This window comes from Salmo salar, chromosome ssa17 (genome assembly GCF_905237065.1).
Source record: "Salmo salar chromosome ssa17, Ssal_v3.1, whole genome shotgun sequence".
Lineage (NCBI taxonomy): Eukaryota > Metazoa > Chordata > Actinopteri > Salmoniformes > Salmonidae > Salmo > Salmo salar.
Genome location: NC_059458.1, coordinates 32,679,886 through 32,803,773, shown reverse-complemented (window position 1 = coordinate 32,803,773; position 123,888 = coordinate 32,679,886). Strand labels below are relative to the sequence as shown.

The window sequence follows — 123,888 nt, the reverse complement described above, 5'->3', positions numbered from 1 at the left end:
CTTGGTTTCTCAAATGATTGCCTCCCCTGGTTCACCAACTACTTCTCTGATAGAGTTCAATGTGTCAAATCGGATGGCCTGTTGTCCGGGCCTCTGGTGGTCTCTATGGGGGTGCCACAGGGTTCAATTCTTGGGCCAACTCTTTTCTCTGTATACATCAATGATGTCGCTCTTGCTGCTGGTGAGTCTCTGATCCACCTCTATGCAGACGACACCATTCTGTATACTTCTGGCCCTTCTTTTGGACACTGTGTTAACAACCCTCCAGACGAGCTTCAATGCCATACAACTCTCCTTACGTGGCCTCCAACTGCTCTTAAATACAAGTAAAACTAAATGCATGCTCTTCAACCGATCGCTGCCCACACCTGCCCGCCTGTCCAGCATCACTACTCTGGACGGTTCTGACGTAGAATATGTGGACAACTACAAATACCTAGGTGTCTGGTTAGACTGTAAGCTCTCCTTCCAGACTCACATTGAACATCTCCAATCCAAAGTTAAATCTAGAATTGGCTTCCTATTTCGTAACAAAGCATCCTTCACTCATGCTGCCAAACATACCCTCGTAAAACTGACCATCCTACCGATCCTCGACTTCAGCGATGTCATTTACAAAATAGCCTCCAAAACCCTATTCAATAAACTGGATGCAGTCTATCACAGTGCCATCCGTTTTGTCACCAAAGCCCAATATACTACCCACCACTGCGACCTGTACGCTCTCGTTGGCTGGCCCTTGCTTCACACTTGTTGCCAAACCCACTGGCTCCAGGTCATCTACAAGACCCTGCTAGGTAAACTCCCCCCTTATCTCAGCTCACTGGTCACCATAGCAGCACCCACCTGTAGCACGCGCTCCAGCAGGTATATCTCTCTGGTCACCCCCAAAGCCAATTCCTCCTTTGGCCGTCTCTCCTTCCATTTCTCTGCTGCCAATGACTGGAACGAACTACAAAAATCTCTGAAACTCGAAACACTTATCTCCCTCACTAGCTTTAAGCACCAGCTGTCAGAGCAGCTCACAGATCACTGCACCTGTACATAGCCCATCTATAATTTAGCCCAAACAACTACCCCTTCCCCTACTGTATTTATTTATTTTGCTCCCTTGCACCCCATTTATTTCTACTTTGCACTTTCTTCCACTACAAATCTACCATTCCAGTGTTTTACTTGCTATATTGTATTTACTTTGCCACCATGGCCTTTTTTGCCTTTACCTCCCTTATCGCACCTCATTTGCTCACATTGTATATAGACTTATTTTTCTACTGTATTATTGACTAAGTTTGTTTTACTCCATGTGTAACTCTGTGTTGTTGTATGTGTCGAACTGCTTTGCTTTATCTTGGCCAGGTCGCAATTGTAAATGAGAACTTGTTCTCAACTTGCCCACCTGGTTAAATAAAGTTGAAATACAAATAAAAACCTAACAGCCCTGTTATAGTCTGATTACCTACACCTATCAGCTAAAAGCCCTGTTATAGTCTGATTACCTACACCTATCAGCTAACAGCCCTGTTGTAGGTACCCTATTCCCTATGTAGTGCATAACCTTTGATTGAGGCCCATAGTGCTCTGGTCAAAAGTAGTGCACTATAAAGGGAAAAGGGTGCCATTTGGGGAAACAGCTATAATTTTAAGCTGTGGATATGGTCTCTTTACGTTGTTCTATGGGCTTCAGTTTGAAACATCAGTGATGTTATTTTCTGGATGTGATGTGAGCATCCCCGTTAGTTACTGTAAAGTAGAACAGTGACTGATGATCATTTAAAACATTCTCCTTTATTTCTCCACATTATCAAAACGATGAATGGCTCTTTTCATTTGGAACGCAATTAAAACTTTCTTGATTAAACTTGTCTGACAGTGACCCTCAGTTGAATGTACTTGCTGCTACTTCACTATTTCTATGGCCTATTATTAAAATGTCATTATTGTTAATCAGCCAACTTCTAGGTTTTACAGGTTTTGTTCGGGCTCCATGCTTTCAGAACAGACAGGGTATGGAGAGTTTAAGAGGAGATAAGAAGAAAAAAGTGGAGAGGGGAGCAGAGGAAAGGAAAATAGAGGAGACAAGACGAGAGGAAAATAGAGGAGCCAGGAGGAGAGGAGAGGAAAATAGAGGAGCAGAGGAGAGAGAGAGGAAAATAGAGGAGCAGAGGAGAGAGAGAGAGAAAGGAGAGGAGAGGAAAATAGAGGAGAGGAGAGGAAAATAGAGGAGAGGAGCAGATGAGAGGAGGAGAGGAGACGAGGGAAGGAGAGCTTTATATTTCCTACTTGTGTCTGAGCTTGAAATGCTGTGCTATCTGTTTCCTATTGTCTCATATTCCATATAACACACCTTCCTCTCCCAACTGCTTTCCCTGTAGCCTCTTTCCTGATTGGGAACACATTTACAACTTGGTTCCTTTTCTGGCACTAACATCCTGAGGTACCTCTACTGCTTCACGGAGAGAGACAGACCATTTATAGAACCTTGTCAGGTGACAACCTCTTATCTCCACTTTTCAGGGAATGGGAAAAAATCTGCCATATTTTCCCATTAACGAACATACAATTACGCAACTTCAGAAACCATTTTGAATACATTTTCTTGGTCCTAGAGTCATGACATCAGTATATTGAGGGGAGTTACTTTATATAACCCCCGTTTTCTCCTAACTCTACCTCTGTGTTTACATGAAGGCATTCCAGATATGATGTACACAATGTGCTAATGCTTGATGTAGCCACATGTGTATTTATCTTTATGACAAGCTATACATATACAACATGAATACTATTTAATCTGAGCTAACAAAACAGCCCTGATATAATTAAGCAATAAGGCTTGAGGAGGTGTGGTATATGGCCAAAATACCATGGCTACGGTCTGTATCCAGGCACTCCGCGTTGCGTCGTACATAAGAACAGACCATGGCATTGGTATTTTGGCTATTTTGCACATGTGCAGTATTGCCATCTGTATAGCTGATTGTGTTTTCTGCATGTTATTGTCCAAGTATAAAAGAGTCCCTGCTGATGAGAAACACTTTCCTCATTGCATCAGGTTCTTATTTTTGATTGGGAACACAATTATAATTTGGTTCATTTTCTGGCACAAACAAAGACTTCTGCTGCTGCTCCTTCACTGACTCAATTTATTCTATATTTTCCTTCTTCGAAAGCGTTACCTGAATTACTCCCTGTATAGTTATAGTACATTTGGCCCTTAAGTATGAGGGGTTCGTTCAGGCTTCTTGCTTTCAGAACAGACAGGGTATGAAGAGTTTAAGAGGAGAGAGGGTAGAGGAGAAGAGAATAGAGGAGAGGAGGGTTCCCCTGTACTTATATTAAGGCATTCTAGATAACATGATATGTACAGCAGTAGATATATTATAGATTATATTATATGTACAGCCGTAGATATATTCCAGATTAGATGATATGTACAGCAGTAGATATATTCCAGATTAGATATGTACAGCAGTAGCTATATTCCAGATTAGATGTCCACAATGTGTTAATGCTTGATGTAGCTATATGTTTATTCCTATTTATGACAGCTATGTATAAATAAGACGCATCACCTCTAATCTGCCACTACCATATGCTAAAAGGAGTGTCATATCAAGGTGCGTTAGATTCATAGCAGGCCTGGAGTGCCAGATGAAAAATCAACAAAATACAAGATTTGGAAAAAATGTCTTCTCCTGAGAATAATTCTTCAGAATTCTTAAAACGTAATAAATTATTGAAGATTAAAGCGGTGTCTCTTTAAATCCAACAGTAAATGACGGTCTGATTACCTACACCTAACATCTAACAGCCCTGTTATAGTCTGATTACCTACACCTATCATCTAACAGCCCTGTTATAGTCTGATTACCTACACCTAACATCTAACAGCCCTGTTATAGTCTGATTACCTACACCTATCATCTAACAGCCCTGTTATAGTCTGATTACCTATCATCTAACAGCCCTGTTATAGTCTGATTACCTACACCTATCATCTAACAGCCCTGTTATAGTCTGATTACCTACACCTATCATCTAACAGCCCTGTTATAGTCTGATTACCTATCATCTAACAGCCCTGTTATAGTCTGATTACCTACACCTATCAGCTAACAGCCCTGTTATAGTCTGATTACCTACACCTATCATCTAACAGCCCTGTTATAGTCTGATTACCTACACCTATCATCTAACAGCCCTGTTATAGTCTGATTACCTATTCATCTAACAGCCCTGTTATAGTCTGATTACCTACACCTATCATCTAACAGCCCTGTTATAGTCTGATTACCTATCATCTAACAGCCCTGTTATAGTCTGATTACCTACACCTATCAGCTAACAGCCCTGTTATAGTCTGATTACCTACACCTATCATCTAACAGCCCTGTTATAGTCTGATTACCTACACCTATCATCTAACAGCCCTGTTATAGTCTGATTACCTATCATCTAACAGCCCTGTTATAGTCTGATTACCTACACCTATCATCTAACAGCCCTGTTATAGTCTGATTACCTACACCTATCATCTAACAGCCCTGTTATAGTCTGATTACCTACACCTATCATCTAACAGCCCTGTTATAGTCTGATTACCTACACCTATCAGCTAACAGCCCTGTTATAGTCTGATTACCTACACCTAACAGCCCTGTTATAGTCTATTTTGGGTAGTGAAATAAATAAATATATTATTCCTGTGCCTGTCTCCAATCATTATACAACGTGACTCGGGCATTAATGGGGTTTGTATCAGATCATGTGACTCAGGCATTAATGGGGTCAGTATCAGATCCTGTGACTCAGGTATTAATGGGGTCAGTATCAGATCCTGTGACTCAGGTATTAATGGGGTCTGTATCAGATCATGTGACTCAGGTATTAATGGGGTCTGTATCAGATCATGTGACTCAGGTATTAATGGGGTCTGTATCAGATCATGTGACTCAGGTATTAATGGGGTCTGTATCAGATCATATGACTCGGGTAATAATGGGGTCTGTATATAAAAGGGAAATGGAGATACCTGGTCATTTGTACAACAATGTATTCAACTGAAATGTGTCTTCAGCATTTAACCCAACCCCTCTGAATCAGAGAGGTGTGGGGGGCTGCTTTAATTGACGTCAACGGCGCCCAGGGAGCAGTTATTTGGGGTTGCCTTGCTCAAGAGCAGAATGGCAGATTTTTCCACCTTACCAGCTCGGGGATTCAAACAAGCGACCTTTTGGCTACTGGCTCATTGCTCTTAACTGTTAGGCTACCTGCTACCTGAGGTACCCAGAGGGCTCCAGGACCCTCTAATGGAGCCCTAAGTGCCCAGAGAAGAGGTGCCGAGAGCAGGCAGCCCTCACAGAGATACAGCCAAGAGGTCAACAGCAGGCCACAGTGATTCAGAAATCTCAATTTATTCTGCATAGGGAGAAAAACCCACCAGTTCATATACATATGTACTACTCTGTGGATGTTCTGTGCCCAGTCACGTGTTTGATCCCTGTTCCTGTGTTTGTTTTGGTTTGTTTACTTGTGGATTGTGACAAAAATGGGATTTACAGTGTATAGTTTTAGCCTAGCGTGTTTACAGTGTAGTGTGACGTTTTTATCAGTGTTTACAGTGTCGTTTTAGCCTAAAGTGTTAACAGTGTAGTGTGTAGTTTTAGCCTGTAGTGTTTACAGTTTAGTGTGTAGTTTTTAGCCTAGAGTGTTTATAGTGTACATATTGCATGTGGATCGGTGTAAATTCCTGGTTTCTATATTCTGTCTGTATATTGTGCTTCTTGTCTGGCTGTATACTCTGTTTGTTGTGGCAGCACCATTTCACCAAGTCAAATTCCTCCTGTACAGTAAGTAAATCCACTGGTGGAATAAAGGTGATTGTGATTCTATGTGCCTCACTCTGAGAACACTGAATTCATATGTATACGTGACAGATTAACCAAAATCCACCACCCTCCCATACCTTGTAAACATGTAATGGTTATTCTGATGTACTTTCTGTATAGCAATAACTGCTAACACACCATGTAACACCCTATAATATGAAACCTCCAGGCATTGAGCCTCTTTCTATGCATTTAAAACAGACCTGCCACCCGCAGCAAGTACCAGCCAGCAGCAGTAGAACTGCACGAAAATAAGAACTCATCCAACACAGTACCAAATGGCCCCTATTCCCTATATAGTGCACTACCTTTAACCACAGCCCAGTGGACCCTGGTCAAAAGTAGGGCACTACATAGGGAATAGGGTGCCATTTGGGACTCCAAACCATGGTCGTAAAAAACACTACCGTCTTCATCGTCTTCACCGGATCTCAGAAGCACTTAGCAGGAACAGAACCGGCTGACACACAGACAGCATATTGCTGCTGACTCCTCAGTAGCATCCTGCTCTGACAAGGACAAGCTGTGCTGATGTACGTCCCAAATGGCACCCTATTCTCTATATGCCGTAGTGCGCTACTTTTGACCAGAGCCCTATGGGGCAGTGTACTACATAGGGAATAGGGTGCCAGTTAGGTCGCATCAAATAGAGTTCACACTGCAACCCCCGCATGGCTCCAAGGTCTTTGGTTCCAAATGTGTGATCGCACCTTTTTAACGTCGTCATCGCTGTGTAAGGTGAAAGTACGATGAAATGCCTCTAAAAAAGGGATTTTGTGACATTTTATGTCCTGCTAACAACTCTGCCTTGGCCCGTTCTGACAAGAACAAGCTGGCTACCTGTCCCAAAAGGCACCCTATTCTCTATTTTCTGCCCATAGGGCCCATAGGTAGCGCACAATAAAACATAAACTATATGACCATCATGTGAAATGCATCTGAAAGGGATTTAGAGGTTAGCATAACTGTATACTTGTATGTCACGTAATTCTAGTGCTCATTTTTCAAAGAGCCATTGGTCTCAGCATGACTCCCTGTCAAAAGAAAAGGCCAACCTCCTAATAACAGAAACGGGGCCAATTGAGAGGTGATTTTACTGTGACACATCCAGGCACATCCTATAGGCAATCATTACACTGTTCTATCCCAATGCCATTAGATTGAGTTGGGCCCACCTTGGCCCAATCATTACACTGTTCTATCCCAATGCCATTAGGTTGAGTTGGGCCCACCGTGGCCCAATCATTACACTGTTCTATCCCAATGCCATTAGGTTGAGTTGGGCCCACCTTGGCCCAATCATTACACTGTTCTATCCCAATGCCATTAGATTGAGTTGGGCCCACCGTGGCCCAATCATTACACTGTTCTATCCCAATGCCATTAGGTTGAGTTGGGCCCACCGTGGCCCAATCATGACGCTGTTCTATCCCAATGCCATTAGGTTGAGTTGGGCCCACCTTGGCCCAATCATTACACTGTTCTATCCCAATGCCATTAGATTGAGTTGGGCCCACCGTGGCCCAATCATTACACTGTTCTATCCCAATGCCATTAGGTTGAGTTGGGCCCACCGTGGCCCAATCATTACACTGTTCTATCCCAATGCCATTAGGTTGAGTTGGGCCCACCGTGGCCCAATCATTACACTGTTCTATCCCAATGCCATTAGGTTGAGTTGGGCCCACCGTGGCCCAATCATTACACTGTTCTATCCCAATGCCATTAGGTTGAGTTGGGCCCACCGTGGCCCAATCATGACGCTGTTCTATCCCAATGCCATTAGATTGAGTTGGGCCCACCGTGGCCCAATCATTACACTGTTCTATCCCAATGCCATTAGGTTGAGTTGGGCCCACCGTGGCCCAATCATGACGCTGTTCTATCCCAATGCCATTAGATTGAGTTGGGCCCATCGTGGCCCAATCATGACGCTGTTCTAACCATAGAATTAGTAAAGGATATGGGTTTAATGGAAAATATTAAACGACGCGCTAGAGGAGTGGAACTGACCTTCCACAGAGTTGCATTATTTTCCATAGAACGCATATCCTTTACTAATTGTGTGGTTAGAACAGCGTAATGATTGGGCCACGATGGGCCCAACTCAATCTAATGGCATTGGGATAGAACAGTGTAATGATTGGGCCACGGTGGGCCCAACTCAACCTAATGGCATTGGGATAGAACAGTGTAATGATTGGGCCACGGTGGGCCCAACTCAATCTAATGGTATTGGGTTTGACGACAACTGATCTTTTCTTATCACACTGTCCAGCAGGGATCAAGTAACCGTGGGGGATTAGTAACCAGGCCAGCTCAGTACAGGTACAACCATGGAGGATTAGTAACCAGGCCAGATCAGTACAGGTACAACCATGAAGGATTAGTAACCAGGCCAGCTCAGTACAGGTACAACCATGGAGGATTAGTAACCAGGCCAGATCAGTACAGGTACAACCATGGAGGATTAGTAACCAGGCCAGATCAGTACAGGTACAACCATGGAGGATTAGTAACCAGGCCAGCTCAGTACAGATACAACCATGGAGGATTAGTAACCAGGCCAGATCAGTACAGATACAACCGTGGAGGATTAGTAACCAGGCCAGCCCAGTACAGGTACAACCGTGGGGGATTAGTAACCAGGCCAGCTCAGTACAGGCACAACCATGGAGGATTAGTAACCAGGCCAGATCAGTACAGGTACAACCATGGAGGATTAGTAACCAGGCCAGATCAGTACAGGTACAACCATGGAGGATTAGTAACCAGGCCAGCTCAGTACAGGTACAACCGTGGAGGATTAGTAACCAGGCCAGCTCAGTACAACCATGGAGGATTAGTAACCAGGCCAGATCAGTACAACCATGGAGGATTAGTAACCAGGCCAGATCAGTACAACCATGGAGGATTAGTAACCAGGCCACATCAGTACAACCATGGAGGATTAGTAACCAGGCCACATCAGTACAACCATGGAGGATTAGTAACCAGGCCACATCAGTACAACCATGGAGGATTAGTAACCAGGCCAGATCAGTACAACCATGGAGGATTAGTAACCAGGCCAGATCAGTACAACCATGGAGGATTAGTAACCAGGCCAGATCAGTACAACCATGGAGGATTAGTAACCAGGCCAGATCAGTACAACCATGGAGGATTAGTAACCAGGCCAGATCAGTACAACCATGGAGGATTAGTAACCAGGCCAGATCAGTACAACCATGGAGGATTAGTAACCAGGCCAGATCAGTACAACCATGGAGGATTAGTAACCAGGCCAGATCAGTACAACCATGGAGGATTAGTAACCAGGCCAGATCAGTACAACCATGGAGGATTAGTAACCAGGCCACATCAGTACAACCATGGAGGATTAGTAACCAGGCCACATCAGTACAATCATGGAGGATTAGTAACCAGGCCACATCAGTACAATCATGGAGGATTAGTAACCAGGCCAGATCAGTACAACCATGGAGGATTAGTAACCAGGCCAGATCAGTACAACCATGGAGGATTAGTAACCAGGCCAGATCAGTACAAGCATGGAGGATTAGTAACCAGGCCGAGATCAGTACAACCATGGAGGATTAGTAACCAGGCCAGCTCAGTACAGGTACAACCATGGAGGATTAGTAACCAGGCCAGATCAGTACAGGTACAACCATGGAGGATTAGTAACCAGGCCAGATCAGTACAGATACAACCATGGAGGATTAGTAACCAGGCCAGATCAGTACAGATACAACCATGGAGGATTAGTAACCAGGCCAGATCATTACAGGTACAACCATGGAGGATTAGTAACCAGGCCAGATCAGTACAGATACAGCTTGGCATGGCTCAGTTTCTCTGGCTCAGTAGTGTGAAATGGGTTCAGTTGTTGGCACAGAGGCTTTTATTTTCATTGTGTTCATTGCTTATTAGTAATAGAGCCTAATAAATAACTTTGTTAGTGTGTTGTGGACAGACATAGGGACCATCTGGATCTTGTCATTCAGATCACTGCTGGCAGAGGGGATAGATGGCTAACTAATTATCTGTCAACCTGTGGAAAGAAAACTTGAAAGGATGATGAACAAGGAAGTGTGAAGAGATCAATATAGAAGTCTTTTAAATTGAAGATTCAAGCCATTAAAATCAGGAGTACTTACAGAGTGCTACTGGACCGTTGTTATAGTTCCATCCATCACATTATCTCTGCGAGACATTGATCTTGTTTGTATCCCAAATGGCAATTCATTCGCTACACAGTGCACTACTTTAGACCAGGGCACATAGGGCTCTGGTCAACAGTATTGGATAGGCTGTCATTTGGAACGCACGCCTTTGTGTGTCACATTAGAATCATCTGCTGAGGTGAAGCGCTGTCGGTGTCCAGACGATGTTTACGCTTTCTGTCAAGCAGAGATAAAACAGATGATCTTGTTGATGCACTCTCTCGCTCTCTCTCCTTCTGTGGTTCGATGCCTGGTGTGCTCTTTGACTGCCATGTTTTTGCAAAGCAACTTCTGCTGTGTATTCAGCATAAATGCACCAACTCATTGGACCCAGCGTGCATTACATCTCTCAAGGGAATGGAAAAGTGAACGCTCATTTAAATGCTTGACCAACTTTAATTATAACACAAAGACATCGACAGAGACTTTTGCTCAGGGATAACATGGCATTTTAGTGGATTCACTTACCCACTTAACAAAATGACCTTTGACTGTTTGAGTGGGTGGAGTTGGGAAAAAAGTCACCTTGGGAACTGTCAATATGTGCCAAAAAAAATACATTTTTGGAACTTTGTTCTTGCGTCCCCTAATTCTACCCCTGTGTTTAAACGCATGCCTTGGAAACTCTAGTCTGGAGGAGGTAGTCAGAGAGCTAGCTTCTGTAGACACAGATCAATACAATGCTGAGGCAGCATTTAACAGTTTGACACTAAAACGTTTTCATTTAGAACAACTTTGGTGACCTTCCCATCCTTCAGCGGACCTGAAAATGAGTTTCAGAAGTGTGGAAGCAAATGTTATGTTTCTGGTTGTCTGCATCCCAAATGACACCCTATTCCCTATGTAGTGTACTATTTAGGCAATAGGACTCTGGTCAAAAGTAGTGCATTGTGGAGGGAATAGGGTGGAGTTTGGGACTGATCTGTAGTGACAACTCCCCCTGATCCTAAATATCGACGTGTTTAAGAGACAGCTGAGTCAAGCCAAGCCAGGGTCTGGCAAAAGTTAAACAAATATTGTTCCGACATAATTATACCAACATGTCACCCATCGGAGGTAGTGCCTTCTATGAGATACCAAATTTGGCGTCATAAGTTTGGTACGTGATGACGGTAAATCCCGTGAATGGCGTTGGCAGAGTGTCATTGTCCAATAAATTAAGTAGAACATAAACAGTTTGCCATAATATATAAATATGGACGTGTGTACATTTTATTTAACCTGGCAAGTCAGTTAAGAACAAATTCTTCTTTACAATAACGGCCTACCCCAGACGACACTGGGCCAATTGTGCACCGCCCTATGGGACTCCCAATCACAGCCAGATGTGATTCAGCCTGGATTCGAACCAGGAACTGTAGTGATGCCTCTTTCACAGAGATTCAGTGCCTTAGACAGCTGCGCCACTTGGGAGCCCCCGTGTGTGTTGTTTAATGTGAAAAACCAAAGTTCTTTCAATCCCAATACCACAGACACAGGCAGGAGGTAGATAGTCAGTGTTTACGGTTGTCTAATATCTAAGTATTAAAAGAGGGTTACAGGATAAATGCAACACATAACACAAAAACAGGCCCGGGCACACACCACAACACACTCTAGAGTCTGTTGTTGCTTGGCATGGAGCGTTCGTCGCCTCTGTGTTGGCATCAATGGGTTCCGATGCGGTAGTCATGGCCTCTGTGTTGGCATCAATGGGTTTCGATGCGGTAGTCACGGCCTCTGTGTTGGCATCATGGGGTTTCGATGCAGTAGTCACGGCCTCTGTGTTGGCATCATGGGGTTTCGATGCGGTAGTCATGGCCTCTGTGTTGGCATCAATGGGTTCCGATGCGGTAGTCACGGCCTCTGTGTTGGCATCAATGGGTTCCGATGCGGTAGTCATGGCCTCTGTGTTGGCATCAATGGGTTCCGATGCGGTAGTCACGGCCTCTGTGTTGGCATCATGGGGTTTCGATGCGGTAGTCACGGCCTCTGTGTTGGCATCAATGGGTTCCGATGCGGTAGTCACGGCCTCTGTGTTGGCATCATGGGGTTCCGATGCGGTAGTCACGGCCTCTGTGTTGGCATCATGGGGTTCCGATGCGGTAGTCACGGCCTCTGTGTTGGCATCATGGGGTTCCGATGCGGTAGTCACGGCCTCTGCGTTGACATCATGGGGTTTCGATGCGGTAGTCACGGCCTCTGTTGGCATCATGGGGTTCCGATGCGGTAGTCACGGCCTCTGCGAAGCAGGCCACGTCTGGCGAAGGTGGAGAAAGCTTCATCAGTAACGTCATCATACTGGAAACCATTGGTACACACTCTCACCTCGTTCGGCTCTTCGACCCGAGCAGGGTTGTTACGGTCAGCTCTTTCCGAGCAGGGTCACACTCATCCAGTCCCCTCTCCCCGGACGTGGCGGTAGTGGTGTGGCTGAACACAGCCTGTTGCACCTGTCCTCTCCAGTGCTTGCTTGACATCTGATGAACATTGTCTGAGAGCTGTCTTTGTACAGGGGCAGCTCATTAACCCCAAAACTCCTTATGGTGTGGGTGGCGTGGCTCAGGTCCCTGGTTAACACACTCATTCCCACAACGAGACAAACACTCAAAAAGAGGTAAGCCAATTCACAGGAAAGGAAGTCACTAAATTTAGTAAATAAGAATTAAATCACAACACATGCTAGGAATACATCCATATTAAACCACTAAGTAAATCCTGAAGGAGAAGGTACTGCTCTGTTTCAGCTGTTATGGTCAGCCTAGTTGTGTGGAGGAGAAGGTACTGCTCTGTTTCAGTTGTTATGGTCAGCCTAGTTGTGTGAAGGAGAAGGTACTGCTCTGTTTCAGCTGTTATGGTCAGCCTAGTTGTGTGGAGGAGAAGGTACTGCTCTGTTTCAGTTGTTATGGTCAGCCTAGTTGTGTGAAGGAGAAGGTACTGCTCTGTTTCAGCTGTTATGGTCAGCCTAGTTGTGTGGATGAGAAGGTACTGCTCTGTTTCAGCTGTTATGGTCAGCCTAGTTGTGTGGAGGAGAAGGTACTGCTCTGTTTCAGCTGTTATGGTCAGCCTAGTTGTGTGAAGGAGAAGGTACTGCTCTGTTTCAGCTGTTATGGTCAGCCTAGTTGTGTGGAGGAGAAGGTACTGCTCTGTTTCAGCTGTTATGGTCAGCCTAGTTGTGTGGAGGAGAAGGTACTGCTCTGTTTCAGCTGTTATGGTCAGCCTAGTTGTGTGGAGGAGAAGGTACTACTCTGTTTCAGCTGTTATGGTCAGCCTAGTTGTGTGGTGGAGAAGGTACTGCTCTGTTTCAGCTGTTATGGTCAGCCTAGTTGTGTGAAGGAGAAGGTACTGCTCTGTTTCAGCTGTTATGGTCAGCCTAGTTGTGTGAAGGAGAAGGTACTGCTCTGTTTCAGCTGTTATGGTCAGCCTAGTTGTGTGAAGGAGAAGGTACTGCTCTGTTTCAGCTGTTATGGTCAGCCTAGTTGTGTGAAGGAGAAGGTACTGCTCTGTTTCAGCTGTTATGGTCAGCCTAGTTGTGTGGTGGAGAAGGTACTACTCTGTTTCAGCTGTTATGGTCAGCCTAGTTGTGTGAAGGAGAAGGTACTGCTCTGTTTCAGCTGTTATGGTCAGCCTAGTTGTGTGGTGGAGAAGGTACTGCTCTGTTTCAGCTGTTATGGTCAGCCTAGTTGTGTGAAGGAGAAGGTACTGCTCTGTTTCAGCTGTTATGGTCAGCCTAGTTGTGTGAAGGAGAAGGTACTGCTCTGTTTCAGCTGTTATGGTCAGCCTAGTTGTGTGGATGAGAAGATACTGCTCTGTTTCAGCTGTTATGGTCAGCCTAGTTGTGTGGAGGAGAAGGTACTGCTCTGTTTCAGCTGTTATGGTCAGCCTAGTTGTGTGGAGAAGGTACTGCTCTGTTTCAGCTGTTATGGTCAGCCTAGTTGTGTGGTGGAGAAGGTACTACTCTGTTTCAGCTGTTATGGTCAGCCTAGTTGTGTGAAGGAGAAGGTACTGCTCTGTTTCAGCTGTTATGGTCAGCCTAGTTGTGTGGTGGAGAAGGTACTGCTCTGTTTCAGCTGTTATGGTCAGCCTAGTTGTGTGGTGGAGAAGGTACTGCTCTGTTTCAGCTGTTATGGTCAGCCTAGTTGTGTGGATGAGAAGGTACTGCTCTGTTTCAGCTGTTATGGTCAGCCTAGTTGTGTGGATGAGAAGGTACTGCTCTGTTTCAGCTGTTATGGTCAGCCTAGTTGTGTGGATGAGAAGGTACTGCTCTGTTTCAGCTGTTATGGTAAACCTAGTTGTGTGAAGGAGAAGGTACTGCTCTGTTTCAGCTGTTATGGTCAGCCTAGTTGTGTGGAGGAGAAGGTACTACTCTGTTTCAGCTGTTATGGTAAGCCTAGCTGTATGAAGGAGAAGGTACTTTGAAATGTTTGAATCCTCTATGATGTAATGAGATTTGTGGATTCAAGTAAAGTCTTTAAAATGTGTGTGTGTGTGTGTGTGTGTGTGTGTGTGTGTGTGTGTGTGTGTGTGTGTGTGTGTGTGTGTGTGTGTGTGTGTGTGTGTGTGTGTGTGTGTGTCATACAGAGCCAACCGTCTACCGACTCAGGCTGAATAATGAAGAGGTGTGCAACCGTCTACAATCTACCCACTTACACCTTACAAAACAGCCCAAAAGTCAGTGCCTCTTAAATAATGGGAGAATCACACTAGGGCTTCCAACAGATTTCAGTTGTATAACAGCACTCATTTCAACTTAACTTCACAGACATCTTAGGAAACAGCACAAAACACCAATGCCTCATAATAGAGTGGGGGAATTGCTTTCGAATTTAAGTGCTACCAGCAAATAATAGTCTACCAACACCAAACAGCCCTCCTTTTAACAGAACTGTGTCTGGTAATTCCTGAAGCTAGTAAGAGTTCTGCTTTGGTTACATGATGACTGTCTTTGAGTTTAGTGTTTTTCTACAGTTAGATTTATTTTCCTGAACACAAGACACTACTTGTGAAACAGAAAACATATTTTAGAAAACACATTCTTCTCTCAGGCTCAACAGCATTCTTTACATACTGCAATCATTCCATCAAGGTTGCAAATGGCATCCTATTCCCTATATAGTGCACTACTTTTACACCATGTAGTGCATTATGTAGGGAATAGCGTACCATTTGGAATGCAAAGTCTTTATTAGCTCTCTGGGAGCTGAGTTGGATATTTTCTTTCCCCAGGGATGGCTAGAACCATGATGGCGTCGGAGGGGAGGGCTGCCGTCTTATCGGCTCTTAACCAACCATGCTATTGTGTTCGTTTTTTTTGCCTTGTTCGTAACTTGTTTAGTACACAATGTTGCTGCTACCGTCTCTTATGACTGAAAAGAGCTTCTGGAGATTAGAACTGTGATTACTCACCTCAAATCGGACGAAGAGTTTTTCTTCAGTGAGTCAGACGGGAGAGATAGACACCCGACCAGGCCCAGATCCCCGTCATTCGCTGGAGAAGAAAACTGAGATTTTGTGGGAAAAGATCAGGGTGCCTTGTGAGGATCAGACGACGAGTGGCTAATCTGCCTTTGCCTTCCGTCCTGCTAGCTAACGTTTGATCGCTGGAAAATAAATGGGACGAACTGAAAGCACGTATATCCTACCAACAGGACATTAAAAACTGTAATATCTTATGTTTCACCGAGTCGTGGCTGAACGACGACATGAAGAACATACAGCTGGCGGGTTATACACTATCGGCAGGATAGAACAGCAGCCTCTGGTAAGACACGGGGCGGGGGCCTATGCATATATCTAAACAACAGCTGATGCACCATATCTAAGGAAGTCTCGAGGTTTTGCTCGCCTGATGTAGAGTATCTCATGATAAGCTGTAGACCACACTATCTACCTAGAGAGTTTATCTGTGTGTTTCGCAGCTGTCTACATACCACCACAGACTGATGCTGGCACTAAAACCGCACTCAATGAGCTGTATACCGCCATAAGCAAATGCTCATCCATAGGTGTCGCTCATAGTGGCCGGGGAATTTAATGCAGGGAAACTGAAATCAGTTTTACCTCATTTCTATAAGCATGTTAAATGTGCAACCAGAGGGGGAAAAAATTCGAGACCATCTTTACTCCACACACAGAGACACGTACAAAGCTCTCCCTCGCCCTCCATTTGGCAAATCTGACCACAACTCTATCCTCCTGATTCCTGCTTACAAGCAAAAATTAAAGCAGGAAACACCAGTGACTCGGTCTGTAAAAAAGTGGTCAGATGAAACAGATGCTAAACTACAGGACTGTTTTGCTAGCACAAACTGGAATATGTTCCTGGATTCTTCCGATGGCATTGAGGAGTACACTACATCAGTCACTGGCTTTATCAATAAGTGCATCAAGGACATTGTCCCCACAGTGACTGTACGTACATAGCCCAACCAGAAGCCATGGATTACAGGCAACATTCACACTGAGCTAAAGGGTGGAGCTGCCGCTTTCAAGGAGCAGGACTCTAACCCGGAAGCTTATAATAAATCCCGCTATGTCCTCTGACGAACCGTCAAACAGGCAAAGCGTCAATACAGGAACTAAGGTCGAATTGTACTACACCGGCTCCGACGCTCGTTGGATGTGGCAGGGCTTGCCAACTATTACAGACTACAAAGGGAAGCACAGCCGAGAGCTGCCCAGTGACACGAGCCTACCAGATGAGCTAAATAACTTCTATGCTCGCTTCGAGGCAAGTTACACTGAAACATGCATGAGAGCATCAGCTGTTCGGAACGACTGTGTGATCACGCTCTCCGCAGCTGATGTGAGTAAGACCTTTAAACGTGTCAACATTCACAGGGCCGCAGAGCCAGACTGATTACCAGGACATGTACTCCGAGCATGCGCTGACCAACTGGCAAGTGTCTTCACTGACATTTTCAACCTCTCTTTGTCCGAGTCTGTAATACCAACATGCTTCAAGCAGACCACCATAGACCCTGTGCCCAAGAACACTAAGGTAACCTGCCTACATGACTACCGACCCGCAGCACTCCCGCCTTTAGCCATGAAATGCTTTGAAAGGCTGGTCATGGCTCACATCAACACTATTATCCCACAGAGATGCAATCTCTATTGCACTCCACACTGGCCTTTCACACCTGGACAAAAGGAACACCTATGTGAGAATTCTATTAATTGACTACAGCTCAGCGTTCAACACCATAGTGCCCTCAAAGCTCATCACTAAGCTAAGGACCCTGGGACTAAACACCTCCCTCTGCAACTGGATCCTGGACTTCCTGACGGACCATGCTCAGGTTGTAAGGGTAGGTAACAACACATCCGCCATGCTGATCCTCAACACGGGGGCCCCTCAGGGGTGCGTGCTCAGTCCCCTCCTGTACTCCCTGTTCACTCGTGACTGCACGGCCAGGCACGACTCCAACACCATCATTAAGTTTGCTGATGACACAACAGTGGTAGGCCTGATCACCGACAACGATGAGACAGCCTATCATTTTTTTTTTTACTTTTATTTAACCAGGAAGGGCTCATTGAGATTTGAAATCTCTTTTTCAAGAGCGTCCTGGCCAAGATAGGCAGCACCAAGTCATTACACAATTACAGACAGACAACATGAAAAACTACAAGTAATCTAGTAAAAACCATAGTATTCACAAGAGTATAACAAAATCAAAACAGCAAATTAAAAACATTGACAGGTCAGGGAATGTTACGTCCTGACCAGTAATAGGGGTTATTTGTTATTGTAGTTTGGTCAGGATGTGGCAGGGGGTATTTGTTTTATGTGGTTCGGGATGGTTGTGTGTTTAGTGGGGTGTTTGATTTATTATTCTGGGTTTTGGTCAATGTTCATGTATTTCTGTTTAATCTAGTCATTTGTATTTCTATGTTTAGGTAATTGGGGGTTGGACTCTCAATTGGAGGCAGGTGTTTTCTTGTTGCCTCTGATTGAGGGTCCTATAAATAGGTACGTGTTTGTGTTGGTATTTTGTGGGAGATTGTGCTGGGTATAGCTTTGTTGCCTTACCGGCCTGTTATTAGTCATTGTGTTTTTTTTGTGTACGTGTTGTTTTGGTTCACCTTCTTGTCCATTTAATAAAGAAGATGAGTGCACATATTCCTGCTGCGTTTTGGTCCACTTTACCCTACGACAACCATGACGGGATCAGTCTCAAAATCCTTCATCAGTGATTTAAAAACATCAATCGGGACAAGTTCTTCCAATTTACAAGTATTTTGTAAGGCGTTTCATGTCGATGGTGAAGAGTACATAAAAGCCCTTTTACCAAATTCAGTTCAGACATTTGGAACAGTTAGCAGGATAAAGTCCTGCGAACTAAGAGTACCCACCACATTCCTGAACAATAAAAATGCCCTAATAAAATGGTAGTGAACCCAAAATGGCTTTGTAAATAAAAGTATAGCAGTGACTGAGCCTACGAGTGACTAGAGAAGGCCAGCCAACCCTGGTATATAAAGTGCAGTGGTGCGTACGGGTTTTGCAGTTCAAAATAAATCTCAATAAGGAGGTCAGAGACCTCACCGTGTGGTGCAAGGACAACAACCTCTCCCTCAACGTGATCAAGACCAAGGAGCTGATTGTGGACTATAGGAGAAAGTGGGGCGAACACGCCCCCATTCACATCGACAGGGCTGTAGTGGAGCGGGTGGAGAACTACAGGTTCCTTGGGATCACTAACGACTTAACATGGTCCACACACATGCACCTCTTCCCCCTCAGGAGGCTAAAAAGACTTATATCAAATGCACGTGAAATTGTGCACGAAGATGAAAAAGTAGCTCTAGTAATATGAGTCATATTTTTTAAACCATTAAACTTTGCTGTAATGGATGAAATTATATAAAATAAATCAACTTTGCTTGTTCTGCGTGTGCTACAATGTATCAACTGTTGTAACGTGACTATCATTAAATGTGAAGACTGTTATATTATCAAATCAATTCTCTATGTGTAATTATTCCTTAGGTGATTAAACTAAACTTTGATTAACCTCTCTGGGCTAGGCGGGACGAAATCGTCCCACCTACGCAACAGCCAGTGTAATCCCGTGGCGCGATTTTCAAATACCTTAGAAATGCTATTACGTCAATTTCTCAAACATATGACTATTTTACACCATTTTAAAGACAAGACTCTCGTTAATCTAACCACACTGTCCGATTTCAAAAAGGCTTTACAACGAAAGCAAAACATTAGATTATGTCAGCAGAGTACCCAGCCAGAAATAATCAGACACCCATTTTTCAAGCGAGCATATAATGTCACAAAAACACAGAAGACAGCTAAATGCAGCACTAACCTTTGATGATCTTCATCAGATGACACACCTAGGACATTATGTTATACAATACATGCATGTTTTGTTCAACCAAGTTCATATTTATATCAAAAACCAGCTTTTTACATTAGCATGTGACGTTCAGAACTAGCATACCTCCGGTGAATTTACTACATTACTCACGATAAACGTTCACAAAAAACATAACAATTATTTTAAGAATTATAGATACAGAACTCCTTTATGCACTCGCTATGTCCGATTTTAAAATAGCTTTTCGGTGAAAGCACATTTTGCAATATTCTGAGTAGATAGCCCAGCCATCACGGCTAGCCATTTAGACACCCACCAAGTTTAGCCCTGACCAAACTCCGATTTACTATTACAAAAGTTTGATTACCTTTGATGTTCTTCGTCAGAATGCACTCCCAGGACTGCTACTTCAATAACAAATGTTGGTTTGGTCCTAAATAATCCATCGTTATATCCAAATAGCGTCGTTTTGTTCGTGCGTTCAAGACACTATCCCAAGGGTAAATAAGGGTCACGAGCATGGCGCAATTCGTGACAAAAAATTCTAAATATTCCATTACCGTACTTCGAAGCATGTCAACCGCTGTTTAAAATCCATTTTTATGCAATTTTTCTCGTAAAAAAGCGATAATATTCCGACCAGGAATCTGCGTTTAGGTAAACAGAGGAAAGAAAACAAAGCATTCGGTCGACGCAGGCACGCGCCTGAGTCTCACAGTACTGTAACCAGCCACTATCCAAACGCGCTACTTTTTTTCAACCAGAGCCTGCAAAGCCACGATTCAGCTTTTTCCCGGGCTCTGAGAGCCTATGGGAGCCGTAGGAAGTGTCACGTTACAGCTAAGATCCTCACTCTTCAATAAACAGAGACAAGAAGAACGACACCTTGTCAGACAGGCCACTTCCTGCATGAAATCTTCTCAGGTTTTTGCCTGCCATATGAGTTCTGCTATACTCACAGACACCATTCAAACAGTTTTAGAAACTTTAGGGTGTTTTCTATCCAAAGCCAATAATTATATGCATATTCTAGTTACTGGGCAGGAGTGGTAACCAGATTAAATCAGGTACGTTTTTTATCCAGCCGTGTCAATACTGCCCCCTAGCCCTAACAGGTTAACTAGGAAGTCGGGGCACCACGGGAAAATGTTTAAAGTCTATTTCCCAAATTAACTCTTCAGATATTTTCATATCTTATCGATTGGTCTTCTATTAATGTATTATTACCCCATCAGTCTCATTACTGAACGTCGCAAACTCTTGGATATCTGCACAAACCCTAACATAAATCATGAATCAGCTATATACAAATTGGCTTAATTATTTATTAACTAACTAATCAATCACAGAATTACAAACACACACACACAGTAGGTCATACATTGGTTACTAACATGACACAAAGAAAAGTCTCTAGTGGACAAAACCGATATGACGGCTTGGTAGACAAAGGAAAGTGGTGGGGACAGCTCAAGAGCGGGAAACTCAGAGTGGACCCACGGACATACAGTTGACTACTCTCATGGAAATGCTAATACTTTGAACATGCACAGCCACTCATTCGAAAAGAAATTGCAATTTACATATTTACGAGTGTATGCCTTTGTCTCTCTCTCTCTGTGGTCGCCGGTCCATCTTCTGGATAGATTGGTCGATAGAAATTCTCTGGTTTGTCCACCAAAGATCAAAGTCTTTCGTAGTTATAGCTTGTTATAGTGGATACGTCAGATCGATCGTTCAATAGTGAATGGATCTTTCAGAGTACCATTGTTCTTAGATCGGATGCGTTTACCAGACTAAAGTATTTAAACAGCTGCAGACTGAATAATTGGTCTTTAGTTTGTAGATTTGTTAACCATTGGGGATGGTCTCCACGTTCTCTGGTCTTGTCCTTTGGTAGTGTTTTAGTTTAAACCATTTTGCAACATCCGGCTCACGCCTTAGTCTGCTTGGTCTATAGAGTGGTAGCCATTCCAACGTGGGGACCTCATCCCTGTGTTCTCTTGACTAAATGTACATTTTGTCAAGAGTCCTTCTATTATCTCTATGGAAAGGGGCGTTCCATGACGTTTGGGTATAATGTCTGTGCTCACGGGGGCGTGGCCACTGACTGAGCATAAATTACTATAAAAAACAATTCTCATTTAGAAGACTAACATCCCATTGTCTTTCTTATACTTAATCATTTATTTTATACAACATTCTGATGCAAACCCTATAATTGAGAAGTGTATACAAACAAAGAAACAGTAATGTGTGTGTCCTGTCCTTCATGAGGTCACCAAATGAAGCAAACTCGACATGACTGTTCCTTAAGTGTCCACGGACCACTCCAACTGTTTGGAAAACAGAAATACTGTTCATTTATTCAACCTTTTGATGTCAAGGTTTGGCCAAGTGTCTCTCTGTGTTCCACAGTCACATTCCAATCTCCATACTACAGAGCCCAGAAACAGAGTATTTTACGACCGCCATAAAGCGGCCTGCTCCACCTCACCCCCTCTGGTGGGAGAGAGAGGACGCTGTAGAGCGGACCCACTGTAACCTGATCCTTCACATCTTCACAGGACAGTTATGACACAACTTTGCTTGTTCTGCCCGCTGCTACAATGTATCAACTCTGCTGGCTCTGCCCGCTGCTACAATGTATCAACTCTGCTGGCTCTTCCCGCTGCTACAATGTATCAATTATGCTGGCTCTGCGCCCTGCTACAATGTATCAACTCTGCTGGCTCTTCCCGCTGCTACAATGTATCAATTCTGCTGGCTCTGCCGCTGCTACAATGTATCAATTATGCTGGCTCTGCCCGCTGCTACAATGTATCAATTATGCTGGCTCTGCCCGCTGCTACAATGTATCAATTATGCTGGCTCTGCCCGCTGCCACAATGTATCAATTCTGCTGGCTCTGCCCGCTGCCACAATGTATCAATTCTGCTGGCTCTGCCCGCTGCTACAATATATAAACCTTGATCACTCTGCCCGCTGCCACAATGTATCAATTCTGCTGGCTCTGCCCGCTGCTACAATATATAAACCTTGATCACTCTGCCCGCTGCCACAATGTATCAATTCTGCTGGCTCTGCCGCTGCTACAATATATAAATCTTGATCACTCTGCCCGCTGCCACAATGTATCAATTCTGCTGGCTCTGCCCGCTGCTACAATATATAAACCTTGATCACTCTGCCCGCTGCCACAATGTATCAATTCTGCTGGCTCTGCCCGCTGCTACAATATATAAACCTTGATCACTCTGCCCGCTGCCACAATGTATCAATTCTGCTGGCTCTGCCGCTGCTACAATATATAAACCTTGATCACTCTGCACACTGCTACAATGTATCAGTTTTGCTTTCTGTGCACCCTTCTGCAATGTATCAATTTTGCTGGCTCTGCGCCCTGCTACAATATATAAACATTGATCACTCTGCCCGCTGCCACAATGCATCAATTTTGCTGGCTCTGCGCCCTGCTACAATGTATCAAATATATAAAAATAACAACAGAGAGAAAGAGCAGACAGAGAGAAAGTGAGTGATGGCCTGGAAGGGGATTACGGCTGCCACACTTGATCTCTCTCTCTCTCTCTCTCTCACACACACACACACACACACACACACACAGCTACCAACTTTAAAAATGTTAGGCCCCAAACAGAATGGAGGACCAGAAAGAGATTGGTTTTTGATAGTTCAGGCTTACATTAGGCCTTACGTATGAATCCTACCTTTTGAAGCACATCTCATGAGTAGCAGAGCATTTTCCTTTCTTCTTGTACCAATCAAATGTGCCTACACCTACTGTCAAGTTGCCATGTTGTTAGCTAGCTAGGTAACATGACTGAACAACGTTGTTTGTTATCGAAACAATCATAGTGGCCCGGGATTTGTTTTAAAACGGCCGCGACAATATTTGTGAAATTATATCAAATGCATTATTGGCCAGCCGCACACAATTCACGCACTTAGAGAAAATCCCTGGTCATCCCTACTGCTTCTGATCTGGCGGACTGACTAAACACAAATGCTTTGTTTGTAAATTATGTCTGAGTAATGGAGTGTGCCCCTGACATTCCACCACTGACATTATTGGCCCGGCGCATACAATAGACTAGTCTAGTTCCTGTTTCTTAAAAAATGTAATAGAATTTATAAATAAAACTGACTTTATAAACATTTTATAACAGGCGTCAGCTGGTTCTTTAGATCAGTAGGGCTTACAAATGTGGTAGTATCTTATGAAATGGTACTATGGTATTATAAAATATTGGTATCATAAGTATCATGCCGTTTTGTTACCGTGATATTACCATGATACTGGTATACCGTGCAACACTAATCTAAACCAAAGTAGATAATTTTAAGATTGTTCTATACATCAGTTGGGGTCTCTATAAGCTTCCATACCAGGTCCTAAACCTAGCACTAAAGTCCATCCTTGTAGGTGTGTGGGCTAATATAGTCAAAATGCTTGCCTTGGGGTAAGTTTAGCCAATGGGAAGTTGAACAAATGTTTACGTTTTCTTCAAGGCATTATCGCTTGGATATGAGGTAAAAACAGGGCCTGGCCTATGTTAAAAGTGATTAAAAAAGCACTAAGTGTTTGTTAAGTGTTAAGCCTGTGTTAAAATATGCTTAAAATGATCAATGGTGTAAAGTACCCAAGTAAAAATACTTTCAAATACTACTTGAGTAGTTATTGGGGGTATCTGTACATTACTTTACTAATTATATTTTTGACAACTTTTACTTCACTACATTCCTAAAGAAAATAATGTACTTTTTACGTCCATACATTTTCCCTGACACCCAAAAGTACTCGTTACATTTTGAATGCTTTGCAGGACAGGAAAATTGTCCAATTCACACACTTATCAAGAGAACATCCCTGGTGTTCTCTTCTCCAGTTCTCCTACTGCCTCTGATCTGGTGGACTCACTATACACAAATGCTTCGTTTGTAAATTATGTCTGAGTATTGGAGTATGCCCCTGGCTATCTGTAAATAAGAAAATGGTGCCGTCTGGTTTGCTTAATATAAGGAATATGAAATTATTTATACTTGTACTTTTACTTTTGATATTTAAGTATATTTTAGCAAATACAATTACTTTTGATACGTAAAAGTGTTTTTAAAACCAAATACTTTTTTACTTTTACTCAAGTAGGATTTTACTGGGTGACTTTCACTTTTACTTGAGTCATTTTCTATTAAGGTGTCTTTACTTTTACTCAAGTATGACTGTTGGGTACTTTTTCCACCACTGAAAATGATTAAAAGACAATAAAGCGATTGCGATTGTGTTGAATTGTGTTTAGAAAAATATAGATTAGACATAGTTTTTAAAAGTGTAGCTGAACATCAGTTATATCTCAGCTGATGCCCTGTGATGAAGAGCAGGACCAACAGTTGGTCTGTGTCTGGAATGGCACTATATATATGCACTATTTTGGTAGCACTTTATAAACTATGTACTAATCCATTATAAATGCTTTATTGTGTGGAGTTATTATAAAGTGAAACCCGCTATTTATTAACAGGGCGCATAGGGCTCTGGTCAAAAGTAGTGCACTATTTAGGTTATACAGATGTCGGATCTTAACTTGATCAATCTTTTGTCGTGGAGAATTTTACTGCTGAATCAAAATGAGCAGTTCTCTTTCTCTCCATGCGGTGGCAGTTGAGTCATTGGGATCAGGGGTTGCTATCAAAATCATCCTCTCTCTTCCTCGCTCAAATGCCAGGCCTAGGTCCTAAAATGTATCTGAAATGCAGCTGTACACATCAACAACTGTCATTTTATATACCTTAATAACACAAAATATATATATTGGTCTCCACTAGGCTATGACATCCAAGTCTCAAATGTGTCCAAATTGCAGGTGTCGAGTAGACTAAACCTAAACTATATCCTACTGTAGCCTATCATAACTCATTACACAGGCCTATAATATCACATGGAAAGACCAGATGAAATTGAGTGTATGCTTAGGCAGCTTACAGAATTGAAGTCACTGGTGCATGAAAGCCTGGGATTTGTTTGATCTACAGTGTACACAGTGTACAAAACATTAGGAACACCTACCTAATATGGAGTTGCACCCCCCCAGGCCCTCAGAAAAGCCTCAGTTTGTCGGGACATGGACTACAAGGTGTTGAAAGTGGTCCACAGGGATGCTGGCCCATGTTGACTCCAATGCCTCCCACGGTTGTGTCAAGTCTGCTACAAGACCATGGTGCTTGCCTACGGAGCTGTGAGAGGAACGGCACCTCTGTACCTTCAGGCTCTGATCAGTCCCTACACCCAAAGAAGGGCACTGCGTTCATCCACCTCTGGCCTGCTCGCCTCCCTACCTCTGCGGAAGCACAGTTCCCGCTCAGCCCAGTCAAAACTGTTCGCTGCTCTGGCACCCCAATGGTGGAACAAGCTCCCTCACAACGCCAGGACAGCGGAGTCAATCACCACCTTCCGGAGACACCTGAAACCCCACCTCTTTAAGGAATACCTGGGATAGGATAAGTAATCCTTCTAACCCCCCCCCCCCCCAAAAAAAAGATATAGATGTACTATTGTAAAGTGGTTGTTCCACTGGATATCATAAGGTGAATGCACCAATTTGTAAGTCGCTCTGGATAAGAGCGTCTGCTAAATGACGTAAATGTAAAGTCCTGTGTGGCTCAGTTGGTAGAGCATGGTGCTTGTGACTCAGTTGGTAGAGCATGGTGCTTGTGACACAGTTGGTAGAGCATGGTGCTTGTGGCTCAGTTGATAGAGCATGGTGCTTGTGGCTCAGTTGGTAGAGCATGGTGCTTGTGGCTCAGTTGATAGAGCATGATGCTTGTGGCTCAGTTGGTAGAGCATGGTGCTTGTGGCTCAGTTGGTAGAGCATGGTGCTTGTGGCTCAGTTGGTAGAGCATGGTGCTTGTGGCTCAGTTGGTAGAGCATGGTGCTTGTGGCTCAGTTGGTAGAGCATGGTGCTTGTGGCTCAGTTGGTAGAGCATGGTGCTTGTGGCTCAGTTGGTAGAGCATGGTGCTTGTGGCTCAGTTGGTAGAGCATGGTGCTTGTGGCTCAGTTGGTAGAGCATGGTGCTTGTTGCTCAGTTGGTAGAGCATGGTGCTTGTGGCTCAGTTGGTAGAGCATGGTGCTTGTGGCTCAGTTGGTAGAGCATGGTGCTTGTGGCTCAGTTGGTAGAGCATGGTGCTTGTGGCTCAGTTGGTAGAGCATGGTGCTTGTGGCTCAGTTGGTAGAGCATGGTGCTTGTGGCTCAGTTGGTAGAGCATGGTGCTTGTGGCTCAGTTGGTAGAGCATGGTGCTTGTGGCTCAGTTGGTAGAGCATGGTGCTTGCAACGCTGAGGTTGTGGGTTTGATTTCCACTGGGGGACCAGTATGAAAAAAATAAAATCTGAAAATGTACAGTATGCACTTACAAAGTAAGTTGGCTGAATGGCCTTTGGGTGGTGGACTGTTCTTGATACACACAGGAAACTGTTGAGTAATGAAAAAGTAGCATTGCAGTTCTTGACACACTCAAACCAGTGCGACTGGCATCTACTACTATACCCTGTTTAAAAGCACTTAAATTGTTTGCCTAGCCCATTCACCCTCTGAATGGCACACAATCCATGTCTCAAGACTTAACAATCCTTTTTTAACCTGTCTCCTCCCCTTCATCTACACTGATTTAAGTGGATTTAACAAGTGACATCAATAAGGGATCATAGCTTTCACCTGGATTCACCTGGTCAGTCTGTCATGGAAAGAGCAGGTGTTCCTAATGTTTTTCTATACTCAGGACATCTTAAGCTTTCCAGAGAACCTAAGATTATGAATCAACTGCCAAAACTGAGTTCAGTCAGGGATCTGGGATGGTCTAGTGGTTAGGGCAGCTGCCTTTACAAATAGGCCTACCTTGTCAGTGTGGATTTGATTCCAGCCCATGCCCTTCTGGCACAAATCACTCAATTTCCCTCTTTGACTTGATTTAGTTACACATTTAAAATATGGACAGATACCTTGACTGTCGTAGGGATTGGACCAAAACGCAGCGGGAACGTGTTTACTCATCTTCTTTTTTTATTGAAGAAGGAAAACAAAAATAAACACGTATACAGAAACAATGACGAAACAGTCCTGTTAGGCTACTAGGCTATACAAAGAACAACTACCCACAAAAACCCATGAAAAAACACCCCTACTAAATAGGACCTTCAATTAGAGGCAACGAGGAACAGCTGCCTCCAATTGAAGGTCAAAACATTAAACTAGACATAGAAATAGAAAAACTACATAATAGAACATAGAACATAGAAATACAAAACATTGACCACAACCCAAAAACCCCGACAACACAAAACAAACACACCCCTGCCACGTCCTGACCAAACTACAATAACAAATAACCCCTTTACTGGTCAGGACGTGACATTGACAAGAAATGACTGCACCAGACACTTTTAAAGACAGTTGTCTTTAATGGATAACATCAACAGGAAACTAATTAAATAATAACAGTAGGTTACACCAACATTAGTTTCCATTCATACAAAGTGGCGTGTAAATGCCACAGTAGATTTGCCGTGGTAAACGAGGAAATTCTTTATTTCAATTATACGGAATGCTTGTCAAATAAATAAATCACCCCCAGTCGGTCAAAAAGGACCAAGTTGTTCCGATGACAATACCAACCGAGGTCGAACATCTCTTGAAAGCCTTTGGTTGCAAGCAGGACACCGACATGGTCTTTTAGGGAGAGGTGGTGACTGTATTGATGGTTTAACTAGTGTCATGGAGGGTTGCAATAGGCTGCAATACATTCTGTAGGCTACCCGTTAGCATATCCATTTCCACATTCTGGCTGCGTTTACACAGGCAGCCCAATTCTGACCTTTTTTTTCACTCATTGGTCATTTGACCAATCAGAAGAGCTCTGAAAAAAGATAATGATATTAAAGGTGTGATGTGATTGGTCAAAATACCGATTAGTGGAAAAAATATCAGAATTGGGCTGCCTGTGAAAACCTATAGTATGCTACTGTTTGTGTTTCCCTGGCAGAGTGGATGAGCTGAGTTGGGCCATCAGTTGATTGCTAGCAAATGCCAAACGTCCTGCACGGTGTTTGGCTGTAAGCACAACCCCCACCTGTGGATGTCGGGCCCTCATACCACCCTCATGGAGTCTGTTTCTGACCGTTTGAGCAGACACATGCACATTTGTGGCCTGCTGGAGGTCATTTTGCAGGGCTCTGGCAGTGTTCCTCCTGCTCCTCCTTGCACAAAGGCGGAGGTAGCGGTCCTGCTGCTGGGTTGTTGCCCTCCTACGGCCTCCTCCACGTCTCCTGATGTACTGGCCTGTCTCCTGGTAGCGCCTCCATGCTCTGGACACTAATCTGACGGACAGAGCAAACCTTCTTGCCACAGCTCGCATTGATGTGTCATCCTGGATGAGCTGCACTACCTGAGCCACTTGTGTGGGTTGTAGACTCCATCTCATGCTACCACTAGAGTGAAAGCACCGCCAGCATTCAAAAGTGACCAAAACAACAGCCAGGAAGCATAGGAACTGAGAAGTGGTCTGTGGTCACCACCTGCAGAACCACTCCTTTATTGGGGGTGTCTTGCTAATTGCCTATAATTTCCACCTGTTGTCTATTCCATTTGCACAACAGCATGTGAAATTTATTGTCAATCAGTGTTGCTTCCTAAGTGGACAGTTTGATTTCACAGAAGTGTGATTGACTTGGAGTGACATTGTGTTGTTTAAGTGTTCCCTTTATTTTTTTGAGCAGTGTATTATAAACCTATTATTATTCGTAAAGGTATTTTTTAAGAAGTGGGGCAGTCCCAGTCCTTTCATAACTTGTTGTTTTTATGTAACCACTGGACAACACAGACACTGAAGCCAGCAATACTGTGTCCTGCCTATTGCTTACCTTCAACATATAATAAAACAATTGATACAAAAAAAAAAGATTTAGCCCTTACAAATATGTCCATTTGTTATAATCCACATAAGAATTCACGCAAGACACACTGTAGCCTGAACATAGCCTACAAAGGCTACTTGAACTGACTAAACATAGCCTGCATAGCCTATAAACACAAAGAGACTGATGGAACAGATCGGAAAGTTTAGCTTAAAATGTTGATAAACTATTACTTCTTCACATTATAATCATAGCAATGAACACGTGGTAATATGAACACGCGGTAATATGAACACGAGGTAATATGAACACGAGGTAATATGAACACGTGGTAATATGAACACGCGGTAATATGAACACGAGGTAATATGAACACGAGGTAATATGAACACGTGGTAATATGAACACGTGGTAATATGAACACGCGGTAATATGAACACGCGGTAATATGAACACGAGGTAATATAAACACGCGGTAATATGAACACGAGGTAATATGAACACGAGGTAATATGAACACGAGGTAATATGAACACGCGGTAATATGAACACGAGGTAATATAAACACGCGGTAATATGAACACGCGGTAATATAAACACGATGTAATATGAACACGTGGTAATATGAACACGCGGTAATATGAACACGATGTAATATGAACACGATGTAATATGAACACGTGGTAATATAAACACGTGGTAATATGAACACGAGGTAATATGAACACGCGGTAATATGAACACGAGGTAATATAAACACGCGGTAATATGAACACGCGGTAATATGAACACGATGTAATATGAACACGTGGTAATATAAACACGTGGTAATATGAACACGAGGTAATATGAACACGCGGTAATATGAACACGAGGTAATATAAACACGCGGTAATATGAACACGCGGTAATATAAACACGATGTAATATGAACACGTGGTAATATGAACACGCGGTAATATGAACACGAGGTAATATGAACACGCGGTAATATGAACACGCGGTAATATGAACACGCGGTAATATGAACACATGTTCCAAAATGCAAGTAGTGGGAAAACACTGGTCTAATGCCACCACATATTCCAGCAGTTTCGTGACAGAGATGGAAATAAATATCTGTTAAAAACTCAAAAAGAGGAGATGTAAAATATTTGAATGTGAATGTCTGGCTCAGTTGACAGCCCCATTCATCTATTAAATCACTGTCCTGCACACATCAATGAACCATCACCCTGGTCTGTTCTCTCCCAGCTTCCCTGCACACATCAATTAACCATCACCCTGGCCTGTTCTCACCCAGCTTCCCTGCACACATCAATGAACCATCACCCTGGCCTGTTCTCTCCCAGCTTCCCTGCACACATCAATGAACCATCACCCTGGCCTGTTCTCTCCCAGCTTCCCTGCACACATCAATGAACCATCACCATGGCCTGTTCTCACCCAGCTTCCCTGCACACATCAATGAACCATCACCCTGGCCTGTTCTCTCCCAGCTTCCCTGCACACATCAATGAACCATCACCATGGCCTGTTCTCACCCAGCTTCCCTGCACACATCAATGAACCATCACCCTGGCCTGTTCTCTCCCAGCTTCCCTGCACACATCAATGAACCATCACCCTGGCCTGTTCTCTCCCAGCTTCCCTGCACACATCAATGAACCATCACCCTGGCCTGTTCTCTCCCAGCTTCCCTGCACACATCAATGAACCATCACCATGGCCTGTTCTCACCCAGCTTCCCTGCACACATCAATGAACCATCACCCTGGCCTGTTCTCTCCCAGCTTCCCTGCACACATCAATGAACCATCACCATGGCCTGTTCTCACCCAGCTTCCCTGCACACATCAATGAACCATCACCCTGGCCTGTTCTCTCCCAGCTTCCCTGCACACATCAATGAACCATCACCCTGGCCTGTTCTCTCCCAGCTTCCCTGCACACATCAATGAACCATCACCATGGCCTGTTCTCACCCAGCTTCCCTGCACACATCAATGAACCATCACCCTGGCCTGTTCTCACCCAGCTTCCCTGCACACATCAATGAACCATCACCCTGGCCTGTTCTCTCCCAGCTTCCCTGCACACATCAATGAACCATCACCCTGGCCTGTTCTCTCCCAGCTTCCCTGCACACATCAATGAACCATCACCCTGGCCTGTTCTCTCCCAGCTTCCCTGCACACATCAATGAACCATCACCCTGGCCTGTTCTCACCCAGCTTCCCTGCACACATCAATGAACCATCACCCTGGCCTGTTCTCACCCAGCTTCCCTGCACACATCAATGAACCATCACCCTGGCCTGTTCTCACCCAGCTTCCCTGCACACATCAATGAACCATCACCCTGGCCTGTTCTCTCCCAGCTTCCCTGCACACATCAATGAACCATCACCCTGGCCTGTTCTCTCCCAGCTTCCCTGCACACATCAATGAACCATCACCCTGGCCTGTTCTCACCCAGCTTCCCTGCACACATCAATGAACCATCACCCTGGCCTGTTCTCACCCAGCTTCCCTGCACACATCAATGAACCATCACCATGGCCTGTTCTCACCCAGCTTCCCTGCACACATCAATGAACCATCACCCTGGCCTGTTCTCTCCCAGCTTCCCTGCACACATCAATGAACCATCACCCTGGCCTGTTCTCTCCCAGCTTCCCTGCACACATCAATGAACCATCACCCTGGCCTGTTCTCTCCCAGCTTCCCTGCACACATCAATGAACCATCACCCTGGCCTGTTCTCTCCCAGCTTCCCTGCTCACATCAATGAACCATCACCCTGGCCTGTTCTCTCCCAGCTTCATAGTCGGAAGGAGGTGTGTAATTCCAGTCCATATAACAGGACTACAATATGATGCATAGCCAATCACAGATGCCATCCTTTATTTAAGAGTCATGTTGGACTATAAATTGTACATATTGCTAGTTGGGCCATGGGGTGTGGGCATTCCAATGAGTTGGGTCCGGGGCTGTTGGAACGGAATCTGTTGTATTTATGAACAGTTTAAGGTACAATGTAGGTACGGTACTGCGTTGAAAAGTCTACAAACACCGCTTCCAGCTGTCCCCTGGTGGTGATTCTAAATATTCAATATTCATTCAAATTTTCCTGCTGCAAGATCATTTTCCTCCTGCGACAAAAATGGGTCAAATTAAGATCCGACATCTGTAGGGTGTCTTGGCCATGTGAAACATTGGTAAACAATGATAGCATCCAAAATGACACCCTATTCCCTATGTAGTGCACTACTTTTGACCAGGTCTCATAGGGAATAGTGCACTACTTTTGACCAGAGCCCATAGGGAATAGTGCACTACTTTTGACCAGGACCCATAGGGAATAGTGCTCTACTTTTTGACCAGGGCCCATAGGGAATAGTGCACTACTTTTGACCAGGGCCCATAGGGAATAGTGCTCTACTTTTTTACCAGGGCCCATAGGGAATAGTGCACTACTTTTGACCAGAGCCCCATAGGGAATAGTGCACTACTTTTGACCAGGACCCATAGGGAATAGTGCTCTACTTTTTGACCAGGGCCCATAGGGAATAGTGCACTACTTTTGACCAGAGCCCATAGGGAATAGTGCACTACTTTTGACCAGGGCCCATAGGGAATAGTGCTCTACTTTTGACCAGGAACAATCAGTGCACTATATAGGGAGTAGGGTGCCATTTCAGACACAGCCAATGACTTATTCCCAAAACCTCTAGGGTCTTACATTACAGACATTTAGCCAGTCAAGACACAGAAGCAACATACTACAATAACATAGACATTTTCAATACCCACATGAGGTGAGGAATTGTTGGCACAACACACTGACTTACCAATATAAAGGCACATCAACTGCATATTAACTGCACATATTGACCACATACATTACTGTACCACATTACTGAACCACAGAGCTGTACCACATTACTGAACCACAGAGCTGTACCACATTACTGAACCACAGAGCTGTACCACTGAGCTGTACCACGTTACTGAACCACAGAGCTGTACCACAGAGCTGTACCACATTACTGAACCACAGAGCTGTACCACATTACTGAACCACAGAGCTGTATCACAGAGCTGTACCACATTACTGTACCACAGAGCTGAACCACAGAGCTGTACCACATTACTGAATCACAGAGCTGAACCACAGAGCTGAACCACAGAGCTGAACCACAGAGCTGTACCACATTACTGAACTACAGAGCTGTACCACATTACTGTACCACATTACTGTACCACATTACTGAACCACAGAGCTGTACCACATTACTGAACCACAGAGCTGTACCACATTACTGTACCACATAGCTGTACCACATTACTGTACCACATTACTGAACCACAGAGCTGTACCACATTACTGAACCACAGAGCTGTACCACAGAGCTGTACCACATTACTGTACCACAGAGCTGTACCACATTACTGTACCACAGAGCTGTACCACATTACTGAACCACAGAGCTGTATCACAGAGCTGTACCCCATTACTGTACCACAGAGCTGAACCACAGAGCTGTATCACAGAGCTGTACCACATTACTGTACCACAGAGCTGAACCACAGAGCTGTACCACATTACTGAATCACAGAGCTGAACCACAGAGCTGAACCACAGAGCTGTACCACATTACTGAACTACAGAGCTGTACCACATTACTGAACCACAGAATTGTATCACAGAGCTATACCACAGAGCTATACCACATTACTGAACTACAGAGCTGTACCACATTACTGAACCACAGAGCTGTACCACATTACTGTACCACATTACTGAACCACAGAGCTGTACCACATTACTGTACCACAGAGCTGTACCACAGAGCTGTACCACATTACTGAACCACAGAGCTGTACCACATTACTGTACCACAGAGCTGTACCACAGAGCTGAACCACAGAGCTGAACCACAGAACTGTATCACAGAGCTGAACCACAGAGCTGTACCACAGAGCTGAACCACATTACTGAACTACAGAGCTGTACCACAGAGCTGTACCACATTACTGGACTATAGAGCTGTACCACATTACTGAACCACATTACTGTACCACATTACTGAACCACAGAGCTGTACCACATTACTGTACCACAGAGCTGTACCACAGAGCTGTACCACATTACTGAACCACAGAGCTGTACCACATTACTGTACCACAGAGCTGTACCACATTACTGAACCACAGAGCTGAACCACAGAGCTGTACCACTACTGTACCACAGAGCTGTACCACATTACTGTACCACAGAGCTGTACCACAGAGCTGAACCACATTTCTGTACCACAGAGCTGTACCACAGAGCTGAACCACAGAGCTGAACCACAGAGCTGAACCACAGAGCTGTACCACATTACTGTACCACAGAGCTGAACCACATTACTGTACCACAGAGCTGAACCACAGAGCTGTACCACAGAGCTGAACCACATTACTGTACCACAGAGCTGTACCACAGAGCTGAACCACAGAGCTGAACCACAGAGCTGTACCATAGAGCTGAACCACATTACTGTACCACAGAGCTGTACCACAGAGCTGAACCACAGAGCTGAACCACAGAGCTGAACCACATTACTGTACCACATTACTGTACCACAGAGCTGTACCACATTACTGAACCACAGAGCTGTACCACATTACTGAACCACAGAGCTGTACCACATTACTGTACCACATTACTGAACCACAGAGCTGTACCACATTACTGAACCACAGAGCTGTACCACAGAGCTGTACCACATTACTGTACCACATAGCTGTACCACATTACTGTACCACATTACTGAACCACAGAGCTGTACCACATTACTGTACCACATTACTGAACCACAGAGCTGTACCACAGAGCTGTACCACAGAGCTGTACCACAGAGCTGTACCACATTACTGAACCACAGAGCTGTATCACAGAGCTGTACCCCATTACTGTACCACAGAGCTGAACCACAGAGCTGTATCACAGAGCTGTACCACATTACTGTACCACAGAGCTGAACCACAGAGCTGTACCACATTACTGAATCACAGAGCTGAACCACAGAGCTGAACCACAGAGCTGTACCACATTACTGAACTACAGAGCTGTACCACATTACTGAACCACAGAATTGTATCACAGAGCTGTACCACAGAGCTGTACCACATTACTGAACTACAGAGCTGTACCACATTACTGAACCACAGAGCTGTACCACATTACTGTACCACATTACTGAACCACAGAGCTGTACCACATTACTGTACCACATTACTGAACCACAGAGCTGTACCACATTACTGTACCACAGAGCTGTACCACAGAGCTGTACCACATTACTGAACCACAGAGCTGTACCACATTACTGTACCACAGAGCTGTACCACAGAGCTGAACCACAGAGCTGAACCACAGAACTGTATCACAGAGCTGAACCACAGAGCTGTACCACAGAGCTGAACCACATTACTGAACTACAGAGCTGTACCACAGAGCTGTACCACATTACTGGACTATAGAGCTGTACCACATTACTGAACCACATTACTGTACCACATTACTGAACCACAGAGCTGTACCACATTACTGTACCACAGAGCTGTACCACAGAGCTGTAGCACATTACTGAACCACAGAGCTGTACCACATTACTGTACCACAGAGCTGTACCACATTACTGAACCACAGAGCTGAACCACAGAGCTGTACCACTACTGTACCACAGAGCTGTACCACATTACTGTACCACAGAGCTGTACCACAGAGCTGAACCACATTTCTGTACCACAGAGCTGTATCACAGAGCTGAACCACAGAGCTGAACCACAGAGCTGAACCACAGAGCTGTACCACATTACTGTACCACAGAGCTGAACCACATTACTGTACCACAGAGCTGTACCACAGAGCTGAACCACAGAGCTGAACCACAGAGCTGTACCACAGAGCTGAACCACATTACTGTACCACAGAGCTGTACCACAGAGCTGAACCACAGAGCTGAACCACAGAGCTGTACCATAGAGCTGAACCACATTACTGTACCACAGAGCTGTACCACAGAGCTGAACCACAGAGCTGAACCACATTACTGTACCACATTACTGTACCACAGAGCTGTACCACAGAGCTGTACCACAGAGCTGAACCACAGAGCTGAACCACAGAGCTGTACCATAGCTCTGTGGTACAGCTCTGTGTAACATTCTGTACATGGCACCAATTGTCATCCACCAATGGTGCCCAGCCCACATGGGCTTATAGGACACCATATCAAGTATCAAAAAACTACATTAAACAAATGTAATGCCTTTAAAAATTAAATGTGTAATTAGCAAACATGTTCAAATGCACAAAGGTACACATACTGTTCAAATGCACAAAGGTACACATACTGTTCAAATGCACAAAGGTACACATACTGTTCAAATGCACAAAGGTACACATACTGTTCAAATGCACAAAGGTACACATACTGTTCAAATGCACAAAGGTACACATACTGTTCAAATACATAAAGGTACACCTACTGTTCAAATACACAAAGGTACACATACTGTTCAAATACACAAAGGTACACATACTGTTCAAATACACAAAGGTACATATACTGTTCAAATACATAAAGGTACACATACTGTTCTATGTCGGTCATCTATATAGCTGCTGTGGGATCTTGATTAAGGGCTCAATACAATGAAACAGGTCAGGAAACAGTCTCAAGTGATTCCAGATTAGCGGCCATTTCAAAGGGTGAGCAATTTCCCCACTCCCACCCGACCCATCTGCATTGCGCACTCAAACCTTTGATATCCCTTGGATCTTCTATTCCCTTGGTCCTACCATCCGACTACCAACTGTACCATCCACCTGTCTGTCTCACATTCTCTCCTCTTGGTAGAGCTGTCTGTCTATCTGTCTGTCTGTCTCACACACTCTCCTCTTGGTAGACCTGTCTGTCTGTCTGTCTGTCTGTCTGTCTGTCTGTCTGTCTGTCTGTCTGTCTGTCTGTCTGTCTGTCTCACACACTCTCCTCTTGGTAGACCTGTCTGTCTGTCTGTCTCACATGCTCTCCTCTTGGTAGACCTGTCTGTCTGTCTCACATTCTCTCCTCTTAGTAGACCTGTCTGTCTATCTGTCTCACATTCTCTCCTCTTGGTAGACCTGTCTGTCTATCTGTCTCACATTCTCTCCTCCTGGTAGACCTGTCTGTCTGTCTGTCTGTCTGTCTGTCTGTCTGTCTGTCTGTCTGTCTGTCTGTCTGTCTGTCTGTCTGTCTCACACACTCTCCTCTTGGTAGACCTGTCTGTCTGTCTGTCTCACATGCTCTCCTCTTGGTAGACCTGTCTGTCTGTCTCACATTCTCTCCTCTTAGTAGACCTGTCTGTCTATCTGTCTCACATTCTCTCCTCTTGGTAGACCTGTCTGTCTGTCTGTCTGTCTGTCTGTCTGTCTGTCTGTCTGTCTGTCTGTCTGTCTGTCTGTCTGTCTGTCTGTCTGTCTGTCTGTCTGTCTGTCTCACATTCTCTCCTCTTGGTAGACCTGCCTGTCTGTCTGTCTCACATTCTCTCCTCTTGGTAGACTTGTCTGTCTGTCTCTCTCGTACTGTCCACCTCTGTCTCTCTCCTACCGTCCACCTCTCTGTCTGTCTCTCTCCTACCGTCCACCTCTCTGTCTGTCTCTCTCTTACCGTCCACCCGTCTGTCTCTCTCCTACCGTCCACCTCTCTGTCTGTCTTTCTCTTACCGTCCACCTCTGTCTCTCTCCTACCGTCCACCTCTCTGTCTGTCTCTCTCTTACCGTCCACCTCTCTGTCTGTCTCTCTCTTACCGTCCACCCATCTGTCTCTCTCCTACCGTCCACCTCTCTGTCTGTCTCTCTCCTACCGTCCACCTCTCTGTCTGTCTCTCTCTTACCGTCCACCCATCTGTCTCTCTCCTACCGTCCACCTCTCTGTCTGTCTCTCTCCTACCGTCCACCTCTCTGTCTGTCTCTCTCTTACCGTCCACCCATCTGTCTCTCTCCTACCGTCCACCTCTCTGTCTGTCTCTCTCCTACCGTCCACCTCTCTGTCTGTCTCTCTCTTACCGTCCACCCATCTGTCTCTCTCCTACCGTCCACCTCTCTGTCTGTCTCTCTCTTACCGTCCACCTCTGTCTCTCTCCTACCGTCCACCTCTCTGTCTGTCTCTCTCTTACCGTCCACCTCTCTGTCTGTCTCTCTCCTACCGTCCACCTCTCTGTCTGTCTCTCTCCTACCGTCCACCTCTCTGTCTCTCTCTCTTACCGTCCACCTCTGTCTCTCTCCTACCGTCCACCTCTCTGTCTGTCTCTCTCTTACCGTCCACCCATCTGTCTCTCTCCTACCGTCCACCTCTCTGTCTGTCTCTCTCTTACCGTCCACCTCTCTGTCTGTCTCTCTCTTACCGTCCACCCATCTGTCTCTCTCCTACCGTCCACCTCTCTGTCTGTCTCTCTCTTACCGTCCACCCATCTCTCTCTCTCCTACCGTCCACCTCTCTGTCTGTCTCTCTCTTACCGTCCACCCATCTGTCTCTCTCCTACCGTCCACCTCTCTGTCTCTCTCCTACCGTCCACCTCTCTGTCTGTCTCTCTCTTACCGTCCACCTCTGTCTCTCTCCTACCGTCCACCTCTCTGTCTGTCTCTCTCTTACCGTCCACCCATCTCTCTCTCTCCTACCGTCCACCTCTCTGTCTGTCTCTCTCTTACCGTCCACCCATCTGTCTCTCTCCTACCGTCCACCTCTCTGTCTCTCTCCTACCGTCCACCTCTCTGTCTGTCTCTCTCTTACCGTCCACCTCTGTCTCTCTCCTACCGTCCACCTCTCTGTCTGTCTCTCTCTTACCGTCCACCCATCTCTCTCTCTCCTACCGTCCACCTCTCTGTCTGTCTCTCTCTTACCGTCCACCCATCTGTCTCTCTCCTACCGTCCACCTCTCTGTCTGTCTCTCTCTTACCGTCCACCCATCTCTCTCTCACACACTGTCCTCCTGACAGACGTGTTTTCCATGAATAAAGCTCAGACTGGCCACTGAGTGGTTGGTGGTCCTGAGGGAGGTCATGTGAATGTTGTTCCTGTTCCTCCCCTGGCTCTGGGACCTCTTCGCCAGGGCTCCACAGCAACAACACAGCTGCTTGTTGAACTGCTTCTGGAAACTCTTGCTGAGCAGGTAGAGGGCGAAGGGGTTGACACAGGAGTTAGTGAAGGCCAGGATGCGGGCTCCCACGGTGAAGATGAAGTGAGCCATGGAGGTGTCCACTTCGGAGTAGTGGTAGGAGCGGTTGAGGTAGATCACGTGACAGGGGAGCCAGCACACGGCAAACAGGCCCACGAACACCAGGACGGTCTTGGCAAGGCGCTTCCTGGACTCTATCTGTGATGTTGTGGAGAGAGAGGTGAAGATTAAGAAAATAAAAGAGATGATGAAGAAGAAGAAGAAAATAGAAGAGATGATGAAGAAGAAAATAGAAGAGATGAAGAAGAAAATAGAAGAGATGAGCTCAGTTGGTAGAGCATGGTGTTTGCAACACCAGGGTTGTGGGTTCGATTCCCACGGGGGGCCAGCACAGAAAAAAAAAAAAATGTATGAAATGTATACATTCACTACTGTAAGTTGCTCTGGATAAGAGCGTCTGCTAAAGGACTAAAATGTAAATGTAATAGTAGCAGTTGTAGTAATAGTAGTAGCTGTAGTAGTAGTGTAGTATTAAAAAAAAAATACAAAAAAAAAAATACAAAAAAAAAAATAGAAGAGATGATGAAGAAGAAGAAAATAGAAGAGATGATGGAGAAGAAGAAGAAGAAAATAGAAGAGATGATGAAGAAGAAGAAAATAGAAGAGATGATGAAGAAGAAGAAAATAGAAGAGATGATGGAGAAGAAGAAGAAAATAGAAGAGATGATGAAGAAGAAGAAAATAGAAGAGATGATGAAGAAGAAGAAAATAGAAGAGATGATGGAGAAGAAGAAGAAGAAAATAGAAGAGATGATGGAGAAGAAGAAGAAAATAGAAGAGATGATGAAGAAGAAGAAAATAGAAGAGATGATGGAGAAGAAGAAAATAGAAGAGATGATGGAGAAGAAGAAGAAGAAAATAGAAGAGATGATGAAGAAGAAGAAAATAGAAGAGATGATGAAGAAGAAGAAAATAGAAGAGATGATGGAGAAGAAGAAGAAAATAGAAGAGATGATGAAGAAGAAGAAAATAGAAGAGATGATGGAGAAGAAGAAGAAAATAGAAGAGATGATGGAGAAGAAGAAAATAGAAGAGATGATGGAGAAGAAGAAGAAGAAAATAGAAGAGATGATGAAGAAGAAGAAAATAGAAGAGATGATGAAGAAGAAGAAAATAGAAGAGATGATGGAGAAGAAGAAGAAGAAAATAGAAGAGATGATGAAGAAGAAGAAAATAGAAGAGATGATGAAGAAGAAGAAAATAGAAGAGATGATGAAGAAGAAGAAAATAGAAGAGATGATGAAGAAGAAGAAAATAGAAGAGATGATGGAGAAGAAGAAGAAGAAAATAGAAGAGATGATGGAGAAGAAGAAAATAGAAGAGATGATGAAGAAGAAGAAAATAGAAGAGATGATGGAGAAGAGAGACTCACCTGTCTTCTGACGTGCACGTTGCCCTCCACCGGCATATTATAGGCACTCCTGATCAGGCTCCTGGCGATGAACAGGTAATAGACTGATATAACCGACAGAGGAATGACATAGAAGATGAGGAAGGAGGCCATGGAGTGGATCTTGGGGTGCAGTTCACCATCGTGGGGATAGGGGGCACAGGTGATGAAGGTCTCATTGGTGCTGCGGATGCTGAACGAGCGGAGGTCTGAGAAGACAGCCTCGGGGACAGCCAGGGTCATGGAGAAGAGCCAGATCACTGCAGCCCGCAGGACGATCCTCGCTGGGTCGTTGGATGCCTGGATGTCCATGGGCTTCACGATTGCCTTGTACCTGGAGGATGAGGAGGAGGAAGAAAACACATTCTCCTCAACTTAGGCCACCTGTTCAGAAATATGTGTGATGTATTATTCTTGATCTCTGCTTGCCTTATACAGATGTCTTGCTAGCATTTGGGCTGTGTCCCAAATGGCACCCTATTCCCTATGTGGAACAATGCAATATAAAGGCACCCTATTCCCTATGTGGAACAGTGCAATATAAAGGCACCCTATTCCCTATGTGGAACAATGCAATATAAAGGCACCCTATTCCCTATGTGGAACAGTGCAATATAAAGGCACCCTATTCCCTATGTGGAACAGTGCAATATAAAGGCACCCTATTCCCTATGTGGAACAGTGCAATATAAAGGCACCCTATTCCCTATGTGGAACAGTGCAATATAAAGGCACCCTATTCCCTATGTGGAACAGTGCAATATAAAGGGAAGAAGGTGCCTGTTGGGACCTCCACATGCTTCAAGTTTTCCTCTAACCATGTGCTATCCTTCAAACCCAATTGTTCTCCAATCAACTGTACATTCTTCTGTTTCTCCATTTTCCTTTATATTTCAATCCCCTCGGTTCCTTTAACTGTTTGGTAAAGAGCGCCATGTCTGCTACCTGAATGAATATTTTGTATTGACGTCAGACGGGACCAAAACCTGCGGGCTCTCCTTCACTGTAGCCAACGTGAGTAAAACATTTAAACGTGTTAACCCTCGCAAGGCTGCAGGCCCAGACGGCATCCCCGGGCCGCGTCCTCAGAGCATGCGCAGACCAGCTGGCTGGTGTGTTTACAGATATATTCAATCAATCCTTATCCCAGTCTGCTGTCCCCACATGCTTCAAGACGGCCACCATTGTTCCTGTTCCCAAGAAAGCTAAGGTAACTGAGCTAAATGACTACCGCCCTGTAGCACTCACTTCTGTCATCATGAAGTGCTTTGAGAGACTGGTCAAGGACCATATCACCTCCACCCTACCTGACACCCTAGACCCACTCCAATTTGCTTACCGACCCAATAGGTCCATAGACGACACAATCGCCATCACACTGCACACTGCCCTATCCCATCTGGAAAAGAGGAATACCTATGTAAGAATGCTGTTCATCGATTACAGCTCAGCATTTAACACCATAGTACCCTCCAAACTCGTCATTAAGCTCGAGACCCTGGGACTCGACCCCGCCCTGTGCAACTGGGTCCTGGACTTCCTGACGGGCCGCCCCCAGGTGGTGAAGGTAGGAAACAACATCTCCACCCCGCTGATCCCCAACACTGGGTCCCCACAAGGGTGCATTCTCAGCCCTCTCCTGTACTCCCTGTTCACCCACGACTGCGTGGCCATGCACGCCTCCAACTCAATCATCAAGTTTGCAGACGACACTACAGTGGTAGGCTTGATTACCAACAACGACGAGATGGCCTACAGGGAGGAGGTGAGGGACCTCGGAGTATGGTGTCAGGAAAATAACCTCACACTCAATGTCAACAAAACAAAGGAGATGATGGTGGACTTCAGGAAACAGCAGAGGGAGCCCCCCCATCCACATCGAGGGAACAGTAGTGGAGAGGGTGGAGAGTTTTAAGTTCCTCGGCATACACATCACGGACAAACTGAAATGGTCCACCCACACAGACAGCGTGGTGAAGAAGGCGCAACAGCGCCTCTTCAACCTCAGGAGGCTGAAGAAATTTGGCTTGTCACCAAAAACACTCTCGAACTTTTACTGACGCACAATCGAGAGCATCCTGTCGGGCTGTATCACCGCCTGGTAGGCAGCTGCTCCGCCCATAACCGGAAAGCTCTCCAGAGGATAGTGAGGTCTGCACAACGCATCACCGAGTGCAAACTCAGGGGCGGAAATCCCGGGGAGGACGGGGGGGACACGACCCCCCCATCCTGGGAAAAATATGATTTGTCCCCCCCAATATATCACTGAAACATAACTATGTAATTTAAATGATATTAATAATACGCAATGAAAGCAATTGTGCTGATTATAGACACTTAATAGTGCGTTTTTAAGTTTCAAAAGATTGCGACCCCCCCACCCTTTGCCTCACAATGGTTTGATCCACTGCCAGTTCCTTAGTTGGCAAGGTAACAGAGGGGTCGTGTCTACTGTCTGAAAGGCACTCAATGAACGTAACTGACGTGAGGTTAATCCAGTCAATCGCGCACACACACTAGCTGAATATGCAGAGCTAGCGCGCAAATATTAACTATTAAGCTAGCTAGTACCTATTCCATTTATGTGGCCTCGTCAAAGATGGAATCTTTGCTATCGTCAATTTATTCCAAGATCAGCATGCAGATGATGTAAATTAGTGCTTCAAAGTCCCTGTGATAAGGTTAGCGATAAACTGAAGTCCAAACTGAACAGAACTACACTCTCTTCTACCATTGTCTTAAATATATTTAATGGTCTCGGTACAAAAGCTAAATTGTCGCAAGGGAACTTTTATTTATTTATTTTATTTCACCTTTATTTAACCCGGGTAGCAAAGATTATAGCAAACACCACTGAAACGGAATTGGTGCTCGCTAGCTTTGCAAATTCAGCTATTGTTGGAAGCCAGCCAATATGAAACAAACTATTAAAATTACAAAAGGTTGCAGCATATGTTGTGTAAATGGTGAACTCATACAGCTGTCAACTCTTGTCATTTTAATCCGTTTCACATTTGCTAGCTACCTTTTAGATCGAAGCCCAAATAGAATGATAAAAGATAAGATGATAGAAGCCCATCTCCTACTGTAAATAACCTACACACTGTGTGTGTGTGTGTAGCCAGCCAGCCAGGTAGAAAAATGGCAGAAAAATAAAAGACGGACATCAGAGTATTTTTCAGTACACCAAAACGCAAAGTAAGAACCCTAGTAGCCTAATATCTCAAAGACTAGTTGATAAAATGTTTATAAGAAAGAAATGAAATTCTAATGGAAATGTTTCACAATGATGTCATTAGGCAGAGCAGGCAACAGATGGCACACAGACAGCAGAGTTGGGGACAGATATGCAGGGACAGACTGGCAGAGACAGGGAGTCTCAGGTAAGTTTGTTGAGTCTTTGTTTGGCAACATTATGAAAGGTTCTCAATTTTTTTTACTTGTAAAATAGGAACATAATTGGAAAATGCCATGGATACCCCCACTCTCAACTTAAACTGGTGACTGAACTAAGATTTGTTAAAGGCAATGGTATTGCTGTTGTGATTAGTTGTGTAGTTCTGGGTACCGGTAGTTAGGAGTACGGCAAACACCTTATTTCTTTGGTTCCTCAATATACATTTACCATATTACAATGTAGGCTATGTGTTACAGCACTACTTTTGGTGTCCCCCTCAGGAATTGCTCTTGAGAAAATTTCATGTAATTGTCCCCTCCAAAGTTGATATCAGATTTTCGCCTCTGTGCAAACTACCTGCCCTCCAGGACACCTACACCACCCGATGTCACAGGAAGGCCAAAAAGATCATCAAGGACAACAACCACCCGAGCCACTGCCTGTTCACCCCGCTAACATCCAGAAGGCGAGGTCAGTAAAGGTGCATCAAAGCGGGGACCTGAAAAACAGCTTCTATCTCAAGGCCATCAGACTGTTAAACAGCCATCACTAACATTGAGTGGCTGCTGCCAACATACTGACTCAACTCCACCCACTTTAATATAATGTTTACTTACCCTACATTACTCATCTCTTATGTATATACTGTACGCTATACCACCTACTGCATCTTGCCATCTTGATGTAATGTATCACTAGCCACTTTAAACAATGTCACTTCATATAATGTTTTCATACCCTGCATTGCTCATCTCATATGTATATACTGTACTCTATACCATCTACTGCATCTTGCCTATGCCGTTCGGCCATCACTCATTTATATATTTTTATGTACATATTCGTATTCATTCCTTTACACTTGTGTGTATAAGGTAGTTGTTGTGAAATTGTTAGGTTATATTACTTGTTAGATATTACTGCATGGTCGGAACTAGAAGCACAAGCATTTCGCTACACTCGCATTAACACCTGCTAACCATGTCTATGTGACAAATAAATTCAATTTGATTTGACTTTGATTTAAGATGTTGATTGGGCATCAACATTCCTTCTATTCTATTCCTTCCATTCTATTCATTATATTCTATTCCTTCCATTCTATTCATTATATTCTATTCCTTCCATTCTATTCCTTCCATTCTATTCCTTCCATTCTATTCATTATATTGTATTCCTTCCATTCTATTCCTTCCATTCTATTCATTCTATTATATTCATTCTATTCCTTCCATTCTATTCATTCAATTCTATTCTATTCATTATATTCTATTCCTTCCATTCTATTCATTATATTCTATTCCTTCCATTCTATTCCTTCCATTCTATTCATTCTATTCTATTCCTTCCATTCTATTCATTCTATTCTATTCCTTCCATTCTATTCCTTCCATTCTATTCATTCTATTCTATTCCTTCCATTCTATTCATTCTATTCTATTCCTTCCATTCTATTCCTTCCATTCTAATCATTCTATTCTATTCTCTTCATTATATTCTATTTCTTCTATTCTATTCCTTCCATGCTATTCATTCTATTCTATCCCTTCCATTCTATTCCTTCCATTCTATTCATTCCATTCTATTCTATTCATTCCATTCTATTTATTCCATTCCATTCTATTCCTTATTTTCTATTCATTCTATTCTATTCCTTCCATTCCATTCTATTCCTTCTATTCTATTCATTCCATTCTATTCATTCTATTCTATTCCTTCCATTCTATTATATTCCTTCTATTCTATTCATTCTATTTTACTCATTCCATTCTATTCCTTTCATCCTATTCATTCTATTCCTTCTATTCTATTCATTATTTTCTATTCTATTCCTTCCATTCCTTCTATTCATTATTTTCTATTCTATTCGTTCCATTCTATTCCTTCTATTCATTATTTTCTATTCTATTCCTTCCATTCTATTCCTTCTATTCCTTCTATTCATTATTTTCTATTCTATTCCTTCCATTCTATTCCTTCTATTCCTTCTATTCATTATTTTCTATTATATTCCTTCCATTCTATTCATTATAGTATATTCATTCTATTCCTTTTATATATCCACACAGCAGATTATACAGAAGACACATTCTACTTTCAATAGGAGGTATCAGACCTACTATTTGAAATCTTTTAAATACACTGCATGAATAAAAAGTATGAGGACACCTGCTCGTCGAACATCTCATTCCAAAATCATGGGCATTAATATGGAGTTGGTCCCCCCTTTGCTGCTAGAACAGCCTCCACTCTTCTGGGAAGGCTTTCCACTAGATGTTGGAACATTGCTGCGGGGACTTGCTTCCATTAGTGAGGTCGGACACTGATGTTGGGCGATTAGGCCTGGCTCGCAGTCGGCATTCCAATTCATCCCAAAGGTGTTCGATGGGGTTGAGGTCAGGGCTCTGTGCAGACCAGTCAAGTTCCTCCACACTAATCTCGACAAACCATTTCTGTATAGACCTCGCTTTGTGTACAGGGGCATTGTCATGCTGAAACTGGAAAGGGCCTTCCCCAAATTGTTGCCACAAAGTTGGAAGTACAGAATCATCTAGAATGTTGTTGTATGCTGTAGGGTTAAGATTCCCCTTCACTGGAACTAAGGGGCCTAGCCCGAACCATGAAAAACAGACCCAGACCATTATTCCATCTCCACCAATCTTTACAGTTGGCACTATGCATTGGGGCAGGTAGTGTTCTCCTGGCATCCGCCAAACCCAGATTCGTCTGTCGGACTGCCAGATGGTGAAGCATGATTCATCACTGCAGAGAATGCGTTTCCACTGCTCCAGAGTCCAATGGCGGCGAGCTTTACACGACGCTTGGCATTGAGCATGATCTTATGCTTGTGTGCGACTGCTCGGCCATGGAAACCCATTTCAACCCGACGAACAGTTCTTGTGCTGACAGATGATTTTTACTTGCTACGCGCTTCAGCACTCTGCAGTCTCCTTCTGTGAGCTTATGTGGCTTACGCTGAGCCATTGTTGCTCCTAGATGTTTCCACTTCACAATAACAGCACATACAGTTGACCGGGGAAGCTCTAAGTGGGTAGAAATTTGACGAACTGACTTGTTGTAAAGGTAGCATCCTATGACGGTGCCACGTTGAAAGTCACTGAGCTCTTCATTAAGGCCATTCTACTGCCAATGTTTGTCTATGATGATTGCATGGCTGTGTGCTCAATTTTATACACCTGTCAGCAACGGGTGTGGCAGAAATAACCAAATCCACTCATTTGGAAAGGGTGTCCACATACTTTAGTATATATAGTCCAGCTGTAGTGTTTTCTCCTGCATGCCTGGAGTGCCAGGTTCCATTGCGCATTGAGGCAAGCTCAATCAAGCACAGATAAAGTTAATTGAAATGATCTCAAATAGTATTTTAACCTAGGTTTTGAAAGTATATGGGTAGGATTTAAACGGAGGAAACGTTGGAAGCTAGTGAGGAGAGGGGGGTATCTATGAATTGATTATTATCTGCTAATGGGATCGTAGGCTAAATGAGAGACATTAGAGCAAAGACACAGAACATTGTAATAGGCTAGCCAGAGACTGTATCATTATATGGCTGACATGGTGATGGTCAGTCTATATAATGGATGTCTTCTCCTCCCACTCCACAGTGATGCACACTTTATGGTAGCGTTCCAAATGGAACCCCAAATGGAACCCTATTCCCTAGTGCACTACTTTTGACCTGAGCCCCGTGGATACATAGGGAAAGGGTGCAATTTGGGATGCAAACTATATCATCCCAATTAAAAGGTTGGTTGTGGGAAGTTGTGTGGGAAGGATATAGCCTATGACCCCCCCCCCCCACAACACACAGGCACGCCCATACATGCAAGCACCGTTACTAATTTACTCATTCACTGTTACAAACACACACGCACACACACGAAGTCGCACGCTTATACATTTCTGCTCATATGTCAGATCATTTTTCTATGACTCTAGCACATCTCATATCTCACATCAAAGTACGATCCCACTGAACCGAATGTGTAATAACGCAACAGAGTAAATCAGATTGTATCTGCATTGTCTCAGTAGCAGCATGTTCTTGACAGGTTGTACCCATACGGTTGTTTAAATTCATATTATTTCCAGCTCGGTAGAGTTTAACCGAAGAACCTCTCTCCCGCCAGAGATGCGTTCGTGGAGAATCTTCGATAAGGATGGCAAGCTATCCCGTTTTCATCATTTTACCTAAACGACAATATGTTGAGCTAAAAGTAACTACAAGTCTACAACCACTTAACTATACAACTCTACATTCAAATACCAGATCAGTTGGCAATGGGATGTGTAGCCTATGGATAAGTTGGATAACTAAACGTCCATGTTGCAATATGAGTGTAGTAGACTAAAACATAAAGTGAAGGCTATTTACCTATCAGCAGACAACGCAGTCAGGGTAAAAACAGACACTCCGACGGAGGTGAGTTGGATGAATGGTATGAGTTTACATCCAACTCTCCCGAAGAGCCACTCGTCCGCGAGGTACCGACTGGCATCCACCGGCGCGCAAGTAACCAGGAGGACCAAGTCCCCGAACGCGAGACTCGACATGAAGAGGTTGGGGACATTCCGCATGGATTTAGAGGAAGACAATGTCTTGATCAGGGTTATGTTACCGATTAGTCCCACGACTATGATGACTCCATAAATGGCAGTGATGGCGATGCTGATGTAGTGGGTGGATTGTTCCGAAGTGGCCCCTGTGTGATTACCGTGGTGCGCCCATTTGGACACATTCTGGTATAAATCCAATTCTTGGATAATATTAAAAGGTTCTTCGAAGGACATTCTCTCAACGTCCCATGTCTTGTTTATGGAGTCTATAAAAGTTGAAATAAAATTCGTTTAATTTGCCTTATTGATAGTCTCCAACTGGTGCGTAGAAAAATGCATTTCCACTTTGGAGAGTTTTACTCTGACGTAATAGGCTATATTTATATTATCCGATTTGAAAGTGTTCTTTCTTAGACGTCGTGCGCGGTCTACCTATGGTCCCCAATCCCAACACTGATTGAGGTGGGGTTGTATTGACTAGACCACGCGACTTCTACTGTTCTATAAATGCGCGTGCGAAAAATGCGCTTTTCTGTCCTCTTGCGCGCGCTGTGGGTCTGCGCTCTCTGTCAGCAGTGTCTCTCAAGAACGAATAAACCTTTTTTCCAGGGACAGTCTTTTTATTAACTTAATTTTAGCCCATTTGTTTACAATGATACAAAACACAATTGTCTAAATTAAAATGCAATACATATTGTAGTGTAGTTAGTAGTTTTGGGGCACCTGTGCTGAACTTGAACCTGCAACCTTGCAGCCACCCACTAATTCAACACCACAAAATTGACCGTTCAGCCAAAGACCCCATGGGCGAATCTCAATTGAATTTCCGTGATTCCTCACATCCTCTCTCCTCTGACTTCATCCAATGGATTTTGAGAAGGAGGTGAGGAGAAAGGACTTGAGGAATCCAGAAAATGCAATTGATTTTGTACCAAGGCCGTGGCACTACTTGAATGCACTATTATTGAGCTTATATAGACAACATATAGTTTGTGTGTATGATGGATAATGTATATTGATTGTGTATAATTGATTGTATATGATTGAGCCCATCATCCTATCCCTAAGGACATTGGTGTTTTCACTTAATAATAGAACAAGTGAGCGAACATTGATGTAAGAACTATTGACCTTCAACACCACTGGTGACACTGATTTCATATCAATTGTGAGCTGGCAGCAAAAGTGTCAGAAAATTGAAAAGTGCCTGGTGTTTTATGGAGAAGTGATAATACCCAGCCATTATTTTATTGAACCTTGTTTCATACAGGTTATACTCATTGACAAACAATCTCTTTTACTAGAGAGAGCATTAATGGTCCTAGGAAAAAATATGTTTACCCCTGTGGATGTGATGATGTTGGGGATTCATGTTTTGTGAGGGAGAGAGAGAGAGAGCGGGAGGGAGAAAAAGAGAGAGAGAGAGAGCGGGAGGGAGGGAGAGAGAGAGAGAGAGAGACAGAGAGAGAGAGCGGGAGGGAGAGAGAGCGGGAGGGAGAGAGAGAGGGAGGGAGAGAGAGAGAGAGAGAGAGAGAGAGAGAGAGAGAGCGGGAGGGAGAGAGAGAGAGACAGAGAGAGAGCGGGAGAGAGAGAGAGAGCGGGAGAGAGAGAGAGAGAGAGCGGGAGGGAGAGAGAGAGAGAGAGAGAGACAGAGAGAGAGCGGGAGGGGAGAGAGAGAGAGAGAGAGACAGAGAGAGAGAGAGAAAGAGAGAGAGAGAGAGAGAGAGAGCGGGAGGGAGAGAAAGAGAGAGAGAGAGCGGGAGGGAGAGAGAGAGAGAGAGAGAGAGAGAGAGAGACAGAGAGAGAGAGAGAGAAAGAGAGAGAGAGCGGGAGGGAGAGAAAGAGACAGAGAGACAGAGAGACAGAGAGACAGAGAGAAAGAGAGAGAGAGAGAGCGGGAGGGAGAGAAAGAGCAGGAGAGAGAGAGAGAGAGAGAGAGGCGGGAGAGAGAGAGAGAGCGAGAGAGAGAGAGAGAGAGAGAGAGAGAGAGCGGGAGGGAGAGAGAGAGAGAGAGACAGAGAGAGAGCGGGAGGGAGAGAGAGAGAGAGAGAGAGAGAGAGAGAGAGAGAGAGCGGGAGGGAGAGAAAGAGAGAGAGAGAGCGGGAGGGAGAGAGAGAGAGAGAGAGAGAGAGACAGAGAGAGAGAGAGAGAAAGAGAGAGAGAGCGGGAGGGAGAGAAAGAGACAGAGAGAAAGAGAGAGAGAGCGGGAGGGAGAGAAAGAGAGAGAGAGAGAGAGAGAGAGAGAGAGAGAGAGAATATGGTTAGAAAATAAAGTATCAACCATCAGGACATCTGCCAGACCTCCAGCTGACACAGTGAACGTCTCAAGTGTGACATCACATCTTCTCAGAATGGAAGAACTGAAAACCACAGCATGTGGGGCCTTCAAGGAGACCATGTCTTTCTCTCTCCATCTCTCCATCTCTTCTTTAACCCTTTCCACTGACCACCATTAAAAGGTAAAACCACAATCCTTATTTTGATCAAATGGGTATACATGTACACTACTGGTCAAAAGATTTAGAAAACCTACTCATTCAAGGGTTTTTCTTTACTTTTACTATTTTCGGCAGGTAGCCTAGTGGTTAGAGCCTTGGACTTGTAACCGAAAGGTTGCAAGATCGAATCCTCAAGCTGACGAGGTAAAAATCTGTCGTTCTGCCCCTGAACAAGGCAGTTAACCCACTGTTCCTAGGCTGTCATTGAAAATAAGAATTTGTTCTTAACTGACTTGCCTAGTTAAATAAAGGTCAAATAAAAATAAAATTGTAGAATAATAGTGAAGACATCAAAACTATGAAATAACACATATGGAATCATGTAGTAACCAAAAAAGTGTTAAACAAATCAAAATATATTTTATATTTGAGATTGGTCAAATAGCCACCCTTTGCCTTGATGCACACTCTTGACATTCTCTCATCCAGCTTCACCTGGAATGCTTTTAGAACAGTCTTGAAGGAGTTCCCACATATGCTGAGCACTTGTTGGCTGCTTTTCCTTCAGTGTGCGGTCCGACTCATCCCAAACCATCTGAATTTGGTTGATGTCGGGAGATTGTGGAGGCCAGGTCATCTGATGCAGCACTCCATCTCTCTCCTTCTGGACAAGTAGCCCTTACGCAGCCTGGAGGTGTGTTGGGTCATTGTCCTGTTGAAAAACAAATGATAGTCCCACTATAACCAAACCAGATAGGATGGCGTATCGCTGCAGAATGTTGTGGTAGCCATGCTGGTTAAGTGTGCCTTGAATTCAAAATAAATCATAGACAGTGTCACCAGCAAAGCACCCCCACACTATAACACCTCCTCCTCCATGCTTTACGGTGGGAGATACATATGCGGAGATCATCCGTTCACCCACACCGTCTCACAGTTGGAACTAAAAATCTCAAATTTGGACTCCAGACCAAAGGACAGATTTCCACCGGTCTAATGTCCATTGCTCATGTTTCTTGGCCCAAGCAAGTCTCTTCTTTTTATTGGTGTAATTTAGTAATGTTCTTTGCAGCAATTCAACCATGAAGGACTGATTCTCCTCTGAACAGTTGATGCTGAGATGTGTCTGTTACTTGAACTCTGTGAAGCGTTTATTTGGCCTGCAATTTCTGAGGCTGGTAACTCTAATGAACTTATCCACTACAGCAGAGGTAACTCTGGGTCTTCCTTTCCTGTGGCGGTCCTCATGAGAGCCAATTTCATCATAGTACTTGATGGTTTTTGCGAAAGCACTTGAAATGTTCCTGATTGACTGACCTTCATGTCTTAAAGTAATGATGGACTGTCGTTTCTCTTGGCTTATTTGAGCTGTTCTTGCCATAATATGGGCTTGGTCTTTTACCAAATGGGGCTATCTTCTGTATACCACCCCTACCTTGTCACAACACAACTGATTGGCTCAAACGCTTTAAGAAGGAAAGAAATTCCACAAATGTACTTTTAAGAATGAACACCTGTTAATAATTGAAATGCATTTCAGGTGACTACCTCATGAAGCTGGTTGAGAGAATGCCAAGAATGTGCAAAGCTTTCATCAAGGCAAAGAGTGGCTATTTGAAGAATCTCAAATATAAAATATATTTTGATTTGTTTAACACGTTTTTGGTTACTACATGATTCCATATGTGTTGTTTCATAGTTTTGATGTCTTCACTATTATTCTATAATGAAGAAAATAGTAAAAATAAAGAAAAACCCTTGAATGAGTAAGTGTTCTAAAACTTTTGACCGTTAGTGTATATCATTAAATGAAATGACCATTGAACAGCTGAACATATCCCAGACTGTGCCTTTAAGGAAGAGAGTGAGAAAGATCCTTCCCTCTGCCGACCATTAAAGAGTAACTGCTGTAAAGCTCGGTGAGTATTTGTCCTTGCATTCATCGTCCTGGGATAAATATAGAGATTGATCATCATAGACTTTGGTTGGGTTTAGTTTTGGGGTCAAGATTGATGGTTAGATACAGTTTATGCTGAGGACTGGGGAGAACAAAATGTCATCCATTCTCAAAACCTCCATTTCCAACTGAGATTGGGAGAGCTGTCCAAAAATGTTGCTTATAGTCTGTAAGAAAGGGAAGAGGGCACTTTTAAAGATGACATTTTTACCAGACTGAGACTGTCCAAAAATGTTGCTTATAGTCTGTAAGAAAGGGAAGAGAGCACTTTTAAAGATGACATTTTTACCAGACTGAGACTGTCCAAAAATGTTGCTTATTGTCTGTAACAAATGGCATCTTGAAAACTGGCATTTCAAATGAGAGAAATAAACTTTAATAAATGGACTATTCATTGTTTAAATCAACTTTAATAAATGGACTATTCATTATATAAATATTTTTTTATAAATGGACTATTCATTATTTAGTCATATGCAAATAGACAGAGAGACAGATGAACACTTGGAAAGCTAATATTCTTTCATTCATTGACTGTGTTCTTCATTGAGGAATCTAAATGTCCTCCAAATGTCAGCCATCCTGCATTCTGGAAGGTTCCTTCCTCTAGCACCAGAACTAATGGTAGGAGTTTGAAAGTGTAAGTCACAATTCAACTTTACCCCAATTATCCCCACCCATCTTCTAGCCAGCCTTTCCAAATAGCTGCAACATGTTGATTAAATGTCAACTGTGTTGTCAATTCAGGAAGAACGTTCCTACACAAACGCTCAGTACTGAAGGAAGCTAATCAATGAAGACAAGAAAACTGTGTTATTATGCATCATTATTTGTATTTTTTTACCCCACAGTGTTTTAATGGTGGCTTGCTGGCTTCCTGGCTGGCTAGCTAGCTATCTGACTGACTAACTGACTGACTGGCTATGTGACTGACAGACTGACTGGCTAGGTGACTGACTAACTGGCTGGCTGGCTGGGAGACTGACTGACTGGCTGGCTAGGTGACTGACTGACTGGCTGGCTGGGAGACTGACTGACTGGCTGGCTATGGGACTAACTGACTGGCGGGCTGAGTGATTGAGTGTCTGGGTGACTGACGGGCTGAGTAACTGAGTGGCTGGCTTGCTATTTGACTGACTGACAAACTGACTGGCTGGCTGAGTGATTGACTGACTGGCTGGCTGGCCGGCTGGGTGACTGACTGGCTGGCTAGGTGACTGACTGACTGACTGACTGACTGACTGACTGGCGGGCTGAGTGATTGAGTGGCTGGGTGACTGAGTGGCTGGCTGGCCGGCTGGGTGACTGACTGGCTGGCTAGGTGACTGACTGACTGACTGACTGACTGACTGACTGACTGACTGACTGACTGACTGACTAACTGACTGACTGGCGGGCGGGCTGAGTGATTGAGTGGCTGGGTGACTGAGTGGCTGGCTGGCCGGCTGGGTGACGGACTGGCTGGCTGGCTGGCTATGTGACTGACTGGCTGGCTGGCTATGTGACTGACTGACTGGCGGGCTGAGTGATTGAGTGGCTGGGTGACTGACTGGCTGGCTGAGTGACTGACTGACTGGCTGGCTGGCCGGCTGGGTGACTGACTGACTGGCTGAGTGAGTGACTGACTGGCTGAGTGACTGACTAATTGGATAGCTGGGAGACTGACTGACTGGCTGGCTGGCCGGCTGGGTGACTGACTGACTGACTGACTGACTGGCTGGCTGAATGCAGAGGGCTTCATTATCAAGCCAAGACATCAATGGCGACAATTCCCAGAAACATGACTGAAGGACAAACATGAGTAATTACTCTGGTTTCCTAGAGTTAGGAGCCAAAAGATGGAGGCTGCCCAATGGTCAAAAGTGTGAGAAGGTGTGATGAGGTGTGATGAGGTGTGAGGAGGCCGGGGGACGTGTGAGGAGGCAGGAGGAAGTGTAGGGAGACAGGAGGAGATGAAAGGAGGTGTGAGATGGCAGGAGGATGTGTGAGGTGTGAGGAGGCAGGAGGAGGTGTGAGGAGGCAGCAGGAGGTGTGAGGAGGCAGGAGGATGTGTGAGGAGGCAGGAGGAGGTGTGAGGAGGCAGCAGGAGGTGTGAGGAGGCAGGAGGAGGTGTGAGGAGGCAGGAGGATGTGTGAGGAGGCAGGAGGCAGTGTGAGGAGGAGGTGTGAGGAGGCAGGAGGAGGTGTGAGGAGGCAGGAGGAAGTGTGAGGAGGCAGGAGGAGGTGTGAGGAGGCAGCATGATGTGTGAGGAGGCAGGAGGCAGTGTGAGGAGGAGGTGTGAGGAGGCAGGAGGAGGTGTGAGGAGGCAGGAGGATGTGTGAGGAGGCAGGAGGCAGTGTGAGGAGGCAGGAGGAAGTGTGAAGAGGCAGCAGGAGGTGTGAGGAGGCAGGAGAAGGTGTGAGGAGGCAGCAGGAGGTGTGAGGAGGCAGGAGGAGGTGTGAGGAGGCAGGAGGAGGTGTGAGGAGGCAGCAGGAGGTGTGAGGAGGCAGGAGGAGGTGTGAGGAGGCAGGAGGATGTGTGAGGAGGCAGGAGGCAGTGTGAGGAGGCAGGAGGAGGTGTGAAGAGGCAGCAGGAGGTGTGAGGAGGCAGGAGGAGGTGTGAGGAGGCAGCAGGAGGTGTGAGGAGGCAGGAGGCAGTGTGAGGAGGAGGTGTGAGGAGGCAGGAGGTGTGAAGAGGCAGCAGGAGGTGTGAGGAGGCAGGAGGAGGTGTGAGGAGGCAGCAGGAGGTGTGAGGAGGCAGGAGGAGGTGTGAGGAGGTGTATTCATCTTTATATCAAACCTTATCCCCCTCTCAGCTCTCAGACTGACAATGGCTTTAGGAGGACACACACACACACACACACACACACACACACACACACACACAGCTGTTCCCTGATCTCTGATGACTCACCACCATTGGAGAGGGAAACAACAGTCTGCTATCACAATCACATAGGACATGTCCCCAATGGCACCCTATTCCCTAGGGCTCTAGTCAAAAGTAGTGCACTATGTAGGGAATAGGGTGTTATTTGGAACGAAGGGATAATCACAATCAACTCTGAAATTGCTCTGCGGTGGATTTAATCCTTTCAGTCTCATGTTGTCATTAGAGCATGGTCGATATCAAGACACATCTAGAATGTCCAACTCCAGATGAAAACATTGATATACTGCAGAGACAACTGTAAACAGGGGGGAGAGAGATTCAGCTCTAGTTTATAACCTACTTATGGATGAACTGAGGGTTCTGCTATATAGCATGTGGCTCAGCCACATCCACATCTCTCTCTCTGTCACTGTCTCTCTCTCTCTCTCTCTCTCTCTCTCTCTCTCTCACACACACACACACACACACACACACACACACACACACACACACACGCGAGCTTGTATCCAGGTCATAGAGGATGAGCTCCTTCTGATTCAGGCCAGAACACCTCCACCTCACTACTAGAAACCCTCCATGTGATCAGTCCAGAACACACTACTAGAAACCCTCCATGTGATCAGTCCAGAACACCTCTACCTCACTACTAGAAACCCTCCATGTGATCAGTCCAGAACACCTCCACCTCACTACTAGAAACCCTCCATGTGATCAGTCCAGAACACCTCCACCTCACTACTAGAAACCCTCCATGTCATCAGTCCAGAACACCTCCACCTCACTACTAGAAACCCTCCATGTGATCAGTCCAGAACACCTCTACCTCACTACTAGAAACCCTCCATGTGATCAGTCCAGAACACCTCCACCTCACTACTAGAAACCCTCCATGTGATCAGTCCAGAACACCTCTACCTCACTACTAGAAACCCTCCATGTGATCAGTCCAGAACACCTCCACCTTACTACTAGAAACCCTCCATGTGATCAGTCCAGAACACACTACTAGAAACCCTCCATGTGATCAGTCCAGAACACACTACTAGAAACCCTCCATGTGATCAGTCCAGAACACCTCTACCTCACTACTAGAAACCCTCCATGTGATCAGTCCAGAACACACTACTAGAAACCTACTAGAAACCCTCCATGTGATCAGGCCAGAACACACTACTAGAAACCCTCCATGTGATCAGTCCAGAACACACTACTAGAAACCTACTAGAAACCCTCCATGTGATCAGGCCAGAACACACTAGTAGAAACCCTCCATGTGATCAGTCCAGAACACACTACTAGAAACCTACTAGAAACCCTCCATGTGATCAGTTCAGAACACACTACTAGAAACCTACTAGAAACCCTCCATGTGATCAGACCAGAACACACTACTAGAAACCCTCCATGTGATCAGTCCAGAACACACTACTAGAAACCTACTAGAAACCCTCCATGTGATCAGTTCAGAACACACTACTAGAAACCTACTAGAAACCCTCCATGTGATCAGGCCAGAACACACTACTAGAAACCCTCCATGTGATCAGTCCAGAACACACTACTAGAAACCTACTAGAAACCCTCCATGTGATCAGTCCAGAACACACTACTAGAAACCTACTAGAAACCTTCCATGTGATCAGTCCAGAACACACTACTAGAAACCCTCCATGTGATCAGTCCAGAACACACTACTAGAAACCTACTAGAAACCCTCCATGTGATCAGTCCAGAACACACTACTAGAAACCTACTAGAAACCCTCCATGTGATCAGGCCAGAACACACTACTAGAAACCCTCCATGTGATCAGTCCAGAACACACTACTAGAAACCTACTAGAAACCCTCCATGTGATCAGTCCAGAACACACTACTAGAAACCTACTAGAAACCCTCCATGTGATCAGTCCAGAACACACTACTAGAAACCTACTAGAAACCCTCCATGTGATCAGTCCAGAACACACTACTAGAAACCTACTAGAAACCCTCCATGTGATCAGGCCAGAACACACTACTAGAAACCCTCCATGTGATCAGTCCAGAACACACTACTAGAAACCTACTAGAAACCCTCCATGTGATCAGTCCAGAACACACTACTAGAAACCTACTAGAAACCCTCCATGTGATCAGGCCAGAACACACTACTAGAAACCCTCCATGTGATCGGTCCAGAACACACTACTAGAAACCTACTAGAAACCCTCCATGTGATCAGTCCAGAACACACTACTAGAAACCTACTAGAAACCCTCCATGTGATCAGGCCAGAACACACTACTAGAAACCTACTAGAAACCCTCCATATGATCAGGCCAGAACACACTACTAGAAACCCTCCATGTGATCAGTCCAGAACACACTACTAGAAACCCTCCATGTGATCAGTCCAGAACACACTACTAGAAACCTACTAGAAAACCCTCCATGTGATCAGTCCAGAACACACTAGTAGAAACCTACTAGAAACCCTCCATGTGATCAGGCCAGAACACACTACTAGAAACCCTCCATGTGATCAGTCCAGAACACACTACTAGAAACCCTCCATGTGATCAGTCCAGAACACACTACTAGAAACCTACTAGAAAACCCTCCATGTGATCAGTCCAGAACACACTACTAGAAACCTACTAGAAACCCTCCATGTGATCAGGCCAGAACACACTACTAGAAACCCTCCATGTGATCAGTCCAGAACACACTACTAGAAACCTACTAGAAACCCCCCATGTGATCAATCCAGAACACACTACTAGAAACCCTCCATGTGATCAGGCCAGAACACACTACTAGAAACGCTCCTTGTGATCAGGCCAGAACACACTACTAGAAACCTACTAGAAAACCCATGCATGGAAAATGGCCCTCTATTCCTTTCATAGTGCATTACTTTGACCAGGGTCTATTGCTCTGGTCACTATAAAGGGAATACCTTGCCATAATGGGACAAGAAAAATAACAGAGAGAGAAACAGAGAGAGAAAACAAGAAAAGAAGAGTGTGTAGGTGTGTCTGTGTCAGTTTGGCAGGGGGGAGGAACCTACCTGTATGTGAGGGACTCTGTGCTGTGGAGATGACACACCCCTTTTCAAACCAGTCTGACTAGATATAACGCTTCCCCAATTCTGCCACATACACCCTTTCTGTTACTGACTGAAACCTGACCAGTCTTTTCCACACACACGCTCCTCCCTCACCTTTAAGCTTGAAGAAGTAAATAAATATATAATCATAATGAAGGTGTTTCTCTCTCAGGGATCCTGGCACCACTGGTGAAAATACCATCTGTCGCTACTGTCCTCTCTCAACTCTGCACATTCAAATTACAGAAGAGATCTATTTGCATTCAAAAATGCATTTGTGTCTTATGGCTGTTGGTAAGACTTAGTCACTGCAAGTGCATACAAGTTTCTCTTGACAAAGTGTAGAGTCAAAGTTGCAAAAGGTTAGTCTTGTGAGAGAAACAAAATAACAGGGCATGTACCGACAAGATAAGAGGGCGGGCAGAGAATGCTTCCTGCAAAATATCGATGTTCTGATTGGCAGGTGACAACGTCACTCATTTTGAAGTTCTCTTCGCAACCAGGAACGCACTAAGCACAAGTTTTGGTACTCAGCCTAGTGAGCCTTCTACCTGGCCAAGGTCTTGTCCGCGGTCCATAGCCTTCAAAAAACAACGCCAGTGACCGGCGAGGTCGTAACTGTTACTGAACTATGATGGCCTCGCAGAAAGGGATGTTTACTGGCGTTTTACTTTGTCTCGGTGAGTTTACTGATCTTATATAATTTCATAAATCTCTCTATGTTATACAACAAGAGCCACACCCATGTGTTTTTTGGGAGGGAAATGTCTCACCTTTATAGACATCTATATGGTATCGGTGTGGCGTCACCTCACGTGTTCAGCTCATCTTGTTTTGTACAAATTGGTAGAATCGGATGCAGTTACATATATCAAAAAGCAGAAAGTAAAAGAATGCAATACATTTTGTATTTACTGCCTGGCGTCCAGAGAGAAGAAACAGAGAGCAACATCATTTAAAAAACCTTGAGTCTGTTGATGCACCTGTGCATCAATCTAAGTAACATAATAAAACAATCCCCATTAAAATCCATCCATTTAAACTAGAGACATCAGTTTTCTTGCAATGAACGACCACTATGGGAAGGGGAGACTCTCACAAACACGTTGGTATTCTCTGTTTTGGACTATGATTTTACCTTTATTTAACTAGGCAAGTCAGTTAAGAACACATTATTATTTACAATGATGGCCTACCCTGGCCAAACCCTCCCCTAACCTGGAAAACGCTGGACCAATTGTGCTGCCCTATGGGACTCCCCATCACAGCAGGTTGTGATACAGCCCGGGATCGAACCCGGGTCTGTAGTGACGTCTCTAGACCGCCGGACTAGTCTCAAGATAACCCATACAAACCAATGGAGGTAGTTTTGCTCCAACAAATATATTCACAAAAAAAGCTACAATATTTCCTGAGCTTTCTAATCTCCTAGGTAGAGGACAGACACTTCAAAACCTTAGTCAAAAAATAAATCATAAAGGAATGTATTTTTTGCCATTTATGAATGTTCTTCAATGAGTTTCTACGGGCTATAGTAGTAAAGGCCAAATTCAATATTTTATCAAATATATGTATTTTATTTTAGGGGTCCTAAAATTCTAAATCCAATAGCTAAATGATCCATGGTATGACCATCTTAAAAAATTCCATATGTTAACTTAGTACCCTAGTAGCTAACCCTAACCCTAGTAGCTAACCCTAACCCTAGTAGCTAACCCTAACACTAGTAGCTAACCCTAACCCTAGTAGCTAACCCTAGTAGCTAACCCTAACCCTAGTAGCTAACCCTAACCCTAGTAGCTAACCCTAACACTAACCCTAGTAGCTAACCCTAACCCTAACCCTAGTAGCTAACCCTAACCCTGGCCCTAGTAGCTAACCCTAACCCTGGCCCTAGTAGCTAACCCTAACCCTAGTAGCTAACCCTAACCCTAGTAGCTAACCCTAACCCTAGTAGCTAACCCTAACACTAGTAGCTAACCCTAACCCTAGTAGCTAACCCTAACCCTAGTAGCTAACCCTAACCCTAGTAGCTAACCCTAACACTAGTAGCTAACCCTAACCCTAGTAGCTAACCCTAACACTAGTAGCTAACCCTGACCCTAGTATCTAACCCTAACCCTAGTACCTAACCCTAACCCTAGTATCTAACCCTAGTAGCTAACCCTAACCCTAGTAGCTAACCCTAGTAGCTAACCCTAACCCTAGTAGCTAACCCTAACCCTAGTAGCCAACCCTAACCCTAGTAGCTAACCCTAACCCTAGTAGCTAACCCTAGTAGCTAACCCTAACCCTAGTAGCTAACCCTAACCCTAACCCTAGTAGCTAACCCTAGTAGCTAACCCTAACCCTAGTAGCTAACCCTAACCCTAGTAGCTAACCCTAACCCTAACCCTAGTAGCTAACCCTAATCCTAGTAGCTAACCCTAACCCTAGTAGCTAACCCTAACCCTAACCCTAGTAGCTAACCCTAACCCTAACCCTAGTAGCTAACCCTAACCCTAGTAGCTAACCCTAACCCTAGTAGCTAACCCTAACCCTAGAAGCTAACCCTAGTAGCTAACCCTAACCCTAGTAGCTAACCCTGACCCTAACTCTAGTAGCTAACCCTAACCCTAGTAGCTAACCCTAACCCTAGTAGCTAACCCTAGTAGCTAACCCTAACACTAACCCTAGTAGCTAACCCTAACCCTAGTAGCTAACCCTAACCCTAGTAGCTAACCCTAGTAGCTAACCCTAACCTAACCCTAGTAGCTAACCCTAATCCTAGTAGCTAACCCTAACCCTAGTAGCTAACCCTAACCCTAGTAGCTAACCCTAACCCTAACCCTAGTAGCTAACCCTAGTAGCTAACCCTAACCCTAGTAGCTAACCCTAACCCTAGTAGCTAACCCTAACCCTAACCCTAGTAGCTAACCCTAATCCTAGTAGCTAACCCTAACCCTAGTAGCTAACCCTAACCCTAACCCTAGTAGCTAACCCTAACCCTAACCCTAGTAGCTAACCCTAACCCTAGTAGCTAACCCTAACCCTAGTAGCTAACCCTAACCCTAGAAGCTAACCCTAGTAGCTAACCCTAACCCTAGTAGCTAACCCTGACCCTAACTCTAGTAGCTAACCCTAACCCTAGTAGCTAACCCTAACCCTAGTAGCTAACCCTAGTAGCTAACCCTAACACTAACCCTAGTAGCTAACCCTAACCCTAGTAGCTAACCCTAACCCTAGTAGCTAACCCTAGTAGCTAACCCTAACCCTAGTAGCTAACCCTAATCCTAGTAGCTAACCCTAACCCTAGTAGCTAACCCTAACCCTAGTAGCTAACCCTAACCCTAACCCTAGTAGCTAACCCTAACCCTAGTAGCTAACCCTAACCCTAGTAGCTAACCCTAACCCTAGAAGCTAACCCTAGTAGCTAACCCTAACCCTAGTAGCTAACCCTAGTAGCTAACCCTAACACTAACCCTAGTAGCTAACCCTAACCCTAGTAGCTAACCCTAACCCTGGCCCTAGTAGCTAACCCTAACCCTAGTAGCTAACCCTAACCCTAACCCTAGTAGCTAACCCTGGCCCTAGTAGCTAACCCTGGCCCTAGTAGCTAACCCTAACCCTAGTAGCTAACCCTAACCCTAGTAGCTAACCCTAACCCTAGAAGCTAACCCTAACCCTAACCCTAGTAGCTAACCCTAACCCTTAACCATTTGGTGTTAATGCCTAACCTTAACAATTTGGAGTTAATTCCTGAACTGAACCCTAACCTTAAATTCAGAGTTAATGCCTAAACTTAACCTTAAACACTTAGAAATTTGACGTTTGAGAAACATGGCTGAAGCTCTAATTCTGATGTGAGACTGTGAGAGCTGGTAGTTAGAGAGTGCTGGATGACACAGGCAGGAGAGGTGCCCAACCCTAAACACTTTGCATTCCCACTGGAGGACAACAGGGCCCTATAAGCGTCCATACGTATCAATGTGAAAACAAATGCTTTTTATTTTTCAAGTCACATAAATCTTGCTATAATATTTATACATGTACACACAGTGTACGTCTGTGTGGTTAGAATGTCCGCCCTGAGATTGGAAGATTGGGAGTTTGATATCTGGCTGAGTCGTCCTAAAGACTGTAATGGGAGCATTGAGGTGATTGGGGAAACAGTTCTGTCTTGCACAAGCCAAGGTTTTGTGCAAGGCTTCTCACTCCCCTTACTGTAAGTGGGTGTAACCCGTCCTTTAGTTTCTAAAGCCCTGTCATAATGGAGGACAACATAATAAGACTCACGGTGCTATGACATTACCTGTGTAGGTTTATATTGCTGCAGTTGGAGGCTTCCCTCTGTACTCCAGCACACCCGTATCTAAGATGACTGTTAAGCCTAGATTCCAGAATTCCATTAATCCACATACCCTGGCTGCAATTCCAGTGCAATGTCTCACCTACTTCACTGTTATAGTACACGCTACGCAGTACACATTAAATCTATCTCATAAACCTTACACCCATGTGTTTTAATACTCTAGCAAAGTTAAATGCGCCCACCAGAAGGCAATGCTATTCAACGTAATTCCTGTCCTAGAGCGGAAATGCTTGTTTAGATTCCACCTCTGAAGAATGACACAGGCTATTTATACATATTTGCGAATTGGGGGTTGTAAAGAAGGTTGTGGTGAAACAAATGGGAACTGCGAGCTGTCTATGTAGTTGTGGGAAAACACAGCGCTGACATGGAAAATATCCAAAGTCCCCACTTCAGATTTCCCACTTCAAGCCCAAATATATCATACTTTGACTAAAACAATGACTTCTTGAATTGTTGTGCAACATCATGGGCATCGTCTTTCAGTTGAAAAAAAGAATTCCGCTCGTGGTACCTTAAGGTTCTCTCCTTCAAGTTGGTGGCAGCTCATTTGCCATTAGTTTCAGTGTTACAAAGCACTTCATTTTAAGTGTTCACCTCCTACAGCTCTATACGTCAGTGTCTGTAAAACCTGTCTTCCTGTCCCCGTTTGTTTCTCTCTGTCCCAGTCGTGTCCATGACTGTAGCTTTACAGGTGTCCATCCCTGAGCGGTCCTATGAGTTCACCAGGGGAGACAACATCACTATACCATGCACCTTCAAACCCAAGAACCCAATCAACAATCTGGTCATCATATCCTGGTTGGCTGAAGCAGACAAACCCGGAGAGCCAGAGGTAATAAACCAACCAGAAACCCCTCTGATCAGCCCTGACTATTACAGTCAGTGGGTTTAAACTATTGATCCCCTTGATAAACAGGAGCAATAATTGGGACATTTTTATACTACAGTTGTGTAGAGAAAGTGATTTGATTTAACAAGCCATTTTTTTCTCAAGAAGTTAGGGCTCAAAATTGACACCCCTAAAGATTGTTATAAATATAGTAGTAAAACGTGTTTTTGGGTTCCATATTCCATACGGACATAATGACTACATCAAGTTTGTTGGATGCATTTGCAGTTTGTTTTTCAGGTTATTTTGTGCCCAATCAAAATTAATGGTAAATAATGTATCGTGTCATTTGGAGTCACTTCTATTGTAAATAAGAATAGAAAATATTTCTGAACACTTCTACATTAATGTGGATGCTACCATGGTTACGGATAATCCTTGGCCTTTCTAGGGAGTTTTTCCTAGACACTGTGCTTCTACACCTGCATTGCTTGCTGTTTGGGGTTTCAGGCTGGGTTTCTTTACAGCACTTTGAGATATCAGCTGTGTAACGGCTGTCTGAGGAAGAAGTGGACCAAAACGCGGCGGAGTTAGGGTTCGTCATATTTAATTTACGAACACTATGCATTTCACAAAAACAACAAAAACTGACAGCCAACACAGTCCTGTCAGGTACTACCACAATGACAAGAACAATTACCCACACCACACAAAGGAAACGTAGGCAACTTATGTGTGACTCCCAATCAACCACAACCCTCTACAGCTGTGCCTGATTGGAAGTCACACGGCCAAAATCAATGAAACAATAAAACACTCACTCCCTTCTGCCACGTCCTGACCCAACTACACCCTCTACTGGTCAGGACGTGACAGTACCCCCCCCCTCAAGGTGCAGACCCCGGGATGCACCTAAAAAAGGAAAACACAAGAAAATCCCCAACAAAAAGGAACACCTAAACAATAAGGGAGGGAAGGGAGGGGTGCTACACCCTCCCTCCCCAACCCACCTATCCTGGAGGTGGCTCAGGTGCAGGCCGTTCCGGGCAGTCGGGCCACTCGGGCAGCTCGGGGCAGTCGGGCAGCTCGGGGCAGTCGGGGCAGTCCGGGGCAGTCCGGCGGCCCGGGGCAGTCCGGGGCAGTCCGGCCACTCCGGCGGTTCAGGGCAGTCCGGCGACTGGCGGGCAGCTCTGGTGACTGTTGACTGGCGGGCAGCTCTGGTGACTGTTGACTGGCGGGCAGCTCTGGTGACTGTTGACTGGCGGGCAGCTCTGGTGACTGTTGACTGGCGGGCAGCTCTGGTGACTGTTGACTGGCGGGCAGCTCTGGTGACTGTTGACTGGCGGGCAGCTCTGGTGACTGTTGACTGGCGGGCAGCTCTGGTGACTGTTGACTGGCGGGCAGCTCTGGTGACTGTTGACTGGCGGGCAGCTCTGGTGGTTCCGGCTCAGGATTCACCAGGCTGGGGAGACATAACGGAGACCTGGCTCTGGGCGCAGGCCCTGGACTCACCAGTCTGGGAAGACCCGCTCGATGCCTGGTTTGAGGAGGTGGCACAGGAGAGACCAGGGTGGAGAGACCCACTGGCGTACTGGTCCGTGGAGGAGGCACGGGCTTGACCAGGATAGGGAGACCCACTGGAGGACTGGTCCGTGGAGGAGACATGGGCTTGACCAGGATAGGGAGACCCACTGGAGGACTGGTCCGTGGAGGAGACACGGGCTTGACCAGGATAGGGAGACACACTACTAGAAACCTACTAGAAAACCCATGCATGGAAAATGGCCCTCTATTCCTTTCATAGTGCATTACTTTGACCAGGGTCTATTGCTCTGGTCACTATAAAGGGAATACCTTGCCATAATGGGACAAGAAAAATAACAGAGAGAGAAACAGAGAGAGAAAACAAGAAAAGAAGAGTGTGTAGGTGTGTCTGTGTCAGTTTGGCAGGGGGGAGGAACCTACCTGTATGTGAGGGACTCTGTGCTGTGGAGATGACACACCCCTTTTCAAACCAGTCTGACTAGATATAACGCTTCCCCAATTCTGCCACATACACCCTTTCTGTTACTGACTGAAACCTGACCAGTCTTTTCCACACACACGCTCCTCCCTCACCTTTAAGCTTGAAGAAGTAAATAAATATATAATCATAATGAAGGTGTTTCTCTCTCAGGGATCCTGGCACCACTGGTGAAAATACCATCTGTCGCTACTGTCCTCTCTCAACTCTGCACATTCAAATTACAGAAGAGATCTATTTGCATTCAAAAATGCATTTGTGTCTTATGGCTGTTGGTAAGACTTAGTCACTGCAAGTGCATACAAGTTTCTCTTGACAAAGTGTAGAGTCAAAGTTGCAAAAGGTTAGTCTTGTGAGAGAAACAAAATAACAGGGCATGTACCGACAAGATAAGAGGGCGGGCAGAGAATGCTTCCTGCAAAATATCGATGTTCTGATTGGCAGGTGACAACGTCACTCATTTTGAAGTTCTCTTCGCAACCAGGAACGCACTAAGCACAAGTTTTGGTACTCAGCCTAGTGAGCCTTCTACCTGGCCAAGGTCTTGTCCGCGGTCCATAGCCTTCAAAAACAACGCCAGTGACCGGCGAGGTCGTAACTGTTACTGAACTATGATGGCCTCGCAGAAAGGGATGTTTACTGGCGTTTTACTTTGTCTCGGTGAGTTTACTGATCTTATATAATTTCATAAATCTCTCTATGTTATACAACAAGAGCCACACCCATGTGTTTTTTGGGAGGGAAATGTCTCACCTTTATAGACATCTATATGGTATCGGTGTGGCGTCACCTCACGTGTTCAGCTCATCTTGTTTTGTACAAATTGGTAGAATCGGATGCAGTTACATATATCAAAAAGCAGAAAGTAAAAGAATGCAATACATTTTGTATTTACTGCCTGGCGTCCAGAGAGAAGAAACAGAGAGCAACATCATTTAAAAAACCTTGAGTCTGTTGATGCACCTGTGCATCAATCTAAGTAACATAATAAAACAATCCCCATTAAAATCCATCCATTTAAACTAGAGACATCAGTTTTCTTGCAATGAACGACCACTATGGGAAGGGGAGACTCTCACAAACACGTTGGTATTCTCTGTTTTGGACTATGATTTTACCTTTATTTAACTAGGCAAGTCAGTTAAGAACACATTATTATTTACAATGATGGCCTACCCTGGCCAAACCCTCCCCTAACCTGGAAAACGCTGGACCAATTGTGCTGCCCTATGGGACTCCCCATCACAGCAGGTTGTGATACAGCCCGGGATCGAACCCGGGTCTGTAGTGACGTCTCTAGACCGCCGGACTAGTCTCAAGATAACCCATACAAACCAATGGAGGTAGTTTTGCTCCAACAAATATATTCACAAAAAAAGCTACAATATTTCCTGAGCTTTCTAATCTCCTAGGTAGAGGACAGACACTTCAAAACCTTAGTCAAAAAATAAATCATAAAGGAATGTATTTTTTGCCATTTATGAATGTTCTTCAATGAGTTTCTACGGGCTATAGTAGTAAAGGCCAAATTCAATATTTTATCAAATATATGTATTTTATTTTAGGGGTCCTAAAATTCTAAATCCAATAGCTAAATGATCCATGGTATGACCATCTTAAAAAATTCCATATGTTAACTTAGTACCCTAGTAGCTAACCCTAACCCTAGTAGCTAACCCTAACCCTAGTAGCTAACCCTAACACTAGTAGCTAACCCTAACCCTAGTAGCTAACCCTAGTAGCTAACCCTAACCCTAGTAGCTAACCCTAACCCTAGTAGCTAACCCTAACACTAACCCTAGTAGCTAACCCTAACCCTAACCCTAGTAGCTAACCCTAACCCTGGCCCTAGTAGCTAACCCTAACCCTGGCCCTAGTAGCTAACCCTAACCCTAGTAGCTAACCCTAACCCTAGTAGCTAACCCTAACCCTAGTAGCTAACCCTAACACTAGTAGCTAACCCTAACCCTAGTAGCTAACCCTAACCCTAGTAGCTAACCCTAACCCTAGTAGCTAACCCTAACACTAGTAGCTAACCCTAACCCTAGTAGCTAACCCTAACACTAGTAGCTAACCCTGACCCTAGTATCTAACCCTAACCCTAGTACCTAACCCTAACCCTAGTATCTAACCCTAGTAGCTAACCCTAACCCTAGTAGCTAACCCTAGTAGCTAACCCTAACCCTAGTAGCTAACCCTAACCCTAGTAGCCAACCCTAACCCTAGTAGCTAACCCTAACCCTAGTAGCTAACCCTAGTAGCTAACCCTAACCCTAGTAGCTAACCCTAACCCTAACCCTAGTAGCTAACCCTAGTAGCTAACCCTAACCCTGCCAGTAGCTAACCCTAACCCTAGTAGCTAACCCTAACCCTAACCCTAGTAGCTAACCCTAACCCTAGTAGCTAACCCTAACCCTAGTAGCTAACCCTAACCCTAACCCTAGTAGCTAACCCTAACCCTAACCCTAGTAGCTAACCCTAACCCTAGTAGCTAACCCTAACCCTAGTAGCTAACCCTAACCCTAGAAGCTAACCCTAGTAGCTAACCCTAACCCTAGTAGCTAACCCTGACCCTAACTCTAGTAGCTAACCCTAACCCTAGTAGCTAACCCTAACCCTAGTAGCTAACCCTAGTAGCTAACCCTAACACTAACCCTAGTAGCTAACCCTAACCCTAGTAGCTAACCCTAACCCTAGTAGCTAACCCTAGTAGCTAACCCTAACCCTAACCCTAGTAGCTAACCCTAATCCTAGTAGCTAACCCTAACCCTAGTAGCTAACCCTAACCCTAGTAGCTAACCCTAACCCTAACCCTAGTAGCTAACCCTAACCCTAGTAGCTAACCCTAACCCTAGTAGCTAACCCTAACCCTAGAAGCTAACCCTAGTAGCTAACCCTAACCCTAGTAGCTAACCCTAGTAGCTAACCCTAACACTAACCCTAGTAGCTAACCCTAACCCTAGTAGCTAACCCTAACCCTGGCCCTAGTAGCTAACCCTAACCCTAGTAGCTAACCCTAACCCTAACCCTAGTAGCTAACCCTGGCCCTAGTAGCTAACCCTGGCCCTAGTAGCTAACCCTAACCCTAGTAGCTAACCCTAACCCTAGTAGCTAACCCTAACCCTAGAAGCTAACCCTAACCCTAACCCTAGTAGCTAACCCTAACCCTTAACCATTTGGTGTTAATGCCTAACCTTAACAATTTGGAGTTAATTCCTGAACTGAACCCTAACCTTAAATTCAGAGTTAATGCCTAAACTTAACCTTAAACACTTAGAAATTTGACGTTTGAGAAACATGGCTGAAGCTCTAATTCTGATGTGAGACTGTGAGAGCTGGTAGTTAGAGAGTGCTGGATGACACAGGCAGGAGAGGTGCCCAACCCTAAACACTTTGCATTCCCACTGGAGGACAACAGGGCCCTATAAGCGTCCATACGTATCAATGTGAAAACAAATGCTTTTTATTTTTCAAGTCACATAAATCTTGCTATAATATTTATACATGTACACACAGTGTACGTCTGTGTGGTTAGAATGTCCGCCCTGAGATTGGAAGATTGGGAGTTTGATATCTGGCTGAGTCGTCCTAAAGACTGTAATGGGAGCATTGAGGTGATTGGGGAAACAGTTCTGTCTTGCACAAGCCAAGGTTTTGTGCAAGGCTTCTCACTCCCTTACTGTAAGTGGGTGTAACCCGTCCTTTAGTTTCTAAAGCCCTGTCATAATGGAGGACAACATAATAAGACTCACGGTGCTATGACATTACCTGTGTAGGTTTATATTGCTGCAGTTGGAGGCTTCCCTCTGTACTCCAGCACACCCGTATCTAAGATGACTGTTAAGCCTAGATTCCAGAATTCCATTAATCCACATACCCTGGCTGCAATTCCAGTGCAATGTCTCACCTACTTCACTGTTATAGTACACGCTACGCAGTACACATTAAATCTATCTCATAAACCTTACACCCATGTGTTTTAATACTCTAGCAAAGTTAAATGCGCCCACCAGAAGGCAATGCTATTCAACGTAATTCCTGTCCTAGAGCGGAAATGCTTGTTTAGATTCCACCTCTGAAGAATGACACAGGCTATTTATACATATTTGCGAATTGGGGGTTGTAAAGAAGGTTGTGGTGAAACAAATGGGAACTGCGAGCTGTCTATGTAGTTGTGGGAAAACACAGCGCTGACATGGAAAATATCCAAAGTCCCCACTTCAGATTTCCCACTTCAAGCCCAAATATATCATACTTTGACTAAAACAATGACTTCTTGAATTGTTGTGCAACATCATGGGCATCGTCTTTCAGTTGAAAAAAGAATTCCGCTCGTGGTACCTTAAGGTTCTCTCCTTCAAGTTGGTGGCAGCTCATTTGCCATTAGTTTCAGTGTTACAAAGCACTTCATTTTAAGTGTTCACCTCCTACAGCTCTATACGTCAGTGTCTGTAAAACCTGTCTTCCTGTCCCCGTTTGTTTCTCTCTGTCCCAGTCGTGTCCATGACTGTAGCTTTACAGGTGTCCATCCCTGAGCGGTCCTATGAGTTCACCAGGGGAGACAACATCACTATACCATGCACCTTCAAACCCAAGAACCCAATCAACAATCTGGTCATCATATCCTGGTTGGCTGAAGCAGACAAACCCGGAGAGCCAGAGGTAATAAACCAACCAGAAACCCCTCTGATCAGCCCTGACTATTACAGTCAGTGGGTTTAAACTATTGATCCCCTTGATAAACAGGAGCAATAATTGGGACATTTTTATACTACAGTTGTGTAGAGAAAGTGATTTGATTTAACAAGCCATTTTTTTCTCAAGAAGTTAGGGCTCAAAATTGACACCCCTAAAGATTGTTATAAATATAGTAGTAAAACGTGTTTTTGGGTTCCATATTCCATACGGACATAATGACTACATCAAGTTTGTTGGATGCATTTGCAGTTTGTTTTTCAGGTTATTTTGTGCCCAATCAAAATTAATGGTAAATAATGTATCGTGTCATTTGGAGTCACTTCTATTGTAAATAAGAATAGAAAATATTTCTGAACACTTCTACATTAATGTGGATGCTACCATGGTTACGGATAATCCTTGGCCTTTCTAGGGAGTTTTTCCTAGACACTGTGCTTCTACACCTGCATTGCTTGCTGTTTGGGGTTTCAGGCTGGGTTTCTTTACAGCACTTTGAGATATCAGCTGTGTAACGGCTGTCTGAGGAAGAAGTGGACCAAAACGCGGCGGAGTTAGGGTTCGTCATATTTAATTTACGAACACTATGCATTTCACAAAAACAACAAAAACTGACAGCCAACACAGTCCTGTCAGGTACTACCACAATGACAAGAACAATTACCCACACCACACAAAGGAAACGTAGGCAACTTATGTGTGACTCCCAATCAACCACAACCCTCTACAGCTGTGCCTGATTGGAAGTCACACGGCCAAAATCAATGAAACAATAAAACACTCACTCCCTTCTGCCACGTCCTGACCCAACTACACCCTCTACTGGTCAGGACGTGACAGTACCCCCCCCTCAAGGTGCAGACCCCGGGATGCACCTAAAAAAGGAAAACACAAGAAAATCCCCAACAAAAGGAACACCTAAACAATAAGGGAGGGAAGGGAGGGGTGCTACACCCTCCCTCCCCAACCCACCTATCCTGGAGGTGGCTCAGGTGCAGGCCGTTCCGGGCAGTCGGGCCACTCGGGCAGCTCGGGGCAGTCGGGCAGCTCGGGGCAGTCGGGGCAGTCCGGGGCAGTCCGGCGGCCCGGGGCAGTCCGGGGCAGTCCGGCCACTCCGGCGGTTCAGGGCAGTCCGGCGACTGGCGGGCAGCTCTGGTGACTGTTGACTGGCGGGCAGCTCTGGTGACTGTTGACTGGCGGGCAGCTCTGGTGACTGTTGACTGGCGGGCAGCTCTGGTGACTGTTGACTGGCGGGCAGCTCTGGTGACTGTTGACTGGCGGGCAGCTCTGGTGACTGTTGACTGGCGGGCAGCTCTGGTGACTGTTGACTGGCGGGCAGCTCTGGTGACTGTTGACTGGCGGGCAGCTCTGGTGACTGTTGACTGGCGGGCAGCTCTGGTGACTGTTGACTGGCGGGCAGCTCTGGTGGTTCCGGCTCAGGATTCACCAGGCTGGGGAGACATAACGGAGACCTGGCTCTGGGCGCAGGCCCTGGACTCACCAGTCTGGGAAGACCCGCTCGATGCCTGGTTTGAGGAGGTGGCACAGGAGAGACCAGGGTGGAGAGACCCACTGGCGTACTGGTCCGTGGAGGAGGCACGGGCTTGACCAGGATAGGGAGACCCACTGGAGGACTGGTCCGTGGAGGAGACATGGGCTTGACCAGGATAGGGAGACCCACTGGAGGACTGGTCCGTGGAGGAGACACGGGCTTGACCAGGATAGGGAGACATGCAGGAGGCTTGGTTCTGGGCGTAGGCACAGGACGTGCAGGGCTGGGAAGACATGCAGGAGGCCTGTTTCTGGGCGCAGTCTTTACCAGACAACCAGCACGCACCTCAGGACGAGTATGGAGAGCTGCCTCAGGTGACATCATTCCCACGACACGCTCATTAGGGCGAATGCCGTACTTTATGCACCACACTAGCAGCTCTCGCATCTCTCTCTCTCCTAATTTCCCCATTAACCCCGTCACAGTCTCTGTCTCATCTCCCTCGCTCACCTCCAATGTCATCCCGACTGGCTCTGGTTCCGACCTCAGCTCCACCGACTGTCCCGTGTGCCCCCCCCAATTTTTTTTTATTGGGGCTGCCTCTCGCGCTCGTTGCGCTCTCTCTCCTCGTAATAGCCCCTCTCCGCTCTCGCCGCTTCAATCTCCCACTGCGGGAGGCGATAATCCCCAGCCTGAGTCCATGGTCCCTCTCCGTCCAGGATTTGTTCCCAAGTCCATTCGTCCATAACGCTGTACTCCTGCTGCTCCTTCCTCTTCCGCCGCTTGGTCCTGGTTTGGTGGGTAATTCTGTAACGGCAGTCTGAGGAAGAAGTGGACCAAAATGCGGCGGAGTTAGGGTTCGTCATATTTAATTTACGAACACTATGCATTTCACAAAAACAACAAAAACTGACAGCCAACACAGTCCTGTCAGGTACTACCACAATGACAAGAACAATTACCCACACCACACAAAGGAAATGTAGGCAACTTATGTGTGACTCCCAATCAACCACAACCCTCTACAGCTGTGCCTGATTGGAAGTCACACGGCCAAAATCAATGAAACAATAAAACACTCACTCCCTTCTGCCACGTCCTGACCCAACTACACCCTCTACTGGTCAGGACGTGACAAGCTGATGTAAGAAGGGCTATATAAATACATTTGCTTTTGATTTGATTTAACCTCCCCTGTTATTGGTAATGGTGGGAGTTTAGTATGTCTTGAGGGTTTGATCTTTGATCCTCTAACTTTCTCACTCATCAATATTCACGATTCATTAGGAAGAAACCTAGATAGGAACCAGGCTGTGAGGGGTGGCCAGTCCTCTTCTGGCTGTGCCGGGTGGAGATTATAACAGAACATGGCCAAGATGTTCAAATGTTCATAAATGACCAGCATGGTCAAATAATAATAATCACAGTAGTTGTCGAGTTGGCTTTTCATAGCCGATCATTGAGAGTATCTCTACCGCTCCTGCTGTCTCTAGAGAGTTGAAAACAGCAGGTCTGGGACAGGTAGCATGTCCGGTGAACAGGTCAGGGTTCCATAGCCGCAGGCAGAACAGTTGAAACTGGAGCAGCAGCATGGCCAGGTGGACTGGGGGCAGCAAGGAGTCATCATGCCAGGTAGTCCTGAGGCATGGTCCTAGGGTTCAGATCCTCCGAGAGAGAAAGAAAGAGAGAGAGTATTAGAGAGAGCATACTTAAATTCACACAGGACACCGGCGATGACAGGAGAAATACTCCAGATATAACAGACTGACCCTAGCCCCCCGACACAAACTACTGCAGCATAAATAATGGAGGCTGAGACAAGAGGGGTCAGGAGACACTGTGGCCCCATCCGATGATACCCCCGGACAGGGCCAAACAGGCAGGATATAACCTCACCCACTTTGCCAAAGCACAGCCCACAAAGATCTCCGCCACGGCACAACCCAAGGGGGTTAGCATTGGTGTTTACAGGTGTTGTTGAAATTGTTGTTTCCAGGTGTCCATCCTCACCTCCTACTCTACTGGTGAACTGGACATCACTGACCAGTATGAAGGAAGAGTTTCCCTGGAGCAGGACATAGCTAAAGGAGTAGCCAACCTTAAGCTGTCCTCCATCAGTCTCCTGGACAACCGACTATTCGAGTGTCGGGTCTCCATCCCCAAGGATGACAAGGGCCAGCTGGCTGACACCACCCATCTGGTGGTCCTGGGTAAAAAAACAATGACTCCCATAGAATTAAGTAGAATATTACATCATAAACCGTAGAATTTAGCTTCATTCCGCTTTATTCCATAATAAACCTTAGAAATCCGTAAAGTGTCGATGATTACTGTTTAACTTAACATTGCAAATATTGTGTACACAGTGGCTCCCTCTGTGCCTATCTGTAAGATTGATGGGAGGGCAGAGTACTTCCAGAACATCAGTCTCACCTGTCTGTCTGAAGAGGGCTCTCCTCTCCCTACCTACAAGTGGCAAGGCTACGACGTCAAAAACATGCCCCGAGCACCTGCACCCAGGACAACAGACAGTATGTAGTGACTGTGTGTGCTTGTTCAGTTTCAGTTGATATGACCTTGACTCTTGACCTAACAGGTTGTCTCCGTCTCTTCCAGAGGATGGTGTCCTGTCTCTCTTCAACCTCACCATAGAATCCTCAGGATACTACATCTGTACCTCCACTAATAAGATCCGTAGTGCCAAATGCAACCTGACGCTGTCCGTCATGCCACGTGAGTGTGCAACACGAGACTGTGTTAGCCTGCTGAGCTACAGCTTAGGCATTATCTCTGGGAGCTAACACAAATGTTGAGATCGGAGGCAATGTAACATTTACATTTAAGTCATTTAGCAGACGCTCTTATCCAGAGCGACTTACAAATTGGTGCATTCACCTTATGATATCCAGTGGAACAACCACTTTACAATAGTGCATCTAAATCTTTTAAGGGGGGGGGGTTAGAAGGATTACTTTATCCTATCCTAGGTATTCCTTAAAGAGGTGGGGTTTCAGGTAACCATCACATGAGGATGGTCCTGTTACAGGATACATACAGACACATTTTATCAATAGAAATGTAAATTCCTCTCCTCTCATCCTCTCCTCTTCTCTTCTCTTCTCATCCTCCTCCTCTCCTCTTCTCATCCTCCTCCTCTCCTCTCTCTCCTGTAGCGTCTATGGCCATGGGTTCAACAGCAGGTATCATTGGCGGCGTTGCGGTTGGTGTTCTGGTGCTGCTCATCATCCTCCTCTACTGCTGCTGCTGCAGAAAGAAGAAGGACAAGGCAGAGGAGTACGCTATGGGGTACGTATGGTCTGACACACACACACACACACACACACACACACACACACACACACCATGAGAGCTGAGATATTGAGAACAGACAGCGTGCTGAGTCTCCTGTCCACTGATATGTCCTCAGGGTTCCAGAGGGGGAGGAGTTCCACGACAACAAACCTGTGGTGAACGGCGAGGTTCGCCAGACGCGCAGCATGGAAGACGACGATGACCACCCACCAAAGATCGTGGACCGCCACGACCAGTACAAGGAACGCAGCGAGAAGGACTACGGTGACCGTCGCAGCGACTACGGTGACCGCCGCGATGGCTACGGTGACCGCCGCAGCGACTACGGTGACCGCCGCGATGGCTATGATGACCGCCGCAGCGACTACGGTGACCGCCGCGATGGCTATGATGACCGCCGCAGCGACTACGGTGACCGCCGCGATGGCTATGATGACCGCCGCAGCGACTACGGTGACCGCCGCGATGGCTATGATGACCGCCGCAGCGACTACGGTGACCGCCGCAGCGACTACGGTGACCGCAGGGACCAGGACGACCGCTACTCTGACCACCGTGACCGGTACGACCGTGATCGTGTTTACGATGAACGCAGCGATGGCAGTCGGTACAGTGATCGTTATGATGACCGTGACAGACCTCCCAGTGTACCCACCAATAAACCTGCTAAGCCTTCTAAAAATAGAATAGATTAGAACCACTTCATGTTTCCCGCAACTTGTTTTTGAAGTGGTTGAAAATATTACTATTATAAAATAGTAGCTAGGTCAGGCTTCACAAAGTGCCTCGCTACTAGACTGAACCTGGTTACATAAATAACAGGACGACAGATACTCAACTAAGTTAAAGCCTATAGATCAGGGATCATCAAACAGATTCAGCTGCCAGATGGTGTTTTTCCTTTAGCAGAAGTTCAGGGGTTCGGAACATAATTATATATCATTTGTAGACGGCAAATTGACTGCAAGAAGCCGAAACGGATGTAATATTTGACAAATATATAATAATTTAGAACCTTGCTTACATTTGTAAACCATCACATATATATCGCTCTTGTGTGTGGGAATATTTGAACAGATTTCCAAAATGAAAATCACTTGGAGCTGATTTCCTGGTTTTTGTACAGTCTTTTATGTTCAACAATAGCAATTCTACAAACAAACAAAATATTTTTTTGGTTCAGAAAAGTTGGGGGGCCAAAGAAAAGGGTCTGTCAGGTTGGGAACCCTGCTAGAGACCACTAGAGGTGGAGCGGCATTGTGTCACTGTTATCTATGTAAAGGCCTTCTATGTGGAGTACAGCCTATGATTGAAGGAAGGGTGGCCTCAATTCAGTTCAGTAGTCAGGAAGCGAATTGGAATGCTTATTCAAGATTTGAAAAGTGCCATCTAGTATTTTCAATTAGGATTTTTTAAACATTTTTATTCTTGAATCTGAATTTAAATTTGCGTTCTGTTATAAGCTGCCATTGCCTGAGTAAGACTGTATGAATTCTCAGTGCAGTTTATTGGATAATGCATTTTTCCTCCTGCCTCACTGTCTACTGTTGGTGTGACAGAAGAGCTTTTCATGTCCGTCTCAGGTCTTGTCTGTTTGAGAACCACTGTTGGTGTGACAGAAGAGCTTTTCATGTCCGTCTCAGGTCTTGGCTGTTTGAGAACCACTGTTGATGTGACAGAAGAGCTTTTCATGTCCGTCTCAGGTCTTGGCTGTTTGAGAACCACTGTTGGTGTGACAGAAGAGCTTTTCATGTCCGTCTCAGGTCTTGGCTGTTTGAGAACCACTGTTGGTGTGACAGAAGAGCTTTTCATGTCCGTCTCAGGTCTTGGCTGTTTGAGAACCACTGTTGGTGTGACAGAAGAGCTTTTCATGTCCGTCTCAGGTCTTGGCTGTTTGAGAACCACTGTTGGTGTGACAGAAGAGCTTTTCATGTCCGTCTCAGGTCTTGTCTGTTTGAGAACCACTGTTGGTGTGACAGAAGAGCTTTTCATGTCCGTCTCAGGTCTTGTCTGTTTGAGAACCACTGTTGGTGTGACAGAAGAGCTTTTCATGTCCGTCTCAGGTCTTGTCTGTTTGAGAACCACTGTTGGTGTGACAGAAGAGCTTTTCATGTCCGTCTCAGGTCTTGTCTGTTTGAGAACCACTGTTGGTGTGACAGAAGAGCTTTTCATGTCCGTCTCAGGTCTTGTCTGTTTGAGAACCACATGCTTTTTGGTGACGGTTTATTTGTTTTTATCAACTGTGGATTGCTAATACCCTCTAATATAAAATGTTGGAGTTACATTTAATATCAATGCTAATACCCTCTAATATAAAATGTTGGAGTTACATTTAATATCAATGCTAATACCCTCTAATAAATGAATAAAGTTGTTAACCTTTTTAATAGTTGTTTTCATTACTTAGAAGTGTTGTGTTTGGTACATGTGTTTAGCGTCATGATGCTTGTTAATACAGTGTTTCAGCTGTGAGCAGTGTAGCATCAGGTGTCTTCATTAACATATTGAAACCATGACTTGTTTTTGGAGTGAGTGAGTGAATCAGGCCTTTGGAAAGAGAACCCACTTTAAGAACAGAGAGAAAGTAGTTTCAGTCTGTGGCATGTGCCTGTTGTTTCACTTCTTCATTATAGCCTGAGGCCAGACAACACTAAACTAGAAGTGGCTTTATTGGGTTCAGACCTTTTACATAGGTCTGTCTGAGTGAGGAGTTTTTATCTAAGGAAGGGAAGATCATCTTGTCTTTAATCTTTGCCAAAAATGTCTAACCTTTGTTTTGTTTTTATGCATTTGAAATGTACGGGGACACAATTTAACTAGTTAAAACATCAAATGTTTTGGTTAGATGTGATGGTACAATTTAATAACTGTAAATAAAATGTATCATGTTTCTAATCTGTGTAGAAATGTTTTCATTGGGATTAAAGTGAATTCATATTAAAGCCAGATGTATCTATTACAAGGCCACAATGTGTGTGGTTTCAGTGCAGACAAAATTCTCTCTCTGTCTCTCTGTCTCTCTCTGTCTCTCTGTTTCTCTGTCTCTCTGTCTCTCTGTTTCTCTGTCTCTCTGTCTCTCTGTCTCTCTCTCTCTTTCTCTTTCTCTGTCTCTCTGTCTCTCTCTCTCTCTCTCTCTCTCTCTCTCTCTCTCTCTCTGTCTCTCTCTCTCTCTCTCTGTCTCTCTGTCTCTCTGTCTCTCTGTCTCTGTCTGGAAAAATTAATGTACAGAACTTGAAGAAACGACAGGGGGCAGTGATGCACCTTGACTAATGTGTCTTCGTTGTGGGACTGTTCACTATTGCCTAGTTTCTCTCTGTCTCACATTAGCCTACTGTGGTACCGTTGATTAGTCTACTGTGGCACCGTTGATTAGTCTACTGTGGCGCCGTTGATTAGTCTACTGTGGCGCCGTTGATTAGCCTACTGTGGCGCCGTTGATTAGTCTACTGTGGCGTCGTTGATTAGTCTACTGTGGCGCCGTTGATTAGTCTACTGTGGCGCCGTTGATTAGCCTACTGTGGCGCCGTTGATTAGTCTACTGTGACGCCGTTTATTAGCCTACTGTGGCACCGTTGATTAGTCTACTGTGGCGCCGTTGATTAGCTTACTGTGGCGCCGTTGATTAGCCTACTGTGGCGCCGTTGATTTGTCTACTGTGGCGTCGTTGATTAGTCTACTGTGGCGCCGTTGATTAGTCTACTGTGGCGCCGTTGATTAGCCTACTGTGGCGCCGTTTATTAGCCTACTGTGGCGCCGTTGATTAGCCTACTGTGGCGCCGTTGATTAGTCTACTGTGGCGCCATTGATTAGCCTACTGTGGCGCCGTTGATTAGCCTACTGTGGCGCCGTTGATTGGTCTACTGTGGCGCCGTTGATTAGTCTACTGTGGCGCCGTTGATTAGCCTACTGTGGCGCCGTTGATTAGCCTACTGTGGCGCCGTTGATTGGTCTACTGTGGCGCCGTTGATTAGTCTACTGTGGCGCCGTTGATTAGTCTACTGTGGTACCGTTGATTAGCCTACTGTGGTACTGTTGATTAGCCTACTGTGGTACTGTTGATTAGCCTACTGTGGTACTGTTGATTAGCCTACTGTGGTACCGTTGATTAGCCTACTGTGGTACTGTTGATTAGCCTACTGTGGTACTGTTGATTTGCCTACTGTGGTACTGTTGATTAGTCTACTGTTGCTGCCGTTGATTAGTCTACTGTGGCGCCGTTGATTAGTCTACTGTGGTACCGTTGATTAGCCTACTGTGGTACTGTTGATTAGCCTACTGTGGTACTGTTGATTAGCCTACTGTGGTACTGTTGATTAGCCTACTGTGGTACTGTTGATTAGCCTACTGTGGTACTGTTGATTAGCCTACTGTGGCGCCGTTGATTAGTCTACTGTGGCGCCGTTGATTAGTCTACTGTGGTACTGTTGATTAGCCTACTGTGGTACTGTTGATTAGTCTACTGTGGTACCGTTGATTAGCCTACTGTGGTACTGTTGATTAGCCTACTGTGGCGCCGTTGATTAGTCTACTGTGGTACCGTTGATTAGCCTACTGTGGTACTGTTGATTAGCCTACTGTGGTACTGTTGATTAGCCTACTGTGGTACTGTTGATTAGCCTACTGTGGTACTGTTGATTAGCCTACTGTGGCGCCGTTGATTAGTCTACTGTGGTACCGTTGATTAGCCTACTGTGGTACTGTTGATTAGCCTACTGTGGTACTGTTGATTAGCCTACTGTGGTACTGTTGATTAGCCTACTGTGGTACCGTTGATTAGCCTACTGTGGTACTGTTGATTAGCCTACTGTGGTACTGTTGATTAGCCTACTGTGGTACTGTTGATTAGCCTACTGTGGTACTGTTGAATAGCCTACTGTGGTACTGTTGATTAGCCTACTGTGGTACTGTTGATTAGCCTACTGTGGTGCCGTTGATTAGTTTATAAAAGTGGTGGAACGAACTACTCATTGTTGAATTCCCAATGTGTTTATCAGTATGCGTTCAACCATCTAAAAGCACAACAAAATTCCAATGGAAAAACAATGTCTGGTTTTTGGTATAGTTGTCATGTACATGTGTTATCACTGTGCTTTCAACCATTTTAAAAGCACAACAAAGTTAACATGGGAATACAATTATGTATTTTTATACAATTTAATTTGTTATCACTGTGCTTCATCTAATAACACAACCGAAATACCTGGATTACAGTTGAGATTACATCAAAAGCACATAATGCAAGTGATCAGTACTGTTTGAGATTCAGCACAGATTATTATAGCAATTGTGAAGATCTCTCCAAAGATCTCCTGTGTCCTTTGCATGCTATCTTGAACAAGTGTTGGTATTCAGCCTAGTGAGCCTACAACCAGGCTAAGGGCTTGTCCAGTCCTATGAAGAAATACTCAGGTGACTGGATTACATTTAAACACAGTTGATTCATCCAGTTTGTGCCCAGTGGGCTGCCTTTATTCTCCATTCCCTGTTTTTCCCCCATCGTCTAAGAGGCATTGTTAAATGAAAATAATATTCAATGTGTTTTATTAGAAATCAAATGTTCTGTCCACCGCACTAGGATACTAGGTGCCGTTCTTGAATTTAGGTGTCATTTGGGCATGGCATTTTGGAAAAATGTAGCTGTATTTTTCTAGATGTGTTTTTATTTAAATGTATTTGGGTACATCTATTCTAAATCAGCTAATGGTAGTTTAATGTCTTTTCATATTTTTTACCAGTATGATGACATTGTTCCACCAGTAGAAGCAGCTACACCAATGATGTAAACAATGAGACATTTTAGGTAAATTAGCATTTTCTGCAATGGAGGCCACAAATGCTGAAATCTATGGTCATCAAGCCTTTAAAAAATGATTTACTGAAGTGATATGATTATTCATTAAGCTCACAATGTTACTTAGCGTCATTCAAATTGACTAACACCAAGTAACACTGGATTCAGTCACAACACAAGATCAATGGAATCCTCAAATCCATGATATAATAAAAGGACGTGTTTAGCTCATCTTTTCATTAATATAGACCCCTCCCCCGATAACAGACTCCTCCCCTGATAATACAGACTCTTCCCCCGATAATATAGACCCCTCCCCCGATAACAGACTCCTCCCCAGATAATATAGACCCCTCCCCCGAAAACAGACTCCTCCCCTGATAACAGACTCCTCCCCCGATAATATAGACCCCCTCCCCAGATAATATAGACCCCTCCCCCGATAACAGACTCCTCCCCTGATCATATAGATCCCTCCCCCTTAACAGACTCCTCCCATGATAATATAGGCCCCTCCCCCGATAACAGACTCCTCCCCTGATAATATAGACCCCTCCCCCGATAATATAGACCCCTCCCCCGATAACAGACCCCTCCCTCCCCTGATAACAGTTTGCCACCGGAGCTCAAGGTCCTTGTATATCTTTGTAATCAGTGATTTTTAAGGCGCTAACACCAATGACATATAATTGAGGGACACACATTATACTAGTAATAATGTCATTTGTTTTTATTGATGTAGGCAATATATTACATAATTTTGTTTCAATGTCTAGCATTCAAAATGATAGATAAATATCTCTAAATCGCCAAAGCATGTCACTACACCGCTACGTAGATTCTACAATGCATACAAAAATATGTTTTGTAGTATAAATGACTTATATATGTTTTCTTATTAAATAATTGTAAAAACAAAAGACAAATGTATTACTTGACATGTTTTTCTCATTTTAAAGTGCTTTTACATGATGCCAAAGTCAAGGATCAGAATTTATCACCGCAATTCAAGAATGACCCAAATAGACACAGTCCCATTGACCACAACATGTAAAGATGCTTGAGTCACTTTTAAATGAACGCCCCCCCTTGTCCTCAAAAGGACCACCCATTTCTCAAACGGTATAGTCCCGTTATACTCGGGAAGAGCCAGGACCTGTACAGTCCCGTTATACTCGGGAAGAGCCAGGACCTGTACAGTCCCGTTATATTCGGTTAGAGCTAGGAGCGTTACAATCCCGTTATACTCGGGTAGAGCGAGGCGCTCCGAATAGCGGTTTGAGGAATGAGGCGGAAAAGGCGAGAAGAACATGTACACAGGACTTCTCTAAACTCAAATGCTTTGATATGGAAGATGTGTTTGTTGCTGAGATGGTGGATTCCTGTACTATTCCTGACAGGTAGGTGATGAAGATGTATATAACTTTTACTGACTAACTAGCCAACCTAGCAGTGTAACAGGTTAACAACTTTATTATGTTGAGTTTTCTCCTCACCTATTTTACTTTTGAGATGTTATTGTTCTCGTCTCGAACCTGCCCTCGTTTTGATTTCGAACAGAAAAAATTATCGGTTGATGTTTTTTCCGTGTTTTTTGCACAGCAATTTTTTTTTCAGGATTTACAAAGGGAAAACATTTCAGGAAAGAACGATGCATTGTAGCCTTCAAAGAAAACAACGTAATTTACTTTCAAGTTGAAGTCACGTAGGCCTATAGTACAAGACGTGTGTAGCCCGTAAACGATACAAAGTGACGGATTTGGAATGTAGACTATCCTGCCGTTTGATTTCAACATCACGAGGGATAGAAGCATGAGCTTTGTTGTGTGACTTGGTGCAGCGCAATGAAGGTAGCACAGGTCTGGCGGCTGTAGACAGTCTTCTGTTTGTTCCATGGTACTCAGCCAAGTGTGAATAATGTGATGGGAAGTTTATAGGTCACGGATTAGGAAGGGCTGACTTCAATCAGTGTACAATAGTGTACATTGGAGTTGTAATATCTATTAATGAATTAATAAAATAATTACAGTAAAGTATAAAAAATGGTGTATTACAGATAGGGAATAATGTTTTGAAATTATAAACCTATAGAGTTCAAGTTGTCTAATGTAGGCTACAGTACTCCTTTTTGATTATGTAGTTATATAGAGAAGTGTAGATTTGTAGATTTCTCCAGCTCTGTGTTTAAAATGTCCTCTTAGGTAGCAGGAGCTGTTTGAGGGACACCATAGGTCCTTAGTCTAGCAGCAGGTGTTTGAGGGACACCACAGGTCCTTAGACTAGCAGCAGGTGTTTGTGAGGGACACCATAGGTCCTTAGACTAGCAGTAGGTGTTTGAGGGACACCACAGGTCCTTAGACTAGCAGTAGGTGTTTGAGGGACACCACAGGTCCTTAGACTAGCAGCAGGTGTTTGTGAGGGACACCACAGGTCCTTAGACTAGCAGCAGGTGTTTGAGGAACACCACAGGTCCTTAGACTGGCAGCAGGTGTTTGAGGGACACCACAGGTCCTTAGACTAGCAGCAGGTGTTTGTGAGGGACACCATAGGTCCTTAGACTAGCAGTAGGTGTTTGAGGGACACAGGTCCTTAGACTAGCAGCAGGTGTTTGAGGGACACCACAGGTCCTTAGACTGGCAGCAGGTGTTTGAGGGACACCACAGATCCTTAGACTGGCAGCGGGTGTTTGAGGGACACCACAGGTCCTTAGACTGGCAGCGGGTGTTTGAGGGACACCACAGGTCCTTTGACTGGCAGCGGGTGTTTGAGGGACACCACAGGTCCTTAGACTGGCACCAGGTGTTTGAGGGACACTACAGGTCCTTAGACTGGCAGCAGGTGTTTGAGGGACACCACAGGTCCTTAGACTGGCAGCAGGTGTTTGAGGGACACCACAGGGAAAAGGGCCTTCTTTTCTAACGCTCTATGTGCAACTTTCAAACTACAAACAGCGTAAGGAACAGGTCAGAAGTGGACTTCTGCTCCCTGCCTCTCCTCTCCCCCCTTTCCCTCCTCATCCTTTCGTTCCCTGCTCTCCTGAAGTGCTGTGGCCTGCGGTGTGAGGAATGTAGCCTACAACACACCAACCGATTTCCCCTGTGCCTCTCTCTCTCTCTCTCTTCCTCTTCTCTTCTCTTTACACTGTTTACCTCTCTACCATCTCTCTCTCTGTTGTTTAATCTCTCTCTCGCTCTGTGTGTGTCTGAAACAGCTAGGCTCAGCTCCTCTCCCCTCTAAACCCTCCTGTAGACCCCTCCTGTAGACCCCTCCTGTAGACTCTGTAGACCCCTCCTGTAGACTCCGTAGACCCCTCCTGTAGACTCTGTAGACCCCTCCTGTAGACTCTGTAGACCCCTCCTGTAGACTCTGTAGACCCCTCCTGTAGACTCTGTAGACCCCTCCTGTAGACTCCGTAGACCCCCTCCTGTAGACTCTGTAGACCCCTCCTGTAGACTCTGTAGACCCCTCCTGTAGACTCTGTAGACCCCTCCTGTAGACTCTGTAGACCCCTCCTGTAGACTCTGTAGACCCCTCCTGTAGACTCTGTAGACCCCTCCTGTAGACTCCGTAGGGCTCTTCTGTAGACTCCGTAGGGCTCTTCTGTAGACTCCGTAGGGCTCTTCTGTAGACTCTGTAGACCCCTCCTGTAGACTCCGTAGGGCTCTTCTGTAGACTCCGTAGGGCTCTTCTGTAGACTCTGTAGACCCCTCCTGTAGACTCCGTAGGGCTCTTCTGTAGACTCCGTAGGGCTCTTCTGTAGAGGAACTCATCAAATAAACCAGCCCTGTCCCTGCTCCTCTACTGAGGTGGTTTCCCTGGAAACGAATAAAGCCTGTGTTCCCAGTAGCTCTCAATCCTCTGAAAGACCCTGCTGACTTTCCTGTTGTTTCCCTTTCTGCTGCTGGGAATGTTCTAGTAATGTTATGGAAGCTGGTACTGTTTTATTGCTGGCTCCTCCAGAAGTTCCCTGTTTCATGAAGTGGTTTGGGAGAATGTGACAACTCTACTGTCTCACACACACACACACACACACACACACACACACACACACACACACACACACACACACACACACACACACACACACACACACACACACACACACACACACACACACACACACACACACACACACACACACAGGACATGATTAAATGAAGCTACCCATCCCCCATCTCTCCCTCTCTGCTCACTGTTCCATTTCAGACCACATTGTTCACTGACCTCACCTCCCACTGCCTATTCAGAGAAACACCACACACACACACACACACACACACACACACACACACACACACACACACACACACACACACACACACACACACACACACACACACACACACACACACACACACACACACACACTTAGCAGACACAGATGTTTTTAGGCGTGTGTGTTTTCAGTTCATCACCTGCTGATTGACTGGACTGTCCAGCTGTGTTGTCAAGCTCCTGCTCATGAGATCTGTCGGGCTCAGAGCTTATTAACCAACTGGGTTTCAACTAGTCTACTCACCACAACATTGTTTGTTCCCTGAGCTTGATCCTAGGCATGAACTCTGAGAGCTAACGCTCGTCTTCAGCTTCCTCATCATCAACCACTGAACCACCTCTGCTACATTCTGTTCAGAATCATATCAACTGAACTCAGTGAGTCAGATACAGACAGAGTGAATCAGCTGTTTTTATGTTTTTAGGCTTTGAGACTGTGGTCATAGTGACCACTTGTGTTAAGTGTGGGGGGATTTACTCAATCACCACACTGGTAAACCTGGGTAACTGGTATTTAAAATGAAAGATTACCACACCAGCAACATATCATTCTGTTCATTTTGTTGAGTCAGATTGCCTATTAAAATTACAGTCTCCTCTACTGCAGAAAATCTGTTTATTTGTCCCAAATGGCACCCTATTCCCTACATAGTGCACTACTTTTGAGATCTATGGGCCCTGGTCAAAAGTAGGGCACTAAATAGGGTGCCATTTGGGATACAAACCGTGTTCAATTGTACAGACAGGAATTGAACTGGAACAGATCCTGAGAAACTCTGATTTCTCTTTCTGAGGTTCATGAAAACCTTTTAGTAGCCTCTGCCCCAGCCTGGGGCTGACACTAACCGTATAGACACCTGTTAAGGATGAAACCACCTCTTCTCCTCTTTCCCAAACAAGGAGACAAGTAGATTTCAGCGGTCCTGTCAAGTCCCCTATCCAAGCAGACATAGTTAACACAGTCTAGGTCTAGGAGAAATGGAGGCTCTTCTTCTAACTAACCCAGTTCCAGCCTCAGAACCGCATGTCACAGGTGGGAAACCTCCTGAGGGTGATACTGATTATGGCGCTGTACGCAGGGCTACCTCATCATGAGAGCATCAGTCCAACTCACCTCCACTACACGCAGTCAGACTAGCCTGTTCTTGCTCTATTTCACCTTGATTGTAACAGGCTGTATTTAACTGTGTTTTAGGAGCTTTGTGAGGCTGGAGGTGAACATTCACAAGATTATGTAATTACCGGTTGGTCTGAAGTGCTGGTCTCGTGGTGAATGTAGGAGGGAGGACAGGGCCATGCTGCAGATCTGGGGATTTCTCTCTATATGTCTGTTCACAGTGACACTGCCAGCTAGCCAGGTCCCAGATCTGTTTGTGCTATCATGTCATCTCCTTGACATGGCAATTAGTGACCCTCTCTCTCTCTCTCTCTCTCTCTCTCTCTCTCTCTCTCTCTCTCTCTCTCTCTCTCTCTCCCCAGATCTCCCATCAAGCTCAGCCATCCAGGTCTCCGCTCATGAAGACAGAAAGTATGCCATGCTGTTCCAGTCGGTGGTTCTGCCGTGTCAATACTCCAGCATGTCCACCCAGACGCCTGTGGTCCAATGGTGGTACAAGTCTTACTGCCGCGACCGCACCCGCGACGCCTTCAGCTTCCCAGAGAGCCTGGGGGTAAGGGGGTCTGAGCTGGGCTCCTCGTCCCATCTAGACTGCTCCGATTCTAGCCGCACCGTCCGCGTGGTGGCCTCCGTCACCGGATCCTCCATTACCCTGGCCGAGCACTACAAGGGCAGAGATATTACTATCATCAACAGTAAGACATGGCACTCAATACTACTGTTGGTGATGATGGTATTACATCAGGGGGACTACACGTCCAGGGAGGCTGGTCAGGTCCTCTAGGTGAAAGACATGTCACTAGTGTTGTTGATGATGGTATTACATCAGGGGGACTAGATGTCCAGGGAGGCTGGTCAGGTCCTCTAGATAAAAGACATGTCACTAGTGTTGTTGATGATGGTATTACATCAGGGGGACTAGATGTCCAGGGAGGCTGGTCAGGTCCTCTAGATAAAAGACATGTCACTAGTGTTGGTGATGATGGTATTACATCAGGGGGACTAGATGTCCAGGGAGGCTGGTCAGGTCCTCTAGATAAAAGACATGTCACTAGTGTTGGTGATGATGGTATTACATCGGGGGACTAGATGTCCCGGGAGGCTGGTCAGGTCCTCTAGATAAAAGACATGTCACTAGTGTTGTTGATGATGGTATTACATCAGGGGGACTAGATGTCCAGGGAGGCTGGTCAGGTCCTCTAGATTAATGACATGTCACTAGTGTTGGTGATGATGGTATTACATCAGGGGGACTAGACGTCCAGGGAGGCTGGTCAGGTCCTCTAGATAAAAGACATGTCACTAGTGTTGTTGATGATGGTATTACATCAGGGGGACTAGATGTCCAGGGAGGCTGGTCAGGTCCTCTAGATAAAAGACATGTCACTAGTGTTGGTGATGATGGTATTACATCAGGGGGACTAGATGTCCAGGGAGGCTGGTCAGGTCCTCTAGATAAAAGACATGTCACTAGTGTTGTTGATGATGGTATTACATCAGGGGAACTAGATGTCCAGGGAGGCTGGTCAGGTCCTCTAGATAAAAGACATGTCACTAGTGTTGTTGATGATGGTATTACATCAGGGGGACTAGATGTCCAGGGAGGCTGGTCAGGTCCTCTAGATAAAAGACATGTCACTAGTGTTGGTGATGATGGTATTACATCAGGGGGACTAGATGTCCAGGGAGGCTGGTCAGGTCCTCTAGATAAAAGACATGTCACTAGTGTTGTTGATGATGGTATTACATCAGGGGGACTAGATGTCCAGGGAGGCTGGTCAGGTCCTCTAGATAAAAGACATGTCACTAGTGTTGTTGATGATGGTATTACATCAGGGGGACTAGATGTCCAGGGAGGCTGGTCAGGTCCTCTAGATAAAAGACATGTCACTAGTGTTGTTGATGATGGTATTACATCAGGAGGACTAGATGTCCAGGGAGGCTGGTCAGGTCCTCTAGATAAAAGACATGTCACTAGTGTTGTTGATGATGGTATTACATCAGGGGGACTAGATGTCCAGGGAGGCTGGTCAGGTCCAGCAGATCAAAATAAAGACCATATAGATAAAGATTACAGGTGGTTGAGGTCACAGGCAGGTCACAAGGCTGCCTCTCTTCTCAGTTCTATAACACACGTTGACATGCACCCACCCACATGTGTGCTGTGAGGTCCTCTGAAGAGACACTGAGAGGGTGTTGTGGAGGACAGGCAGGGTGATGAAGAGGAAGAGACGTGATAGTCTGGCGTCCCATTGTGACATAGCTACGTGGGGGACGCACAGTCCGAACACGCTCCTCCCCACAATCCCCAGCCAACGCGGCTCAAAGTTCTCGTCCTCTATGCGTTTTAATGTGTTGATAGTTGGAGAAATTGCTTGAGCCACGCTAAGAATTCAAAGTATGAAAGTCAGTGGTCCAACATTCTACAACACTGCTGTGTGTACGCATACACATTTTGGACTCTGATAGCCACTTTAGACTCAGAGGCATCGGTGAACAGACAGGGAAAGAGAGCGAGAGAGAAAGAGTAAGAGGGAGAGGAGAGAGAGAGGAAAAGATGGAGACAGAGAGAGAGAGGGGGAAAGAGGGAGACAGAGAGAGAGAGGGGCGGAGAGGGAGACAGGGAGACAGAGAGAGAGAGGGGCGGAGAGGGAGACAGGGAGACAGAGAGAGAGAGAGGGGCGGAGAGGGAGACAGGGAGACAGAGAGAGAGAGAGGGGCGGAGAGGGAGACAGGGAGACAGAGAGAGAGAGAGGGGCGGAGAGGGAGACAGAGAGAGAGAGAGAGGGGCGGAGAGGGAGACAGAGAGAGAGAGAGGGGCGGAGAGGGAGACAGGGAGACAGAGAGAGAGAGAGGGGCGGAGAGGGAGACAGGGAGACAGAGAGAGAGAGGGGCGGAGAGGGAGACAGGGAGACAGAGAGAGAGAGAGGGGCGGAGAGGGAGACAGGGAGACAGAGAGAGAGAGAGGGGCGGAGAGGGAGACAGGGAGACAGAGAGAGAGAGAGGGGCGGAGAGGGAGACAGGGAGACAGAGAGAGAGAGAGGGGCGGAGAGGGAGACAGGGAGACAGAGAGAGAGAGAGAGGGGCGGAGAGGAAGACAGAGAGACAGAGAGAGAGAGAGAGAGAGAGAGGGGCAGAGAGGGAGACAGGGAGACAGAGAGAGAGAGAGAGGGGCGGAGAGGGAGACAGAGAGAGAGAGAGGGGCGGAGAGGGAGACAGGGAGACAGAGAGAGAGAGAGGGGCGGAGAGGGAGACAGAGAGAGAGGGAGACAGAGAGAGAGAGAGGGGGGAAAGAGGCAAAGGAATGGACCTGCAAATGGACCCCAGATTTATTGAGCTGTAAATCAGGGATAAGAATCAACCCTCTCTTCTCCTGTGACCAGATGGACAAAAGAGGATTTTTCCCCCACATTGCTGTGCTTTAATGTTGTCCTCTCCCTCACCTCTTGTTCTCTCTCTCCCTCTCTCTCTCTCTCTCTCTCTCTCTCTCTCTCTCTCTCTCTCTCTCTCCATCTTTCCCTCTCTTTCTCTCTCTCTCTCTGATGTGAGGCTCTTTAAAGGAGCTCTCTCTCTGTTCTTCTTTCTCTCCCTCTGTCTCTGATATGGGGCTCTTCAAAAGGAGCTCTCTCTCTCTGTCTGTTCACTGTGAAGACAGCCTTAATGGTTTGGCTCCTCTGGTGAACCCCGGTGGGCACAAACATGTTCCAAGAATCTGTGGAGTAAGGATGGAGGAGGGGATGGGGGGATGGAGGGAGAGAGAGAGAGAGTAAGGTGGAGGGTTGATAAATAAAGTATCAGACATGGCGAGTACACACATCAATATACACTATACACATCAATATACACTATGCACATCAATATACACTCAATATACACTATGCACATCAATATACACATCAATATACACTACACACATCAATATACACTACACACATCAATATACACTACACACATCAATATACCCATCAATATACACTACACACATCAATATACACTATACACATCAATATACACTACACACATCAATATACACTATACACATCAATATACACTATGCACATCAATATACACTACACACATCAATATACACTATGCACATCAATATACACATCAATATACACTACACACATCAATATACACTACACACATCAATATACACTACACACATCAATATGCACATCAATATACACTATACACGTCAATATACACTATGCACATCAATATACACTACACACATCAATATACACATCAATATACACTACACACATCAATATACACATCGATATACACATCAATATACACTATACACATCAATATACACATCAATATACACAATACACATCAATTTACACTATACACATCAATATACACATCAATATACACTATACACATCAATATACACATCAATATACACTACACACATCAATATACACATCAATATACACATCAATATACACTATACACATCAATATACACATCAATATACACGACACACATCAATATACACATCAATATACACTACACACATCACTATACACATCAATATACACTATGCACATCAATATACACTATACACATTAATATACACATCAATATACACTACACACATCAATATACACCACACACATCAATATACACTATGCACATCAATATACACTATGCACATCAATATACACTATACACATCAATATACACTACACACATCAATATACACTATGCACATCAATATTCACTATACACATCAATATACACTACACACATCAATATACACTATGCACATCAATATACACATCAATATACACTACACACATCAATATACACTACACACATCAATATACACTACACACATCAATATGCACATCAATATACACTATACACGTCAATATACACTATGCACATCAATATACACTACACACATCAATATACACATCAATATACACTACACACATCAATATACACATCGATATACACATCAATATACACTATACACATCAATATACACATCAATATACACAATACACATCAATTTACACTATACACATCAATATACACATCAATATACACTATACACATCAATATACACATCAATATACACTACACACATCAATATACACATCAATATACACATCAATATACACTATACACATCAATATACACATCAATATACACGACACACATCAATATACACATCAATATACACTACACACATCACTATACACATCAATATACACTATGCACATCAATATACACTATACACATTAATATACACATCAATATACACTACACACATCAATATACACCACACACATCAATATACACTATGCACATCAATATACACTATGCACATCAATATACACTATACACATCAATATACACTACACACATCAATATACACTATGCACATCAATATTCACTATACACATCAATATACACTATACACATCAATATACACTATACACATCAATATACACTACACACATCAATATACACATCAATATACACTACACACATCAATATGCACATCAATATACACATCAATATACACTACACACATCAATATACACTATGCACATCAACATACACATCAATACACACTATACACATCAATATACACTATACATATCAATATACACATCAATATACACATCAATATACACTATGCACATCAATATGCACATCAATATACACATCAATATACACTACACACATCAATATACACTATGCACATCAACATACACATCAATACACACTATACACATCAATATACACTATGCATATCAATATACACATCAATATACACTACACATATCAATATTCACTATACACATCAATACACACTATACACATAAATATGCACTATACACATCAATATACACATCAATATACACAATGCACATCAATATACACTACACAAATCAATATACACATCAATATACACTATACACATCAATATACACATCAGTATACACTATACACATCAATTTACACTATACACATCAATATACACATCAATATACACTATACACATCAATACACACTATACACATCAATATACACATCAATATACACTATACACACCAATATACACATCAATATACACTACACACATCAATATACACTATACACATCAATATACACATCAATATACACATCAATATACACTATACACATCAATATACACATCAATATACACTACACACATCAATATACACTACACACATCAATATACACATCAATATACACTACACACATCAATATGCACATCAATATACACATCAATATACACTACACACATCAATATGCACATCAATATACACATCAATATACACTACACACATCAATATACACTATGCACATCAACATACACATCAATACACACTATACACATCAATATACACTATACATATCAATATACACATCAATATACACATCAATATACACTATGCACATCAAAATGCACATCAATATACACATCAATATACACTACACACATCAATATACACTATGCACATCAACATACACATCAATACACACTATACACATCAATATACACTATGCATATCAATATACACATCAATATACACTACACATATCAATATTCACTATACACATCAATATACACTATACACATCAGTATACACTATACACATCAATTTACACTATACACATCAATATACACATCAATATACACTATACACATCAATACACACTATACACATCAATATACACATCAATATACACTATACACACCAATATACACATCAATATACACTACACACATCAATATACACTATACACATCAATATACACATCAATATACACATCAATATACACTATACACATCAATATACACTATGCACATCAATATACACTATACACATCAATATACACATCAATATACACTACACACATCAATATACACTATGCACATCAATATACACTATACACATCAATATACACTATACACATCAATATACACATCAATATACACATCAATATACACTACACACATCAATATACACTATACACATCAATATACACTATGCACATCAATATACACTATACACATCAATATACACATCAGTATACACTACACACATCAATATACACTATGCACATCAATATACACTATACACATCAATATACACTATACACATCAATATACACATCAATATACACTATACATGTTCACATCAATACACAAAAAGTTAAACACATTCATCATAGAAAACAAACACATTCTTCAGTGAAAAGGTATTTAATCAGCCTTTTGAAGTGTCCTTGAGGAACCAATTCATCCACTTTTAGAGAGCCTTGGAGATTATTCCGGAAGTAAGGTGCAAAAAAACTAAAAGCAGATTTGCTAAGTGACCTCCAGAGGGATCCTCCCTGAGACCCTGTTTGGTATTTCATACGTCTTTAAGTTAACAAGGAGGTAAGGTACAGAGGTTTATGCAGAAGGGACTTATAAACAAAAAGAGTGCAGTGCGTCGATCTACAAGACTTCAAAGAGGCCCAAACTTCTTTCTGATACAGAATGCAGTGACATGTACTGAACCTATTGTCCATAATAAAGCACAGTGCAATATTATAAACTGCACCAAATGGGTTCAATACAGTGGCATGTTAATAGATATCCCAAAAACAATTTTCTGGTTGTCCATAGGATTTGAGACTTGCAGTCTCCTAACCCACAGCCCCACCTCCAGCCCTATCCTCAACAGGAAAGGCTGTTCATTATGCTTGTCTCTTCCTGTCCCTTAAATAGGCTTGTTTACATGTCCGCCTCACAATGGACTGACTGGTCTGCCGAGTCTCCCTCCACAGAGTCCACCCAACCTCTCGCCTCCTTTACTCTTTACTGTTTATGACTCAACACAACTCCTCCGTGGACTGTGACAGACACAATGTTCTCTCCTCCTCCCCCTAACTGGCCAAAACAAACCTGCTTCTCTGTTCCTCCTTGTCCTTGATGATGTTGATATTTATATTCTCAGTTGAAACCTGAGGTGATGTATTTGAGACTTCACATGGGAAGTTAAGGAATGTTGTAAGGTAGTTTTACAGAGTGATGTTTGACACAGTGCGGTTTGACAGAGTGATGTTTAACAGAATGATGTTTAACAGACTGATGTTTGACAGAGTGATGTTTAACAGAGTGATGTTTAACAGAGTGATGTTTAACAGAGTGATGTTTAACAGAGTGATGTTTGACAGACTGATGTTTGACAGAGTGATGTTTGACAGAGTGATGTTTGACAGAGTGATGTTTAACAGAGTGATGTTTAACAGAGTGATGTTTAACAGAGTGATGTTTGACAGAGTGATGTTTAACAGAGTGATGTTTAACAGAGTGATGTTTAACAGAGTGATGTTTGACAGAGTGATGTTTAACAGAATGATGTTTAACAGAGTGATGTTTAACAGAGTGATGTTTGACAGAGTGATGTTTGACAGAGTGATGTTTGACAGAGTGATGTTTGACAGAGTGATGTTTAACAGAGTGATGTTTAACAGAGTGATGTTTGACAGAGTGATGTTTGACAGAGTGATGTTTGACAGTGATGTTTGACAGAGTGATGTTTGACAGAGTGATGTTTAACAGAGTGATGTTTAACAGAGTGATGTTTGACAGAGTGATGTTTGACAGAGTGATGTTTGACAGTGATGTTTGACAGAGTGATGTTTGACAGAATGATGTTTAACAGAGTGATGTTTAACAGAATGATGTTTAACAGAGTGATGTTTGACAGAGTGATGTTTGACAGTGATGTTTGACAGAGTGATGTTTAACAGAGTGATGTTTAACAGAGTGATGTTTAACAGAGTGATGTTTGACAGAGTGATGTTTGACAGAGTGATGTTTAACAGAGTGATGTTTGACAGAGTGATGTTTGACAGTGATGTTTGACAGAGTGATGTTTGACAGAGTGATGTTTAACAGAGTGATGTTTAACAGAGTGATGTTTGACAGAGTGATGTTTGACAGAGTGATGTTTGACAGAGTGATGTTTAACAGAGTGATGTTTGACAGAGTGATGTTTAACAGAGTGATGTTTAACAGAGTGATGTTTAACAGAGTGATGTTTGACAGAGTGATGTTTGACAGAGTGATGTTTGACAGAGTGATGTTTAACAGAATGATGTTTAACAGAGTGATGTTTGACAGAGTGATGTTTGACAGTGATGTTTAACAGAGTGATGTTTGACAGAGTGATGTTTAACAGAATGATGTTTAACAGAGTGATGTTTGACAGAGTGATGTTTAACAGAGTGATGTTTAACAGAGTGATGTTTGACAGAGTGATGTTTGACAGAGTGATGTTTGACAGAGTGATGTTTAACAGAGTGATGTTTAACAGAGTGATGTTTAACAGAGTGATGTTTAACAGAGTGATGTTTGACAGAGTGATGTTTAACAGAGTGATGTTTAACAGAGTGATGTTTAACAGAATGATGTTTAACAGAGTGATGTTTAACAGAGTGATGTTTGACAGAGTGATGTTTGACAGTGATGTTTGACAGAGTGATGTTTGACAGAGTGATGTTTAACAGAGTGATGTTTAACAGAGTGATGTTTAACAGAGTGATGTTTAACAGAGTGCTGTTTAACAGAGTGATGTTTGACAGAGTGATGTTTGACAGAGTGATGTTTAACAGAGTGATGTTTAACAGAGTGATGTTTAACAGAGTGATGTTTGACAGAGTGATGTTTAACAGAGTGATGTTTGACAGAGTGATGTTTGACAGAGTGATGTTTGACAGAGTGATGTTTAACAGAGTGATGTTTGACAGACTGATGAGTTATATGTGATGTTTGACAGAGTGATGTTTAACAGAATGATGTTTAACAGAGTGATGTTTAACAGAGTGATGTTTGACAGAGTGATGTTTGACAGAGTGATGTTTAACAGAGTGATGTTTGACAGAGTGATGTTTAACAGAGTGATGTTTGACAGAGTGATGTTTGACAGAGTGATGTTTGACAGAGTGATGTTTAACAGAGTGATGTTTGACAGAGTGATGTTTGACAGAGTGATGTTTAACAGAGTGATGTTTGACAGAGTGATGTTTAACAGAGTGATGTTTGACAGAGTGATGTTTGACAGAGTGATGTTTAACAGAGTGATGTTTAACAGAGTGATGTTTGACAGAGTGATGTTTGACAGTGATATGTTAGATGTGATACTTATTTTATTTTAATATCTTCTGTTTTCCTCCCCCTCCCTCTCTCCAGAGGCTGACCTGCGTATCGGGGAGCTCCAGTGGGGAGACAGTGGGGTGTACCTCTGTAAGGTGGTCATCTCTGACGACCTCGAGGGCAGGAATGAGGCCCCTGTGGAGCTTCTGGTGTTGGGTGAGTCCTCAACTCCCCTTCTCAGCCCTCCCCTCTCCTCCCTCCAACCCTCCATTCCTCCATCCCCCCTCCTCACCCCTACCCTCCATTCCTCCATCCCCCCTCCTCACCCCTACCCTCCATTCCTCCATCCCCCCCTCCTCACCCCTACCCTCATCCCTCCTCACCCCCCTCCTCCCTACCTCTCCCCCCTGCCCCACTCCTCAGGAAGACAACCACCATTACACAGGAAGTGAAGCCAACCCAGACAGGAAGGGAAAACACTTCATGCAATACTTCCCATTTATGACATTAAGGATATGCAAATACAAGTCTATTTAAATATGATTTCTCTAATTTACCCTCAGGCAACATGATTCAAGTTGACATGAAGTTGAACTATTTCCATGGAGTACCCCCTCATATAGACGTTATATAAACCCCCTCATATAGACGTTATATAAACCCCCTCATATAGACGTTATATAAACCCCCTCATATAGACGTTATATAAACCCCCTCATATAGATGTTATATAAACCCCCTCATATAGATGTTATATAAACCCCCTCATATAGATGTTATATAAACCCCCTCATATAGATGTTATATAAACCCCCTCATATAGACGTTATATAAACCCCCTCATATAGATGTTATATAAACCCCTTCATATAGATGTTATATAAACCCCCTCATATAGACGTTATATAAACCCCCTCATATAGATGTTATATAAACCCCCTCATATAGACGTTATATAAACCCCCTCATATAGACGTTATATAAACCCCCTCATATAGATGTTATATAAACCCCCTCATATAGACGTTATATAAACCCCCTCATATAGACGTTATATAAACCCCCTCATATAGACTCTGCCTCTGTCCTACTGTCAGGTTGATCTCTCCCAGTCATCTACCACCCTGCCTCTGTCCTACTGTCAGGTTGATCTCTCCCAGTCATCTACCACCCTGCCTCTGTCCTACTGTCAGGTTGATCTCTCCCAGTCATCTACCACCCTGCCTCTGACCTACTGTCAGGTTGTTCTCTCCCAGTCATCTACCACTCTGCCTCTGTCCTACTGTCAGGTTGATCTCTCCCAGTCATCTACCACCCTGCCTCTGTCCTACTGTCAGGTTGATCTCTCCCAGTCATCTACCACCCTGCCTCTGAACTACTGTCAGGTTGCTAGGCAGTAGTCACTCCTGTTATGTAACCAGGCTCCGTTAGTCGTTAGCTAAGGAACATCTATCAATGGAAACAATGCAGCTATCATGTGGACAATAGTGGCCCATCATCTAGTGTAGAGATGTACAGGACTGAGTACTGTTAGGACAATAGTAGCACATCATCTAGTGTAGAGATGTACAGGACTGAGTACTGTTAGGACAATAGTAGCACATCATCTAGTGTAGAGATGTACAGGACTGAGTACTGTTAGGACAATAGTAGCCCATCATCTAGTGTAGAGATGTACAGGACTGAGTACTGTTAGGACAATAGTAGCACATCATCTAGTGTAGAGATGTACAGGACTGAGTACTGTTAGGACAATAGTAGCCCATCATCTAGTGTAGAGATGTACAGGACTGAGTACTGTTAGGACAATAGTAGCACATCATCTAGTGTAGAGATGTACAGGACTGAGTACTGTTAGGACAATAGTAGCACATCATCTAGTGTAGAGATGTACAGGACTGAGTACTGTTAGGACAATAGTAGCCCATCATCTAGTGTAGAGATGTACAGGACTGAGTACTGTTAGGACAATAGTAGCCCATCATCTAGTGTAGAGATGTACAGGACTGACTACTGTTAGGACAATAGTAGCACATCATCTAGTGTAGAGATGTACAGGACTGAGTACTGTTAGGGAGGTGTCTTCTTGACATCCTGCCTGTTGGCTAGTGGGATAGGTCTGTCTGTGCCCACTCAGTGTAGTGTGTTGTAATGCTAATGCTTTTCCTGTGTGATATACTGTCTGTTAGCTGGGAAGGTACAACTTGTTTCCTTAGCATGAAAAGAAAGTGTCTGTTTGAGTGAATCCTGTGTGTGTTAACGTGTGTGTGTTAACGTGTGTGTGTTAACGTGTGTGTGTGTGTTAACGTGTGTGTGTTAACGTGTGTGTGTACATTCATGCGTGTGTACGTATATTTATGTGTTATTGCTCAACAATGGCGGCCCCACATCCCTGAGTGTGGTAACTAGCGTCGCCATGGTGACGCTCTGCGTGGCCATACTGCTTTTGAGAGAGAGAGAGAGAGAGAGAGAGAGAGAGAGAGAGAGAGAGAGAGAGAGAGAGAGAGAGAGAGAGAGAGAGAGAGAGACCTTTTATTTGGCTGGCTGTCTCTCTATAAACCAGTCCAGTAGAACCACCCACTCAGCACTAAGTCCAGAGTCTCTATAACACACTACAGCCCAGTTATACCACATAGATAGATGATCTTCATCACATCCCAGTGTTGAAGAGACAGAGACACATTCTGGCCACTGAGCCGTTTCTTCTACTTACCATTTTGATGTCTCTGCCTGCAGGAAGTTGAAGGTCATTGAAGGTCGTTTCTGGAGCCGTTGCTAACTAGTGTTAACACAATGACTGGAGGGCTACAGGAACACTTAGCATGCTTTCACACCATTCCTTTAAACCACAGTGGTCTGTCAGTGGACCATGTCCTCTGTGATGTGTAGTAGCTCTCACAGAACTACACCATCCCTTTAAACCACAGTGGTCTGTCAGTGGACCATGTCCTCTGTGATGTGTAGTAGCTCTCACAGAACTACACCATCCCTTTAAACCACAGTGGTCTGTCAGTGGACCATGTCCTCTGTGATGTGTAGTAGCTCTCACAGAACTACACCATCCCTTTAAACCACAGTGGTCTGTCAGTGGACCATGTCCTCTGTGATGTGTAGTAGCTCTCACAGAACTACATTGAGTAGAAATTGGGTTACCCCAGATATTGACCTAGTAAAGTAGAAGCCACTTGTCGGGATTCCCACGGCAACAACTAGGTTTTACTGTTGTCAGGGGTCCAGGGGAATGAATGGCGTGACACGGGGAGAGAGAAAGACTAGGTGGTCAAATATATAGATCAGGGGTGAGAGTCGTTAGTGTGTTGTATTGTAGGCTTGTTAGTGTGTGTTGTATTGTAGGCTTGTTAGTGTGTGTTGTATTGTAGGCTTGTTAGTGTGTGTGGTATTGTAGACTTGTTAGTGTGTGTTGTATTGTAGGCTTGTTAGTGTGTGTTGTATTGTAGGCTTGTTAGTGTGTGTTGTATTGTAGGCTTGTTAGTGTGTTGTATTGTAGGCTTGTTAGTGTGTGTTGTATTGTAGGCTTGTTAGTGTGTTGTATTGTAGACTTGTTAGTGTGTTGTATTGTAGGCTTGTTAGTGTGTGTTGTATTGTAGACTTTTTAGTGTGTTGTATTGTAGGCTTGTTAGTGTGTGTTGTATTGTAGACTTGTTAGTGTGTTGTATTGTAGACTTGTTAGTGTGTGTTGTATTGTAGGCTTGTTAGTGTGTTGTATTGTAGGCTTGTTAGTGTGTGTTGTATTGTAGGCTTGTTAGTGTGTGTTGTATTGTAGGCTTGTTAGTGTGTGTTGTATTGTAGGCTTGTTAGTGTGTGTTGTATTGTAGGCTTGTTAGTGTGTTGTATTGTAGGCTTGTTAGTGTGTGTTGTATTGTAGACTTGTTAGTGTGTTGTATTGTAGACTTGTTAGTGTGTGTTGTATTGTAGGCTTGTTAGTGTGTTGTATTGTAGGCTTGTTAGTGTGTGTTGTATTGTAGGCTTGTTAGTGTGTGTTGTATTGTAGGCTTGTTAGTGTGTGTTGTATTGTAGGCTTGTTAGTGTGTGTTGTATTGTAGGCTTGTTAGTGTGTTTTGTATTGTAGGCTTGTTAGTGTGTGTTGTATTGTAGACTTGTTAGTGTGTTGTATTGTAGGCTTGTTAGTGTGTTGTATTGTAGGCTTGTTAGTGTGTGTTGTATTGTAGGCTTGTTAGTGTGTGTTGTATTGTAGGCTTGTTAGTGTGTGTTGTATTGTAGGCTTGTTAGTGTGTGTTGTATTGTAGGCTTGTTAGTGTGTGTTGTATTGTAGACTTGTTAGTGTGTGTTGTATTGTAGGCTTGTTAGTGTGTGTTGTATTGTAGACTTGTTAGTGTGTTGTATTGTATACTTGTTAGTGTGTTGTATTGTAGGCTTGTTAGTGTGTGTTGTATTGTAGACTTGTTAGTGTGTTGTATTGTAGGCTTGTTAGTGTGTGTTGTATTGTAGACTTGTTAGTGTGTGTTGTATTGTAGAATTGTTAGTGTGTGTTGTATTGTAGGCTTGTTAGTGTGTGTGTTGTATTGTAGGCTTGTTAGTGTGTTGTATTGTAGACTTGTTAGTGTGTTGTATTGTAGACTTGTTAGTGTGTGTTGTATTGTAGGCTTGTTAGTGTGTGTTGTATTGTAGGCTTGTTAGTGTGTGTTGTATTGTAGGCTTGTTAGTGTGTTGTATTGTAGGCTTGTTAGTGTGTGTTGTATTGTAGGCTTGTTAGTGTGTGTTGTATTGTAGGCTTGTTAGTGTGTGTTGTATTGTAGACTTGTTAGTGTGTGTTGTATTGTAGGCTTGTTAGTGTGTTGTATTGTAGGCTTGTTAGTGTGTGTTGTATTGTAGGCTTGTTAGTGTGTTGTATTGTAGACTTGTTAGTGTGTTGTATTGTAGGGTTGTTAGTGTGTGTTGTATTGTAGACTTGTTAGTGTGTTGTATTGTAGGCTTGTTAGTGTGTGTTGTATTGTAGACTTGTTAGTGTGTTGTATTGTAGACTTGTTAGTGTGTGTTGTATTGTAGGCTTGTTAGTGTGTTGTATTGTAGGCTTGTTAGTGTGTGTTGTATTGTAGGCTTGTTAGTGTGTGTTGTATTGTAGGCTTGTTAGTGTGTGTTGTATTGTAGGCTTGTTAGTGTGTGTTGTATTGTAGGCTTGTTAGTGTGTGTTGTATTGTAGGCTTGTTAGTGTGTGTTGTATTGTAGGCTTGTTAGTGTGTGTTGTATTGTAGACTTGTTAGTGTGTTGTATTGTAGGCTTGTTAGTGTGTTGTATTGTAGGCTTGTTAGTGTGTGTTGTATTGTAGGCTTGTTAGTGTGTTGTATTGTAGGCTTGTTAGTGTGTGTTGTATTGTAGGCTTGTTAGTGTGTGTTGTATTGTAGGCTTGTTAGTGTGTGTTGTATTGTAGGCTTGTTAGTGTGTGTTGTATTGTAGACTTGTTAGTGTGTTGTATTGTAGACTTGTTAGTGTGTTGTATTGTAGGCTTGTTAGTGTGTGTTGTATTGTAGGCTTGTTAGTGTGTTGTATTGTAGGCTTGTTAGTGTGTGTTGTATTGTAGGTTTGTTAGTGTGTGTTGTAATGTAGGCTTGTTAGTGTGTGTTGTATTGTAGGCTTGTTAGTGTGTGTTGTATTGTAGGCTTGTTAGTGTGTGTTGTATTGTAGGCTTGTTAGTGTGTGTTGTATTGTAGGTTTGTTAGTGTGTGTTGTATTGTAGGCTTGTTAGTGTGTGTTGTATTGTAGGCTTGTGTCACATCCTGGCCAGTATATAAGGTTAATTGTTTTGTAGTTTGGTCAGGGCGTGGCAGGGGGTATTTGTTTTATGTGGTTCGGGGTGGTGTGTTTGTGTAAAGGGTGTTTGATTTAGTATTTCCGGGTTTTGGTTTATGTTTAGTTAATTCTATGGTTAGTCTAGTGTGTGTGTTTCTATGTTTGGTTGATTGGGGTTGGGACTCTCAGTTGAAGGCAGGTGTTGTCTATCTGCCTTTGATTGAGAGTCCCATATATTAGGGTGTGTTTGTATGTGTTATTTGTGGGTGATTGTTCTGTGCTTAGCCGTGTGCCTAGTCAGACTGTTATTGTCGTTCGTTTTTCGTGTTTGTTATTTTTGTATGTTCATTTTGAGAGTAATTAAAAATCAAGATGAGCATTCACGTACCTGCTGCGTTTTGGTCCTCATTCACCGACGACAACCGTGACAGAATCACCCACCACCAAAGGACCAAGCAGCAGAGGAAGGAGCATACGGAGTTCGAGTTGGACTGGCGGGAGAAATGGACCTGGGAGGAAGTTCTGGACGGGGCCGGACCTTGGCACCAGGCTGGGGATTATCGACGCCCGCAGTGGGAAATTGAGGCAGCCAAGGCAGAGAGGCGGTGGTACGAGGCCAAGTACGCGCTGAAGGAGAAGCACGAGAGGCACCCCCAAGAAAATTTTGGGGGGGGGCACACGGGTAGTTTGGCTAGGCGTAAGAAGAGCCGGAAGCCAGCTACCCGTGGTTATATGGAAGAGCGTATGGGGTGGAGAGCGCTATGTTTCGCTGAGGAGCGCACTATCTCACCCATACGCACGCACAGTCCGGTGCGCGTTATTCCAGCCCCTCGCAGGTGCCGTGCTAGAGCGGGCATCCAGCCTGGTAGGAGGATGCCTGCGCAGCGCATCTGGTCGCCGGTACGCCTCCGAGGACCAGGCTACCCAACTCCCGCTCTACGCACGGCTACCATCAGGCCCCTGCACAGCCCAGTCTGCCCTGTACGAGCACCCTGCTCGTACAGGGCTACTAGTTCCATCCAGCCAAGACGGGTTGTGCAGGAGGTAAGATCGAGACCGACTGTGCGCCTCCATAGCCCTGGGTTTCCAGCTCCTGTCTCTCGTGCGGACCCGGAAGTGCGTCAACCCAGTCCGACTCGTCCTGTTCCCGCTCCCCGCACTAGCCTGGAGGTGCGTGTACATAATCTGGTAAGCCCAGTACCAGCACCACGCACCAGGCTACAAGTGCGTCAACCCAGCCACGCCAGTCAACAGTCACCAGAGCTGCCCGCCAGTCAACAGTCGTCACCAGAGCTGCCCGCCAGCCAACAGTCGTCACCAGAGCTGCCCGCCAGCCAACAGTCGTCAGAGCTGCCCGCCAGTCAACAGTCGTCAGAGCTGCCCGCCAGTCAACAGTCGTCAGAGCTGCCCGCCAGTCAACAGTCGTCAGAGCTGCCCGCCAGTCAACAGTCGCCAGAGAGGTCAGACTGCGCTGAACTGCCGGAGTGGCCAGACTGTGCTGAACTGCCGGAGTGGCCAGACTGCGCTGAACTGCCGGAGTGGCCAGACTGCGCTGAACTGCCGGAGTGGCCAGACTGCGCTGAACTGCCGGAGTGGCCAGACTGCGCTGAACTGCCGGACTGTCCCGAGTTGCCAGACTGCCCAGACTGTCCCGAGTTGCCAGACTGCCCAGACTGTCCCGAGTTGCCAGACTGCCCAGACTGTCCCGAGTTGCCAGACTGTCCCGAGTGGCCAGACTGTCCCGACTGTCCCGAACTGCCAGACTGCCCAGACTGTCCCGAACTGCCAGACTGGCCCGACTGCCCCCCGGCGATGCCAGACTGGCCTGACTGCCCCTCGGCGATGCCAGAGTGGCCCGACAGCCTGGAACGGCCGGAACCAGAGCCACCTCCAGAAATAGGTGGGTTGGGGAGGGGGGGTGTAGCACAGTGCCGTCGTTGACGGCAGCCACCCTCCCTTCCCTCCCTTTAGAAAAGGGGACTTTTTGTTGGTGTTGCTTGGGGTTATTTTTTGTTAAGGTGCTTCTGGGGTAGCACCTTTTAAGGGGGGGGGGGTACTGTCACGTCCTGGCCAGTATATAAGGTTAATTGTTTTGTAGTTTGGTCAGGGCGTGGTAGGGGGTATTTGTTTTATGTGGTTCGGGGTGGTGTGTTTGTGTAAAGGGTGTTTGATTTAGTATTTCCGGGTTTTTGGTTTATGTTTAGTTAATTCTATGGTTAGTCTAGTGTGTGTGTTTCTATGTTTGGTTGATTGGGGTTGGGACTCTCAGTTGAAGGCAGGTGTTGTCTATCTGCCTTTGATTGAGAGTCCCATATATTAGGGTGTGTTTGTATGTGTTATTTGTGGGTGATTGTTTTGTGTTGAGCCTATGCTTTGCCAGACTGTTTGTTAGTTGTTCGTTTTTTTCGTTTTTGTTATTTTGTATGTTCATTTTTTGAAGATAATTAAAAATCAAGATGAGCATTCACGTACCTGCTGCGTTTTGGTCCTCATTCACCGACGACAACCGTGACAGCTTGTTAGTGTGTGTTGTATTGTAGGCTTGTTAGTCTGTGTTGTATTGTAGGCTTGTTAGTGTGTGTTGTATTATATGCTTGTAAGGTCAGGTTCTCTGGTTGTGAAGGGGGCAGGAACAGTTTTCTCCACTTTATTAGTCAACACATGGGTCAGAGGTCATAGAAAGAACAAATGTCCAGAGTGAGTGAAACAGAAAACCTCTAAACTCCTCTCTGTTTCATAATGACTGCCAGCCAGTCAGGCAACGGTGCATTAGCCCAGTACCCAGCAGTGAGGGGAGGAATTCCAGGAGTAAGTTCCATCTAAGCTGCTCTTGATGTGGGCAAAGAGAGTAGGGCCGTCCAGGAGGGCCTGGGAGCTCCTACACCATTAAACCCTCTTCCTGTCTGTCTGATACTTACAACACGCTCTGATAAAGTTGTTTTGCCTGAACAGGAACAATGTACTGACATGGGTCATGGTCTGTATCAGGATCTCTGCTTCAAACCACTGGAGGCCAGGACAACACTGGACAGTCTGTCCTGTACCAGCCTGAACAATAGACAGATATGGGCAGCATATTGCCAAGGTTGGTATCAGGATCCCTGCTTCAAACCACTGGAGGCCACAGGAGAAACATTGTGCTCCTTTGGGGTAATAGAAAAACAGATCTTTGTATTCCCTCAGGCAGGGTCCTACCTAGGCAGCGATAGTAGGAGCATGTCAAGATGTATAGATCAGGTTAATACAGGCTCTCACACTTAACAACATTACAGTACTAATAACCTTCTGAATACCTTCTGTGTCTGACATCAATATGAGTGGATTTAAGTCCTTTCTACAACACTCCAGGTTCGTATCAATATGAGTGGATTTAAGTCCTTTCTATGACACTCCAGGTTCGTATCCTTCTTTGAAAAAGTATTGCTTCACCTGCTACATTTCTAGTCTTGTAGTGTGACACGGACTGTGGTGTTTGTATGGTCAGCATGGTAGCAGCCAGGATACAGTATACTCCCTACATGTATTTTAGATGTGTATCTCTATGGCTACTGTACAACATTCCAGCACACAGCCAAGATCAAACAACCACATTATGGGGGGAAGTAAATGGTCTTCCCTAATCTACTCTATCTCTCTCTCTCCATCCCCCCGTTCTCTCTATTGCTATCTCCCTCTCTCTCCATCCCCCCTTTCTCTCCTATTCCTCTTTCCCTCTCTCACCCTCACTCTCCATCCCCCATTTCTCTCTATTCCTCTCTCCCACTCTCTCCCTTACACTCATCCCCCATTTCTCTCTATTCCTTTTTCTCCCACTCTCTCCCTTACTCTCATCCCCCATTTCTCTCTATTCCTTTTTCTCTCTCTCACCCTCACTCTCCATCCCCCATTTCTCTCTATTCCTTTTTCTCCCACTCTCTCCCTTACTCTCATCCCCCATTTCTCTCTATTCCTTTTTCTCCCACTCTCTCCCTCACTCTCCATCCCCCATTTCTCTCTATTCCTTTTTCTCTCTCTCACCCTCACTCTCCATCCCCCATTTCTCTCTATTCCTTTTTCCCTCTCTCACCCTCACTCTCCATCCCCCATTTCTCTCTATTCCAGTCTCCCTCTCTCACCCTCACTCTCCATCCCCCATTTCTCTCTATTCCTCTCTCCCACTCTCTCCCTCACTCTCATCCCCCTTTCTCTCTATTCCTCTGTCCCTCTCTATCCTTCTCTCTCTCTCTCTTTCTCGCTATTCCTCTCCCCCCTCTCTCTTCTCTTCTCCCCCCCACCCCCTCTCTCTCTCGTACCAGCCTGTGCCACATTATAACACATTTGTGTGAGCGTGGCTAACCTTTTTTTGTGGAGTTGTATATGAGGTTGAAATATGAACTAACATTAGTGACTCATATCCCCAGAGAGGGAAACAGTAAGAGATAGAGAGAACGTGTTATTGTAACACAGAGCTGCTGGCAGTGAATTCACTGCCTATGTATTTGTGACATCACTGTGATGGACTGGTAATATCATCAACTCATTTGTCTACAGACTGACTGGAAGCTCCCCAATTCAATCCACTACAGATAAAGGGAAGCAGCACCAGGTTCAGTCAGTCTGTTTGAGTCAGGCTGTATTTCAAGGACAGGTGTGGTGACTCAAAGCATTGCTTTTCAACTAAAACCTTATCAATGACAAGCACATTAAAGTTAAAGCCAGATGACTGAAGTATCTTCAACTGTCTTCATAAAGCAGAGGTTGCTGACTGTGCTCTTCACAGGTCCTCACGGCCAGCCATAGCTATGGAAACCATGTGATCCTGTGTGGATCAGTTGGTAGAGCATGGTGCTTGTAATGCTAGGGTTGTGTTGGTTTTTTGAAGTATGAAAATGTATGAACTCTGGAGAAAAGCGTCTGCTAAAGGACTAAAATGTAAATGTGAGAAAATGAAACACAGTTCCCTAAACAGGTACATATTCAGTGGGGCTGTGATGGAAAAGCCCTATCAGAGTGAGTCAGGATGTATTTCATGTGGGGTGAAGGAAACACAGTCATATTTCTCAGCATCATTGCTTTTCAACAAAACCATATTTAGACTGAAACCACATTTAGACTGAAAGTGGCATCTTCTGCATGCTGGCATGTCCACCTTCCTGGCTCTTCTATTGTCCAAATCTCTGCATGCTGCTGCTACCTGTACTTCATTCTCCCAGAACTTTCCCATGACCCTTGACAATTCCTTTTTTAATTCAGTCGATTCAAGAAGTAAACTGAAATTCCAATTCCAATTTCCCTCAACACTTAAAAAAAAAAATGGAATTAGAATTTTGGTTTAGATCCTGAATTGAAATGGAATTGACCCCAACCCTGCTACTCCCCTGTCTTTTGACCTTTCCTGCCCTCTGTCCTGTCTTGCCCTGCCCTGTCCTGTCCTATCCTGTCCTTCACCTCTGCTCTTCTCCTCTCTCCAGGTAAGACAGGTACAGGTCTGTCAGATGATCTCCTGCCTGACTTTGATGTGAAGATTATGCCAGGTAGGTAGGGGCGTGTCCTCCTCACCTGTGTCTGTCTGTCTCTTCTTTTCACTCATTAACACAAAACTATTGCTTCTTCACTGCCCAATCAGCTTCATGTTGTTCTTTAGTAATCCAATCAGTTATCTTATTACAAATCAAACAAATGATTATGGTCAGTTTACTGTTGAACAGAGAGAGAGACAGACCAGAGAGAGAGAGCGAGAGACAGATAGAGAGACAGACCAGAGACAGAGAGACACAGACCAGAGACAGAGAGAGAGACAGACCAGAGAGAGAGACAGACCAGAGAGAGAGAGACAGACCAGAGACAGACCAGAGAGAGAGGGAGAGAGAGAGTTAGACCAGAGAGAGAGGGAGAACAGAGAGAGAGACAGACCAGAGAGAAAGAGAGACAGACCAGAGACAGATCAGAGAGAGAGAGACCAGAGAGAGAGAGAGACCAGAGAGAGAGAGAGACAGACCAGAGAGAGAGAAAGAGAGAGACAGACCAGAGAGAGAGAGACAGACCAGAGAGAGAGGGAGAGAGAGACAGACCAGAGAGAGAGGGAGAACAGAGAGAGACAGACGAGAGAGAGAGAGAGAGAGAGAGAGAGAGAGAGAGAGAGAGCGAGAGACAGACCAGAGACAGAAAGAGAGAGACAGATCAGAGAGAGAGAGAGAGAGAGACCAGAGAGATAGGAAGAAAGAGAGAGAGAGACTTGTGGTTTCTGGCCCAGCCCAAAGGAAGTCCATCATTAGGGATTGTTATTGTGAGTAACATAATTATAGTGAGAGAGTTTAGAGGATGGTTGAACTGGACATTATGGAGTAATGATGTTTACAGGATGGTTGAACTGGACATTATGGAGTAATGATGTTTACAGGATGGTTGACCTGGACATTATGGAGTAATGATGTTTACAGGATGGTTGAACTGGACATTATGGAGTAATGATGTTTACAGGATGGTTGAACTGGACATTATGGAGTAATGATGTTGAGAGAGTTTACAGGATGGGTGACCTGGACATTATGGGAGTCAGAGAGAAGGGAGTTGATATTGTCTTCTGTCACATTCCCCAAATTCAGATGTTTCCTCGTCTTGGAGGTTGTTGACAGATTTGGGTATGGTGAGATGGAAATGGCTTATTCAGGGATGTCTCATTCACTCTCATTTCAAATGTTGATGTTGCATTAGTACATGTTCTTCTCAACAGCAGCTCCCACATCGTACTGTAATGTTTCATAGTCAGTGTTTGTGTTTAGCAGCTCCCACATCGTACTGTAATGTTTCATAGTCAGTGTTTGTGTTTAGCAGCTCCCACATCGTACTGTAATGTTTCATAGTCAGTGTTTGCGTTTGTAGTATGTAAAATATAAATATACAGTGCGTTTGGAAAGTATTCAGAACCCTTACACATTTTGTTATGTTACAGCCTTGTTTTAAAATGGATTAAATATTTTTTCCGTCATCAATCTACACACAAAACTCCATAATGACAAAGCAAAAACAGGTTTGTAGAATTTTTTACAAATTTATTTAAATAAATCTGAAATATCACATTTACACAAGTATTCAGACCCTTTACTCAGAACTTTGTTTAAGCACCTTTGGCAGTGATTACAGCCTCGAGTCTTCTTGGGTATGATGCTGAAAGCTTGGCACACCTGTATTTGGGGAGTTTCTCCCATTTTTCTCTGCAGATCCTCTCAAGCTCTGTCATGTTTGATGGGGAGCGTCGCTGCAAAGCTATTTTCAGGTCTATCCAGAGATGTTCAATCGGGTTCAACTCCTGAGCACTCTGGAGTAGATTTTCATCAAGGATCTCTCTGTACTTTGCTCTGTTCATATTTCCCTCGATACTGACTAGTCTCCCAGTTCCTGCCACTGAAAAACATCCCCACAGAATGATGCCGCCACCACCATGCTTCACCATAGGGATGGTGCCAGGTTTCCTCCGGACGTGACGCTTGGCATTCACGCCAAAGATTTCGATCTTGGTTTCATCAGACCAGAGAAGTCTGAGAGTCCTTTAGGTTCCTTTTGGCAAACTCCAAGCCGGCTGTCATGTGCCTTTTTGTGAGGAATGGCTTCCGTCTGGCCACTCGACCATAAAGGCCTGATTGGTGGAGTGCTGCAGAGATGATTGTCCTTCTGGAAGGTTCTCCCATCTCCACAGAGGAACTCTGTCAGAGTGACCATCAGGTTCTTGGTCACCTCCCTGACCAAGGCCCTTTTCCCCCATTTGCTCAGTTTGGCCGGGCGGCCAGCTCTAGGAAGAGTCTTGGTGGTTCCAAACTTCTTCCATTTAAGAATGATGGTGGCCACTGTGTTCTTGGGGACCTTCAATACGGCAGACATTTTTGGTACCCTTCCCCAGATTTGTGGCTCGACACAATCTTGTCTCGGAGCTCTACGGACAATTCCTTCAACCTGTTGGCTTGGTTTTTGCTTTGACATGCATTGTCAACTGTGGGACCTTATATAGACAGTTGTGTGCCTATCCAAATCATGTCCAATCAATTGAATTTACCACAGGTGGACTCCAATCAAGTTGTAGTATCAGACCTCAGGATAAGACCCAGATGCAGACAGTTCGAAATAACAAAAGTGTATTACAACAACGGGGGCAGGCAAACGACAGGTCAAGGGCAGGCAGAGGTCAGTAATCCAGAGCAGAGTCTGAAAGGTACAGAACGGCAGGCAGGATCAGGGTCTGGGTCAGGCAGAGGTCAGTAATCCAGGACCGTGTCACAAGGTACAGAACGGCAGGCAGGCTCAGGGTCAGCTCAGGGTCAGGCAGGCAGAACAGTCAAAACCGGGAAAACTATAAAACAGGGACTATAGAGAAAAACAGGAGTATGGGAAAAACGCTGGCAGGCTTGATGAGACAAGATGAACTGGCAACAGACAAACAGAGAACACAGGTATAAATACACAGTGGATAATGAGGAAAATGGGCGACACCTGGAGGGGGGTGGAGACGAGCACAAGACAGGTAAAACAGATCAGGGTGTGACATGTAGAGACATCTAAAGGATGATCAATGGAAACAGGATGCACCTGAGCTCAATTTGGAGTCTCATAGCAAAGGGTCTGAATACTTATGTAAATAAGGTATTTATGTTTTTTAATTTGAATACATTTGCTAAAATTTCGGAAAACCTGTTTTCGCTTTGTCATAATGGGGTATTGTGTGTAGATTGATGAGGAACAACATTATTTAATCGATTTTAGAATAAGGCTGTAATGTAAAAACAAAATGTGGAAAAATGGAAGGGGTTTGAATACATTCCGAATGCATTGTTTGTCTCTGTGTGTATTAGAGATAATACAAATATGCCTCTGTGTGTAGTATATAGAATATAAATATATGTCTCTGTGTGTAGTATATATAATATAAATATGTCTTTGTGTGTAGTATATAGAATATAAATATGTCTCTGTGTGTAGTATATATAATATAAATATGTCTCTGCTTGTAGTATATATAATATAAATATGTCTTTGTGTGTAGTCATCATTCTGTCATAATGATGGTAGTCGATTAGGTCAGTATCAGCCATGTACTCTCTGCATGACATACTGTAACAGGAAACACTCTTTCCCTTTCCTGCCTGTAGCCTAGTCCCCTGACCAGACTTCCTGAAAAGTTGAGAGGATGTCTGTGTGTGTGTGTGTGTGTGTGGAGAGAGTGCGAGGGAATACGCTTCCAAGCAAAAACAAATACCACTTCCTACTCTAGAATGTTGCACATAGAAATGTAACTTTCATCTCTCTCTCATTTCTCTCTCTTATCTCTCTCTTTCAGAATGGGCCTTTGTGGGCTCGGTAGCCCTGGGTATTATCCTGTTCATCTTGCTGTTTGGTGTGTGTTGGTGCCAGTGCTGTCCTCACTCCTGCTGCTGTTATGTGTCCTGTTGGTGCTGTCCTGAGACCTGCTGCTGCCCACGACACTGTAAGTCCTGCTGCTTCCACTAGAGATCATACCACGTAAGATCAACTGTTGTAGTAAACTAATATTGTAGCATACTACTGTATGTCACTCATTCTACCAATCCACGACCACCTTTTTAGTGGATATCATTTCTACTACTGTACGGCCCCTCTATTCCCAGAGCACCTGTGGAGTCAGGAATACCTGAAGTGTCTGATGAATGGTCCACCTCCTGTCACGCTCTGACCTAGGAGAGATGTGTTTTCTCTGTTTAGTTAGGTCAGGGTGTGATAGGTGGGTGGGCATTCTATGTTTTGTTTTCTATGTTTTGGCCGGGTATGGTTTCCAATCAGAGGCAGCTGTCTATCATTGTCTCTGATTGGAAGCCATACTTAGGCAGCCTGTTTTTCCCTGTGGTTTCGTGGGATCTTGTTTTTTGTGCAGCTGTGTTTGAGCAGCCCCAGAACGTCACGTATGTTTCAGTTTCACCTGTTTATTGTTTTTGTTCAAGTTCACAAATAAAATATGTGGAACTACCGGCACACTGCGCCTTGGCTAATTTATGACAGGAAATACGAAGACAGCACTTGTGACACCTCCAGAATTAGATACCTGAAGTGATGAATGTTCCTCCTCCAGTATTACCTGTGGAGTCTGGAATACCTGAAGTGATAAATGTTCCTCCTCCAGTATTACCTGTGGAGTCTGGAATACCTGAAGTGATGAATGTTCCTCCTCCAGTATTACCTGTGGAGTCTGGAATACCTGAAGTGATGAATGTTCCTCCTCCAGTATTACCTGTGGAGTCTGGAATACCTGAAGTGATGAATGTTCCTCCTCCAGTACTTTCTGTCTCTTCTATCTCTCTGTTTTCTCTCCGTGTAGTGTACGAGGCAGGAAAGGGGTTGAGGAGCACGGCTTCGTCCCCCCAGATCGCTGTCTATCCACCCTACTACGTACCTGGGGTCCCGGCCATGGTCCCCATCGCTCCCCCCTCCCTGGTGGACACCAGGATGATGTCCGCTCCCCCCTCTCTGTCAGAGAACAGCGCAGCTGGAGGTGGGTACTGGGTCTGGTCTGGTGTTGTCTATTGATGTTCTGATGTTTTAAACGTTATCTAACAAACTGCATTTGGATTTTTAACATCATTTCTTAATTTAAGGCAGCAATATAAGAAACATACTGATATAGTTGAACAGCCATTTCTTCACCTTGTTGAATGTGTGTGGAAAGCTCATACAGAGCTCGACAGTTTGTAGTAGTGAGGCCTGTCTCTCCTCTCCTGCCTGACAAGTGTTTGTTGTCTCATATACGTCTCAGTGCGGCCTGTGTACCGGCTGCAGTCCACTCTGGATCAGTCCTCTCTGGATCAGGACTCTCTGAAGGTGTTGCAGCACGTAGAGAAACAGCTGGCTCATTTCCATCCGGCCAAGCCCCAGAGCCACGACTGTAAGCCCGACAGACAGACAGACAGACAGACAGACAGACAGACAGACAGACAGACAGACAGACAGACAGACAGACAGACAGACAGACAGACAGACAGACAGACAGACAGACAGACAGACAGACAGACAGACAGACAGACAGACAGACTCTATACACCCTATACTCTACTCTGTCTGAAATCCACTTCTGCATGTGTCATGACTGTAAGCCCTACAGACAGACATATAGCTACCCTACCCTGTGTAGACTCAGCAGGACTTATAATCTACTACACTCTGACATCCTCTGTGAAATCAACCAGACTCATGGCTGTAAGCCCTACAGACAGACAACCCCTGTGTAGGACAGAGTCAACATGCTTTATATACTCTAGCTATAATCTGCATGAAATCCATTCTGAAATAACCTCTGCCTACACACTACTCTCTGAAATCCTAGCTTCAACAGTGCTCCTCTTCTCTCTTCTCCTGCAACTGCACAAGCATTTCACTACACCCGCAATAACATCTGCTAAATATGTGACCAATAAAAATGTATTTGATTTGAAAGCATAAAGACAACACACCTGATTCTTCCTACTTCATAAAGACAACACAACTGATTCATTCTACTTCATAAAGACAACACACCTGATTCATTCTACTTCATAAAGACAACACAACTGATTCATTCTACTTCATAAAGACAACACACCTGATTCATTCTACTTCATAAAGACAACACAACTGATTCATTCTACTTCATAAAGACAACACACCTGATTCTTCCTACTTCATAAAGACAACACAACTGATTCATTCTACTTCATAAAGACAACACACCTGATTCATTCTACTTCATAAAGACAACACACCTGATTCTTCCTACTTCATAAAGACAACACACCTGATTATTCCTACTTCATAAAGACAACACACCTGATTATTCCTACTTCATAAAGACAATACACCTGATTCATCCTACTTCATAAAGACAATACACCTGATTCATCCTACTTCATAAAGACAACACACCTAATTGTTCCTACTTCATAAAGACAACACACCTAATTATTCCTACTTCATAAAGACAACACACCTGATTCATCCTACTTCATAAAGACAACACATCTGATTCATCCTACTTCATAAAGACAACACACCTGATTCATCCTACTTCATAAAGACAACACACCTGATTCATCCTACTTCATAAGGACAACACACCTGATTCATCCTACTTCATAAGGACAACACACCTGATTCATCCTACTTCATAAGGACAACACACCTGATTCATCCTACTTCATAAGGACAACACACCTGATTATTCCTACTTCATAAGGACAACACACCTGATTCATCCTACTTCATAAGGACAACACACCTGATTATTCCTACTTCATAAAGACAACACATCTGATTCATCCTACTTCATAAAGACAACACACCTGATTCATCCTACTTCATAAGGACAACACACCTGATTCATCCTACTTCATAAGGACAACACACCTGATTCATCCTACTTCATAAGGACAACACACCTGATTCATCCTACTTCATAAGGACAACACACCTGATTCATCCTACTTCATAAAGACAACCCAGCTGATTCATCCTCGTTTTAGGAGCCAGTCTCACACTATCCGTACATCACCACCTTGTTGATCCTCATCTAATGATTCATTCCTTGAATTCCTCCAATCTTCATCAACTGCTGGCAGATTGTTTTCTTTCTCAGATTGGATGTGTTGGCCTTGTGTGTCAAAGACAGTCTGTAGAAGAAGACCTATTGTAATGTGTCTGTTTGTTTTAGAGGTTTTTCATCTAGGACTTCCTCTCTCTCTCTCTATGTTCTGTGCATGTCCACTGGATGCTTCATTCAACTGGCATCTTATCTTAGGCCTAGTTACTGTGATACTAACACTGTGATTCATAGTATCATAAATACAAAAACGTACTCATGTCTCCACCCCTCCTCTCTCCTCCTCCTCCCCCTTCCCTCTCCTCTTCCTCAGCCTGCAGTATGTCAGAGCTCAGTTCTCTCCATGAGGTGGATACAGGGGGGTTCCGTCAGTCTTACCGACAGGTACAGAAGAAGGCCCTGCCAGCCATCCCTGACCACGACCGTGACCTTGAAGACATCCCTGACCTCCATCATCCCTCGTCCTCCTCTCAGACCCGTCGCTCCACACGCTACCAGCACCGCCGCAACCGCAGCATTGAGGAGGACCATCATCATAATAATAACAGCAGGTCGCCAGAAACGCCTTTAGACTGTGTGTGTGTGGAGGGGAATGGGGGTTGTGTGTATGTGTGTCTTCATAGGGGTTGTGTGTGTGTGTGTGTCTTCATAGGGGTTGTGTGTATGTGTGTGTGTGTGTGTCTTCATAGGGGTTGTGCGTGTGTGTGTGTGTGTGTGTGTGTGTGTGTGTGCGTGTGTGTGTGTGTGTGTGTTCTGCATGTTCTAAGTTCCTAATGTGATGTTATGTCCAGGTGGAACCCTCGTTCGGAGCACCTGCAGCGTAAGGCCTTCCTCCTGGGTGGGAAGTCAGGCTCTCTGGATGAGCTGGAGGAGTTTGCCCAGTGCTACAGACAGAGAGGCCCCAGGGAGCTCACCGTCAGGGACATCAGAGACACCGACCAGGAGTACGAGAGACTGGAGCTGCGTGAACGAGAAGGTGACCGGGATAGGGATCGGGAATACTATCCGCCTTCTTACCGGGACAAGACGGCGAAACGTGGTTACAGTGACAACAGGGATCGCGATGACCGCGCAGAGACTTGGCGAGAACGAGATCGCCAAGAGGATTGTCATGGGGATCGTCAGGGAGACCGACAATGCAGTTCGCCACCCTCGCCCAGGAAGAGACGGGGCACGTGGGACAACGAGCTGGAGCAGCGCCCCCCTAAACCCCCTGCCCCTCCTCCCCCTCCTCGCCAGAGCCCCCGGGGCCGGGACTATGATGACGAACTCCTGAGCACTCTTTTGGAGCGCAAGACCAGACGGGGTGGGGCCAGTGACAGTGGGGGTGATAGGGGCAGGGGAGGGGGGCGCAGCGAAGAGGACACGCCCTCAGACACACCCTCTAAGGGTTCTAAGGGCTCTAAGAAGAGCAGCGGCAGTGGCGGCGAGCGTCACCATAGCCGTTGGCCTAGCAACAGGGGGGTGGAGTTGGTATTAGACTCACGGGGAGAAGACTCTCTACCCCCGTACTGCCAGACTGCGTTAGAGCGGTTCAGAGCCACTGAGCGCCCCTCCCCCTCCCCTCGCCCCTCCAATGGAGGCTCCACCCATAGCCACACCCATACCCTACAGCAGGAGAGCGGAGAGGAGCGGGATAAGCCCCGGAAAGTGGTGAGCTACATTTAGGGTACACCCAGTATGGGTTCACTTCATCCACAGTAGAAATATACTGAAGAGATACTGTACTATAGTTGAGACTACTTATTTAGGACAAAGATATCCCTATGCTTATACAGTACTGTAGCTAAGACTGCTTAAAGGGATACTTCAGGATTTTGTCAATGAAGCCCTTTATCTACTTCCCCAGAGTAAGATGAACTTGTGGATACCATTTTTATGTCTCTGCGTGCAGTTTGAAGGAAGTTGCTAACTGGTGTTAGCGCAATTGCTAACTAGTGTTAGCGCAATGACTGGACGTCTATGGTAACTGCTAGCAACGCTAGTTAGCATTGGTTTGCAAAACTACTGAATGCAGAGACATAAAATTGGTATCCATGAGTTCATCTGACTGGGGAAGTAGATAAAGGGCTTCATTGCCAAAATCCCAAAGTATCCCTTTAAGGTAAGACAAGAGATAAGCTTATGCCCATCTTTCTTAGGTATGGAGGCTCACCTTTACAGATATACTGTGACTCAGGTGAGAAAGGAATCCGTTTTAGAAGTTATTGCACCTGTGCCTCTTAGCCAGAGAGATAAGCAGAATCATACCGTAATAAGAAAAGCTGGAAAACTATCGTCAAGATCTGAACCTGAACCACTTTGCTTACCTTTTTTATCGTTCCATTCTGCCAATGTCTTTTTTCTTATTCCCTGTGTTTGTTTTTCTAATCTAATGGTTTACAACTGTGTTTATATGGACTTTTATGGATCTAACTCCATTTGTCTGTAATCAGTTACAATTAAAAGGCACAGGTGATTAGATATCACATTTGTTCAACTTAACATCTTGACTACCACTACTAATACTTGGCTAATGCCAGCGTTGTGTTCGGCCTTCTAACATATTTATTTTTACCTCAGTTGAAATGGCAGAGCCAGGTGAAATCTCTTTGTAACCTTTGTGACCCCAATGTGACCCCAGAACCTGACCTCACTTATCCTTCTTATTCTGACTGCTTGCTGTCCCTTAGCCAACTAACTAACAGCTTGGCTTGCTGCCCCTCTCCCAACTAACTGACAAAGCTTGGCTTGCTGCCCCTCTCCCAACTAACTGACAGAGCTTGGCTTGCTGCCCGTCTCCCAACTAACTGACAGAGGTTGGCTTGCTGCCCCTCTCCCAACTAACTGACAGAGGTTGGCTTGCTGCCCCTCTCCCAACTAACTGACAGAGGTTGGCTTGCTGCCCCTCTCCCAACTAACTGACAGAGCTTGGCTTGCTGCCCCTCTCCCAACTAACTGACAGAGCTTGGCTTGCTGTCCCTCTCCCAACTAACTGACAGAGCTTGGCTTGATGCCCCTCAGCCAACTAACTGACAGCTTGGCTTGCTGCCCCTCAGCCAACGAACTGACAGAGCTTGGCTTGCTGCCCCTCAGCCAACTAACTGACAGAGCTTGGCTTGCTGCCCCTCAGCCAACTAACTGACAGAGCTTGGCTTGATGCCCCTCTCCCAACTAACTGACAGAGGTTGGATTGATGCCCCTCTCCCAACTAACTGACAGAGCTTGGCTTGCTGCCCCTCTCCCAACTAACTGACAGAGCTTGGCTTGCTGTCCCTCTCCCAACTAACTGACAGAGCTTGGCTTGATGCCCCTCAGCCAACTAACTGACAGCTTGGCTTGCTGCCCCTCAGCCAACTAACTGACAGAGGTTGGCTTGCTGCCCCTCAGCCAACGAACTGACAGAGCTTGGCTTGCTGCCCCTCAGCCAACTAACTGACAGAGCTTGGCTTGCTGCCCCTCAGCCAACTAACTGACAGAGCTTGGCTTGCTGCCCCTCAGCCAACTAACTGACAGAGCTTGGCTTGATGCCCCTCTCCCAACTAACTGACAGAGGTTGGATTGATGCCCCTCTCCCAACTAACTGACAGAGGTTGGATTGATGCCCCTCTCCCAACTAACTGACAGAGCTTGGCTTGCTGCCCCTCTCCCAACTAACTGACAGAGCTTGGCTTGCTGCCCCTCTCCCAACTAACTGACAGATCTTGGCTGAGATGAGTGGGGTCTTTTCACTGTTACACTGGGCTACATGAGCACAAAGCACAGCTTCCATCACTCTGCACACACGAGACTAACGTGAAGCTCTCTTGCTGTTTTCTTTTAACAGAGCACTCTTCTTAGCAGAGACTCTCTCATAGTTTGATGCCTGAAGAGGACACATACAGACACTGGGAAAGACACTGGGAATCATCCTCTACCCCCCCATCACCCCACACTGGGGATCATCCTCTACCCCCCCATCACCCCACACTGGGAATCATCCTCTACCCCCCATCACCCCACACTGGGGATCATCCTCTACCCCCCCATCACCCCACACTGGGGATCATCCTCTACCCCCCATCACCCCACACTGGGAATCATCCTCTACCCCCTTCACTCCACACTGGGGATCATCCTCTACCCCCCCATCACCCCACACTGGGAATCATCCTCTACCCCCCCATCACCCCACACTGGGGATCATCCTCTACCCCCCCATCACCCCACACTGGGGATCATCCTCTACCCCCGGTCACCCCACACTGGGAATCATCCTCTACCCCCATCACCCCACACTGGTGATCATTCTCTACCCCCATCACCCCACACTGGTGATCATTCTCTACCCCCTTCACCCCACACTGGGAATCATCCTCTACCCCCCATCACCCCACACTGGGGATCATTCTCTACCCCCCATCACCCCACACTGGGAATCATCCTCTACCCCCCATCACCCCACACTGGGGAGGAGAGAGGTTCTCAGAGCACACTGGGCAAGCAGAGAACACCTTGGAGAGGTCCGTGACCTTGCATCCAGCAGCAGAGGGAATGGCTACCTCTGAGTGACAGGCAGTACATCCACTGGACTGACCATGGCACAGGACTTAGGATAGTCTGATCAGGCTTCAGATACACATCGATCACCATGACCTAAGAAGAAGAGTAATGTTCAGAGCTGGGACAAAGACCTCTGGATGCACAGGACAAATAGCACTGTGTGTGTGTGTATTGGTGGATGTGTGTATTGGTGTGTGTGTGTATTGGTGGGTGTGTGTATTGGTGTGTGTGTGTATTGGTGGGTGTGTGAGACAAAGTATGGTGCTTATTCCTGTCTGCTCTTTTGTGTGTGAGAGTGAATAGTTTCTCCATCTCCCTGTCTTCTCCATTCTATTCTTCTCTCTCACTAACAACACACACTGAATGACGATGTCATCCCGGAGTTTCTGTCACTGCCACCTCTACACAGTGCACGCTCTCTCTGTGAAGTCGCTGAATGATGATGTCACTCGGGAGTTTCTGCCACTGCCTGCACCACCACCACCACCACCACTGCCCAGTCACGGTCGAAGGCCGGCGTTGAGACAACGTTTGGATTCTGTTGTGTGAATGGTGTGGATCCCCCATCCCATTGTGTCTTTCAGTGCCATTGTAAAGCACCTATTGGCCTTGCTTGGCCTTGACTCTGTGGATAGAGGACACAGTGTTTCTTAATCATCGTGTTTAATGCAATGACACAATGTGGGTTATACCCAGTACGTTTGGACTAGAGGGTACTACTAACAGAGCCAGTGAGAGAAACTGGAACTTTAGGGACGGCAGGTAGCCTAGTGGTTAAGAGCGTTGGGCCAGTAACCGAAAGGTCGGTGGTTCGAATCCTCGAGCCGACTAGGTGAAAAGAAATCTGTTGATCTGCCCTTGATCAAGGCACTTAACCCTGATTGCTCCTGTAAGTCGCTCTGGATAAGAGCGTCTGCTAAATGACGGAAATGTACTGGGTTGTGATTATGTGCCATCTATCCTTCGAAGACTGTATTTGGTATGTAATAGTTTTATACATAGTTTATCAACTCTGCCTGTCTCTGTCATGTTGTGATTACAATGCAGTAAATGATTGTGCAAGTGTAACTGAAAGCGCTGTGTGTGTTTAAGATAAGATAACAAAGGTGTGTTTAGTTTTCTTATCAATGTTGTGTAAACCGCTAAACACACAACTTTATCTCCACTCATTAGCACATACACACACACACACATTTACTGACCTTCATGCAAACATACTGGCTGTCAACTTACCACAGCTTTCTCTTTCTTATGCCTGCAAAACTTGTAGAAGGATTCGTTACAATTGTTCATGTTTAGTGTTGTTTTTTCCACTTCTTTCAGTGTATTTATTGTTCATTGCTTTTGTGATTTTCTATGTTATTTTCTTTCTATGCTTGTTCTCTGTCATTGTGTTCCTGTGTTCCATTTATCTGTCTATCAATGAGACGTTGTTTCACTGAGTTTAAGTCATAGGCGACAGGCAACAATAGCTTTGTCTATTTATGATCATCACGTACTGACTGTTACTCTAAGAGATCTGGTAATCACACACACACACACACACACACACACACACACACACACACACAGTCTGAAAACAGACAGTATCTTGGAAAGTGCATGTTGGTGAACACTAAACACACACAAGCACTTTAGCTGTATTTCTCCTTTAGGTTACTTTGTTATAATAACTTGTACCATAACTGTTTTTTTTTGCAATAACACTTACCATCCATTACAAACCAATGCCTAATAAACTATTTATTATTTAACTCCAGAGATGCAGTTTAACCACAGCATTTACCTCAAACATTGTTGACCAGACAGCTTCAATCTCATTCAATAAAGTCTACTTAATCTACACATCTTCTCCACTGTCCTTCACTCAGTTTATAAGGACCTTTTGTCACCCTTTAAGTGTTATGTCTTTATGGTAGTAAAGTATGTCTTATAAATCATTGTAGTAAAGTATGTCTTATAAACTGTGGTATGTCTTATAAACTATTTGTGAATCAACAATGTAGTTCTTATGAAGACTATATGAATGCTGTATAAAGTCTTAATAAACGTGGGTCAGTTAATTGTTCTGTTTTCTGACACATGTATTCTGTTGTGTCTGAGGCGCTGGCTGTTTTCCGCCAGGCGACTCATGATGTGGCTTGGGGTTGGGAGGTTGGGGAGGGGCTGACCACTCAGCTCAGGGTTGTATGTGAGGAATGTGGTTGAGCAACTCCTTCCTAGGCCTGAGAGCCTTAGAGCTTACACACACGCTAGCCTGAGGGGAGTGATGACATCACTTCTCTGAGAGGATAACAACAACTATGTCAGATAGATAACAACAACTATGTCAGATAACAACAACTATGTCAGATAGATAACAACAACTATGTCAGATAGATAACAACAACTATGTCAGATAGATAACAACAACTATGTCAGATAGATAACAACAACTATGTCAGATAACAACAACTATGTCAGATAGATAACAACAACTATGTCAGATAACAACAACTATGTCAGATAGATAACAACAACTATGTCAGATAGATAACAACAACACTGTCAGATAATAACAACTATGTCAGATAGATAACAACAACTATGTCAAATAGATAATAACAACTATGTCAGATAACAACAACTATGTCAGATAGATAACAACAACTATGTCAGATAGATAACAACAACTATGTCAGATAACAACAACTATGTCAGATAGATAACAACAACTCTGTCAGATAACAACAACTATGTCAGATAGATAACAACAACTCTGTCAGATAGATAACAACAACTATGTCAGATAGATAACAACAACTATGTCAGATAGATAATAACAACTATGTCAGATAGATAACAACAACTATGTCAGATAGATAACAACAACTATGTCAGATAGATAACAACAACTATGTCAGATAGATAACAACAACTATGTCAGATAGATAACAACAACTATGTCAGATAGATAACAACAACTATGTCAGATAGATAACAACAACTATGTCAGATAGATAACAACAACTCTGTCAGATAGATAACAACAACTATGTCAGATAGATAACAACAACTCTGTCAGATAGATAACAACAACTATGTCAGATAACAACAACTATGTCAGATAGATAACAACAACTATGTCAGATAGATAACAACAACTCTGTCAGATAGATAACAACAACTATGTCAGATAACAACAACTATGTCAGATAGATAATAACAACTATGTCAGATAGATAACAACAACTATGTCAGATAGATAACAACAACTATGTCAGATAGATAACAACAACTATGTCAGATAGATAACAACAACTATGTCAGATAGATAACAACAACTCTGTCAGATAGATAACAACAACTATGTCAGATAGATAACAACAACTATGTCAGATAACAACAACTATGTCAGATAGATAACAACAACTATGTCAGATAGATAATAACAACTATGTCAGATAACAACAACTATGTCAGATAGATAATAACAACTATGTCAGATAGATAACAACAACTATGTCAGACAGATAATAACAACTATGTCAGATAGATAACAACAACTATGTCAGATAGATAACAACAACTCTGTCAGATAGATAACAACAACTATGTCAGATAACAACAACTATGTCAGATAGATAACAACAACTATGTCAGA

The 123,888-nt window shown here is 44.5% G+C and overlaps 3 protein-coding genes across 7 annotated transcripts; 2 read left to right on the top strand and 1 right to left on the bottom strand.

Moving 5' to 3' along the window:
- Window positions 1-39,319: 39,319 nt before the first annotated feature.
- On the bottom strand, window positions 39,320-49,452 carry LOC106608245 (gastrin-releasing peptide receptor-like). Its single transcript, XM_045698614.1, has 3 exons — window positions 48,821-49,452; window positions 41,010-41,361; window positions 39,320-39,775 (listed from the first exon to the last, which is right to left on the bottom strand). Exons 1-3 carry the CDS (start codon window positions 49,234-49,236, stop codon window positions 39,377-39,379), a joined length of 1,167 nt encoding a protein of 388 aa, XP_045554570.1. The 5' UTR covers window positions 49,237-49,452; the 3' UTR covers window positions 39,320-39,376.
- Window positions 49,453-59,113: 9,661 nt separating this feature from the next.
- On the top strand, window positions 59,114-78,958 carry LOC106575809 (cell surface A33 antigen). 2 transcript variants are annotated; one of them, XM_045699496.1, is made up of 8 exons: window positions 59,114-60,038; window positions 64,378-64,544; window positions 71,060-71,226; window positions 74,748-74,961; window positions 75,118-75,282; window positions 75,368-75,484; window positions 75,925-76,057; window positions 76,179-78,958. In XM_045699496.1, the coding sequence occupies exons 3-8, from the start codon at window positions 71,068-71,070 to the stop codon at window positions 76,756-76,758; spliced, it is 1,368 nt and encodes a 455-aa protein (XP_045555452.1). In that variant the 5' UTR covers window positions 59,114-60,038; window positions 64,378-64,544; window positions 71,060-71,067; the 3' UTR covers window positions 76,759-78,958. The 2 variants fall into 2 exon arrangements, with proteins under 2 accessions (XP_045555452.1, XP_045555451.1); XM_045699495.1 differs by lacking the exons at window positions 59,114-60,038; window positions 64,378-64,544 and adding an exon at window positions 66,199-67,224.
- Window positions 78,959-82,965: 4,007 nt separating this feature from the next.
- Window positions 82,966-122,308, top strand: LOC106595176 (immunoglobulin-like domain-containing receptor 2). Of its 4 annotated transcripts, XM_045699492.1 has the most exons (11): window positions 82,967-83,254; window positions 87,609-87,941; window positions 97,484-97,603; window positions 108,607-108,669; window positions 112,464-112,610; window positions 113,475-113,648; window positions 113,910-114,038; window positions 116,038-116,275; window positions 116,516-117,377; window positions 117,866-117,903; window positions 119,530-122,308. In XM_045699492.1, exons 1-10 carry the CDS (start codon window positions 83,140-83,142, stop codon window positions 117,896-117,898), a joined length of 2,214 nt encoding a protein of 737 aa, XP_045555448.1. In that variant the 5' UTR covers window positions 82,967-83,139; the 3' UTR covers window positions 117,899-117,903; window positions 119,530-122,308. The 4 variants fall into 4 exon arrangements, with proteins under 4 accessions (XP_045555450.1, XP_045555448.1, XP_045555447.1 ...); XM_045699491.1 differs by lacking the exon at window positions 117,866-117,903; XM_045699494.1 differs by lacking the exons at window positions 113,910-114,038; window positions 117,866-117,903 and having other exon boundaries at window positions 82,966-83,254.
- Window positions 122,309-123,888: the final 1,580 nt, after the last annotated feature.

Excerpts from the sequence above, each read along its gene's own strand:
- LOC106608245 (XM_045698614.1), bottom strand. The coding sequence starts at position 49,236 with ATGTCCTTCGAAGAACCTTTTAATATTATCCAAGAATTGGATTTATAC. Across the intron at positions 41,362-48,820 it reads ACTGCGTTGTCTGCTGATAG|GTACAAGGCAATCGTGAAGC; the intron begins GTAAATAGCCTT and ends CTCATCCTCCAG. Across the intron at positions 39,776-41,009 it reads ACGTGCACGTCAGAAGACAG|ATAGAGTCCAGGAAGCGCCT; the intron begins GTGAGTCTCTCT and ends ACAACATCACAG.
- LOC106575809 (XM_045699495.1), top strand. The coding sequence starts at position 67,176 with ATGATGGCCTCGCAGAAAGGGATGTTTACTGGCGTTTTACTTTGTCTC. Across the intron at positions 71,227-74,747 it reads ACAAACCCGGAGAGCCAGAG|GTGTCCATCCTCACCTCCTA; the intron begins GTAATAAACCAA and ends TGTTGTTTCCAG. Across the intron at positions 75,283-75,367 it reads TGCACCCAGGACAACAGACA|AGGATGGTGTCCTGTCTCTC; the intron begins GTATGTAGTGAC and ends CGTCTCTTCCAG.
- LOC106595176 (XM_045699491.1), top strand. The coding sequence starts at position 83,140 with ATGAGGCGGAAAAGGCGAGAAGAACATGTACACAGGACTTCTCTAAAC. Across the intron at positions 113,649-113,909 it reads AGAGAACAGCGCAGCTGGAG|TGCGGCCTGTGTACCGGCTG; the intron begins GTGGGTACTGGG and ends TATACGTCTCAG. Across the intron at positions 114,039-116,037 it reads CAAGCCCCAGAGCCACGACT|CCTGCAGTATGTCAGAGCTC; the intron begins GTAAGCCCGACA and ends CCTCTTCCTCAG.